Below are 144,179 nucleotides of genomic sequence, written 5' to 3'. Positions count from 1 at the left end.
CAGTGGGAGCCTTAGAAACAGTTATCACATCTAAGGAAGCAATGCAAGTGCACAAAGTACACACACTGTGCAGTAGAAAGGACACAAGAAAGGAAGCAAGTGTGCAAATTACCCACTGCCATTCATGGGTAGTAGTTACCAAGAAGGCTCAATAAAGGGCCTGCGCTTTGAATTTGAATTACAAGAAAAAGAAATGATAACCCCCGCCAAGAAAGGCAGCAAGTGTTCAAATTTCCCACTGACTTCGGCCGTGGTAGTTGTTATAACAAAAAGTCTCGATAAAGGGCCTTGACTTAGAATCAGAATATGAAATTGAACAATAATTGATAACCCCAGCCAAGAAAGGCAGCAAGTGTGCAAATTTCCCACTGCCTTCGGCAGGGGTAGTAGTTACAACAAAAATGCTCGATAAAGGGCCTTGACTTTGAATCAGAATATGAAATTCAAGAATAATTGATAACCCGAGCCAAGAAAGGACGCAAGTGGGCACATTACCCACTGCCATTCATGGGTAGTATTTACCAAGAAAGAACAATAAAGGGATAGTATTTCTGCTTCTCGTGGTTTTGTGTACCCCCTAAGTCTAAAGGGAGCTTATACAGGCCTATTCTAGGCTGGCAGTACGCGTTGACTAGGGTTCGGCTGGCGGTGTTGGGGAGCAGATAGTATTTCTGCTCCTCGTGGTTTTGTGTACCCCTAAGTCTAAAGGGAGCTTATACAGGCCGATTCTACGTTGGCAGTGTGTGTTGACAAGGGTGATGGTGTTTGTGTACGCCCTTTGCAGCTCCTTAAACATTCAAAAATATAATTTCAGCAAAATCTTTTCTGTGTTGGGCAACAGAGTATTACCCCAGTGTTTTTGTCATCATGTATATCTTTATTTCTTTTTTCTTTATTTGAAGTCCGCTTTTTTACAGTATCTTATTACTTCTCATCACAATCAGTTCCACAGCATAGCGTCCATTCCAGTGTTCTTAGCCTTCTTGTTCTTTTGCAAACTTACCAGTTTGTGTACAAGAACTGCCGTCCTATTTGTGTAGCTTCCTTTGTGTATCTTTTTTGCAGCCTTCTTTTGCGTATCTTCTTTAGTATCTGATTATGGTTATTCAGTATTGATCCAGTGTCCTGAACACACCAGTACATCTGTAGACATGTAGTTTACTTCTTTCTATTACCACTTTCCACCCTAATTGAAAAACGTAATGGGGGAGACAAAGTAAGGCACTCTGGTAGTCACTGTTGTAAGCTTGCAACACAGTAGGTAGGACACGGATTAAGAAACCCAGCCTCCAGCACTCTTGGATCCTCCTGCCCCTTGTTGCCAACTCCTTTGCTATGCCTTAAGTATTAAATCTCTGCACTTGACCATGGTCCTCCTCAAGTGTATTCTCCTCATAATCCAAGCACATTCAATCCATCATTTCATCTTCCCTTGCCCACTCTGCGTGGTGGTACCGCCACTACATATTGCACATTATACAACACCTTGTCTGTACTCGCCCTCAAAACGTCTCCACTGGCCATTGTACATGCAGACCTTGGACCACCCTTTTCATCCATGTTTGCATCCTGAGATGTAACCTCCTACCTCTGTCCTTCACCTCCTACTTTCCCCTTTTAAATTTTACAAATCTTCTATGAAAGACCTTACCAACCCTTTCCACAGAAAAAGTAACACGTTTCTGGAATCAAAATATATGTGAGCTCTGTATGCCATCCTAATACCAAATCTTTCAATAACATGCTTTGTACCATTATGTAATGCGCTTGAGTTGCAGTGTTGTATTTTGTCTAGCTTTGTGTTTCATGACAATCAAAGGTAACATATTCCTGAATATCCTAAATTAAGCACTTGACACAATGCATAGTGACACTATTTATTTTTCGAAATATTTCAAAATATACACTCAAGTACAAAATATTTTTACTGCTTTTCCAAGATAAATATTTAATACATTTCATAGGAAGTACCACATATGCCAACATAACAGTAACGAAGTTGTAAAAATATTTTCAATGTATCACAATTATTTTCTGTTACCACCTCAAACAATGATATTTCAGTAAACAAGTTTCAAAAATAGTTTCAAGGAAGCACAACATATTTTATGTGAGCACCACAAACCTCGATATTACAGTAAAGAAGTTGTGAAAATAGTTGCAGTGTAGCTCAAAATATTGAACGTGAGGAATACAAACACTGTAACAACAAACAACAGTAAACAAGTTGTGAAAATAGTTTAAATGTATCACAAAAACTCATTTCACTTCACTGAGAACATGTTTTTTTACTATTAACTGATCTTACATCTTACAGATGGAAAATGTCACTTACACAGTAAGCATTTCTTTTTGGCATGTAGTGCTGTAGATTTTGATGGTTTCCTTAGTCCTGCCATCTTGTGATGTGTTGGGATGTTTGACAGATGTTTTTCTTTGAAGAAGTTTATTTCTTTACCAGTGTAGAACAAGCTCACATCTATTTTGGATGTACATGTTTACATTTTATAGAAACCAACATCATCAACTATCCATTGTTGCGGTTTTAGTGAACGGGGGTAGTAGCTACAACAAAAGGGCTCGATAAAGGGCCTTGACTTTTAATCAGAATATGATATTTAAAAATAACTGATAACCCCAGGCAAGAAAGACAACAAGTGTGCAAATTTCCCACTGCCTTCGGCCAGGGTAGTTGTTACAACAAAAAGGCTCAATAAAGGGCCTTGACTTTGAATAGGAATGTGAAATAGAAGAATAGTTGATAACTATAGCCAAGAAAGGTAGCAAGTAGGTGTGTGTATGTGTGGATGATGTGTTGATTGAGTGGAAGATGAATAAGGTGAAAAATAGGAAAGGCTGCAGATGTGCAAACTACCCATTGCCTTGTCAGGGAAGTGGATCTTTTTTTATTTCTAGCTCATTACACAGACAGGGCGTTGGATTCCGCAGTGGCTGCCTGAGAAACGAATACCACATCTAAGGAGGCAAGCAAGTGCACTAAGTTCCTACTCTGGGCGGTAGGGCTGAAAAATTACAACACCGGGTCCTTTCCAGGGCCTCGACTTTGAATTAGAATGATACTTGCCAAAGACAGCCAAGAAAGGCAGCAGGTAAGTATGTTTTAGCTAGTGGATGCAGAATAAGATGAAAATCAAGAAAGGTAGCAGACGTGCATTTCGGAAGATAGTGAAAAGTAACTTGTTATTAGCATTGCTTTGTTTAAAGGTCAATAGCTTTTTTGAATGAAAACTTTATATGTATTTACATAGTTACCATAGTGACCTCTCATGACTCAGTGGGAAATGGTAATGAGTCCATAACTAGAAAGGGTGCATAGCCAGCTATCCAACATGGCGGACACATTTCTGAAAAGACCCTTGCAAATGCCTCAGTTATCTGAGTCATACTAACATACACGCTGCATCAGAGGAATGTGAACTGGAGACTTAATGCCACCAAAACACCCCAAGGACTTATATCACTTAATTTTGATCTTCAGCATCTAGAGTCATTGAGGGAACTTACCATTCATTTTTGCATATAAATTGATGAAGTATCTTGGTTGCAGACACCACAATACTTTTCAACAGACTCTAAATGTAAAAACAGATGTACATTAGCACATCATAGGAGCAAGGCTAATAATTCAAAACTTATTTTGGAATATATTATGCATGATTCTAAATGTTTTCAGATCCAGGAATAGAGACAGTCACAACTGTTGCAAACATTTTCAAATGGCTATACTACGAACATTATTGAAAATTCACAACCATAATGACAATATCTTACTATAATTATGATATGCCTTTATCTATAAAAGACCTTCCATGAAAATACAAAATACAGAATAGTCCAATGTTCAGGACAACATTAGAGTGTGACACCTTATTTATCATTGAAAATGTTAAACTCAAACCTGATGACTCCATTAGGTCCTTTGCAATTTTCAATTGATAGTTCCCCAGAAATATTACATTAGTAAAAATCTGGGCAACTGGCTGCTGAGTTAGGTAGCATTCTGCAAACTGAAAACATAATAACAAATGTATATGTTGAGCAAAAGTCCAACCTCAATGTTAATGTACATAAGAAATAATTAATCACTAAAAGTTTGAGGTTGAAAAGCAATCATAGGTTTCAAAGAAACTGCGTTAGGACCATACGAGTGGTCAGACAAAGTCAAATGTGAATAGCAATATGCTTCCGACAGGCACTATGGACATGGTCGGTAGGCTTTGCCAAATGTCATTACTAAAATCCCTTTTTCCTATTGAAACTAAAGGATATATGATGTTAGCACGCATACTTTTAGCACGCATACCATTACCACGCATTTTTTACAAGGCAGGTCATTTTACAACGAATACCTTTAAAACGCATTATACTACAGCGCAGATACTATTACAACGCATACCATTACAACGTAAGTATAGGTAAGTATATAATATTATTATATAATGTAAATAATAATTTTTACAATATTTTATTTAATTATTTATTATTTTATTATTAAATAATTTAATAAATAATATTATTTTAATTTTATTAATTGTAAATATATATGTTAAAATACCCATGTACCCCAAAACCCAAACCCAACCCTAAAACCGAAAAATACCCCTGTACCCCAAAACCCAAACCCAACCCTAAAACCTAAAAATACCCATGTACCCAAAAACCGAAACCCAACCCTACAACCTAAAAATACCCCTGTACCCCAAAACCCAAACCCAACCCTTAAACCTAAAAATACCCCTGTACCCCCAAACCCAGCCCTGAAACCTAAAAATACCCCTGTACCCCAAAACCCAAACCCAACCCTTAAACCTAAAAATACCCCTGTACCCCCAAACCCAGCCCTGAAACCTAAAAATACCCCTGTACCCCAAAACCCAAACCCAACCCTAAAACCGAAAAATACCCCTGTACCCCAAAACCCAAACCCAACCCTGAAACCTTAAAAGACCCCTGTACCCCAAAACCCAAACCCAACCCTGAAACCTAAAAAGACCCCTGGACCCCATAACCCAATACCCCTAATAAATGTTTTAAAAAAAAGAAAAATGTACCTATACTTATACTTACGTTGTAATGGTATGCGTTGTAATAGTATGTGCGTTGTAATGTAATGCGCTGTAAAGGAATTCGTTGTAAAATGACCTGTGTTGTAAAAGTATGCGTGGTAATGGTATGCGTGGTAAAAGATGCGTGGTAACAGTTACATACTGAAACTGAGCTATTAACATAAAGTAATGTATCTTCAACAAATTAAGGTTTAAAAAAACCATGATGGAAGTATCAATACCAGTATGCAAAATACACCACAATTATAGCTGTCCTGTTGCTTTTGGTTCCATTGTACGACTAACTGCCATTGATCATAGTCGGAACGGTTCAAATGTTGTAGGAAAACATTTTAGAGATATACGAATGGTTATGTTAAATATTTCACTATGTTTAATTTCATAAACAGGAATCGTATTGACAATTTTATAATTATGCACTATAAGAAATAAAAAGAGAGATAAATGAGGTTTTTTAGTGAAATGTTACCTCCAATTTAGTAAAAAGTCTCGATAGGTAAAAAAGTTGCTACCCAGTGAATCATGAACTTTTATTGTCTTGGTTAAAGAATTCAAAATCTGGAAAAAAAACAAAATTGAAATCAGATTTTTAGTATGTAGAGTTAACATTTTATGGTAAAGAGCTGTGGTCTAGATACATTACAAACTCATTTTGAAATGTTACATTTAAAATATTTGAAAAATATTTCTTGGGCAATTTAAACCAGTCATTTTCCAAGAAGAACTTTCAAAGTAGATTGATAAATATAAAAAAAGTTGCACTTACCAAAAGTATCCAATGACAGTCAGTATTTGTCGGGCAAAGAACAGTGTCTATTTTGTCAGAAGGTATTTGAAGAGTTAAAAATGGCAATCATGAAAAACTGTATTATATTACATATACATACGTTTAGACTTACAACAATTCGAAAACGTGAATCTCAACACAATATATATTCAAAATCAACAAACTTCCATTGAAAAACTGTTTACATTTCTCATTCTTCAAAACGTAACTCAATTCTATCAAACATTAATTCAAAGAATCACTAACTTTCAATATTGCTTTGCACCAGTAACACTGAAAAGTCACATAACAGATATGAATATGTTGCCGAAAAGTAGAAGAGCGATATTTGCCGAGGAAGATACAGGACAACACTTTTGCTGATATTGCTAAACAGTAAGGTTAAAATTAAAGAATTTCAGTACACACATTGATGGGAAATTATTACTTAAAGATAGGTAACTGTATTAGGAATGAAAATATACATATGTTTGGTCTTGACAAACATATTTTTGAGAGGAAGGCATCGATTACCTGTAAAAATATATGAAAGCACATGAGCTTCTAAAGAGGAACCAACATGTACATCATACGCCGTTAGCCATACCATACACAATTTACATGTAGCAGGAACTAACCTCATCAACTATCCATTGGTCTATTGTGAGTGACTAAAAAGAACATTTGTATATTTTAAAGCTCAACACTATTGCTACTGGATTCTTCTACACATCTAAAACTTGTTTCAGGGTTATAGATTGACTAGATGCTGGAGATGGCTAACGTGCTATAGCTGGCTCACTTAATGAAGATGGAACAGGTGATGAAATGATGAAAATGGAACAGGTGATGAAGATGGAACAGGTGATGAAGATGCTAGAGGTACTGAAGATGGTACAGGTACTGAAGATGGTACAGGTGCTGGAGAATTATCACTTGTCATGCTTCCTGCAAATTAATTTTGAAAAGTTTTGAAAAAGTAACATTTCTTAAAGAAGAAATTACTTAAATAACCTACCACAAACCTATCTCAAACAAAAAACGCTAATCAGAAATACCTTGGTACTTAGTGGCATCCATTTCTATGGAAAATGAAGATAAACGGAAAACAAAGTTAAAAGAAAAACAACTATAAGTCACGTGAGGGTGCAAGAAACATTAAAAGTCAGTGGAGGATTAAAAGGGAGCAATTATGATGATTAAGAGTGAGTACATACGTTGAAACACAAGGCACGTGGCATAGCACAAAAATGCAACACAGATATTCATGAAGCACAATTTATAAGAAAAGAGGCCTGGAAAGGCAGAAAGTTACAATTTTTTACGCACAATCAATAAGAATAGAAGTCTGGGAAGGACACGTGAGGCAACATTAAATATTAAAAGTCACGGGAGGATTTGAAGGGAGTATGTACGAGGAAGTACAAAGAACGTATCGCCGAAAACAAATCAAAACAAAGGTGGAGTGGCCACGTGCCGCAGTAAAAAATAATAACTTGCACTCGCAATTTATAAGAATAAAATGCCAAAGCATGTGACACACTTCAAAAATGCGACACAGAAATTCATGCATGCTCAATTTATAAGAAAAGAGGCCTGGGAGTGCCCCATGACACAGAAGGAAATATTACAATTATGAACGCACAATCCATAAGAATAGAGGCCTTGGAAGGCCATGTGAGGCAGTAATAAATATTAAAAGTTACGTGACAATTAAAAGGAAGCAAATCCGATGAAGCATTAAGCATGTGGCGCACAAAAATAAAGCAAAACAGAGCTGGGAGGGCCACGTGCCACAGAAAAAAATGCCATCAAGCACGTAAAATGTATAAGAACAGGGACAAAAGCACATGACACACTTCAAAAATACGACACAGAAATTCATGCACGTACAATTTATTGTAAAGAGGCCTAGGAGGGCCCTGTGACGCAGAAGGAAATAAATATTATGATCATCTAAGTACGATCAATAAGAATAGAGGCCTGGGAAGGCCACGTGAAGCAGTAATAAATATTAAAAGTCATGGGAGAATTAGGAGGTAGCAAAGACGATGAAGCACAAAGCATGTGGTGCACAAAAATAAAGCGAAACAGAGCTGGGAGGGCAATGTGACGCAGTAAAAAAAGAATACCATCATGCATGCACAATTAATAAACTATGTGGCGTACCACAGAAACACGACACAGAAATTCAAGCATAGCCAAAATATGTGTGGCTGGTAGGCCTTGGTTGAGGATGGGACTGCCTGAGGGTAGGGGATGGGCCACTGGGTCTGGCGTGGATTGGGCCTGGAGCGGAGGCTGCTGGTGTGATGGCTTTGCCTACCTTTGCTTCAGTTGTCTCTTGTCTTGTCTTCAAATGCTGGGGTTTTGGCTGGGCTGGGCGCAGACGCCGCGGCCACCGTGCCTATGGTAGCCCGGCTGGGGGGCTGCAGCAGTGACACCACGTCGAGTTTCACACGTCCTCCTCCGCTCCAGCAAACAGTTCATAGTACAATCAACAATGACGAGAGTCTGTCTGTCACCGCAGCACCGGCAGGCAAAAGAGAGCGTGCACACATCAGAGCCCGCACTATATGGGAACCGCGGGGCTGACCAAACAATGCCCAGGGCCGTCACGCGCTACAAGAATGACGGCCCTGGTGGACCTCCCATTGGCTAATTTATTGGCTTCCATGCTTAGTAATAGCAAGAAAGCTAGGTGTTGACATCTGGGGAGTGTGGACAGGCGTGCAAAATAAAAACAGAAAGAGACGGGCGGGGTTATCATGTGCGCAGAGGCAGGCCCGGAATCGGACCTCCAATGAGTGACCACTTGTAACCACACTCGTAGCAAGCGATCTGCTCTGATTTGACACTGAGAGGGTGTGATGGCATAACATCACAGTATCCACTTGAGGGCGCTCCCCAGGCCAGTAAATTGCACACAAACACTACAATGTAGCCCTAAAATAGCCCACCCCTTGGCATGGAATTTTCCCCCACAACTGGGAAAAAAGTTGCCCTGTTGTGTGGGAAATAGCGCAATCTGACAACCTTGTATAGAAAGATGCGAGGTTACTTAAAAGTTTACTTGTACAAGGATGGGAGGTTACTTATAACTTAGGATGACAGTCATTGGTTAACCAATATTTACGAGGGTTTCAGAGCTGTGATTGGTCAAACAGGATGTCAGATTTATTGACGGCGCACAGTGACTTTTCTAAAAAATACACGTATGCGCACAGTGAGTGTGAACCATTGGGGTACACACCAAGACAGAGGGGGAGATATGGCGCCTATGCACACAACATCCACCGAAACATGCAGGCGGAACGCATGTGCGAAGTGTAGGGGGTACACTGCTAGATAGGGTACACAGTTTGATAGAACATCGTCTCCCCCCACGGTCTTCAATGTTTCAATTGAGCCCTGAAACATTCTGCTACTGCTATTTTACTATTGTAATGAGTTATACTGCAGTATGCTCTTATGTATGCACTGTTCAAACTGTGAAGGTGCTATATATTCAGCCAGACAGTCTCCTTGTAGAACTGTAAGCATTCAGTTGGTTCCCAAGTAGTCATACACCAAAGTAGGCCTTAGGGCATGGACTGATTCAAATCCCTAGAGACTATGCATCCACTGTTCTATACACCAGCAGACTTACCTTTTATACCCTAAATTCCCCAGTCTGTATTGTTACACCTTCACCAAACACTCTTACACTACTATTTCAGTATTGTAATAAACCATACAGCATTATGTGCTTATCTATACATTGATGAAATATCTATACAATGATGTCATCAGTGATGTCATTTGAGATGTCATCAGTGATGTCATGAGTGAGGTCACTGACCATGTCATGAGTGATGTAATATGTGCAGTGCATTGCGTGCGCGTGAGTTATAGTTAGCTGAACTAACTATAACAGGGGAATTTCAATGGTTTTGTATGAGTGAAATGTCTAGCTAACTATAACCTATGTTTTTTTCAGTGAATTTGCAAGGTCGCCAGTAGGTAGTTATAGTTAGGGCCTAGTTTCCATAGCAAGAGAATTTTTTCTTTTGCTTATAACTTGGGTGTTATTTGATTAATCTTCATGAAATGTTCTAAACTAATTCCATGATCATATCAGCTCCTATGTTAAAAGTATGGTGGCGATTCATCAAGGAGTGGCTAAGAAAAAAGTGGGGTCCCAAAACGTGTTTTCTCCATGTTAATTTCCATAGGAAAATTAAGACAAGGCTACAGGTCGAACAGGGGGAACGGAATTACCCCAAATTTGGCAGGGAGAAGGGTCTTTTGTCTAGAAAGCACGCTTTTGTTTATTTGGTGTAAATCCGTTTAGTAGTTTTTGAGAAAAATCTAAATTTGCAGATATCGAATGGCTGAGGCGTAACGAGCACCAGCTTGCTGCTTATTGGTTGAGAGCGCTGCGAGCGATTGCAACTAGGATGTGTTGGTTGCCATTTTGTGATTCGTTGAAGCAAGTCAAGGGAAAAAAGGGCAACAAAAGTAGGAAAGGAGGGTAGGAGCACTGTAAGCTCTGTGGAGGAGTGTGAAGCAAAGTTGTCACTTCTACCAGTCTTAACACCTTCGCTGCTATTGATATTTTCCTCCTGTGCTGAAAATGATATTTTCCCATTGTTCATGACGAGCTCAGCTCGTCATCAGCACAGTTCCACCATGCCTCATGACGAGCTCAGCTCATCATGAGCATCGAAGGGGTTAAAGTGCGGTGTTGCTCAGAGTGACATGGTGCTGAGATGATATGCTGCTACACTCGGGTATGAAACCGAGAGCATAAACCGTGAGCTCATTGTTGTAAAGTGATATTCTCTGTTCTTTGTAGCATAGGTGTGCAAGTAGTGTTAGTACATGTTCATACCATACAGGGAGTGGGAAGTGAACTACTTTCCTCTAATGTGGGTTTTACAGTACCGGAAGCGGGAAGCAAAGTACTCATGCCTACTGGTGTGAAGACTTGGGGACCAAACCGAGGTGATTACTGCAAAGGGATGGGCTCTGGGCGCTGTAGTGTATGTCTGCAAGTAGTGTTCATAGACGTTTATACTATACAAGGAGTGGGAAGCGAACTACTGACTGCTACCGTGCATTTATACTATATCGGAAGCAAAGTACTCCCGCCTACTGGTGTGAAGACTTGGGAATCAAACCGAGCTGATTGCTGTAAAGGGATGGGCTCTGGGAGCTGCAGTATACATTTACAAGTAGCGTTAGTAGGTGTTTATACTATACAGCGAGTGGGAAGCGAACTACTGACAGCTACTGTGCGTTTATACTCCCGCTAAACAGCATTACTCCGCTAGAAGGAGCCCTTCTGCGCCCTGGTTCTCTGACAAGCTCAGTCAGTTGAGGCAGGGTTGGAGAAGACAAGAGAGGCTTTGCTGCAGTAATCTCGATCCCAAAGAGAAGATAAAACATAAACATCTCTTAAAAGAATATAAATTAGCAATCATAGAGGAAAAAAAGGCATTCTATGGTAATCTTACCACCTCTCTGAAATCTTCCAAAGATCTTTTTAAAATCATTCACTCCCTCTCTGCCCCCAAGACCATCGCTTCTATTGTTGAAACACAGGAGCTCTATAACAAAATCTCCACTTTTCTTCCACACTAAAATTGTTGACATTTATAACGCACTGGAATGCCTTAATCTTCCGCTGGATCCCTCTCCCCTTTCCCTTTTCGCAGCGGTGCCTCTAGCTCCTGTACTTGATCCTCGGAACCTGGGCCGAGTCTGTCCGTCGTTCCGCTTCTCACACTCAATGAGACTAACTGCCTCCTTGATAACATCAAATCAGGCTCCCCCTTGGACCCTTGTCCACTTAAAATTTTGAAAGCCTGCAGGGAGGTGGTTATTCCCCCTCTTCTTGAGGTGATGTACATGGCAAATACTGAGGGAACCTTTCCCCTCTCCTGGAAACAGGCGGTTGTCAAGCCTCTCTTGAAGAAGGCCTCTCTTGATCCTGCGGTACTGAAAAACTTTCGACCGATTTCTCTGCTTCTGGCCCCACCAAGATTCTCGAGGCCCATCTTAACTGCCACATTACCACCTTCTTGCATGATTCAGGCCTGTAGGACATTTTGCAGCATGGCTCCCGAAAGTCCCATAGTACTGTGTCTGCCCTTACAGTGGTCATTAACAATCTCCGCCCGAGGGTCGATAGGGGCCAGATTACTCTTCTGGTCCTACTCAACCTCACTGCAGCTTTCGACACCCTGCCTCCCCTAGTCCTGGTTGCCAGGCTCAGGAAGATAGGAGTTGGAGGCTCAGCACTTAGTCTTCTCACTTCCTTCCTACATCAGAGGGAACAACGAGTGAAGCTGGGTGACTTCTTGTCTTCCCCCAAACCAGTGCAGTGTGGGGTGCAACAGGGATCTTCCATAAGTCCTACCCTCTTTAATATATACGTCGCCCCTCTTGCCAAGGTAGTGAGGTCGTATGGTTTTGAGGTGTTGTTGTATGCCGACGACACTCAAATCATGGTATCCCTCACACAGTCTGTGAGTGAATCTGCCCTCAACTTACAACCTGCATGGAGGCAGTTTCCCAGTGGATGATACAACATTTTCTAAAACTCAACGGGGAGAAGAAGGAGGTCTTGATTTTTGGGGGCCGACAAGACATCTGGTCTAATGACTGGTGGCCGGATTCCTTGGGTGTTTGTCCTATTCCCTCACATTCCGCCAAGAATCTGGGGGTCCTGATTGATACCTCTCTCTCCTTTGACCGTCAGGTCAGCAGGACGGTCTCCACCTGTTGTGGTATCATCAGGATCCTCAGAAAGATCGCAGCCTACCTCTCCCCGGATGCCCGAAAACAGGCTGCAGTGGCTCTGGTCTCTTCGAGACTGGAATACTGTAATGCTCTGTACGTGGGCATGAATAAGAGCCTTATCCATCGCGGCCAGGATGGTGCTCAATCTTCCTAGACTCTCTTCTGCAACTCTGGCCAGAAAATGTCTCCATTGGCTCCCTGTTGAGTCCAGGATAACATTTAAGCTTCTTTTCCTTGCTCATGGGGCTGTTTATGGCTCTGGTTCAGAGAGTTAAGGTCTCTCCTTCATTACTATCCTCCCTGCAGGACCCTTCGGTTGTCTTCAAAAAATCTCCTATTAGTCCCTAGATTTGCCAAAGCAAGATGGGGAGGGAAAGCCTTTGTCACCATAGTTCCTAAGCTTTCGAACTCTCTTCTACCTGAATTGGTGGAATTACCATCTCTGGCGTGCTTTCGCAAAGAATTGAAAACTTGGTTTTTCTGTCAGGCGTACTCTTAGATGTGTACTCGGTGAGCCTGAGACGCTTTCTAGTTTGGGTGCCTTGATGCCCTTGGGCTAAGTTGCGCGGTACAAATTCTCAATCATCATCATCATCATCATCATTATACTATAATGGAAGCAAAGAACTCCTGCCTACCGGTGTGAAGACTCGGGGATCAAACCGAGCTGATGGCTGTAAAGTGATGGTCTCTGGGCACTGTAGGGGACTAGCCGCTGTATTGTTAGTATGCTTTTATAGTTTAAAGGGAGTGGGTAGCAAACTAATTTCTCCTACTGGTCTGAAGACTTGGGGATTAAAGCATGAGCCTAAATCAGGAGCTCGTTGCTGTAAAGTGATGTGCTCTGGGCGTTGTAGTATACCTGTGGAAGTAGTGTTAGTTTGTGTTTATATCATATAGGGAGTGAGAAACAAAATGCCTACCCCTACCAGTCTCAAGACTTGTGGATGAAACCATGAGCTCATTGCTGTAAAGTCATGTGGTCTGTGTAGCATTCCAATGTAAGACAAAGTAGAATGTTAGTATGTAATTCTACTAGAATGTAAGTATGTAATGTTAGAATGTAGGGCTGTCATGAGGGGAACTTTGGGAAATTTGTACATGGTGCTGGAGAAGACGGTTGCCTTGCTGTCTGCTCCTGTTGGTGGCTGTTTAAGGTGTCTTGTTTTCGTGCAATAAATCTACTTATCGGATCCACTGCTGTCTGCCTCTGCACTACATAAATTTGGCGACGAGTGGGTAAAGGTAAAAAGAAGGCAGCACTCACCATACTTCAAAGTTGCTTGCGTTGTGCTGAAGACCCATTTTCTTTGTGTAGCTGTTTCTACTCATCCCAGGGGCATTGGCTCATTGAAGTATGTCATCCAAACTTTGGTAAGATTTATATTTTTAGATTTTGCACTTCCTATGCCTCTTCACTACACTCTGGTTGCTGTACTACACCTGTGTAAGCAGTGTTAGTATGCGTTTATACTAACCAATGCATCATGGTCCGAGGGAGCGGGACCTCCCAGGCACAACTCACACAATGTCCCGGGGTGTGCATTTGTGGGAAATGTATGTTTGCTATTAGAAGGCGGATACATGGCTTCCACCCTGTGATAGTATATCCTTGTTTGACTAGTTGAAGCAAGAGGAGGAAAACCCTGTATCGCTTTAACCCCTTGGACGCTTGTGACGGAACGGTTCCGTCACAAGCGTTGGTGAACTGTGCTGGTGACGGAACCGTTCCGTCACAACCATACCCGTTTTAGAATCTTCAGCGCTGCGCGAAAATTCGCGCCACGCTGAAGCGGTTGATAGGGAGGATCCATATGGTAAAAATGGAGAAAAAAAGTGTGGTCTCACTTGTTGATTTAAATTAGGCTCCTGGTGGGTAATGTCCTGGGTTAATCCTAACATTATATTGCGGGTTCTCTGTAGGACTGGGGACCTTAATGTAACATGTAAATTAGGCACGGATGGGCACAGAGATGTTTTGTAGCCTAGGGGATCGGCACCTTCTCGGGTATTGTTTACTAATTGTTCAGAGGGCTTCGAGGCCAACTGAAGTCTGGGAACCGCCACCCTCCGGGGCTTTACTTAAATATGCAGGGTGGGCCTCAGCAGTCCCTGAATCGCGTTGATGCTGGGCAGTGCCTTATTGGTTCTGTAATCACACTGGCAGTACTCATGGTATTATAAAGTGATACACGCATAGAACACTTGCAGTTGTAGAACTACGCAGGCTTTATTTATGTAATAGTCTATAGGTTTATATTTGTTAGGTGCACCGCAAAATTAAAAATGTTTTCTCTCTAAGCCTCCTATAAACAGACGATTTTCACAATAAACCTCAGACACGTGTTGTCAGAAAAAAAAGACCTATACACTCACTTATTTATTGGGAAAAAATAATATTTATTAAAACAACACAAACAAATGGAAACCAAGTTTATTAGAACAAACATCAGTATAACATGAAATACGTTGGTGGGACTCCTTCGGAAGCAGCGTACAAAACGCACAAGTTTCTACTTGTGTAACGATAAATCTGTAAGAGACATTGGTTAGTGATAGATTCCTTACCTTAGAATATTCCCCAGGCGTCAGTCTGAAGCCGGAAATTTTTCTGCTTAGCTGTACCCCAGGGAGCCATTAGGTGGCGTTTTGCGGCTCCGCGTCCATCACTGGCATCGTAAGTGCCGGGATGATGTCACAGAGGCTACATATAGCTATATCGTTACACAAGTATTAACTTGTGCATCTGAAAGAGACACGTTAGTGATAGATTCCTTACATTAGAATAGATACCCCAGCAATACCAACCTTAATGGTAGGTCTGCGAAGACGAATACACCAAAAAGTCTCGGAGCACAGAACGGCCAAAGAAGCTGTCTGTCCGGAACTGACTGCCAAGGCAGTGATGCTTGGTAAACGTGTGCAGCGAGACCCACGTAGCTGCCTGACATTTGTCCTGCAAGGGAACGCCACATCCCAAGGTAGTAGTGGCTGCAGTTCCCCTGGTCAAATGGGCACGCAGCCCCACAAGAGGAACCTTCTTGGCCAAGGAGTAAAATGCTTTGATGCACAGAATGACCCACCCGGAGATGGTCCGTTTGTGCACAGCCCGACTTTTTTTAGTGCCCACGTAGAGAACAAAAAGCTGATCATCCACCCGGAACTGCTGTGTACGCTGCAGATAGAATATTTTTGGTCCAGACGGAGGAGCCTTTCCTCTTTCCTTGAAGGATGCTGAGCTGGAAAGAAGGTGGGCAAAGTGATTCTCTGCCCGATGTGGAAGGGTATGACATCCTTTGGAAGAAAAGAAGGACGGGTTCTCAAAAACCACCTTGTACAGATGAACAGAAAGGAAAGGAGGTTTGGAAGAAAGGGCCTGGAGCTCATTAACTCTTCTGGCAGAGGTGATAGCAACCAGGAAAGCCATCTTTAGAGTAAGAAGACCTAAAGGACAGTTATGAAGAGGTTCAAAGGGAGTGCACATCAGAAAAGTCAAGACAAGATTTAAGTCCCATTGAGGTATTATGAAAGGCAGGGGAGACAACATGCATTTAATGCCTTTGAGAAAGAGGTTAACAACTGGGGACTTAAAAAGAGAAGGCTGATGAGGGAGCCTCAGGAAGGCAAACATGGCAGAAAGATAGCCTTTGATAGTGCCCAGAGCAGAGCCCTGCTGGGCCAAATATAGGAGAAGAAGAAGAACCTCAGAAAGTGAGGTCAAAAGGGCATCTACAGACTTTGCTGTGCACCACGCCACAAATTTCTTCCATCGCAGGCGTATACCGTTTCAGTGGAGGGATGCCTGGCTGCCATAATGACATCACAGACTTCGGGAGGAAGGTTGAAAGTCTTCAACTGTCGCCGCTCAATCTCCACACATGGAGGTGGAGGCTGCACAGGTTCAGGTTGAGGATCGTTCCTGCTGCTGTGACAGAAGATCCTCCCGAAGAGGCAGATGAATCGGGGGATCGATGCTCATACTGAGTAGCTCAAGATACCATACTCTTCAAGCCCAGTCCAGAGCCACAAGAATAACTTGAGGCCGGTCGCATCTGATATTCTTCAGGACTCTGGGCAGAAGTGGTATAGGTGGAAAGGCGTGCAACAGATCTCAGCTCCACTCAGGTCAAAAAGCATCTCCGAGCGAGTGCAACCTTGGAAATTCCAACGTGCAGAACTGATGACATTGCACATTTTTTTCTGTGGTGAATAGATCTAACCAATGCTCTCCCCATCCCAGAAAGAGACCTTGTGCCACGTCCGAGTTCAGACACCACTCGTGATCCACCATGCATCAGTGGCTGAGTTTATCCGCCCTGGCATTCAGAGAACCTGCCAGTTGTTGAACCACCAAGGTAATGCCTCAGTGTTCCAGCCTGGTCCAGAGAGGCAGAGCCTCTCGACATAGGGTCCATGACGCTACTCCGCCCTATTTGTTGCAATACCTCATGGCAGGGGTGTTGTCCCTGAACACCTGCACTACACTTCCCCAGACAGAGGGAAGGAATGCCTTCAGTGCAAGCTGGATTGCCCGCAGCTCCAGAAGGTTGATATGGAGCTGGGACTCCACCGGAGAGCAGAGGCCTCCGATCACCGCCTCTCCAATTTGGCCTCCCCATCCCAAGAGGGACGCATCCGTCACCACTGTGTGCTCCGGTTGGGAAAGGGAGAGGGATCTGCCGCTGACCCAATCATGATTCGTGAGGCCAACACTGCAACCTGACCTGACCTGACCTGGTCAGACCCGGTGGCTCCCTCCTCCCGCCGCGTGGCCTGCCCAGAGTGCACCCGGCCTCCTCCTGCTGCCTCTGAGCTCTGCCCCTGCCTCTGGACCTTGCCTGCCCTCTGTACCTGCATCGTCACCCTTTGCCGCTTTTCGTGACTCGTTCCGCCGTCCTGTGAAGCTGTGGTATTGTACTGTTGTAAAGTTTTCCTTGTGAATTGTATTTGATTTTGTGCTCTCCAATTTGTGCCCTGTGCCAACCCTGCAAGTTCTCCTGCACCCGGACCTGCACCGCACCCACCAAGCCGAGCACCAGCAACAACCACCTGAAGTGCATCCTGCTCAACACCCACTCCGTCCACAGACACACCGTGGAACTCTGGAACCACCTCCACTCCACATCCCCAGACGTTGCCTTCCTCACGGAAACATGGATGAACGTCTCCTCAGCGCCCTACATCACCATCGCCATCCCGGACGGATGCAAGATCACCCGGAAGGACCGCGTCAACCAGACAGGAGGAGGCATCGCCATCGTCCACAAGACCACCATCCGCATCACGACCAACTCCGATGATGCCCTCACAACAGCCGAACACCTGAACTTCCAGATATACACCTTCGCTGACTACATCCTCCTAGGTGACCTGAACTTCCACCTGGAGAACAATGACCACAACACCACCACCCTGCTGGACAACCTCGCCAACCTCGGACTCAAGCAACTGGTGACCACCCCCACCCACTACGCTGGACACACGCTTGACCCAGTCTTCTCCTCCAGCAAAGACATCTGCTTCAGCCACACCACCGGACTCCACTGGACAGACCACAGCTGTGTACACTTCAGCTTCAGAAGGACCACACTCCACCACCACCCGCAACAGGTCCCCCGCAGAAGCTGGAACAAGATCACAGCAGACCAGCTCGCCACATCCCTGAGCCAGAACCCTCCCGCCAGCTCAGCGAACCCTAACCAAGTTGCCAACAACCTCACACGGTGGATCAAAAACTGCACAGAAGACTCGCCCCACTGAGTCTTCTGTGCAGTCTGACAGGAAAGCATCCTGGTTCATCGACGAACTCAAGAACTCTAAGAAGAACTGCAGAGCCCTCGAGAAAGCCTGGCGCAGAGATCTGACACCAGAAACATGACCACCCTCAAGCTCGCCACTCGCAAACACCACCAGATGATCCACACCACCAAGTGAACAGTATTCAAGGAACGACTAGACAACAACACCCACAACAGCAAAGAACTCTTCAACATCGTCAAAGAGCTCTCGAACTCTAGCACCGGAAACAACAAAATCATCCCATCACAAGAACTCTGCAACTTGCTCACCTCGTTCTTCCACAGCAAGATCTCAGACATACACAACAGTTTCAGCACACAGCCGACGTACCCCACGAATGCACTAACGCCCCCCCACCACCAACCTCCACGCCTGGACACCAGTCAACACCGAAGATATTATCCGCACGATGAACTCCATCCACTCCAGATAACCAACCGACCCCTGCCCTCACCACGTCTTCAACAAGGCCAACTCCATCATCGCACCCCATCTCCGGGACATCATCAATGCCTCCTTCAACACCGTCACCTTCCCAGAGAGTTGAAAGCACGCAGAACTCAGCGCCCTACTGAAGAAACCATCAGCAGGCCCCACCGACCTCAAGAACTACCGCCCCATCTCGCTCCTTCCTTTTCCTGCCAAAGTCATTGAGAAGACAGTCAACAGACAGCTGGCCGCCTTCCTTGAGACGAATGGATCCCTCGACCACTCACAGTCCGGCTTCCGGGCCATCCACAGCACCGAGACAGCCCTCATCGCAGCCACCGACGACATCCGAGGCCTGCTCGACAAATGGGAAACGGCAGCCCTCGTCCTCCTGGACCTCTCTGCAGCGTTCGACACAGTCTGCCACCGCACCCTAGTTCAGCGCCTGCACACCATCGAAGTCCAGGAGAAGGCACTGGAGTGGATCATCTCTTCCTCGCCGGAAGAGCCTAGAGAGTCCGCTTCCCCCTTTCAGATCAGAGGCCACCGAAGTCATCTGCGGCGTACCACAAGGATCATCACTCAGCCCCACCCTCTTCAACGTCTACATGAGCCCCCTCGCAGCCATCGCACGCCAACACAACCTCAACATCATCTCCTACGGCGATGACACCCAGCTAATCCTCTCCCTCACCAACGACCCCGCCACCTCCAGAACCAACATACACGAAGGGATGAAAGACGTAGCCAAGTGGATGACGAACAGCTGCCTGAAACTGAACTCAGATAAGACAGAAGTCCTCATCCTGGGATCATCACCCTCTGCCTGAGACGACTCCTGGTGGCTCCCTGCCCTCGGCAGCACACCCAAACCAACGGACAATGTACGAAACCTGGGCTTCATCATTGACTCCTCCCTCTCGATGACCTGACAAGTCAACACCATCTCCTCGTCATGCTTCAACATCCTACGCATGCTCCTGAAGATCTTCCGGTGGATCCCCACCAAAACCAGGAAGACGGTCACCCAGGCCCTCGTCACCAGCCGACTGGACTATGGGAACACCCTTTACGCTGGAACCACAGCCAAACTCCAGAAAAGACTCCAGCGAATTCGGAACGCCTCAGCACAACTCATAATGGACATCCCCCGACACAGCCACATCTCCGGACACCTGAGAGACCTGCACTGGCTCCCCGTCAGCAAGAGAATCACGAAGCACACAAAGCCCTCCACAACCAAGGCCCCAGATACCTCAATGACCGCCTGACCTTCTACACTCCCACCCACCAACTCCGATCTACCACCCACGCCCTCGCCTCCGTTCCTCACATCTGAAGAGCCACCAAGGGAGGAAGATCCTTCTCCTTCCTGGCTGCCAAGACGTGGAACTCCCTCCCCATCCACCTCCGACTGACCCAAGACCACCTCTCCTTCAGGAAGCAACTCAAGACCTGGCTATTCGAGCAGTAGAGGACCACCCAAACGCCTTGAGACCCTCTGGGTGAGTAGCGCACTATATAAATGCTTTGATTGACAGTCGTGCTGTGCCCTCCGTGATCTGGATGTGATCGGACATGTTGCCCTGATGCTGTGCCCACTGGAACTTCAGGTACCACTGCAGGGCCCGCATAGGCCGCTTTGGAAGGGAGCAGAGGTCCCGACGATGTAGACACCGTCTGGAGCACCTACGTTAGAAGGTTGGTCTTAAGGGCCACCGTAGGGAGGTCGAGATGGAGAGCCTCCACAGCCCGACGCAGCACCATGGTGTAGGAAATGCCTTCCTCCTTACCAGGCAGAGAGGAGGCAAACCCCGGGTCAGAAGACCCATTGAGTTCACATGCATCTTGAAGGTCATCCACCCAAACCTGCTTGGAGTTGCACTGCTGTGCAAGGGCGTCCTCGGAGCTGTCCCTATCGTCATCCTGCTCAGAAGTTGGAGCGGGCCACGGCGGCAGGGACGGAGCCGGATAGAAGGGGCAGGTGAGTCCGCGAGTGCCTCCGGGAAAAACGCCGGCCGGGGCTGAACCGAACTGACATCCCAATTCGAATCCCAGGCCAATAAGAAATGGTCAGAGAACCGGGGCAGGGGTGGGAGAAACGGCACCCAGTGCGGCGCCTGTGGCAAAGCCAGGGGTGGCACTTGGGATAGAGCCAAGGACAGCTCTGGGGCCAGAGCCAGCAGTGCTGCACCTTTGTGGTACCATGGCCGAAGCCGAGGGTACTGGATCCAGTGACTCCGGGGCTGGCGCCAGAGGCTGTGCCGCCGGGCCAACAGGATCTAAACACGGGACTGCAGGGCCTGCAGGAAAACTGGTGGGAGCCCGAGGCCCAAACATGCGGTCCATGGCTTGTATTTTTTCGGGAGTCACAGTCGGACCCCGGTGTAGCATGTCAGCCACAGGACTCCCAGGCTCTAGAGGAGCTGCAGGGGCGATGCCCGTGTTCCCCTTGTCTGCCTCCGAGGAGTGATGGGGGAACATCAGAGATCGAACACGCTTCTTTGACTTTTTCTTATGGCCTCGCTTACCGGAATCTGAAGGTGAAGACTTGGAGCCCGAGGAGCGGCTGCCCTTCTCCTGAGAGCGATCCCGCGAATGTCCCCTACACCCGGAGTGGCAGTGAGAGGAGTGCCGGGCCTCCAGCAACTTCCGGCACCGCTCCCGCAAAGCCTAGGGGCCATGGCACGGCAGACCCTTCAGTCTCGGGAGTCACGGTTGGTCTCCAGGCAGTAGAGGCAGACATAATGGGGGTCCACCACCATCATATTACAGTGGCATGACCAACAAGACTTAAAGCCTGGAATCCCTATGTGCATCAGGAGACCGGAGAAGGAGACAAAAAGTCTCTAAAAAGTGGTCAAAAAATGACAGAGGTATGTTCTCACTGCAGATCTGCGCTTTTGGCACGGAAAAAGAAAGAACTGACGTCAGCTCGCATGGGTGGCATCTAAGTAACCCCGTGATGTCATCCCGGCGCTTACGCTAGTGACGGATGCGGAGCCGCACAACGCCACCTTCTGGCGTGCAGGCGTACTGCTAAACAGAAAAGTTCTGGATTCAGACTGAGGCCTGGGGAATATTCTATGGTAAAGAATCTATCATAAACGTGTCTCTTTCAGATTTGTAATTTGTAATTTGTGGGGGTATTTATAAAGCGCAACGTTCGCTCCGGAAGGAGCATCTTGGTGCTGATTTCCTGTTAGAGGGATTGGAGACATATCACAGAAGCAGAGGGAGTTAGATGGCAGCCTTGGTGTAGTCATCAGGAAGGTTAAAAATCCAAATTTTTAGCCTTTTTCTGAAGGGCTTTTCTTGAGTTTGCAGTCTCAGATTTTTCGGCATGAGGTTCCAGGCTTTTGCGGCCAGGAAGCTTAGGGTTTTTCCACCTCTAGTCTTCAAACTCAACCTGCCAGTGAGGATGAGATTGTCGTGGGACGAGCGGAGGGATCTACTCGGGTTGTAGTGGGGGAAGCGTCTGGTAAGGTATTTAGGGCCGGTTTTATTGAAAGCCCTGAAGGCGACAATCAGCATCTTAAAAAATATTCCTTTGTGGAGTGGCAGCCAGTGCAGGAATCTTAGAGCTGCGGATATGGATGATTTTCTGGGCAGCTTTAGGACCAGACGGGCAGCGGTGTGAAGTTCGCTTTGGAGCTTGGTCAGTGTGGACTTTTTTGCACCAGCGAGGAGGCCGTTACAGTAGTCCAAGCGTGAAATAATTAGGGCTACTGTTACTGTTTTCCTGGAGTCTAGCGGTAGGAAGTCGAAGAATTTTTTTAAAGATTTGATAATTCCGAAGCATCGGCCCGCTACGGTCCTGAGGTGTTGGTCAGAGGATAGGTCTGAATCGAATAGGACGCCAAGATTCCTAGCAGATGTTACGGTCTGAGGGGGGGCAGCTGAGTTTTCCGGCCACCAGAGGGCTGGGCAGAAGGTGGTATTTCTTCCAATGGGGAGGATCTCCGTTTGCTGGAGTTGCATTTAAGATGGTTAGTCTCCATCCATTTGAAGACCGCCGTCAGACAGTTTTTGAGGTTGAGCTCTGCCTTGGTCGAGTTTTCTTCCAGGGGTACGACGAGTTGTGTGTCATCGGCATATGATGTTACAGGTATGCCGAATGACTCAATCAAGGATAACAGCGGGATAAGGTAAATGTTAAAAAAGAGGGGGCTCAAAATGGACCCCTGTGGTACACCGGAGGATACCCTCTTCTCTTTGGAGTGGAAGGGGCCAAGAGAGACAGTTTGGGATCTGTTGGATAAAAATGATTTTATCGAGGATAGAGCCATATCTGAGATCCCTATGTCCGCCAGTCTACTAATTAGGATGGCGTGGGAGATGGTGTCGAACGCCGCGGTGAGGTCGAGAAGAATGAGGATGGCATTCTTCTTCTGGTCTTGTAGCATCTTTATTGAGTCGGAAAGTTCGATCAGTGCAGTTTCGGTCGAAGGATTGGGGCGAAAACCAGATTGTTGCGGGTGGAGTACGTTGTGAGCTTCGAGATAACATTTGAGTTCTCTGTAAACCACTTGTTCGGTGATTTTTCCCAAGGCTTGGAGGAGCGAGATCGGATGAAGATTGGTGATATCTGACGGGGATTTGTTGGCTTTTTTCATGAGGGGTTTAACTATTCCCTGTTTCCACAGGCGGGGGACAAAGCCCGAGCGGAGCGAAGAGTTTACGATATCGTTGATGATTGGGTTCACCACGTCAATGAGTTGGTGGAGTATTTTTGGTGGGCATGGGTCAGATGGAGAGCCAGATTTGCACGCCAGGATGACCTCTCTGGTTTGATCTAAGGTGACCGGTGTAAAGTTCGTAAGGCTACCAGCTGGTGATTCTATCTGAGGCGGGTCGTGTGCGCCTTGAGTTGTTTGCGGGGGGGGGGACATTTTTTTGAATGGCGTTGATTTTTTCCTCAATGTAGTCAGCTATTTTATTGCAAAGATCCTGGGATGGGGGGATTTCGGGTTGTAGCGCCTTGGGCTGGGTGAACGATTTGACTATCGAGAACAGAGTTTTTTGTTGCAGATTAGACTCCTTAATGGCGTTGACATAGAAGGTTTTTTTGGCAGATTTAATGTTGGAAAGGTAGTTTTTCCTAAGTTGGAGGTATGCGAGAAGGTCGGCAGTGTCGTATGTACTACGCCATTGACGATCGGCTTTTCTGCACAATAAATGAGAAGAGGCTAGGTCAGTGGTGAACCAGGGGGCATTGGTTTTAGGATTTTTATCTGTTTTGCGGGGGCGGTTGTTAGGGTTCCGCGTACTGATTTTCTTGGGAGATCCAGTTGTGGAAGAGGTTTGCATTGTGCTCGATGTTTCCAGAAAGAGTGGGGGCCTGAGATTGTAGGATGGGATTAAGTGCAAGAATTTCTTGAACCTTTTTCCAGTTGATGGGGTTGTCACAGTGTGGGTTGGTTTTGCTGGAGGTTTTTGGGCGTGCGTTTTTGATGTGGAACAGGATTAGGCTATGATCTGTCCAAATTTGAGGGACAGGGGGTAGGGTAGTTAGAGGGGGAAAGTTGGTACATACTCCGTCAAGTGTATGTCCTAGTGAATGGGCAGGCAGTATGATACTTTGCTGCAGGTTGAAAAATTCTAAAGTCTGTAGAAAGTTGTTGGTCTGTGGATCGGATTTGGACTCCAGATGTAGGTTAAAATCCCCGAGGAGGGTAAAGTGAGGGTATCTAAGTAGGAGATATCCCAGAGAGTCGCTCAATGTGTCTAAAAACTTGGAGGCATTTCCGGGTGGGCTATAGATAAGGCCACCTGAGAAGGACAGGGATTCATTGAGTTTAATTGAGAAACCGAGGCCTTCAGTGTCTTTTAATGGGTCTAAGTTAAATGTGTGACAGGAGAAGCAATGTTTCAGTATTATTGCAACTCCTCCACCTCTTCCTTTCTGTCGATCTTGTCTGAAGATGGAAAAACCCTGGGTAAGGGCAATGGCCAGGTCCGGATGCCTGTCTTCCGTTAACCAGGTTTCCGTTATCAGGGGGCAGTCGAGATCTGAATCGAGAATGAGGTCTTGTATGTCTTGGTTGTGTTTACACATAGAGCGGGCATTTATCAGCCCACCTTTGAAGGGCAGCTGGCTTGCCTTGGGGAAGGATAGGCAGTTGAGCGAGTGGGCTGGAGTTTTGATAGAGGAACAACGGCAGAGTATACAGCTGAACGAGCCGGTAAGGTTCGACATGTCAAGTGTGCAGGAGCAATTGTTCTTACCACGTAGTAGGAGAAGGTCACTGGGTAGATACCTGATGTGGGTAGATCTGGAAGACAAAAAATTAAACATAAGTATGTGTTTCATGTGGAGGATGAAAAGAAAGGTATTCAGAATGAAAGGAAGATAGTGAGATTGGAAGAGCGAGGGATTGGGTGTGAAGGGAGAAGGGGAGAGAGAGTCAAAAGAACAGAGGGAGGAGGAGACAGAGTGTCAGCTTATTGGACCCAGCCCTTAGTGTTTATGTCCCGTCACCCATTTGTCTAGGACTCTGGGGTCCATGAGAAACAGTGTGGATGAGCAAGTCATTGAAATGAAACATATGAATGAGGCCAGAGATTACATTATTAGCTATGAGAACATTGCTTGCCTGCACCTGTGCACCTAGGGCCCTGCACCCCAGCACCTTCCCCCCCACTGTGCTCAGTTGCAGATCCTGCGCATCGACGCATAACTGCTCACCTGTCTCCATTGGTGTGGCCAATGGCGTGTTGGTGCAAGCTCCGAGTCCGGGTTACCTTTGTAGTGTGGGAGAGCAGGTCTCCAGTCGGGGACGGTGTCTTGATACCACGATGGAAGGAGTCAGAATGCCGAGGGGCTCATGACGAGGTGAGCACCCACTCTGCCCATTTTTGGTCAATTCAGTGTCTGAAAAGGGAGAAATACTTTAATGGTGGAAACGTCTGGAGGTAAATGAAGGTTTATTTCAAGCTTAATAGAAAACACCAGTTGAGTGCATGCTTTGTTTTTGAAGTACGATCTACCAACTGTTAGTGGTAATCGTGGTTCAAAGAGGATTTGGAGTGTATGAGAATACACAAGGATAAATAATAATATGTTAATCTAACGTTTATATACAAAGGAACAGAGCGCATGCTAGAAACATAAAGTGCACGTGTAATGCAGTGGCAGAAGCCTGTGTGCATGTACACTTAGTAATGAGCTCACTACTGTGCCCTAAAAGCCAACGCCACATGTCTGTAGGGCAGCGTTGCACGCTGGCTTAGGCCTACAGTACGGTCCAGCAGGTCCTTAAAATGAGACTGACACGTGACTGAATGAGGTCTGAGATTACATCATTAGCCACGGCAACATCACTTGTTCTGACCTACGCACCCAGGCAGATTCACCCCACCCCACCAGCAGCTCCGCGCTCAATTGCAACCTCTGTGCACTCAGTCCCCACTGCTCACCTGCTGTCATTGTTGTGTGTGCAAACACTGCGGGCAGCAGTGTTCACAATTCAGTTGTAGTGTTTATTGCAGGATGGTGTACAACTCATGAATCCCTTTGGAAACACGACGGGCAGTAGGGTTCACAATTTAGAACCAGTGTTGATTGTCAGGATGGTGTACACCTCATGGACCCTTTTTTAATTACTCTTTGCGATATGCGAGGTGGATGCGGCCTTATCACCTGAGGCAGTGTGGATGAACTGGGACATGTGGAGTCATTGTTATCCTATTTATACGTACACAAAGTGGACTGGGCTTTTGCATGCCAGGCCAGCGTAGGTGTGTGTGAATAATTGCTCCGGGGTTCTGGGCATTGTTCAGTTCCTGCCTGGCCAGTAAGTGTAGTTATGTGTGTTTCTTTTGAAGTTTTCACATCGCAGAATGCGCAATTTATATTAATGTAGCATGTAACGAGAGGGCGGTAATTATCTCTAATAATATGCTGTTCAAAAAGATTGAATGGTGAGCATCACATGTCGTTGTCAAGGTTGTGGTTACTGCAGTCAGGCATGTCAATAGTGTGCGGTATTATTGAAAGTGTTGCTATCTCAAAGCGTGTGCTCGGATGGAGGGAGGATCAACAGTGAGGCTACATCATACACAGTGATAACGTTCATTACAGTTAAGCCATGTATGTCAAACATGAATCTGAAAGTCTCACATATGACACACTACTATATTGGTAAAGCCTGACAACACAGACTACAGCAATACAAATCTACACAGTACTGTTGACTGTTTGTCAATTGTGATCTAGGATGTGCACTCTACCCATGGCTGATGATTCTTCTTAGAGCCACCAATACCCAGACGAAAGGCTGCACAATAATATGCACACAAACACACACCAGGGGCATCGTGTAACACACATTGGTTTTTTGATGTAACATTTGAGATGCATGGCCATCACACATGGAATGGTTAATGTACAGACCATGAATATTTATCAAGATGATGGTTGCATGTTGTGTGTTGGATAAGATATGTGTACACAGAAAAAAAAACTTTTCAAAAAAGCTATTGATGGTGAAGTGGTGTCTCTCATCAAACGCTGTAGAGAGAATGCCTAAAATGGGTGGAGCCGTCCAACTGTTACAATGGGAAATGTTAAGAATCAATCAAAAGCTTATTTTAAGGTCACATGGCAATCGCGCCCCGAGCGTGCAAGGAGACCGCACCCAATGCAATACAATTAGAAATATATAAATGTTTAAAATGTTTTAGATTATCGCTTGCAGTCATATACTGTTTAAAGTTATTTACATATACTTTTGAGACAAAAAAAAGAGGGAATGGCGTATCCGGCGGCAGTAACCACCAGTATCATTCCAAAAATGGAGGTGATCATCGCAAAAGAGATGACTTTCTCACAGCTGACATCATTTCAATTGGCCCTAAAGATTAGAAGGGTCCACTCCAAATACTGGGGTTTACTCCTGTTTGAGGTAATTCAGTAGTTGGGGGAAATAAACTCCTGATCCTCGAAGGGACGGAGGCAGAATCTTACTCTCATATGAGAAAATCCCATTGCAGACATCCTTAAACACCTCCCCACCTTTGAGGGGTCAAAGAACGTTCCTGCCTTTGCAGGGTCAAAAGACTTTCCTGCGACGTGCACTCATCGCGTACGTAACGCGCAGCAGGCACGTCCCTACATGTACATGATGTACTGCGCACCTGTCAGATACCAAAGTAGCAGCTGGGGTGACCTCATGCGCAGATGATGTTCAGCGGGACGCGGTGTCACAAACCTTTTGGATACGAAATGTGCATCATTTACAAGTTTAGCAATATGGTGGATCAGATTCGTGTGGTGATGAAGCTTGGTACTCTCCTGGTATTGGAGTGCAGTTTTCTCAACAAAAAAAAAGAGATGCATATTTTTGGGAAAGATAGGAAACATTACATAATTTTTAAAAGTAAAAAAAAAGAAGTACAATAGAGTTCCAAAATATGTAAAAATATAATTGGAAGAATATATTTTTTATAAACATTAAATTATGACATTAACATTTGAAAAACATTTGAAATTCACTGAAAAAAAACATAGTTTTTACAGACGTTACAGTTAGGAATTAGCATTTAAAAAACCTTAGAAATTCACTGAAAAAACCATAGGTTTCAGGGACGTTCTAGTTAGTTGAACATTTGGCTCTGTTATAGTTGGTTGAGCTAACTATAACTTGAATGCCCGCAATGCACTGGTGATGATGTCACATATTACATCACTCATGACACAGCTTCGGAAACAGATATATTTTGGTGGTATAAGACCATGCCATAAGGTATCATGAGTCCATACCCCTCAGGACAGTCATTGCTCCTTCAGTGGATTAGGGCCAACTATACTTACCAGAGTGAGTTTCCCAAAGGGTGTGGCTTTGTATAGAGGCACTAATTTCATGTCTGCATGTCTGAAAGCGATGAATGTGGTATTATGTACAAGTTCATCGCCCCAGACTAATGATCTTTTGGAAAGGTTCAATAAGACCCCGAAGGGCATGATCATGAGTTTGTCTGACAAACTCAGGAGGAGATGGGATATTTTCAACCCATGCCTACTGTTGACCTCAGGCTAGTGGCAGATTTTCCTCAGTTAAAGAGCAAAGGAAAGGTCAGCATCCTCCGCACCAGAGGGACATTATCAGCTCAAAGTAATGCCTTTTGGTTTAAAGAATGTCCTGTCTGGTCTGGAACAGTGCAGTGCAGTTTAGCTGAAAGATATATCTGTGTATAATTCCACCTGGGAAGGTTGCCTGAAGGGAGTGATTCAGACCCCTTCAACAGACAGGCCAAACTATCAAGGCCAGTAAGTGCCAGATAGGGCAGAGTGCAGAGGTGTACCTGGGTCACCTTGAAAGTTGAGGCCATGTACAGATCGTCATCCCAAAATAGAAACTATTATGGATTGGGTAGCTTCAGCAACCCAGACACAGGTCAGGGCATCCCTTTGTCTAACTGGGTACTATAGAAAATGTGATCACAACTATGGTAATGCAGTGACTCAATCAGCCAGAACTCACTATAAAAAGCAGCCCAAGAAAGTAAATTGGACCCCAGAGTGTTAGAAGGGCTTTGACACTTTGAAAGGTTATGTGTTCAGCACCAGTGTTACTGCCCCTGACCACACATAGGAATTTGTGGTTCCGACAGATGATTCAGAACAAGGGATTGGGGAAGGTTTGGCACAAGTAAATGAAAGGTGCCTAGATCAGCCAGGTGCCTACATTAGCAAATAACTTCTCCCCAGAGAATAAATATGGAGTGGCATTGAGAGGAAAGCCTTTGCTGTACTTTGTTCCCTGAAGTTGAATCCATACCTGCTTGGTACTCACTTTAAAGTTTAAACTGACCATAGACCTCTCAGATGGCTCTTGCAGATGAGGGGGAATGCACAATTGGTGAGGTGGCCAATTTTCCTACAGAGGATGGATTTTACAGTGGAATGGAGAAACAACAGTGAGCAAGCCACCACCAGCGTCTAGGCTAGCTGCTTCAGAACACAGTGAACCACGATTCTGCTGTACTACGCCTATTGAACACTAACTTGCCTTATGGTCTTGTGGCTAGTGCTTCATTCAGCAAACGCCTCCAATTCGGTAGAGAAGCAAGGGCAGAGGGCAGAAACACATGACACTTTAGATCCTTGATTATTCAGACTGCTTCACAGCACCTTTCAGCCCCCTGTGTAATAATGGCAATGTTAATTAGCAAAAGGACATAACAGCCTTCCTGTTGTGCTGTACATTAAATGTTTGCTAAATGGGTCCTTAAACCAAGAGGAAATGAAGAAAAAAGGAAATCCGTTCTGCCGCTGTGGAGCTGTGTTGGTGGCGTGAGTCAGCAATTTACAAATCTAGTGTTGGAGCTGCTGAGCTATGAAATGGTACGATATGATAATGTATGATAATCCCTGTCGACCACTGGCAAACTGTAGCAGCTCTGCTGAGAAGAAGGAGAGGATATTTTCAGATATCAATGAATAGCTGACAGCAGAGGTGGTAGAGAAGCAGAATGTAAGGGGCTAAATGTTGCAGCCCGCAATCCGCTTTCCACTCTCGCCTTGCTCCACTCTTCACTGGATCACTTGGTCGCCAACATTGAATGGTGGCTGAGCAGGTAATTGTAATCTTCCATTGGGAGACGATAGAGAGTTTGAGTGTGGTGTCTCTGGACTCAGATTTAAAACACAACTCACAGTGAAGTTTATTTTTAAGTTGCAAGTCTGAAAATGCCACTTGTGGAAATTTGGCATTTTCTTACTTTAAGCATTCCATGTCTCTGCCTATCTCTAAATTCACATCTGGGTTAGGATGACAGCAGGAATATGTGCATTCCCTCTAGACAGTCACATTGAGGGAGCTGGGGTATGATATTTGCATCCTGATGGCCCATCATCAGGCTGATGGGCCTTTCTGAGATAGATTGAGAGAAAGGATCTGACACTTGCGCCTGAATATGGCTGTGTTGGTCCCCATACAAAGAGCGGCATAGCCCATGTAGAATGTGTGGAACTGGGGTAGGAAAGACATTGAGCTTGTGATCTTCAAAGCCTCTTTGATATCTCCCCCATTTCAAAGGAACATTTGGAGATAAGTACAGGACCCCTGACACCACAAAATCATAACTTTAGTGGAACCAAGGGTAGTCTGCCTGTAGGAAGAGCTATTGTGCTATTGGAGAGACTACCACGTTGTTACTTGCTCTGCTGTGTTGGCCTGCTGATTACTGTGCTACAGGATGAACTATACTTTTCAACTTGCTGTGCTGTGTTCGCCTTCTGCGATCTGGGAGTCCTACCAATGCCTGAGTTGTCCCCTCCATTCCGTGTCTCAGAAGCGGGTTTTGCAATTGTTTTAACCCTCAATGTTAATGCAGCACCGATGAAGCGGCTGCTCAGCAACAGCTTTTCCAGTGCAGACTCAGATCGACGATACCCAACCACTGAAGCCACTTGATACCGATGGAGGGCAGCTCGACATTGAAGCAGCGACTGTATCAACAAGAGGCTGGGCCCTGAAGATTGCATTGCTAGCATAGGTTGGCCCAGACGTTCACCTCCATCCTTGGATCAATGACAAAGCGATGCCTCCTGACTCCTTGCCTCGACTCTTCGACATTGATGCTTTGCTCCATCCAAGGTACTTTGTCATTCCTATTGATCGCAGTCAGCCTGGACTTTGGATTTGCACCGGCCCCTTGTGACCTCAAGTTACCTATTGACCGCTAGTTACTTCTATGCACTGTTTTTACATTTAATCTATTAAATTTATACCTTGACTCCTATTTATTGGATTTTTGTTGTTTTGGTATTGTTTTAATAAGATAAATATTTTAACCTGGTGTGGAGTCTTTTTGTGTTTTCTCCGTGTTACTGTAATTTAATTGTTGCAAAAATGCTTTAATCATTGCCTCCCAAGTTAAGCCTGACTGATCTGTGCCAATCTACCACAGGGTGAGCTCAGGTTAATTTAGGTTGGGTATCTGACTTACCCTGACTAGAGTGGTGGTCCCTACTTGAACAGGGTGCAACCCTCTGCCAACTCGAGACCCCATTTCTAACAAGTATAAACCCATCTATTAGTAAGGATTTTGCCCTTAGATCGTGGGCATTTACTAAGGTCTAATTTGAGATTTTTATTAGCAGCTGTGCACCCATGATTAAACTAACCACGCAACTCCTTCCTCCTAGGCGGTTTGTGTACAACTGACTAGGAAATAGAGGAGCACAATGATTTAAATGCATCCACAACAGTGCAAAGATCTTCATCTTGACTTGTGCTTGGTGTGACTGTGTGCTGATTGTCTCTTTTGAGTTCACACATGAATTGCTCATTGTTAACTAACAGTTAATTGTGGCCCACTTATTCCATGTGTATTTTATTTCGTGACCCTCAGCTTTGGTACTTCCACTGGTTAAATTGAGCCTGAAAAAATGTGGTAAGCAAATCGTGGTCGCTAGTACAGCTAGAAATTACGTTGAACTTTGAAAGCGAAGGTACAATGTTCAATGCCAATAACATAAAATCAATGGTACTGGAATAATTGTTTCCTTTATATGCCACCTTGGTTTTGTATTTGAGGGATTGTATACAAAAGCAAGTTCTTAGGCATTGAAATTTAACACCTCCCAGTATGAGAAATGCCTAAAATGCATCATCTCTGCCCTCTCTGTTAAATTCTCCTACTCAGAAAATAAGACCTCTTTTTGTGCTCATCCTGGAATTTACCAGGTGAACATCAAGATCCTGAATTACTTAGATAGATCTGACATTAAAAATATTATAATAAAAATGAATCAGCATGAAATCAAACATTCCGGGAATCAATTATAGCAGCAGTTAATGAAAAGGGGTGCATTGGACATGATTAACAAGCTTGTTCAGCTTAACTGAAATCAACATGCCCAAACCGTCCTTGTGTTCTGCCTGCATTTCAGAGAGTTTCTGGACTGCACAATGAGTAGGATCCATTTAGGTAGAAATGATCTATGTCCCATGTCTCTTGACAGCAAATGATGTCATAGTCATTCTCAAAGCAAAGCCAATTTAGGATTAACAGTTTTGAGCAGATACCAGCAACAGCTCATGAAAGCACCCCCATACTGTGGTGTGTAGGAACACGAATTAAGGGTGGAGAGTCAATCAGGACATGGATTGGACTCTGCGAGCAAAACACCTTGGATTCCCATATGGTGCATAGAACTAGGGATACAAGTATAAATCAGTCAATCTTTTTACAGGGTTGAAGCAAGAACTTTGTATTTGTCCCCCACATCCTATTCCTCGAAGAAACTGGAACAAAATCACCACCGACCAACTCTTCACATCGCTTAACCAAAACCCTTCTGCCATATCTTCGGACCCAAACCAAGCTGCCACTAAACTCACACATTGGATCTCCCAAAGCGCTGATGAATTAGCACCCCTGAAAAACCACCAGACAAAACTAGGTAAGAAGGCTCCCTGGTTCAATGATGACCTTAAGAAATCCAAGAAGGAATGCTGTTCCCTCGAGAACATCTGGAGAAAAAATCAAACCACTGACAACCTGACCACCTTCAAAAACGCCATCCGCAAACACCACTAACTGTCCCGATCAACCAAGAAATCAGCATTCAAGGAGCGACTCGACAACAACGTCCACAACAGCAAGGAACTATTCAACATCTTCAAAGAATTTACCAACCCCACCACCGGCACCAACGACATCACTCCCTCCTAAGACCTCTGCGACTCTTTATCCTCTTTCTTCCACAACAAAATTGCCGACATACATAACAGCTTTGAAAACAAGGCCGAAGATAAGTCAACTCTACCCTCCCCCGAACCAAAACAGCACTCTCACAACCTTCACGCCTGGAACCCAATCACTACTGAAGACACCATCCGCCTCATGAACTCCATCCACTCAGGTTCACCAACCGACCCATGCCCCCACCACATATTCAACAAAGCAGACTCCATCATCGCACCCTACCTCCCCGATGTCATCAACTGTTCCTTCAACTCCGCCACCTTCCCGGAAAGCTGGAAACATGCCGAACTCAGCGCCCTTCTGAAGAAACCCACAGCAGACCCCTCTGAACTTAAAAACTACTGCCTAATCTCACTCCTCCCATTCCCTGCCAAAGTCATTGAGAAAGCCGTCAATAATCAGCTTGCCGCCTTCCTTGAATCCAACAATTCCCTCGACCCCTCACAGTCTGGATTCCGAGCAAAACACAGAACAGAAACCACCCTCATCGCTGCCACAGACGACATCCAAATGCTACTGGACAACGGAGAAACACCTGCCCTCATCCTACTCGACCTCTCCGCCGCCTTCGACACAGTCTGTCATAGCACCCTCATTCAACGCCTCAGCAACGTCGGAATAAAAGGGAAACCTCTGGACTGGATCACCTCATTTCTCACGGGAAGAACCCAGAGAGTTTGCCTTCCCCCATTCAAATCAGAGGCCACCGAAGTCATCTGTGGCGTACCACAAGGATCATCTCTCAGTCCCACCCTTTTCAACGTTTACATGAGCCCCCTCGCATCCATCGCACAACAACACAACCTCAACATCATCTCCTACGTTGACGACACCCAGCTGATCCTCTCCCTCACCAATGACCCAAGTATCGCCAAAACCAATCTCCATGAAGGAATGAAAGAAGTAGCCGAGTGGATGAAAAACAGCCATCTAAAACTAAACTCGGACAAAACGGAAGTCCTCATCCTAGGATCCTCCCCCTCTGCCTGGGACTACTCATGGTGGCCTCCGGCCCTGGGTACAGCACCCATTCCCACAGATCACGCACGTAACCTGGGCTTCATCCTAGACTCCTCCCTCTCGATGACCAAACAAGTCAATGCAGTCTCATCGTCATGCTTCAACCTACTACGCATGCTCAAAAAAATCTTCCGTTGGATTCCCACCGAAACAAGAAAGACAGTCACCCACACACTGGTCAGTAGCCGACTGGATTATGGAAATACCCTCTACGCCAGAACCGCAGCCAAACTTCAGACAAAACTCCAACGCATCCAAAACGCCTCCGCCAGACTCATACTGGACATCCCCCGCCAAGCTCACATCTCCGGCCACCTGAAAGACCTCTATTGGCTCCTTGTCAACAAAAGAATAACTTTCCGGCTCCTTACCCACGCACACAAGGCCCTCTATGACCTAGGACCTGAATGCCTCAACACGCGACTGTCCTTCTACACACCCAACTATCAACTACGATCTTCCAATCAAGCCCTCGCCGCAATCCCGCGCATCCATAGGTCCACCATGGGAGGAAGATCCTTCTCCTACCTAGTGGCCAAGACCTGGAATTCTCTCCCCACTCACTTCCGCCTCACACAGAACCACCTATCCTTCAGAAAGCAGCTAAAAACCTGGCTATTCGATAAGTAATGCACCTACCCCCCTCAAGCGCCTTGAGACCCTTTGGGTGAGCAGTGCGCTATACAAATTCATGAACTTGAACTTGAACCTTGTTTGTATTTTATATACAATTGGGGAATTTGGTTCATTGTTACCACAAGCAAAAAGAAGTGATTCAGTGGGCATACTCATTTTCTTTTAAAAATATCCTAAGGGTAGAGCTTTGTTGAAACGAGTTTGTAGGCCAATATAGACAGGAGTTGAAGTAAAATTCTCACAGAAATAGTATTTTTAAAGTTTATTATCACACATTCCCCTGCGGATTTCTATGCATGATTCTCAATCCAAGGGGTCCTTCTAATGGAGAGGATTTCTGCACGCGGATCATATGTCCATTGCGAGGTTTTTTTGAGACAGTAAGCAGAGTTAATTTTTAAAGTAAAATGGTCTTTCCTCTGTAATTGTGCCAGCACGGGAACATCCTCCAAGACAGTAACATAAGGGATACATTCTTGGGGGTAGCTGGAGATACACACAGGTAACTGGATTTTCAGCACTGATCAAGTGCAGTACATGCCCTCAATACAAACTGTTAATTTCTTCCTAGATATGACAAATTTATGGCATTTACACTTTGTGCTTCGGGTGCAATTTGCACAGTTGGGGGCAGATTTATGTTAACTGGCGCATCCACAGGGATGCGCCAGTTAACATGCGCCACAGTGCGCCACTGCTCCGCCAGCCATGGTGCGCCGCATTTATAATGCGGCGCACCATGGTGCAAAAACGGCACAGATGCATGACGCATCTGTGCCGGAAAAGTGGCGCATTGCTGGAGTTGCGTCGCAAGCGCGACGCAGCTCCAGCAAGGCTCGGGGGTGCCCCATTTTAACAATGCTGCGTCAAGACCTACGCCTGCTTCAAGCAGGCGCAGGCTTTTGACGCAGCATTGGCTTAAAAGTGACTGAGTGAAATCTCATAGATTTCACTCAGTCACTTTTGCGAGGAGCACCTGCCCTGGAACGCCCACCCTGCGCCGGAACGCCCACAAGTGGCGCAGGGCTTTACAATGTGACGCATCTGCCTAGATGCGTCACGTTGCAAATCGTTTGTAGGGATGCGCCACGTTTACGCTGCCTTGCGTGACGCAACAGTGGCGTAAACGTGGCGCAAGGGCCTCATAAATCTGCCCCTTGGTGTCTGGTTCTCTGGGTACAAAGGCTGAATAGTACTGCTCTTGTGGGGCTTACTAGTATCACAGCCAAGTACTTTAGAATCATTTTTTAATTTATTGTCCATCACTTTTAATTTATCTAGGAGTACTGTGCAAAATCCTTTGAGGGATTCCTCTCACTTTTCAAAACATTTGGAACAGTATTCTTTTAATCTAGAATCCAAGGCCCCCATTAGGATGGCGGGCGGACTTTGTCCACCCGCCATCCCCGTGCAAAACGGGACCACCTGCCATAGAAGAAGCGCTCCCGCCTTGGCAATTAGGATGCGCCCGCCACACTGGCGGGCGCATCCTATATTTTTACCATTGCGACGGGCGATGCTGAAAATACAGGCACCGCGCAGTGCCTGCCATGTTGCACTTTGAGTTGTGGGGGGTACCATAGGTACCCCCCATGTGCACCCTCACCCCCCCCCCGAGTCCCAGGGGGCCCACAATAGGCCCCCGCAGGGAGTCTTCGCAATCCTTTCCAAGCCAAAGGCATGTCTGAAAGCCCATCCTAATATGGCTAGCAGTTTCTAATAGACACCGCCACCATATTAAGCAAGGCGACTGGGAAGAAAAGCGTCAGATGGTCTTTCCATCCACCGCAGTCCCCCCACCATCCTAATATGGCAGGGGAAATTTAGGTGCAAATGGCGGGCAGATTGCCCCCGCCTGGCTGGCGGTGGCTACCGCTAGCATGGCAGGGGCAATCTGCCCGCCATCCTAATGGGCCCCCAAGGCTTCCAAATCCATTGAAGTAATGTTTCCTCAGTTTCTGACTTGCAGCTTGCGTCAATTTATGGTATTGTCCTACAACATTTCTGGGTTTTGGCACCATGGAAGTAGAAGAGAGTCTTTTCTTTTTAGGTGGAAATGAGTTGGGTTGTGTGGTTGTTTCTCCTGAATTTGCTGTTGGAGGGTCACGTTTTACAAAAAGGTTCCATCTATTGAATTTTTGAGAACTTTCCTGACTCCCCCTTTTCCATTCCAGGAGTTTCCTATATCAATACCTGGATCTTCCGGTATCCCTTTGCACTCTGTGTGGTGACTTGTGGTTATAAGCTGTGGCTCGATAGACAGTTGAGGCAATTGTTTTTTACCAGTGTGCACCCTAACCTCCTCCAGCTGAATTCAGTGTTGATAGCCCACATCACATAAGTCAGATAATTAGTAACTGACTCAGTTTGTTGTGTTTTGTTGATGGTTTCTTCTCAGAAAGTGAATTGATGTTCCTCTTACCCATGATTAATGAACCTGTTGATCAGGAACAATAGGACTAAAGAAAGGGAAAGGATTACCTTTGAATTTGATGTGTGTTGCTCTTATCAGAGCTTTTCTGAGAGGCTCCCTTGATTCATTCCCATGGGTAAAAAAATAAATTGTTTTGCCCCCTCATTGACACCTGAAAATAAATACAAACTCTCAAGGTATGGAATTTCTTTTTTTTTTAACAAACTCCTGCTTTGGGAGTTTATTTCTAAAAGACACATTTAAAAAAAATGTTGGTGGATGGAATCAAAACCGATGGCGGACATTCACCAACTTAGTTGTAGATTAATTTTGACGATGGTCGCTTTCACCGTACTGAGGTGACTGATTGGTGGTTGGCCATCTCTAAATTTGGGATACAATAGACTGTCAGGATGGCATAGGTAATAAACTCTACTAACCAATACTGACAGAGTGGTGTCCTTCAAGCTTTAACCCCTTCCATGCTCATGACGAGCTCAGCTCGTCATGAGGCACAGTGGAGCTGTGCTGATGACGAGCTGAGCTCGTCATGAACAATGGAATTCATCATAAAACAGCACAGGAGGGGAAAATGCACAGCAGCGATGTGGTTAAACCAGGCCAATAGGATTCCCTCCCAGGCATGTGAGTCCAACAATGAAAACAAGTTCACCAAAACTCAGAGAAGTGTAAAGGTGCTCCACACATTTCTACATTATTCTGCATAAATATTTCTAAAAGGTTATTGGTGGGTAAGTGTGTATGCAACGGTTCCACTTCCCACTTTTTCGTATTTTCTCTAAACCTGATGAGTTCATAACACATTTCCTATCCTAATGAGATATAACTTCAATATCACTGTCTGTGGACCTTGACAACAGGCCTCTCCTACAGGCTGTAGGAAGACCTGACCAGATGAAGAAAGCCATTAAATCGGTACATTACAGCTCAATGATGAACCTTTCATTGGAAATGGCCATTTTTGAGTGGCTGCCACCTTTTTTAAACAGTAATATTATTATTGGCAAATAATAAAATTAAAATTAATTTGAGGCTGACTCTATTCTGTGAGGCATGGGTCTCCGATTACAAGCCCATGCAAAGTTGTGAACTTTTTTCTAAGTAAAATACCCGTAGCAAGCTTTATTAGTTTTATGCACGTTGTGCAAGTCCCAAAAAAGTATGCGATGTATGTAATACTGATGTGCAATTCACAGCACCCCTCTTGAATACTTGGGTCTTCCGCGTGATCAATCTTTGAGGAAAATATTAGGCCACTTGATGGAGGGTGGGATGGAGAAAGAGACATTGGTCTCTTTTCTTCCTTCTTGAACACTTGCTGGCTAGGGTGCAATCAGTCATTTAAGATGAGTGTCTCTGCAAAACAGTAGGTCTTGGGCAGAGTCCCAAACACATTTGTGAGGGGCATGTCAGCAAAGAGAAAACGCAGCTATACAAATATGGAGTCATGCAGATGTTGAGACAACAGTTGAAGGACAGAATGCAGAACAATGTCATACATTCACCCCAGTACAGAGATCTGGGCCTAAATCCATTGTTATTTTGCAACCCACACCACCCCAGTTCAGACATGGCCATATGCAAATCAGCCTTGACCCTGTGCCTCATAGGAACAGTCCAGCCCAAACTGCCAAGCCACGTCTTCCCTAAACCGGAATCCAGCATCCTAGAACCAGTTTCTGGCTATCATCAGCCAGGATAGCTTGAACTGGGGTAGTGTGGAGTGCAAAAAAACGATGGATTTAGGCCCATATCTCTGTACTGGGGTGAATGTACGACATTGTTCGGCATTCTGTCCATCAACTGTTATTTTTGTGTCATGCAGATGTTGAGTACATGTCCCAAGCTGTCCTGTTGGGCCGGGGCAGATTTATCATGAGGGAGGTGGAATTAGCCAGGTATGAAGACAATATATGTTGCACCAGAGGGTGAGTTGGTGCAGGATTACCCATGTCAGGCCAATTCCTTCTGGATTGCTGCTAGCTGCCCCATCTGGTCTTTCTGCCAGAGACACACAACATCCCTCACCACCCAAGACTATATCTCTGGTGTGGGAGCAGTTTTGACACTGGGCTTCAGCTGGTTTGCTAATGTAAATTAGCCCCCAGGGGCATCAGGACAGGGTAACCTTCTAAAAGTTACTTTTCCTTAATATTAGTCACCCTGAGCAGGGGTTTAGTCGGGTATGAAGACAATATAAGGCTCTGTGCAGGATTACTCATGTCAGGCCAATCCCACTGGACTGCTACTAGAGATTAGAAAATAGAAGTTGCATTGTATGTTGTTGTCTCTGGCAGGATATTTGTTTGAAATCAGTATTTGTTATTCAGAGACCCACATAAATGCATACATATAAGTGAAAGAAAATGTAAAAAGTAAGATGGTAGTCCACCACAAGTAACAATATATCTATCTTGTTAGGTCACGTTAAAGGATTCAGTATTTTAAACTTGAACTCAATCCATTGTAGCAATAACACAGATCAGGCATGCTCTACTTCGATAACATATGTAAAGCATTTAGGAATACCAAAAGAGTTAAAAAGTAAAAAGCACAACAAAAGAAAAATAGTGTATTATTTCAGGTGAAACAGAGATATGAATTGTAGAAGATTTAAGTAAAAATAGTGCCAAGAGGCACAAAGCAACAATGATCTGTGGTCACTGTAGTTTGGGACCTTGGTTTCTCCTGTGGATTTAATATCTGAAATATCAGAATGGGGGAATAAGATATTTACATAACATTTATTAAAAGTCAGACAACACCATTAAGTGGCCTTTCAATACATATTAAACATAGTTGGTCAATTATTTATTTAGCTGGTCCCTAACTGGAGAAAGGAGAATGAATATTTAATAATATTTCCTAAGGGCCCAATTAGGATGGCGGGCAGTTCTCCCCCTCATTCACACATCAAAGACCCCCGCCATATAAGGCTGGCTTGGGTGTCCACGGCGGAAGGAAAGACCGTCCGCCACTTTTCCGCTGTTCGACAGGGTTTAATATGGTGGCGGTGTCTGTAAGACAGCGCCATCGGTATTACGATGGTTGCGGCAGTGTTGCCACCATGGAAAGGCATGTGGTCTTTGCCTTTGGGGGCCTATAGCGGGCCCCCAGACAGTTGATAGGGTGTGGGGTGCACATGGGGGGTACCTATGGTACCCCCTGCTATTGCATCCACAAGGTGGCAGGCACACATAGTGCCTGTTGCGTTGTGTATGCAAATGCACAACATGCATTTCCAGCATCGTGGCAGGCGGTGCTGTTAGCACTGCGTGCCACAATGCTGGGAATAGGGGTTGCCACCGCCTCAGTGAGATCCTAATTTCAGGTGTCCCCACCATTGTAATTGGGCCCTTAGTGTTTCCCTATGTCGCTACTAGCCTCCGAACAGTGAAAATAGCTTTTGGATGCTTGTCACAGTAAGGCCATGATAATGTTATATTTCTACATGTCCTTCATTTAACTACCACGTAACCTGCCTTGTGGGCTACAAGGCCTACATGAAGGTGACTTATTAATGCTAAAAAGAAGGGTTTCTCCTATCAGAAAGGGATATTTTGACAGGATGGACTGCAGTGTTTTAAACTTCAGTAGCCAGGCTACAGTGGTACGTCTGAAGTCATGCTTGCATGATCACACTACTGGATGGTAAAGTAGTTCTGCATTCGATTTTACTTTCCATGCCATGGGAAGATTGTGGGCTACACAAACTATTGCCTTTCAGGAGAGTTAATATCATGCGAATGATGGCTTAGCCAATTTGACACTTTTTGTGGGTCAGACCATAAGCTCTGGACAGCAGTATCCCAGTGTGCTGAGTCTAAAATCGAACAATAAAATAAAACAGGAGAAAGTGGAGTGGCACTCTAAAAGGGGCATTTTCTCATTTACAGGACAAGACAAATAGGTTGTGATTCTGTTAACATTTATTACCATCTAGTATAGCCACTGAAAAAGTGGTGTTTTAATTTCTCAGTTTTCGATCAATTTCCTTTTTTAGTTTGTGGTTACATTACGAATACATGCATTACAGAATACATCTAATACAATGGAAAACCCTGTACAGCTATATATTCTTTGAATTAAACAGAAAGAAACATTTTAACAAAATAAGAAAAATGAATAATATAGAAATTAATAACAAATATTTTTGTGCGGTAATTTGAATTAGCAGTTTGTGTATTCAATACATTGATTCAATAACTCACTAATATGCAATTTTCTGTATAGGTTTCATTGAATATAGCTATAGGCGATTTGATGAAATCTCTTTAGTTGCCTAGATTTTGTGAATCCGGTTCAGCAAAGACCTGTACTTCACAAAGTGTGAGGTACTCCACTCGGCCTCGAATAATGACGTTCACATAACGGCCCACCATTCCATAGCAATGAAAGGTCTCGGTAGCACCAGCTGCGATACTGGAAATGTAGGAGCACCTGGGGAACCAATAAAAAGGCAAATCTGAATTAACTTGTTGATGTTTGAAAAAATCTTCCTTCCTGTGCTTTATTAATTTATCCAAAGGCAGTTTGAGGACAAGCATTGACAAAGAGTTTAGGTTTCATTTTTGAATTGTTCATACAGCGCATGACATAAATGCACACATAGAGCAGGTAGACGTCCATAGACTAACATAAGTAAATAATTTTCTTCAAGTTTAAGTCACATCAGGGTAAACTGTGAAATATATAGGCACAGGCATCAAAATAAAATGGATCCCCATGAATGAATTAGATAGATAAAGAATGTGGCTCACATTTGTGTAAATTGGAGTCGTTTTGAACTTGTAAAGACACGCTGTGTAAGTGTTTCGCAAGGTTTGCAAGTTTGCATGGATGTGAGCTTACTACAGGCAATGTTTCTTTCATCATCATTGAAATCAACAGTAACAACCGGCCCAGCAGACCACAAGACAGGTCCACAATCAACGAAACAAGCATTGGAAATGTCAAAATGTCTGTCTTAAAAGAATGCTGTATTGTAATGTGAAGCATTACAAGTAAATAGCATTGCAATGAATATGTATTTGTGTAGAAGCAAAGGACGGTGAAATAATTAAAGGGTTTGGTTAAAAGGTCATGTGAAAGTTGCCTTGTCAAGCCAGACCTAAAAATCCATGTAGGTTAAAGACTGCTCTCCTCCCATCTGTGGTGCTGCCAGAGTACAACAACATCAATTATCTAGTTATCTAAGACACGTTAATAGCATTACAATGTTGTGTGCCACTGAAAGTCCAACTGAGGCTTCTGGATAAATCAACAAAATGATCACAGCTATCTTGAGGCAAGCACTTTTTTGTTGAAGCACACAACTTCTGTCCAACTAAAACATGCACTCCTGGCTCCCAGCACCTGAGAGGAGCCAAAGTCCCTCTCTAGTTGTTCTCACATAATTGTCTGTTGACAGCAGCATTGTCACACCAGACAATAAAAAACAGCCTGTACACTGACATGTCAGACCAGCTGATTGGGCTTTCCCTGGCTGCCCTATAGGCCAATACAACCCTGACTGACATAAATTTGAAATTACACACACACAAGAAAATATACAGGGGTCAATGCAAAGAGACCAATAGCCATAAGTAATCCTATAAACCTACATAACTATGCAGCTAAAAAAGTGCATCGGCAAAGCATTGCATGATGGGCAGTGGAGACAAAGTGGGATACATAAGGGGAGTTTAGGGATGTGCAGCAGTACAGAAGAGAGTCACAGCTGGTGAGCAGAAGGGGATGTAAAGCAAAGCTTTGCTGAAGAGGCATCTGAGAGGAGAACTCGGTGTTGTGATCTAGAGTAGCACATAGCGATGTGCTTCAGGGGAGCACTGTAACTATTTTGTGCCGCATGGGCATGTCAGGTGCTGTGCATCAAGGGTCACTAAACTTCATAAAGGGATCACTGGGTTTTGTGCATCAGAGGAGCACTGAATGATGTGATACAATTTGCTGTAGAAGCTCCAGGTGAAAATGTATTGGGCTTGAATTGTGAGGTAAAATGTAGATACAAACTATTGAACAAGTTACTTACCTTAGGTAAAGCCTTACCTAGTTACCTAGTAGAGACTCTAAATATCCGCAGATTCCTTACTTTAAAATATTTCCCAGGTGTCAAACTGAATCCCCCAAAACTTTAGCAGTCCCCATGTGCACCTCTAGGTGGTGTCGTTCGGCTCTGCATATAATCATCCATGAGGGAAGTGACATGCACAGTGACTTAATAATCCCCACTCCAGCATGCTGGACCCAGTTTTTGATTGTTTTTCCAAACCACAAGCACAGACCAAACTGAAAAGAAAAGACTAGTGTGCCGGTATGGGGTTCAAAAGGATCTCTTAAATGTTAGACACACAGTTCACAGAACAGGGAGGATGGGAGAGCCAGTAAGGAATCTGCAGGGAGATAGTCTTTACCAGAGAGGCATTACTGAAGGTAAGTGACTTGTTAATCTTATAAAGACTTCTAGCCACAAATTCCTTACCACAGAATAAATACCAAAGCAATCTCTCCCCAGAGGTGGGTCAGCTGTTTTATTAGAAAGTCCTGTAGGACCAAACGGGTAAAATGCTCATCTCACTGGACCTGACTGTCTAAGCTATAATATTTGACAAACGTGTGCAGTGATGCCTACATGGCTGCTTGACAGACATCCAGAACAGGGACTCCTCTTGCTAATGTAGTGGTTGCAGCCTTAGATCTTGTTGAATGAGCTTGCATGCCCTCATGGTGGTGCTTCCTGGCCATGGGGGAGAGAAGATGATCCATCTAGAGATGGTTCCTTTGAGAACTGCCTTGACTGTGTTCGTATGTTAATTTTACGGGCAAATTCTTGGCATGGCAGGTTAAAGAACAAGCGGCAGCTAATCTAATTCACTCTCTTAAATCTCCAATCAATGATTCTGATACCTCAGACGCAGCAGAGATAGGTCAGATTATGCTGTCTCACTACGAGAAAATTTACACTTCACATTATATCACGGATCAAAACAGATTAAACAATTTCTTAAATAAGTATAATCTTCCTACTCTATCTAGGACAGAGCAAGCAGCAATGTCATCTTCGTTTTCGGAAGATGAACTAGAAGCTGTAGTTAAATCTCTACCACAGGGTAAGGCTTGTGGACCAGACGGTTTCCCTGGAAAATTCTTTGTAATATTTTTCTCCTCCCTATCTAATCTTTTACTTTTATTATCCAATTCTATGCTGGAAGGTGGTTCAATTCCATCATAATTCTATGACGGGACTGTAGTTAGCTTTTTGACAAAAGGAAAGGAAGCAAATGATCCTAACTCATATAGACCAATAACTTTGCTTAATTCGGACTATAAAATCATCACTAAATTACTTTCAATACTCTTCAACAATATTTCTCCGCATCTGATTCATTCAGATCAAAATGATTTTATTGCAGGTCGTCAACTCATCACTAACATTCACTATTTGGTTGAGGCCTTAGATTACTTTAGTTTTTCTTTTAGATGCAGAAAAGGCTTTTGATTTGGTGGTTTGGGATACACTTTTTTTTAATGTACAATTTTTGGGAATCCCCCCACAAATTATTACCTTAGTTAAAAATTTGTATCAAGGTGCAAAAGCCCATGTGGTCATTAATAAATCCATGGTGGGCTCAATTTTAGTGCAAAGAGGGACAAGATAGGGATGCCCACTGTCCCCGGTTCTCTTTGCCTTCTTTATAGAACCATTGGCACTGGCAATCCAGAACTCTACAGATATTCTACCACCTATAGTATCTATGGATAAAGTCAAGTAATATGCAGATGATATTATGATTCTCCTTAAACCGGAGATGCATTCGCAAACACGGACTCTTTCCGTTTTTGCAGAATTTGAAGCATTAGGAGGGTATCGAATCAATAGGAGGAAAAACGAGATCTTGATTTGTAGTGGTATTACTCCCGAATTACACTCAGATTTTCAAAACTGCATTAACAATAGACCCAAAAGATATTTGGGGGGTCTATTTTACGCCATCCCTGAGTGCTTTGTATTTTCTGAATTTTGAACCCTTAATAAAAAAGTTCGGGATTTGTTCTCATGTTGGAATACCTTACCCCTGTCTATTTTAGGCCGGGTGGCATTAATTAAGATGTCGGTTCTCCCCCTATTTAACTTTTTGTTTTCCACCATCCCATGCTCATTACCGGGATCCTTCTTTTCAAGAATTGTAGTGTAGTTCCTAGTTTCCCAATAGGCCCTGCGCATTGGAATAACATAAACAGTAGTATCGACGTGGAACTGCGGATATTCCAGGCCTCCACTGACTATGCTAAACTTAATTGTGTGTGTTACCAACTAGCTCAGAGGTCACTGGAAACTTTCTTCTCTGTATAGGAAGTGATCAGCTTCCCTGGCACAGACAAGAAGGGATTCAGCTTTCCAACAACCGTGCAACATGACAACTTTGCTCCTCAGATCAAGAGTCGATCTCTAGGGTCGTGTGAAACAATAGACATGTATTTCACTCAGTCAGATTAGTGCAGTTTACTTTCACGATATGTAGAGAATAGAGAGACTGGCGTTTGTCAATAAAGGGTTAACATTTATTGAACAGTCTTTCTTCTCGTACAAGAGAAATGTATTGCCACAATTGCCAGACTTGTTATTATAAAAAGTACGTACAGTAAGATAAGTATTGCGAAATAGAACTGTAAAAGCATTGATATGGTTTCTTAGCCATACAATGGTTTAAAAGTAATAAAACATATATACATTCATATATACATTAGGCTAACATACTCAACTGGTGCTTCTAACTAAGCCTACCCCAGTGTGCCTGACCTAAGCCTAACACGTGGAAGGGGAGTAAGTAAGTAGCTTTAAGTTAAGTTGGTTTTGCCAAGGTTTGCTTCAAGAATTCTCTTCTAAGGGTTTAGTCAACACCATACCTCTGAATAGAATGATGGAAGTCTGGTATTTCCTTCAGGGGGCACTCAATATCCCAGTCACCCGCGAGGGCAGACCGGTAACGCTGGAGCTGGATTTCTCTGCAGGAGAAAGGCAGCAGCTCTCTTCTCAGCGCGTCGGGAGGAGGAGGCGGGGGACAGCGTCCGCGGCATCTGGAATCTGCTGGGCTCTTCGCAGAGGGACGGCTGTTCAGCTCCTAAGCGTACCACACCATCGTTCGCGCTTTAGCAGCGATAATGGTATCAGTAGCTTCACCACCAAGGGACAGCAGCAGCATCAGCGTACTGCAGCAATGGGACACCAGCAACAGGGTGCACGACAGCAATTGCTTAAGGCAACGTTGGTAGTATTTATACCTGACAGGTGCCGGGTTTGACGCAAGTTTGCTGGACATAAGACGTCAATTAAAGATGTCACTAGGAAGTGATAGCTATCAGTTGCTCATTAGAGTTCCATTACTAATCAAAACACAGCAAGCAGGGATTTCCAGGTTTGCTGAGTTTTTATCTTGTTGAAGAACTCGGAGTGTTAATCTAGGAATATCAGATAGTGACTTCTGCTCTGTCATTGCACTAATTGGTTGCAAAGGAAGTGGCAGAGAACTATGCTGGAATGTGGCTCTGTTCGTGTGAGGCCAGAGATGATTTTCTGAATATCGCACTTGAACGGTTATGCCAATATAGGGAATTAATGGATTTATAGCCGAATAGGGGCATAAGGTCGCAGTATCGATCAGGAACCTAGATAAACACGCAACACCCACTCCACGTTTTCATGTCCATCAAATTACTAAAACTAGAGCAATTAGATGCATGTGTAACTTTGCCCACCCCAAAATACATAAATGCATTCGAAATAGGCGTATTTGTAATACGTGAGATTTAGGTACTGTACTTTTTTTGAAGCATAGAAATCATTCAAAAATTATTGCATATGAAATCAATGAACGATTATTCAAAAAGAATTACACATGAAGTATCTCTGACAGAAGAAGGGCGAGATAAATCATCACATATAAATGCATTGCAATAACATGTGCTAGAGGCTGATGTAATTTTGTTATGTCTCTAGATGTGTTTAGAAATAGAAGTGTGAAGCTTCTGTTCTCTAAGAATAGTTTTTAAAGTTAAGCAAAGAATTGTTCGTGCCAAAAAAGGGTGAATAAAAAAAAAAAATATCCAATTCAAAAAGAATTAATGCTTGAACGGGGAAATAGAGTTCCAAAGCTTTTTGCAGTTTTTGTTGATCAAAACTGAAGGCCGAATTCAGAGTTCATGGGAACGCTGTGTGTCGGAAAGCTTCTCAATAGTTATTGTTTCTGTACGGGTGAGAACATCGTATCAGACAGGCTCTCAAAGAATTGGTCTACAAAATCAGGTGACAGTTCAACCAAATTAGATAGCGCTGTAACTTGGCAGGTGTGACAATGATTGCTGTCATCATAGTCAGGAGCAGCAATGCTCACAGATGGTCGTACCTGGGTGATGTTGCTTTTGTCACTTGCTCCACTGTTACCACCTAGTCGTAGTACAGGAGTCTCAACGAATGCCGTCATCAGGATTGGTAGCCGCTGGGGACAACACAATGCGTGAGCCGTTATTGGACTGAGCAAAGTATTGACGTCCATTGGTACTGCTGATGGAAGTGAAAGACAGATGTCCAACACGCACTCATCTCCGCATAGCATACATTGAAGTACCGGTAAGATACAGTTCTGCCATAAAGGTCTGAATGAAAGGAACCAGGTCATGTTTAGATCTCTCAGCCTGGCCAATCCAAGGACGTTAGTTATCCTGTCCCGGTAGCGCATTGCTAGGATTGTCTCTTCCATTCCCATGGGAGCTATGTCTGAGTTTCGGCTTGCCATAACGAAGCAGGATGGTCAAAAATAAAATCCCTGCTACAAGTCCCAAAAATAATGGTATGCCGCCAAAAATAGAGTGTACAAAATTAGGAACGATTCCCAAAATTGCCTGAAAAGGTGTTAGCAGTCCCGTAAAGACTGTCTTAAATATGCCTGGGATGCTTGTGGCACTAGACATGTTAAGGAGTTGGCTGAGCATCTCTACGAAATGCACGGGGCAATTTGTTGATAAAAGGTCATGAACTTCAGTAGCTGTCCTTGCAACTAGAAGATCATACGTTTCTTTTGATGACGTTATAGGCACTGTTGTCTCTAAAAGTACAGATTTCATTTTGCTTAAAGTATCAATTCGTATAGAATAGAGATTCAGACGAGGCCAGATGGGAGTCACTGTGTCTGCAGGCCCACTCGGGAACAATGCTTGCATACAGCATTTGACCATGGATGTTACGCTTACTAGATAACTTTTCCCTGGCACAAGGCCACAACATCTGTGATCCGTTCTAAGAATGTAACTCCAGTTTGCAAGTTGCATAAATAATGGCTCTATCTGAGTTGCAGGTGTGACTGGCTGGTGGCATGAAAGGTTGTTAGAATTTCCATCACATGCTCCGTGTAAATTAATACCCTGACACAAAAGTATACCGCTTTGTGAATGTTTATAGTTGTCACCACTAAGAAATACATTTTTGTCGCTGTCACTATAGAAAGAATGTGTGTATGGTAATTTCCATTCTGATTTTACATAGCCTTTACCCAATTGTTCATACTGGCCAGTAGGTATGTATACAAGGCACTTTTTAAATCGGAAAGTTGTTATCGGAATGGTGATAATTCTGTGTATTATCCATTCAATGGCTGGACTCTCTGACATTGTCAATGGTAATCTCTCGAGTTTTTCGATGCTCAGGATTGTAAAGTCTGCTCCTTTCTGTGACAAACTGATCTGTTTATCAGTAAGGTTAAAAATAGAAAATAATGACGTTGTGTTGATTAAACGCCAAGGCACATAGCCTGAACGAAGATTTTGCAGCGTCCAGCCTAATTCTATAATAGAACGCAATTGCGACTGGCCATGTTGTAACATTAGCAAGTCTCTGTCTATCACATCAAAGGCAGAGGATACAATATTGTCCAACGAATATATTCTGGAAGACAGAGTCATTAACCCATTGTCTACTACAGAAAGTGATTTCTCCAAATTAATATGATCAATTTCTCGTATTTTTTCAGCTGTTTCAATTTGTTTGACTTTCCAAGCCTCGTTGTAAGCAGCATAAATACTGGTCGCTATGAAACGCTTCTGACGCTGTTTGCGTGGTCCAAGAATTAAATCGCGCAAATCAGCACCATCTTTCAGTAAAGACAAGTATTGCTTAATTTCAGCCAGTGTGGATGATGTTAGCCATTCAAGGCAGAGTTTCCCTACACTGTATGTTGTTATTATCCCTGGATGTTGTCTCTGGGAGTATCTCGAGTCTAATCTGGTCATTTTTAACCCCTGTGTTTTATTCAGGAATCTATCTTGACAGCTGTTTGTGTCAGTAGGCCAGATTAACCACTTATTCCAATCAGGATGTGTTCTGTTAAAATGTAAAATTTTTGATATGTCTAACTCAATATCTGCAGTTATATTTTCAGGTAATGGCTTTGGAATAAACGGTGTTTTAAGGTTTTTGATCTTAGCTAGGCCAAGACAAGATGTTTGGTGTATTGTGTCATTTAAAAACAACATTTGTTCTGGTATCATGCAGGTTCTAAATAGTGCTTCAATGCTTTGTACCTGCCAATATTTTGTACCCCAAATTGTTTTCGTTTCAATATTATTTTTCCAATAATCAAAACCAAATGTGATCATTTTGTCATAAAATGCTTCTGAATATATCAATTTAGAATTTGTCAGCATTGTTTTCATTCCTGTTTTATCTAACAGTTTGTAATAAAACGTTTCTGCATCACTGGTGTTAAACCCTGAGAAGTATTTGAATTTCTCAAAAAATGCTTTAGAACTGCTTCTAGGTGGTGTAGCACAATGTTCCCATTGATTATACATAAAAACATTTCTAGGCTGTGCAGATTTATGCAAGTAATGATCACCATAGTGTGTGTAACAGAATAACTGCTCATAACTAGATGAACCTTGTAAATAATCATGATCTGTGAATCTAGCTGACATTACTAAATCAGTCATCATGTCATTAATACTGTTAAAGTCCCAATCATCAGAGAATGTACTAGGTTTTACAAAATCACTTAAGGAAACCTTCAGTTGATGAGGATACTTCAGGATTTCGACCGGACCATATATCTCATAGTCTGTTTTCTCCCATACTACCCCACCAGGTATTGGAATTGCTTTGACATTTACTGTTGACAGTTCTCTTTTCTTCACGTGAGATGATCTGTGTGGTTTCAGGACTAGGTTGATGTTCTGACTTGCTGTGTCCATTGAATTGTAATGAACTTTCCTAAAATTAAAACTAAAATTAGGCATAGTAGGAGTATGAATACCCCTGAAAAAATCCAATGCTCAATCAACAGTGAATCCAGATATAATTCTTTGATTTGTTGAAGGAGTCCTGTTGTATTTTCTTTAGAATACTTTTTTGTTTCTGGCATCATTTGGGGGTCGTTTTGATCTTCAGAGAAGTTGTCGAAGTTGATGAAATAACCAGAGGCAGTTCTGTCAATTGATGGGATTGTTCTTTCAATCTGTCTCTCGGTAGCACTTTCTGATGCCACATTATTGTAGACTGGTGTTGTTTCTTGACGAACTGTTTCAATCTGTGTCTCAAGAGGCACGAGTTCCATGGCATTATTGCATAGTCCTTCATTGTTCACTGCAGGCTGATCGAATGTGATTAGTCTTTCAGTTTGAACCTCTTGGATTGTTGCAAGTTTGGGTATTCTGTTGTTTCTTGGGAGTCCACTGGGCCTACTGTTGATTATAGGCCACATGCTTGTGGTTTTACCAGGTCGATGGACACAACTCTGTTCTCCTTTTTACCAGCAAGGGGCGGTAGCACAACTGATCTTGTTCCGGTGACTGCCAAGACAGGTACTGCTTTTCTGTAAGAAGGCCCAAATTCCTTCTTCACCGCGATCTTTTCTCTGACTAGATCCCCAATCTTTGGAATCCAGACAGGCCTTGCTGGGGCTGTTGCTGGTGGTGCCTCGTCAGTGGTATCTGGCTGTTGCTTTAACTTTATGTTGCTTAAGGATTTTCTTGTTTCATTCAGTTCCTGTAAAACAGCCAAACGATCCTTTACATCAAAGTGCGTTGTTTCTTCTTGTACCACTGACATCTGACTATCGAGGTCCTGAATACGCATTCTAATTACGAACAATAGTTCGTATGGGCTGAAACCTTTTAGGGAATTTCTTGGCATGTTATTAAGACTAGTCTGGACACTTATTGAATGTTTGACCCACCCAGCGCCTGAACCTAATACCTTCGCTGTTATAGATCGCTTTATGTCCCGGTTTTTTCTTTCTACCACACTATTCCCTTCGGGGTGCGACGGATAAGAATACCGCAACCCAATTCCCATGCTAGCCATGGCCTCCTTATAAGCTCGAGAGCTGAAAGCAGGACCCTGGTCAGAATGGAACGTGGTAATTGCGTATGTGCCGATAAAGACTCGCAAATCTCTTATAACCGTTCTAGCGTCAGCCGAGCGCTGGGGCCACATCCATATGAACCTCGTACAGGAATCCACTGCTACCATGATATATCTATAGTTGCCGTCCCTTTGTAGGGGACCACAGTGGTCCAGGTAAACACATGCAAATGGTTTATCCGAGATAAGAAGGGGTGTCTGCGCCGGTCGTTTTACTGTTGATACTTTTATCCTTTGGCATATGTCGCATTCTAATACATACTTTTTAGTTTGTATTCTCAAGCGAGGCCACCAATATCTCTGTTTTAATAGTGATATTGTTGCGAAAACGCCAGCGTGTGCAGAAGCAAGCCCTTCGTGTACCGCTTTGATTAGTCCTAACCTGTGTTCCCTGTTTGGAATTACTCTATCCCCCACTCCAGGGATTCGAGCAAAAGGAACATTATTCGTATCTGTTAAGAACAAGTACTTTTCAGGAAAGCCTTTTGGGAGTGTTTTCTTATCATTTTTTACTGACGCACTGACAGCTTGTAGAATATCGCTGTCTATTTTTGTTTGTGACCGAGTTATCGCAGCTACGGAAGCCGTTTGCACAGCTGCCTTCGCGGCTTCATCAGCCAATGAATTCCCTGCAACGTGAACGCCATCACGTTGATGACTCAGTGTATGTATCACGTGAGTCTTTTGTAGTTCTTTCTGTAAAAGAACTACCTGTTCCCAAAGCATTTTATGCTTTATTGTGCCACCTTTTGCATCTTTGAAACCATTTTCCACCCAATTCTGCAAGTATTCATTATAAGATTGTACGCAATAAAAAGAATCGCATACTATTAGTGTGGGGATTTCGCGATCGGTATTTTCTAGCGCCATCTTAAATGCTACTAATTCAGCTCGTTGAGCCGAGCAATCTCCTAAAGATTGTGTTTTAGTGACCAGTGGTCTGAATTTTCCTTTGTGCCAGCGACCTTTTACAATCGCGCACGCAGCACTGTAAGCTTGCTTACCCCCAACTGCGGGTTGTGCTGATCCGTCAGTATATATAATACTTCCGTATTCTTCGAGAGGCAGGATTTCAATTGGCAGAGGACATTCATATTCATATTGTAAAAATTCCTGTGTTTTTAAGTTAGGATCAAATTCGTAAACTACGTCTGTTGCAGCAAGAGAATTAACCCACTGAATCCATCTCGGATGCAAAGCTTTAGCATTAGGAATGCTTGCTTTAGTTACCGCTTCTAAAGCCGGTATAGGTGTCACTATTAGTATTCGTTTACCTTGTGCTAGGGGCCTTTCTTTCGCTACAGCAGTCTGAACCGCAGTTAGAATTTTCTCCGTTGAACTGAATTTTATTTCAGCCTTTGTGTACAAATGTGATTTGTAAGCTATTGGTACCTTTTCTCCCTCATTAGAGGTTAGGTACGTGAATCCGTATCTTCCTGGGATGACTCGGATTACAAGATCGCGTGTATTGTCACGTGTATCTAATTTTGTTTTTGCTAACATGTCTGTTTGCAGTGATCTCAAAATTTCTGTGTGTTTTTGAGTCCAATTGATTTGTTTAAAATCAGGTTTTATTAGTTCGTAGAGAGGTTTAACCCTCTCTGCGTAATTTAAGATATAAGTTCTTCCGAAATTCAGAAAACCTAGAATGGATTGTAAATTCTTCAGCGTTTTTGGAGCTTGGAGTACAGCGCACTTCTCTAAGAAGTTGTCCACTAGGCTTTTCCCTTCACTTGATAATTCGTACCCTAAAAATAGTACTGTCAGATGGGCAATTCGAGACTTTTTAAAGTTGAATTTGTAACCCTCTGATGCGAACCCGAGTATAATGGTGTTCACTCTTTTCAAGTGAGTATCCAAGTCGTCGTCTGTGAGATAGATATCATCTACGTAAGATAATGCCTCATCATCATATATTTGTAGTAACTCTGTTACCCTAGCTGAGAATAGTCCTGGGCTGTTCTTGAACCCCTGTGGGAGTCGACAGAATTTTTTCTGCGACCCAAATGCAGAGAAAGCGGTCAAATATCTGCTCGCTGGTGCAATGTTTTGACAAAAGAAACCATTAGATATGTCTAATGTCGTTTTATATTTTTTCCTAACTATGTTATTCATTAGGGCTGCACTATGGGAGTTTTGTACTGCAAAAGTTTTGCACCATGTATTAAGATGTCTGTAGTCCAAAACTAGACAATATGAATTGTCTGGCTTGGAGACAGGAAACAAAGGATTGTTCATTTGAGAGGTGCATGTTTCAATCACCCCCTGGTATTCAAGTTGATCTAAGATCTCCCTGACTTGTTTTTTAGCTTCTTGCTTAATGGGATACTGCCGTTGGGCAGTTGGTTCACTTTTTAATTGGATTTTGTGAGGAGTTGAATCCTCATCCCATCCTACATGATTTTTATATAATGCAGGTGCCTGGACTACTGCCCATTTCCTTGCATATGTATATTTTTTGTGAATCGGAATGTGATTCGAGAAGGCAGGCATAATTACTTCTTCGCCACGAGGGCACTCCCTGACAAACTCTGGGGGCCAATCTTTTTCAGCTAACAGAATATCATAGCCTTTTGAGAGCTTATCCCAAAATAGACCCTTTATTTTCCTAATCTTATCACCCTCTATACGCAATGTAATTTCGTATATTTTATGGGGCTCTCTAAGTCTGGTGTCGGCAGTTTCAACCTGAATTAATTCATTCGTGTCCACTGTCTCCAAATGACTCATCAAGATCTTGCGCGCTATACTGATTTCTGCTGCACTGTCCAACATTGTCAATGCCCACTCCCCGTTTTTCAACTGTGTCCTCAGTATTCTCGGCATGGTTGATTACTCTAATACTGGCTACCTTCTTTTTCTGAAATTGAGATTTTTTACTCTGAGCAGGTTCCTTGTCTTTGGACTTAGTGTGCTCTCCTGGGTCTGACCGTCCTCTTCTTTCCGAATTCTGTGGAAAAGATCGAGAGGGACGTGTATCAATACTTTGATATCTATCAGGTTTTTTCAGATTATCCCTATTTCTAAGGTTATATCTTTTCTCAGAGGGCTCCCGCTGGGGAGACTGGTGTTCTCGAGTCGGAGTTCTTTCCCTCCGTCGAGGAGACCTTCCTCTGGACTGGAAAACTTTTCCCTTGGGAGTGGATTGTTTATTTCCATCCCAGCTCTTTTTAGGAGTGTTTGAATTATTTTTAATAAATAATTTTTGAGGATTTTCGAGCAGTTGGGGCTTAACTTGTTTTCCACCCAAGTTGTCTCTTCCCAATTCTTCATAGCATTTTTCTATGATTTTTGCAAGCTCAACAGGATCTTTTATATCTGTTTCCTTCAACTTCTGGTGGATCACCACAGATGTTGCTTCTCCTTTTATGTTGGCTAATAATATAGCCGAGACCTGCTTGAAGTCTTTCAGTAATTTCATACCAAGAGTTAAAGCGGGCTCTGGACCGTATTCATTTTGAATCTGTTTTAGCACTTCTGGTATTACCGCCATAGACGGAACACCGTGTGTTTTTGTGTAAATGGAATCAAAGACTGTACCACAAGTGTCGCAGTCCTCCGCGTGTGGTGCGATTCCCATAGGAAGGCAGATTGTCAAGATTCTGTGTTTCTCTATAGGGGTAGTATCAGGAAATACTGCCTCTATTTGAGTGATTTTCTGTGCTAACCAGAAAGGAATTTGTTCCCGTTTTACGGGTGTTTTACCAAGACATGACTGTATGTTCGGTGGTGTAATTTTATTAGTGTTCCCCTGATGAGGGGTCAGCTGTGGTACATTAACAGCTGGCTGGACTGTTGCAGTCCGCATTACATATTGGACTAATTGCCTATGTATTTTTATAAGTGTTTTTAGCTGTACTAACAGCTCTTCTCTGGACATTTTTGCAATGTCAGGATGTGGTATGTAGCTGGCTAGAACCGGCCACGTTGCTCCTGGTCTACCTAGTGGACCGAGCCTGGTAATGTGATCATTATGTTTTAGGGCGCCATTAAACCAGAGCAGGTGCTCTTGAAATGTAACTGGAATTTCAATCTCCTCGAAAGGAGCGTACTCTTCCGGAGGTTCCTCTATTTTGTAATAGTGAAACTCTTTTGTTGTAGCGTTTGCCGCTGGAAAGTTTATCCATGAATAGAATACCTCTGTCTGCCGATACTCGTGAGCCTCTATCACGAAAATTACTGTACCACCTTGTGGTGTCAGTCCGTTTTCTATAAGTTTTAAAGTTATAGATTTTCTTAAGTGGACCGGGATGATAATAGCATCCGGGTCAGTCTGTAGGAGACTCGAGTCCTCCTCTATTAGTAGGGATGCCAGTCTAACTGCTTCCCTTTCTTCTTCACTGTCTGTCATTTTTTATAAATGCAGGCTTTGCAGAGTTGGTCTCCAAGGAGACAAAGATTAGGTGCACAATATTTTGGAACACTGTATCCTTCAACGTTGAATAAACCAGAGCTTTACATAGGAATCTCTTCCTACTGAGGTCAGGCGGATTTTAACCTTTCACCCACTCCAGACGTCTATTGGAGTATTTACGGGAGAAAGGGGTCTGTGTGAAATATGCACAACTGAGTTACTCTAACGTCTTGCGTTAGTTTATCGCCTTACCAAACGTTGGGCGCCATGTAGTGTAGTTCCTAGTTTCCCACTAGGCCCTGCGCATTGGAATAACATAAACAGTAGTATCGACGTGGAACTGTGGATATTCCAGGCCTCCACTGACTATGCTAAACTTAATTGGGTGTGTTACCAACTAGCTCAGAGGTCACTGGAAACTTTCTTCTCTGTATAGGAAGTGATCAGCTTCCCTGGCACAGACAAGAAGGTATTTAGCTTTCCAACAACCGTGCAACATGACAACTTTGCTCCTCAGATCAAGAGTCGATCTCTAGGGTCGTGTGAAACAATAGACATGTATTTCACTCAGTCAGATTAGTGCAGTTTACTTTCACGATATGTAGAGAATAGAGAGACAGGTGTTTGTCAATAAAGGGTTAACACTTATTGAACAGTCTTTCTTCTCGTACAAGAGAAATGTATTGCCACAATTGCAAGACTTGTTATTATAAAAAGTGCGTACAGTAAGATAAGTATTGCGAAATAGAACTGTAAAAGCATTGATATGGTTTCTTAGCCATACAATGGTTTAAAAGTAATAAAACATATATACATTCATATATACATTAGGCTAATATACTCAACTGGTGCTTCTAACTAAGCCCACCCCAGTGTGCCTGACCTAAGCCTAACACGTGGAAGGGGAGTAAGTACGTAGCTTTAAGTTAAGTTGGTTTTGCCAAGGTTTGCTTCAAGAATTCTCGTCTAAGGGTTTAGTCAACACCATACCTCTGAATAGAATGATGGAAGTCTGGTATTTCCTTCATGGGGCACTCAATATCCCAGTCACCCGCGAGGGCAGACCGGAAACGCTGGAGCTGGATTTCTCTGCAGGAGAAAGGCAGCGGCTCTCTTCTCAGCGCGTCGGGAGGAGGAGGCGGGGGGCAGCGGCCGCGGCAGCTGGAATTTGCTGGGCTCTTCGCAGAGGGACGGCTGTTCAGCTCCTAAGCATACCACACCATCGTTCGCGCTTTAGCAGCGATAATGGTATCAGTAGCTTCACCACCAAGGGACAGCAGCAGCATCAGCGTACTGCAGCAATGGGACACCAGCAACAGGGTGCACGACAGCAATTGCTTAAGGCAACATTGGTAGTATTTATACCTGACAGGTGCCGGGTTTGATGCAAGTTTGCTGGACATAAGACGTCAATTAAAGATATCACTAGGAAGTGATAGCTATCAGTTGCTCATTAGAGTTCCATTACTAATCAAAACACAGCAATCAGGGATTTCCAGGTTTGCTGAGTTTTTATCTTGTTGAAGAACTCAGAGTGTTAATCTAGGAATATCAGATAGTGACTTCTGCTCTCTCATTGCACTAATTGGTTGCAAAGGAAGTGGCAGAGAACTATGCTGGAATGTGGCTCTGTTCGTGTGAGGCCAGAGATGATTTTCTGAATATCGCACTTGAACGGTTATGCCAATATAGGGAATAAATGGATTTATAGCCGAATAGGGGCATAAGGTCGCAGTATCGATCAGGAACCTAGATAAACACGCAACAGAATGGAATCTATGTTTTCAGCTATTGTCTGGGCTAAAAATACACCTTGAATTGCCATAAATACTCTATACGCAGAAAAAGAACAAGGAGGTCTCGGTCTCCCAAACCTTAGAGACTATTACTTTACGTACTTTGTACAGTATCTCTCAAGATTCAAACATTTAATGTTAAGTCAAGGACTGTTTATACATTTTTTTTATAAAACAATATGTAAAGAAGTCAAAATCTCTTCTCCATTATCCATACCCAAATCCCCCAAACTAGCCAGATACAAGGTATTAAATTGTTTTTTTAAGAAACGAGACGCCATGTTGAAGAGATACTCAATCTCTCTCTTCAGTTTAACGACTCCATTTAGTGATGCTATCACTAGTTTTGGTATAAAAATGGGGCCAGAAAGTATACAAAATTGGGTCAGACTGGGGTTTAAAGCACTACAAAATTTTGTGAAAAATTATGCTTGGTTAACTCCTAATGAGATGCTTTCTCTAATAGGGGGAAACTTTCTTCTTAGGGGTTTCATATAATCTATTATATAAAGTTTTTGTTCAAAATGACCTAGATCAAATTAGTCGAGCCTCAGAGCTATCTAATGATATCTTTTGGTCTTCACTATTTATGAAACCAGGAAAATGGAAAAGAAGACTAACACAGAGTAGAGAAGAGGATCTGAGCACTAAAGCAACTAAAAAATGGCAGAAATATGAAAGTCTCAACTTAACAGCCAATATGTGGAAAATTTTAAATAAGTTTAATTTCTCGGTATTGCGAGGCGCTAACAGGAGGCGTATATTGTTTTTTAGTAAATGGCTGCTATATTATACCCCAGCTGCACTGGCTAGAATGTTTAGCAATACATCTTCTACTTGTTTTAGGTGTTTCTAGTACAGATTTGGCTAATTGGTCTCACATAGTAGCCTTATGCCCCAGAATTGTGGCCTTCTGGGAGGGCATCTTTTCTTTGCTTTCACTTCATTTGCACTGCACGATTGTTAATTATGAAAGACTGATTATATTTGGTATTGATCCAGAGATTAATCTGGCTGCACCGCTGGCAAAACTGATATATATTATAATAGCGGTTGCTAGATCACTGATTCTCAAGTATTGGAAATCAGATGTTTTACCATCTTTGGATGAATGGTATGAGAAAATGAAGAGAGTAAGGAAATGTGAATTTATATATGCACAAAGGATTGGGGGATTGCGTAAATTTGCAAAAATATGGAAGACGTTTTTTGATTAAATATCTGTGTTTATTTTTAGAGGGGTGGAAAAGAGAAAGGAGAAAAAGTCCTTGGTTTAATCAATGAAAAATTATAGCACCCTTGTTGGGTCCAAAAGGTGGAATCCCTTGTCTTCCTTGGTGGGATGAGGTGGAGCAAAAAAGGTAGGCAATGTGATGGTCTGCCAGACATGAAAAGGGGTAATCACCTTTGGTAAGGAAGTGGTACGGGTCCTAAGGACCAAATTGTCGGAGAAAAAGGTTTTTGTACCTGGATGAACTGAAAGAGCCTGCAACTCACTAACCCTGCAGTCAGATGTTATTCCCACAAAAAAGAGTGTTTTGATGATCACCAGTATGAAAAGGCAGCTGTGCGCAGGCTCAACTGGGGAACACATGAGAAAGGTGAGAACTAAATTAAGTTCACATTGGGCAGAATAAAGGACATAGGAGGAAGCGTGTTGTAAACCTTTAAGGCAAAGATTCGCAACAGGTGATTTGTATAGGAAAGGCTTTTCCAGGAACCACACAAAGTCTGATATGGAAAAATGTTGCCCTTTAACTGTGCTCAGAGTAAAGTCTTGCCAGGCAAAAGATGAAGCAAACAAAAGGACTTCAGACAATAGTGTAGACAGAGGATCAACAGGTTTGGTACCACACCACAAGCTACAAATTTGTCCCATAAGCAGGTGTAAATTATTTTCCATGGGGGAACTGGAGGCTGCCAAGATAATATCACACACTTCAGGAGAGAGAGCAAACACCCTCAGTTGTTGCTGCTCAGTCTTTACACATGTAGGTGGAGAGTATGCAGGTTCAGGTGCAAGGCCCTGCCCTGTTCCTGCGAAAGGTGGTGAGACAGAATATCAAGTCAAAAATATCGAATGAACCGTAATATTGAGTGAAATATTTTGTGGAATGGAAATATCGAGTGGCGTTTTAGGGTAAGTAATATTGATTATTAAAATATAGAAATATAGAAGTCATTAATATTGTTTGTGAAAACATAGCTGTTTAAAATACAGTTTTTTTATTATTGTTTTTATTATATTTTTTAAATGTATATGACATAATTATTTTGTTTAATTATTGTTTGTTTCTTACTATATTAGTTGAATTTTTAGTAGTTATAAAGTGTTATTTATTAAAAGGGTATGTTTTTTAGTTCTGTAGTGGGTTGTGGGGTGTGGGGTTTATAGGGTAGAAAGTAATTTAATTCTAATAAATTCATGATTGTTTTTTAGTTAATATTATTTAATTGATATTTAAGTTTGGTAATTGTGTTAATTGTTTCATGTAAATGTTTTATGAAGGGTTCTGGTGTTTATAAGGGTGAAGGGTGGAAAGTAATGTATTTTTAATTAATTATTATTTAGTTTTAAATTAATAGTAATTAATTACTTGGTAATTTATAAATTGTGTAATTTTGTTTGTTTTAAGGTAAGGACTGTGGGGTTATAGAGTTAAAGGGTGGAAAGTAATTTATGTTTAATTTATTAATAATTATTTATTAACATGAATTGATTAAATGACATTTAATTATGCTAATTATATAATTAATTTCTTTAGGTTAGGGGTTTATAGGAATAAAGGGTAGTAAGTAACTTATTTTTCATGAATTTTTAATTGTTCATTAGAATTGATTGATAATGTTGGTAATTGTTTGCATGTTTTTTTTATTTGTTTATTACTTGTTAAATACTAGTAATTATTTAATTGTAAATTAAGAAATGTAATTGGGTTATTTGCTTTTTTGGTTAAATTTTAGGTGGGGTATGTGGGGATAATATGGGTAAAGGGTGGGAAGTGATTTAATTTTAATGAATTTATATTTAGTTTGTCATAAAAGATATTTGTTTAATTGATAAATAATTATGTTAATTGTGTAAGTCTTTGATATTTTGATGTGGGTTGTAGGATTTGTTTGGGGATGGGTGGAAAATAAATGTATTTAAAATTGTTATATTTAATATAATTTTAATTTTTTTTCAACATACATTTTAATTGATTTTTTAATATTTTCATTTTGTTTAAGATATTTTATCTGTTTTTAATGTTGTACTGACTGGAGTTGGAATTGTAAATGTTACCCCTTCACAATCTAACAGTCCTCTACTGTTGCACTGACTGGAGTGGGACTATTATATTTCCCTCCCCGCAATCCAAAACTGTAATATTTATTGGTGTGCTGTTTTGGGTAGGAGTACTTATTTCTATAATTGATAAGTACAAAAATGTTTTTTTACTGTAGTGGGAAATTCGTTTTTTAAGTCATTTATTTTATGTTGTAATTTATATAACTGATTTAGTATAATGTTTAAAAATGTCAATATTTTTCATTTGTAAATTATTTGTAATTAAATTGTGAAAAAAGTGTGTTTACTTTTCATTTTAAATTAAATTGGTTTCCTTTTTTATGTATTCTGTTTTTGGTATAGTTCAATATGTATACATATAGTTTCGATTATATTAAGTTATTTATGATTTTTTTACACGAGATTAATATTTAAAATATTATTTTATTCATATTTTTCTATTTATGTTCATATTTTCATATATATATATATATTCACTGAAAAAACCATAGGTTTTACACACGTTATAGTTAGGAAGTAGCATTTAAAAAACCTATGAAATTCACTGAAAAAACCATAGGTTTGACACCAGTTATAGTTAGCTGGAAATTTTACTGACATAAAACCAATGAAATTCCACGTTATAGTTAGTTGGACTCACTATAACTTGCGCGTGTAATGCACTGCTGATGACATCACATATTACATCACTCATGACATGGTCAGTGACATCACTCATGACATCACTCATGAGACCATCCTTGTGACAGAGTGACTGACCTCCTTTCCCTGTAAAGTAACCCTTGAAACACATATTCAAAAATAGAAACTAACATTTTCAAAAAAGTGGATATATCCATACCAGTTACATCAACCAATTCAGTACTTCCACCATCTATATACATATCCACTCATTCACCAACAGTTCTATATAGTCCCTCATACATATACTCACTCATCATATGTAGTGATACATCTATACATCCTGTTACACACCGACACTCATCCAAAAGTTACTCATACACATACTCACACATCCAAATAAACTAATAAACATCCATTTATTTACATATATAGATATACACACACTACCACCTTACTTCTAAGGAAACTTACACATACTTACTCTCTTTAACAATCACTTATAGAAACACATACTTATTTTAACAGGAACTCTTTCAATCTGTCACTCTCACATATACTCACTTATATATATCAATACTCACATATACTAGATTAAAACATATGTCGTTACTGATAAAGACAGTCGTGAGGACAATAATTTAAACATTTATTCTTCCCTCAACCTTTACATATACATATATAAAACATGTTTATTTTTCAGAAAGACACACATTCACTGGATGGTGTCATAAGTGATGTAATATGTGATGTCATCAGCAGTGCATTACACGCGCAAGTTATAGTGAGTCCAACTAACTATAACGTGGAATTTCATTGGTTTTATGTCAGTAAAATTTCCAGCTAACTATAACATGTGTAAAACCTATGGTTTTTTCAGTGAATTTCATAGGTTTTTCAAATGCTACTTCCTAACTATAACATGTGTAAAACCTATGGTTTTTTCAGTGAGTTTCATAGGTTTTTTGAATGCAAGTTCCTAACTATAAAGGATATACCTGAAATAAATATTGCCATACCAATCTTACGTGCGCCTCCGAGTGCACCCACCCACCTATATATTTCGTGAAAGCTTTCCAATTTAAACCTAATGAATTTCTTCATAGACCAATGAAAGAACTTATAGTACGTTAAAGACACTGAACCTAGGCTTTTTTTTTTGTCATATAAACCTTTTAATTAAATGGAGCCGAATTTCTTTTTAATCTTCGTGGGTGACTGGTTGTACACACCTTAATATTTTTTTTTAAAAAATATAAAAGGTTTTATAATTTAATAATTGTATACTTAAATTGAGCTCTAAAAATATGTGAAATCTGTATGTGTTTTAATTAATTTTTTTTAAGGTTTTTAAACTTCGGTGAGGAACATCGCTACTTCCAAATCACGTTCGTAACTAGATAGTGTCACTGCCTCCACGTCCTGAGAAGCGCATGTAAAGTCATGTGACTTGAAAACAAGACTTCCAATTGGTTCTTAGTAGTTTCTATTCTGGAATTTACACGCAGCACTCCACCCACTTTCCTCACAATCTTTTCTACTCTCAAGAGACAACAACGTCGAACATCTTCCGGAAAACTTTGCTGAAATGGCTGCCCTTCCACATTCATCTTCCGAATCTGAAGGAAATGAGCGACCACCTTTAAGAAGAAAAAAGGAATCTTTCATTTGGCAATTTTTCACTTATCCTGAAGATCAAAAGAAAGTGAATGCGCCAAAAGTAACCTGCACGATATGCAATTCGGAGCTCTCAAGGGGAAATCCAAATAGAAAATATTCCTTTTCTATACATACCATGCAGCAGCATGTTAAACAAAGGCACCCTGAGCATTATGCAAAAGCATCGACAAGAGCCCTGGCCACGCTTTAACCATCAGAGGTGGCCAGCACATCTTCTGGTGGACGACCTGTATCTCCATCGAGTGCTGAGATGGACTTGAGACCATATCTTGCGAAGGTGCATATGAAATGCAACAAGTGTGGAGAAATTCTTTTGTATGGAGAGCAGAGCCTCGTTCTTATTAAACTCAAAATTGAAAGTCACAAATGCCCCAAGAAAAGATACATTTCTTCACTTCATTTTCATAGTATTTCATACTGAAAAATGTCGTAGCAACTTTAAGAAATCGAAAGCATCATAACACTTGTTTCCAAAAAAAAAAAAAAAAGTTCTTTTCAGAACTAACTCTTTCTACCAAAACGAGCTCCAAGAGCATATTATGAGATGTTTTTCGCCGCTTTCTTTTAGTGCGCGACCGGGTGCGCGCACCCACCTATCGCGTACAGGACCTGAGACTCGCATGTGAAGTCATGTGACTTCAAAACAACACTTCTAATTGGTTCTAGATAGTTTCTATTCTGGAATTTACACGCAGCACTCCACCCACTTCCATCACTTTCTTTTCTACTCTCAAGAGAGAACAACATCGAACATCTTCCTGAAGACTTTGCTGAAATGGCTGCCGTTCCGCATTCATCTTCGGAATCTGAAGGAAATGAGCGACCACTTTTAAGAAGAAAAAAGGAGGCCACGCTATTACCATCAGAAGTGATCAGCACATCTTCTGCAGGACGACCTGTATCTCCATCGAGTGCTGAGATGGACTTGAGACCATATCTTGCGAACGTGCTCATGAAATGCAAGAACTGTGGAAAACTTCTTCTATACGGAGAGCAAAGCCTTATTCTAATTAAACTCAAAATTGAGAGTCATAAATGCTCCGAGAAAAGTTAAATTTCTTCACTTTATTTTGATACTATGACATACTGAAAAATGTCGTAACAACTTTAAAAAATCAAAAGCATCTACACACTTGTTTCCAAAACATAAAAAAAAAAAAAAAAAGTTCTTTTCAGAACTAACTCTTTGTACCAAAACGAGCTCCAAGAGCATATTATGAGATGTTTTTTCGCTGCTTTCTTTTAGTGCGCGACCGGGTGCGCGCACCCACCTATCGCGTACAGGACCTGAGACTCGCATGTGAAGTCATGTGACTTCAAAACAACACTTCCAATTGGTTCTTGGTAGTTTCTATTCTGGAATTTACACGCAGCACGCCACCCACTTCCATCACTTTCTTTTCTACTCTCAAGAGAGAACAACGTCGAACATCTTCCTGAAGACTTTGCTGCAATGGCTACCGTTCCGCATTCATCTTCCGAATCTGAAGGAAATGAGCGACCACCTTTGACAAGAAAAAAGGAGGCCACGCTATTACCATCAGAAGTGACCAGCACATCTTCTGCAGAATGACCTGTATCTCCATCGAGTGCTGAGATGGACTTGAAACCATATCTTGCGAACGTGCACATGAAATGCAAGAACTGTGGAAAACTTCTTCTATATGGAGAGCAAAGCCTTATTCTAATTAAACTCAAAATTGAGAGTCATAAATGCTCCAAGAAAAGTTAAATTTCTTCACTTTATTTTGATAGTATAGCAACTTCAAGAAATCAAAAGCATCATAACACTTGTTTCCAAAAAAAAACAAAAAAACGTTCTTTTCAGAACTAACTCTTTGTACCAAAACGAGCTCCAAGAGGATATTAGGTGATATTTTTTCGCCGCTTTCTTTCAGTGCGCGACCGGGTGCGCGCACCCACCTATCGCGTACAGGCATCGAGACACCCATGTGAAGTCATGTGACTTCAAACCAACACTTCCAATTGGTTTTTAGTAGTTTCTATTCTCCAATTTACACGGAACACTCCACCCACTTCCCTGGAAAATTGTTTATCGAAAAACTTTTAAAGCCTCCTCTTATGAAACATTCAACATCGTTCACATAGCAGTGTAGTAAATAACACTAGATACACTCCGTCCCTTAATTACAAGGGACATATTGCTATGTGAGAACAACTTTTGTTTTCACGCAATAATGTGAAATGCTGAGCCTGTTACAGAATTTTCTTTCACATATATGTTACTATTCTCCTTCAAGCACTAACACCGTAGAAAATACCACCAAAAGCGGTGATATTTTTTACACCAAGAACGGACGATTTGTATCGCTTAGAGCCCTTGCTATCATAAAGTTTTATTTCCTAAGTCTCTGATCTCCAACTGTGCAACGTGGCTCCCCTGTGTGTCGTAATGAGGTGCTAAGAGCACCACGCACACTCTACTGTGACTAAGCATCCATAAATTCCACGGACATCTGTACCCTGCTATCTGCAATTGTAAACATCAAAAGGAGCTACGCTGCGCCCCTTGGAGAGGCTTGACTCCCACTGCTACAACAAGCTGTAAGAGGAGTGCCTCATGCATCATTAAATGATGGTCTACTAGATTGAGAAACTTGTTCATGTCCCTCAGCAGGTTCCAAGATTCAATTCAAATGCAATATGGGCCATCAATCAAACACAACCTCCTACTCTCCTTCCTTGCATGTTCCACAGAAAACAGGCTCAAGGTGGGAAGGAAAGAGTTGGAGCTGCCATTGGAAAGGTAATTATGCCTAGTGGTTCTGAAAGCTCTTCACTGAGAATGGTTGATTGACAGAAAGGCCCATTACTAACCACTAGGTTGACTAATTTGAGTATTCCCACATGTCCATCTGTCTGTGACCATGCAATAGCAACCTATAGCGATGTACACATTCTATTTATCTGTGAACACACTGTAAGTAACATAGACAAATTAGCTGAGCACCAGCAGTCTATCATAATATAAGGGCTATATGCTTACCAAGCCGATGGTGATGAGCATTCCAAAGAATTTGTTTCCGCAAGTCAAGAACATTTTATTACTAATACACCTGAATACCCACTTTATCCTAGCTGTATTTCTCACCCCTTCACTTTCCTGCTTTCTTTTCCTCACTCCCCCTCGCTCTGCTTCTCTCACTCCCCTTCCCTCACTCTCCTTCCTTTACTCCTCTTTTGTCACCCCCTCACTCCATCTCACTTACTCCCCTTTGTTCACTCCCTCACTCTCTTTTTTTCATCCATGTTTCTCTCCCTGCCTCTCTCTGTCTCACTTACTCTAACTGCCTTACTCCTTCTCAGTTCCTTGCTCTCCCTCTCTCTCATTCTGTACCTCTCTCTCTCGCTTACCCTTAAACTCCTTTTCTCTCTCTTTATATCACTCCTCCTCTCTTCCTCACTTATTTCCCTCTCTCTTAATTTTGTTCCTTCTTTCTCATTCATCTTCCCTCACCCTCATACTCCTTCCCTAACTATCACTGCCCTTCACTCACCGTCACTTCCTTTCCCCCTCTCCACTTCCTCCTGTCTGTATTTCTCACCCTTTAACCTTCCTGTTCCCTTGTCCTCACTCCTCCTCGCTCTCCTTCTCTCACTCTATTCCTTACTCCCCTTCTCTCACTTCCCTTTACTAACTCCCTCCATCCCCTCACTCCACTTCTCTCTCCCTCACTCCCCATCTCTCACTTTTCCTCACTCCCCTCTTCTCACCCTCATACACCTTCCCTCAACGTAACTCCACTTCTCTTACCTTCACTCCCTTTACTCTGCTCTACTTCTCCACTCCATCTCTTACTCCCCTTCCCTGTCCCCGTTCCATGCTCCCCTTTTCTCACTCCTCCTCCCTCACTTTCCTTTCCTTACTGCCCTTCCCTTACCTCACTCCCCTACCCTTAGTCCCCTTGTTTCAGTCACTCTTTTCCTCACTCATTCCATCAGTCCCTCCCTCCCCTTCACTCATTTCAGTCATTCATTTATACACTACACATTCATTCAAAAAAAGTATGACACAGTAAATAAGATATATAGCTCTTCTTGGAGAAGTGAAGTTAGTTCTGAAAAGAACTGTTTTTTTGTCTTTTTTGTTTTTTATTTTTTTGGGTAGTTTTTTAACAATTATTTATATTTTTTGAATTTTTTCAGAACAAAAACAAAACAGGTAACAAAAAACTGCTCAACAGGAACAAAAATTATTCAATGAAAAAAAATTATTGGCGGGAGCATGTGTGCTGGGTATTCTTCAGCTCCATTAAGTTAAAGCTCTCCATAACAAAGAATCTCATTGCAGAAGTTGCATCGGAGGTGGACATTGGCGGAAAGTGGCTGGATATTCAGAGCAGTCAATGAAGGAGATGCTCCTGCAGATGAAGTGCTGGGCACAGCAGCTGGAGGGTTCGCTGCAAGGGCTTGGATAGATGCCCTTGCATAGTTGTTAGGATGAACATTTTTCACGTGCCTAATCATTGTGTGTATACTAAAAGAGTAGAAAGCACACTATCACAGATTTGGCAGGTGACCTTCGATGCATTTACTTTCTTCTGCCCCTGTGGAAAGGTGAAAAAGTTCCAGATAAAGGACTCCTTAGATCCTAGCGCTTCTACCAACATTCTGCTCAGACCTCTGATCATGCATGGAGCATTTTCGAGCTACTAGCGTGCAACTTGGTATATTTTTAAACAACGGATTTTAAATTGTAAATTTAAACTCTGCTTGCACTCAGCATACTTGGCACTCACTTGCCATCACTTTCGCCTTATTCAGACGGTCCCAGACGATCTTAGGGCTGTAGACCGAGTGTTAGGGATAACATCCCCTACGGCGGCCATCTTGAGTGGGGGGCGAGAGCGGTGAGAGTGCTCTAGTGTCCTATATTTAAGGAGCCCCAGGGAAAGCAGGCGCGAGATCCTAGCGCTTCTACCAACATTCTGCTCAGACCTCTGATCACGCAAGGAGCATTTTTCGAGCTACTAGCGTGCAACTTGGTATATTTTTAAACGCCGGATTTTAAATTGTAAATTTACACTCTGCTTGCACTCAGCATACTTGGCACTCACTTGCCAACACTTTTGCCTTATTCAGACGGTCCCAGACAATCTTAGGGCTGTAGACCGAGTGTTAGGGATAACATCCCCTACAGCGGCCATCTTGAGTGGGGGGCGAGAGCAGTGAGAGCGCTCTAGTGTCCTGTATTTAAGGAAACGGTTGCTCTCCACGCTAACGGTCGTGCTCATCAGCGCCGGAGTCACGCCTGAGTCAGCCCGTCCGCGCCTCGGACGTGCCTAAGGGCCATGGCATCACCATATGGTCCAGTCACCAACATTATACAGGTACCACCTACAGCTGATGCAATAATACATTCAATAGCCTCCTCACATATTAAATACATGTCTGCCTATTTGAAGGCTTTACAACAGGTGATACTACCCTCCTGCAGGTTGCTAAAGTTTGGGTGGGAGAAGGACACCTGTCAAACCTGCCAATTACACATTGACCCTGTAGGAATAAAATCCACTCGGATTGAATCTAATAAGAACCATCTGAAAATAAAGTCAAAATCTTTTTCGTTCCTCAGCCTCAATAGTCGCTCTTTACCAATGCATAAAACAGAAATATTCAACTTATTACTAGATGAGGCACCCGATGCATTGTGTCTAACTGAAACATGGCTTAAAGAGAGCTCGGGTCCAGACATAGCCATGGCACTTCCGGACACTTACGCTATCACTAGACTCGATCGTGATAAGAAACCCGGTGGCAGAATAGCAATTATTTTTGAAAAAAACCTTCAGCTGCGAATTTAAACCTCTCTCGTGTGGTGGCTGTGAAGCCGCGACCTTCAAACTTACGCTAACCCCTAATTTGACTCTATCCGGAGTCCATATTTATCGCCCCCGGGGGCACCATCCAAATGGATGACAAATATGTCAGAACTCATTGGACCGCTAGTAATGAGAACTGCCAACTTCACAATCTTAGGTGATATAAACTTACATCTAGAGGATGAGGACTGTTCCCTGGCCAAAGATTTTACTACTGACTTAGCATCTCTTAATCTGATCCTAAAGAACTCAGGGCCAAAACATCGTGCTGGTCACCTGTTAGATCCTATACTTTCTAATCTCAACAACATCGTCACGCATCCTGCCCTGCCCTGGTCTGACCACTACTTGGTTAAATTCACCCTTCAGGTTAATTTAACAAATAAAGGCAATACACCTATACCTACTCAGTACATAAGGAAAAGGAAACAACTTGACACGGAAAGTCTTAATGCTCTCTTGGAAGAGCATAGCCCTTGCACAAAGACAACAGTCCAGCAGCTTTCCTCTACAGTTCAAAATTGGCTCTTGGCAGCCATTGACTCCACCCTACTGTCGTAAATAATTAATTTACCGGTGCTTAATTTCTATAATCAATAAGAATAACTCATAATAAATAAGAGGCAAAATCCGTGATATTTGAGGTTTCTCAAAAGGGTTTTATTCCTATAAAAGGAATTGGGTGATTAGCATATTGGCTCGAGCCAAGGTGGCATACCATTCCGTCACCACATAGGTTCGGGAAGGGACAGACTGACAGAGTCAATGGTAATATGCGAATATGCAAGTATGCGACCATACATAATTGACAGACATTCATATATATAGTCAATGCATTACAGTAAAGGCATATGCAGGAGGCGTAACAGCTGAGAAGAGAGATAAGAATACGTGTACGTAATACAAAAGGCGTTACAATAGGCGTGCATGAAGGCGTGGACAAGAACGTCATTGAACATGATGTCACAAATAGGTGGATCCATAAATGAATCCGGCAGTGTCAGCAAAATTACATGGCAGAGATGCGCGCGCAGCGGGATGACGTGTCGATGTACGTGTAACTTGAGGGGTGAAGGGAGACTTGACATTTAGCCCTACAAGTGTAGACGGATGTCTGGATGTCAGATCAACCTAATCCCAAATCGTATCTAATATCTCATGTTTAAGGAACGGCATTATCTGGAGGGGAAAGGTCTCTCGGACAAGAGGCTATTTCTATACTGGTTATGAGTGCGTGTATGAGCGTCTGCGTGTCTACATGAGACGCGAGGGGAGCGAGGGGAGGGCATGGGCCTACCATGGAAACGGGGCCATGAATTACTTGCATAGAGACAGTGAGGCCTAACCCTCTGCCCTGCAGCTGGAAGGATGTTGACGTGAATCTACTAGACAGGAATGTATTTTCGAGGAGTGGAGCAGATAATTCGAAGGTTGAATGCAGTCTTGGCAAGCAACGGGCTGAGCCGAGCACCGTTAGCCGCGCCAGAAGTAAGGCAAGGGTCACTGGCACAGAGGCAGCCTGGGCTGAGGTTTTCGGAGTCAGAAGGCAGGGAAAAGGCTCGATGGCAGAATTCAGGCCTACTTCGCCAAAGCTGAAAAACGTGTAAGGTATACCACAAAAAGACGTTGGCATAGCATATTTAGGAACTGAATATCCAATCCGTTCATAGCGGATCGGAAAGAAAACATGTTAACGTTGGACGCAAATGTATTTGCGTCTTCATAGCTAGCACAGGAGGGAAGTTACATGCACTTCAAGCTAGTACATGGAGTCGGTGGGGTCTAAGATAGGGGACACAATCGATCATAAAATTTATATTACCTCATTCCCTCCTTGTCCCCTATGGACCCTTCATGATATATCGATCTGCATGAATCGATCAATCTGTTCATGTAACATCATTTGCTCTTCTTTCTTCTTTTGACGTTTTGAATGGGAATTTGAATGCGGAATACATGATGTGGCGCACAAGCCGCAAATCGCCGGCCCACATTGTAAACACAGGCAGCAACTGAATACTATGAGAAGGCCAATACCTAGGAAGGATAGGATCTTCCATCCCCAAGCGGTTAACGTTGTCCAGAACCAACCGGACCAAGTCCAGGTGCCTGGATTCTGATGTATCAGACTTGCAATTTTATGGAGACGTGTTATAGCTTTATATACCGTTGGCGCGTTTTCTGGAATGAAAACACAGCAACTTGACCCGATGACCTTACAAGCTCCACCCCTATCAGCTAGGATGACGTCAATAACGAGACGATTTTGAAGAACAACAACCCGCATAGCGGACTGCTCCTCTGTTAAGTTACCTAAAGCTGAGGTAGTTTCGTTCACTACTGCTTCAAGGGTTCTAGTTAATTTGCGTATCAGTTTACTGTTAAAAACAGCACCTAAGTAGGGGAAGAAACCTTTATTGAAGTCGGTGTATTGCTCCCATGCCGTTTCAGTGTAGTCGACAATCGGGAGGTCTCTTCGGAGTCTATTGTTTACTAGATTGGTGTTTCTGTGATAGTCAGGAGGGGCTAGGAAAACAGGTGGCAGAAGGAATGCAATGTAACAGGTACCATCCCAATCTGGAGGCAAACGTATGTATGCAATATGACCACAAACAAAGTAGGAATGACGTGTAGCTCTAAACGTGGACTTGCCTTGATCACTGAATTCGATTACAGTAGTACATTTACTATGACCTAAGTGTATGGAACCATTTTTCCTGATACATAATTCACCTTTGACTGGTAACACTGACATGGCAGGCAATACTGGTGCAGTTTCGGATTCAACAGTAAGAATCATGAGGTTGATTGTGTAATTTCCTAATCCATATACTTCATTTTCTAGATCAGTTCCTGTTCTAGTGGGAAGTCCTTTCTTGTCAGGGTAACAGACTTTAAGTAGAACTGAGTTCAGGTTTCCCCAAACCCAATTCCCATCGTAAACAGCAATGTCAGAATCTAAGGAATTAATCAATCTAAACCATGCCCCACAGGAGCCATTGTGAGTGAATGGGTACGGAAAAAGAGGCAGAACTCCCTTGTATTTCTGGTAGGGAGGGAGGCGGCCACATATCCAACAGTTTTGTAGCATTGTTAGTCTGATGAGAGTGATGTAACATACTAATGAATGTGTTGTTGCGCAGCGCAAGTCTGTAAGAAAGCTCGTGTGGAGGTAATTCGCTAAAAGAATGTTCGGCAGTGACGTTATAAGCAGATTGTACATGCTTGAAAATAGGGTAGTAAATGTGCAGCAAGATACTAGCAGCAATAATCAGAAGACTTAGAAAGAACATGATTAACAATGTCACTATACAGTGACTACGAAGTGATTTACAATATGCACGTTTCTTCAGTATTCTCTGTCTATCTCTCTCTCTGTCTCGATCTAGGGGATACATGTCAGAAACTAATTTAACCGATTCACCTAGGGGAGGACTTAAACAATTAAACTGTCTGACTTGCTAGATCGTAATTTTAGTCTATATCTTTCAGAGTCTGTTTTCTCAACCAAAGGGAGCTTTGAGTCAGTTTGTGTAGGAGGGCAGGGCTTAGAGTCCAAGTCCGAAGGGAATCCGTGGAACTTTTTCACGTGGCTGGAATGCAGCCACCCCTTCCTGCCCTCTACTTTGACGGCTGTCCTCGTTGTTAGAAGAACCAATTTCGGGGTTTGCCAGCGGGGCTCCAACGGACTTCTCCGATCAAAGTTGCGGACGAAGACATAATCCCCTGGGACCACCTCGTGGGGCTTCACATCGGCATTGTCGGGAAAGGCTGCAGCTACCTGTGAACGACAAGATTGTAGTGCAGACATCAAGGGGGCAAGGTAATCTGTCAGCATAATACAGTCAACATCTGTAATTTTTCACGGAATAGGCGTCCCCCACATATTCGGAGGCCTACCAAAGACCACCTCATACGGGGATAGCCCGGTTCGAGAATGGGCAACCATCCTCATATAGAAGAGGGCTACCGGCAAAGCAACTATCCAGTCAACGCCCTTCTCTCTACAGATTTTGGAAAGTCGGATTTTTAGGGTCTGATTATGACGCTCCACGAGACCTGCTGCCTCGGGATGCCGGACACAGTGGAACTTCCACTGATAGCCTAACAAGAGTGTAATGTGTTTCACAAGCTCGGATGAGAATGGCTGACCGTTATCTGAGTACACGATACGGGGCAAACCGTACCGCGGGAAGAACTCGCGAACCAGTTGCTTGGCTGTTGTTGAAGCAGTATAATCTGAGACTGGGTATGCTTCTGTCCATCGGGAAAGTGCACATACAACTACGAGGACATACTTGAAACCTCGGCAGCGGTCCATCTGGATGTAATCCATCTGGAGGACTTCAAAAGGGTGATCGGGAGGCTGAAATCCACCTTGCTCTACAGGGATGCTTTTACCTGGATTAAACTGACAACAAATCATGCAAGTACGCACTTTCTGTTTGGCTGCTGCTCGTAAGTTCTTGTTGTACCATATGTGTTGAATGCTATCTAGCATTGCCTTTTCTCCTAGGTGTGCTGGACTATGTATCGTGTTAATGATGACCTGAACCATAGAGTCGGGGAGAAACCATGTAGATTTTCCCTTCGTCATCCATCCCTGATCTGTTTGGATCCCTCCTAGTTCAGTCCACTTCTGGATTTCGTCTGGTGTGGCATGTGTCTGTATGTCAATTACATCATGGGCGGGATCCCTGACTGTCATGCAGTGTGATGGTGTCGGAACTATTGTCTTTGTCGAGTCAGTTGCATGCATTTGATTCTGAGCCGTTTGCTTAGCTGTTCGGTCTGCCAGGTCGTTACCCTGGGAGATCGTGTCGGTAACCTTTGTATGTGCTTTACACTTCATGATAGAGATTGCAGTAGGTAGATGTATTGCATCTAATAAACCTTGAATGAGAGGACCGTGTTGGATGTTGGCACCGTGAGAAGTTAAGTAACCTCTCTCTCGCCAGAGGACTCCAAAATCGTGAACGACTCGGAATGCATAACGTGAATCAGTGTATATGTTGACTCTCTTATTCTTGGCTTGAATACATGCTTGTGTCAGAGCGATGAGCTCTGCGGCTTGAGCTGACAGGGTGTCAATACAATTTGTTTCTATAACTTCGGTATCTGTAGTGACTGCGTAGGCTGCCACTAATTCTCCTGTACCTGTTCTCATACATGAACCATCCACATAAAGTGTCAGGTCCGGATCTGGTAATGGGACATCTGTCAAGTCCTGTCTGGGTTTTGTTGTAATAGTAATGACTTCAATGCAATCATGTGCCAATGGATCTACCCCGTTTAATGGCAACAATGTGGCGGGATTTAATGAGCTACAGCGTCTGATTTCTATGTGTGGTTGAAACAATGTCAATTCATAACCTGTCAGTCTTGCTATGGTCAAGTGTTGGGTCTGTGTGCGATTTAAAAGAACTTCCACGGAATGTGGAACTTGTACTGTCAATTGATGCCCTAATACTATGGCATCGCTCTGTCTGATTGCTAAAGCTGTCGCTGCAACTGATTTTAAACACGCAGGTAAAGCCTGAGCCACCGGATCTAATGTGCTAGAAAAGTAAGCACACGGTTTGTGTGAACCTGCTTGTTCCTGGGTGAGGACTGACAAGGCAGTACCTTCACGTTCTGTGACAAAAAGTGTAAAAGGTTTACTGTAACATGGTGTTGCTAAAACAGGTGCTTGGCATAAGGCTTTCTTTAAGTTGTCAAAAGCTTGTGTATGTTCCTGAGTCCAAGGGAGGACAGTCGATGTCGCTGCCTCCTAGGTTGTCAACTGGATGAGTGGCTTTGCTAGAAATGCATATTGGGGAATCCATTGTCTACAGTACGAGGTGAGGCCTATAAAAGCCCGCACCTCCTTTTGTGTCTTTGGTGGTGACATGTTTACAATTAACTGAATGCGATCAGGAGTGAGCTGTCTCCCCACTTTGGACAGCAAGTGACCCAGGTACACAACTTGCTGAACACAGAATTGCAGCTTCGAAGGGGACACCTTGTCCCCCTTGTCGGCCAGGAAATTCAAAACTGTCAGTGATGCATTTTCACATTCGGGTTCGCTCCGTGCGGTGATCAGCAGATCATCGACATACTGGAGTAGGGCCGTGTTAGCTGGCATGTGAATACTGTCGAGTTGTCTTTTCAGTGCTTGACTAGAGATGCTGGGGCTTTCTGTGAATCCTTGAGGTGCGCGTGCAAATTTGAAAGATCGTCCATTTAAACTGAATCCGAACAAGTATTGGCTTTCTGGATCAATTGGGACACTGAAGAAGGCGTTCTTGAGGTCAATTACAGTAAAGAACGTCGCTTCTGAATCAATAGCTGTCAGTAATGAAGAGATATCTGGGACCACAGGATACTGTGGTACAATGCATTTATTCAATTCGCGTAAATCAATAACTAATCGATAAACAGGTGGTGCATTTGGATCAGTACGTTTAAGAACTGGTATGATAGGAGAATTACATACATTGGAGTCGGTTTCCACAACCACTCCTTGTGCAATGAGCTCGTCAATAATTCTCAGTAAAGCCACTACAGCATCTGGAGGTAACCTATATTGTCGAATTCGTGGCAGTACCACTCCTGCTTTGAGTGTGACTCGATATGGTGTAATGTGCATACACCCTACATCAGTGGGGCCTTGTGCCCACAAGTGTGCAGGTACATTCTGTAACCGGGGATCCATATCTCTTAATACATAATGGCCTTTAAAATCTCGCAAAAATAAGCGTACTCCTTCCGGAGAACAGCATATTATAGCTCCTAGAGCTTTTAGTGTCTTAATTCCTAATAAGTTTTCTGGGCATGATTTTGTGAGTAATAAATTTGTAGTCCGTGTCAGAGAACCAACTGCAAGGGGGAGTGGCTGTGATACTTCATTAATAATAGGTTTTCCTGAAAATCCAAGGGAAACATTCTGTGAGCCTGAGAGGGGTGCCCCTGGAACCTCATTGTGACTGATTGTGGTCCTGCTTGCCCCTGTATCAATCAAAAACTTTCTGTCTTTTCCTAGCACCTGACTGTGTACATAAGGACCCTCTTGATCTACGGGAACTTCAATAAGGGGCAAGCCAAATTCCCTCTCTAGGCTGTTTCATGTGTATCGTTGATAATCAGGGTAGTCGTTCTGTGCGTATTGGTACATCTGTTGTGTTGTGTTCTGTGTTGCAGTTATTGGCTGTTGCTGTGGGACTGCCACAGTTTGTGATGAAGCTGGCATAGGCGGAATATGTTGTATATTCTGTGGTACTTGTTGCTGGACCTGATCTTGTCTAGGTACGCGCGGTCTCTCCTTGGTCTTACCCGTGGAGATATTGTGTTTCAGAACGGCACAATCGTTTACATAATGCCCTGGCTGTTTGCAGTAGTTACATGTCCCTTTAACAGGAGCTGTCGTATTACTAGGCTGGGTCCCACCCTTTTTATGTCCTTCGGCGGGAACTGACTGGGCAACTAACATTTTCATTTTCGTGTCTTTCATGCGTCTTTGTTCATGTTCTTGTTCTTCTCTGATTCTATTCTGGTGGTACTGTAACATTTGTAACATTTGTGAAGGGGTGTTAGCTTGCCAAGTACTTTCGACTTTCAATACTCTATTCTTAACCTGGGGCAGTGAATTCTCGACTAATTTCGTTACAAAAAGATGTGGATATGACTCGCTACTTGCTTTCAGACCGCTATTAATGCCAAAACATTTTTCAAATCTGGTATAGAAATCACTGGTATCTTCATCAGGTTTCTGTTTACAAGCTGAAATGGCACCCCAATCTTCCTTTTTAGTACTTAGTAAACGTGGCAACACTTGTACTAATAATCCTGGTAATGCTTTAACTTTATCCCCGAGCCCTTGGCCCGGAATCCTAGTACTTTCTTCGTTTTCTAATGCAGCCCAATCAATCTTTGTGTCCCCCACCTCCCACTCTTTTTCTTTGAGTTTCTCGTATATACCGGGAGGCAGTAACACTTTCAATATTTTCATAATATCGGGATAAGTATAGTCACCCATTAGTATCATGTCTTTTATTTCACGGTGGAAACCTGCGGGATCTTTGTCATGACTAGGTACCAATTTTTTCATTTCCAATAGTTCTATTTTAGTTATGGGGGTGTACACAAACACCCGTCTAAACGTATTGTCTGCGTTCTGTACCGGGTGCACTTCTCGCAACGGATTCTGTCCGTCCATGTAATACATTTTTCTTTCCATCACATGAACTGAGTTGGTCTGTGGACATAGGAAGGCACTATATCTGTGTCGGTGTTCTAGAATTATTTTAATTAGATCGGTACCTAGACCTCTCCATTTGTTCATGAGTAGTTCTATTAATATATCAGGCAAGGGGCCTGGGTCAGAATGTTGGCTTCTATATAATAAGAGCAGGTGTTGTATCATGTATGTACCAGCTAAATGCTGTTCACTTGGTATCAGGTTCAAAAACGTATGCGCTAACGCATCATCACCATATTTCTCAGAATTGTCAGCCCATTGCACGGCTGACCTGGCTAATTCTTGTTCATCCATAGAATCGAGTACATGGTACCCCATTTGTTCTCGAAGTCTGTTATCAGTAGCTTGGAATAAGTGTTCAGGAGTTCTTGGATTGCACATGGCTTCTTGGAATATTCTTTTACTTTCTGGACGTACTGGCCGTATTGAATTATTGAAAGGTCTTCCCTTACCTACATATGCTATCGTTTCTCTGACTGGTAATTGTGTCTGCTCTGGGGTCTGCTCATGCTCATCCTCCTCCTCTGAGGATTCAACTTTGTCTGAATCTATTTCCGGTGGTGGCTGTCTTTTCTCATGCATCTTTTTTATTGCGTTTCTTATTCTTCGGTACATATTTTCTACACAGGCCTCTTTATCGTGATTCCCATCTGCGATATTCTGGCCCCACCGGTGGAGTGCTTTCACGTCTTCCGGGTTCATACCCGGCCTATCCACTTCCCTTATGAAACAGTTTATAAGAAACCGTAATATCTTGGCTTTCGTATCCACTTTCTGATAGGCCATGGCCTCCTTAATACTTTCAGGCCCTGCTCCTGTCTGTACGAACTGATATATTCGATCTAGATGATCTACCATTCCAGGTAGGGTTAATAAGAAGTTCGTAACTCGTCGTAAGCGTACTGATGCAAGCAACATTCTTTCGTCATTCTTTTTACCAGGCACTGGATCATATCTACAGTCTGCAAGACGATCTCCATGTAGTGTAATATCGCCCGTTCTAGGTGTACGTTGCTGTGCTAGGTCTCTATAGGTCAGCCGATGGGCCGATGGCGGGGTCTGGTAACCTGTCGCTCCTCCGGACGCGCCTCCTGAGGCGCCAGCTCCGAAGGGGTTCGTTGAGTGAAAAGCGGAGGGAGCAGGCCCAGGAATAGGTGGAAGGACAGCTGGAAGACCAGGAGGAACAGGAGGAGGAGTGGCTTGTCGGGGAGGAAGGAGCTGACCATCTTGGTCGGCAGGAGGAGGTGTGTGTGGCGGTACGGTATTTACATATGCGGGAGCCACATCATCTAGATAGGACGAAAGGAAAATGTCCTTTGCTGTTTTCTGGTGTGTTTTAGTCGGGAGCAGTGGGGGTGGTAGTTCTTTTGGTACCTCCGGGGTGGCTTTAGGCAAACCCTCAGTCAAGAGGGGGTACATGCCGTTCATGAGTGTGTTTCGCTGCCTGTCTACCTGTTCTAATTTTACTCGGGTACCTTCCTCGATTAATACGTTTTCCTGGGCTTTCTCTGGATCCTCCCTCCTTTTCTCTTCTTTTCTAAGTGCTTTTTCTGTACGCCTATGTGATTCTTTACGCCATAATTCAATGGCATCCTTCTGTGACTGTCTGGCTTTCTTTTTCCACAATGCTTCCTCTACCCTCATGATGCAATCTGCATCCCATGTCCCAGCAGCAGGCCATCTCTGATTCTCGGATAATTCTTTAGTATAGTCCACCCATAAGTCAAGGAATAAAACGGCATCTAGGCCATGTTTGTGGTACATAAAGTACCCTGGAGTGTCCCTAGGTGGAATGGGAACAGCTTCTTCTAATACCCCTTTTCTAGTTTTTATCTGTCTCAATTTGGAGAACAACGGCATCTTGAAATCTGGCTACTTGGTTCTTACTCAGATATGAACACACTGAACACAATAATCACAATAATTACGATCGAACAATCACTCATACCACGACATTTTGAGACACATTAAAACATTTTAACATGAATGATGACAATTAGAAGGTAACTTGCTAACTGCATAATACTAGATACACTGCTCAACAGTGCAGACTGGATATACTGCTAAACAGTACAGATACACTGTCTAAAACAGTGCAGACCAGGTCTGTGTACCCACACCTGTCTTGACCGGCACAAACTAATGCGCACGTCTATATGCGTCCCCAGCAACGGTACTCACCGGGAAGCACGGAAACGGAAGGCCTCGGAAACCCTGGACTGGATTCGGACTGGATTCGGACTCGACTCGTGACGCTGATACTTCGGAACGTCGGAACCTGGTGGGCCTCCGTATACCTCGGATCTTGCTCTCTTAGCTAGGCTCTGGTCGGGATCCTCCGCACTTCTCACCGCCTCGTCTGGGTGTCGATCGCAGCCTCAGTCACCTCCGCTGGCCTGAGGGAGATACAGGAAATCCTGCGGGTACGCGTAGTTGTCCGTCCGGCTGTGGCAGGGGGCCAGGCCTGCAACGCACCACCAGCGCGTGAGATGGGGGAGGGGTCCCTATTCGGGCGCCAAATTGTCGTAAATAATTAATTTACCGGTGCTTAATTTCTATAATCAATAAGAATAACTCATAATAAATAAGAGGCAAAATCCGTGATATTTGAGGTTTCTCAAAAGGGTTTTATTCCTATAAAAGGAATTGGGTGATTAGCATATTGGCTCGAGCCAAGGTGGCATACCATTCCGTCACCACATAGGTTCGGGAAGGGACAGACTGACAGAGTCAATGGTAATATGCGAATATGCAAGTATGCGACCATACATAATTGACAGACATTCATATATATAGTCAATGCATTACAGTAAAGGCATATGCAGGAGGCGTAACAGCTGAGAAGAGAGATAAGAATACGTGTACGTAATACAAAAGGCGTTACAATAGGCGTGCATGAAGGCGTGGACAAGAACGTCATTGAACATGATGTCACAAATAGGTGGATCCATAAATGAATCCGGCAGTGTCAGCAAAATTACATGGCAGAGATGCGCGCGCAGCGGGATGACGTGTAATGTACGTGTAACTTGAGGGGTGAAGGGAGACTTGACATTTAGCCCTACAAGTGTAGACGGATGTCTGGATGTCAGATCAACCTAATCCCAAATCGTATCTAATATCTCATGTTTAAGGAACGGCATTATCTGGAGGGGAAAGGTCTCTCGGACAAGAGGCTATTTCTATACTGGTTATGAGTGCGTGTATGAGCGTCTGCGTGTCTACATGAGACGCGAGGGGAGCGAGGGGAGGGCATGGGCCTACCATGGAAACGGGGCCATGAATTACTTGCATAGAGACAGTGAGGCCTATCCCTCTGCCCTGCAGCTGGAAGGATGTTGACGTGAATCTACTAGACAGGAATGTATTTTCGAGAAGTGGAGCAGATAATTCGAAGGTTGAATGCAGTCTTGGCAAGCAACGGGCTGAGCCGAGCACCGTTAGCCGCGCCAGAAGTAAGGCAAGGGTCACTGGCACAGAGGCAGCCTGGGCTGAGGTTTTCGGAGTCAGAAGGCAGGGAAAAGGCTCGATGGCAGAATTCAGGCCTACTTCGCCAAAGCTGAAAAACGTGTAAGGTATACCACAAAAAGACGTTGGCATAGCATATTTAGGAACTGAATATCCAATCCGTTCATAGCGGATCGGAAAGAAAACATGTTAACGTTGGACGCAAATGTATTTGCGTCTTCATAGCTAGCACAGGAGGGAAGTTACATGCACTTCAAGCTAGTACATGGAGTCGGTGGGGTCTAAGATAGGGGACACAATCGATCATAAAATTTATATTACCTCACTACCTAAAACAAAGCTAAAACAAAATACCCACCGCTGCCCTGCCCCCTGGTTCAATGAAACTTAAAAAAACGAAAAGACCAGATGTAAAAATTTTGAACGACAATGGAGAAGGAATTACTCACCAGCAGACAAGAAAAAATATAAAACTCAGTTAATAAACTACCAAAAGCTGTGTGGCAAAGATAAAGCAGAATTTATCTGCACTAAAATCACGAATGCCTTAGACCACTCCAAAACACTTTTTAAATTAGTAAAAGAGATGGCTGGTTCTAATACGTTACAACCTCCGCCTGAACTTAATAAAATACAATGCGACCTCTTAGCCGCTTTCTTTATTAATAAAGCTGACAAAATTCACCAAGACATTAATCAAGCTTCTAACAAACACCATTCAGCCTCTGAAGCTACAGCCAACTGTGCATCATTTACTTCAGACAATGATACAAGTATTCCTGACTGCTCCATCCTGTCCGATGCATCTCTTGCCACACTTGATGAATGGCCCTTACTGAACCCTGACATGGTTCAAAGGTTGCTCAACACAATTAAATCAGGCTCACCAAAAGACCCACTGCCATGCTCAGTCTTAAAGCAACTTAACAGCAATGTCCTTGCAACCATCACTGATCTTATAAATGCTTCGCTGTTGGAAGAATCTGTACCCAGTGAATGGAAGCATGCAATGATCCATCCGCTTTTAAAGAAAGCCGGCTCAGACCCCAAGCTGGCAGCTAACCTTCGCCCTATCTCCTTGCTGCCCACCTTTGCAAAGATATTAGAGAAGCACGTACACCGTTGCCTTACTGATTTTATTACCATTCACGACCTGTTACCTTCCCACCAGTCGGGATTCAGCGCAGGCTTCTCCACAGAGACTACCTTGCTTGGCGTAACCGAAAATATCCGCCGTATGGTGGATCAGGGCGAAACCGTGGCACTTGTGCTGCTCGACCTCAGCGTGGCATTCTACACCGTGTCGCATGCGGTCCTCGCCCAGACACTCCACTCCATAGGCATCCGTGGAGCGGCTGGATCAAGTCACTACTGAAAAATCGCACGTTCCAAGTCTTCTCACAAACCGCACGTTCTGACACTATGACATTCAAACACGGAGTACCACAAGGCTCTATTCTCAGCCCGTTGCTCTTCAACGTTTAAATGAGTCCCCTTGCCAAAATTGTGGAGGAAACAGGACTCCTAATGTTCTCTTACGCTGATGATTCTCAGCTGCTCTTTTCTTTATCAGCTGCAAACTCCGACAACTCCTCTTCTCTACAACTCGGATCCGGATCTCCGACCAACCCCTGCCCTCACCACGTCTTCAACAAGGCTGACGCTGTCATCGCACCCCACCTGCGGGACATCATCAACACCTCCTTCGACACCGCCACCTTCCCGGAGAGCTGGAAGCTAGCCAAACTCAGCGCCCTACTCAAGAAGCCATCGGCCGACCAGACCATCGGCCGACCCGACCGACCTCAAGAACTACCGCCCCATCTCGCTGCTCCCGTTTCCAGCAAAAGTCATCGAGAAGACCGTCAACAAGCAACTGGCGGCCTTCCTTGAAACTAACGGATCCCTCGACCCCTCGCAGTCTGGCTTCCGAGCCAACCACAGCACCGAGACCGCCCTGATCGCAGCCACCGATGACATCCGAGCGCTACTCGACAACGGAGAAACAGCGGCCCTCATCCTCCTCGACCTCTCCGCGGCCTTCGACACTGTCTGCCACCATACCCTAGTACAACGCCTCATCAACGTTGGAGTCCAGGAGAAGGCACTGGAGTGGATCATCTCCTTCCTCACCGGAAGGACACAGAGAGTCCGTCTCCCTCCGTTCAGATCTGAAGCCACCGAAGTCATCTGCGGTGTCCCTCAAGGCTCCTCGCTCAGTCCAACCCTCTTCAACGTCTACATGAGCCCCCTCGCAGACATCGCACGCCAGCACAACCTCAACATCATCTCCTACGCCGACGACACCCAGCTGATCCTCTCCCTCACCAACGACCCCGCCACCGCCAGAGCCAACCTTCACGAAGGGATGAAAGAGGTAGCCGAATGGATGAAGAACAGCCGCCTGAAACTGAACTCAGACAAGATGGAAGTCCTCATCCTGGGATCCTCACCCGCCGCGTGGGACGACTCCTGGTGGCCCCCCGCCCTAGGCAGCGCACCCAAACCAACAGACCACGCACGCAACCTGGGCTTCATCATGGACTCCTCCCTCTCCATGACCAGACAAGTCAAAGCCGTCTCCTCGTTGTGCTTCAACATATTGCGCATGATACGTAAGATCTTCCGGTGGATCCCCACCGAGACCAGGAAGACGGTCACCCAGGCCCTCGTCACCAGCCGTCTGGACTACGGCAACTCCCTCTACGCCGGAACCACCGCCAAGCTCCAAAAGAGACTCCAGCAGATCCAGAACGCCTCAGCGTGACTCATCCTGGACATCCCCCTTCGCAGCCACATCTCTGGACACCTGAGAGACCTGCACTGGCTCCCGGTCAGCAAGAGAATCACCTTTCCGTCTCCTGACCCACGCACACAAATCCCTACACAACCAAGGCCCAGGATACCTCAACAGCCACCTCAACTTCTACGCTCCCAAACCCCAGCTTCGATCGACCAGTCACGCCCTCGCCGCCGTCCCCCGAATCCGAAGAGCCACCACAGGGGGACGGTCCTTCTCCTACCTCGCCGCCAAGACATGGAACTCCCTCCCCACCCACCTCCGCCTGACCCAGGACAACCTCACCTTCAGGAAGCAACTCAAGACCTGGCTGTTCGAGCAGTAGCGGACCCCCCCAGCGCCTTGAGACCCTCTGGGTGAGTAGCGCGCTATATAAATGCGATGATTGATTGATTGAGTAAAATCGCTGAATGGATGCATAAAAACTTCTTAAAACTCAACTGCGAAAAAACCGAGCTCATCGTGCTGGGAAAAAATAAAGAACCTCGGGGACCCCAACATTGGCCATCTGAAACGGGCATCCCCCCTACCCCTGTCATGCACGCTCGCAATTTGGGCATCATCATTGATGACTCGCTCAATTTGCATCAGCAAGCGGTAAAAACCTCGGCTACCTGTTTCGCCATATTAAAATGGCTAACAAAAATCTGTTGGATGCTGCCGGAAAACACCAAGAAAACTGTTATCAATGCTCTAATAACATCGAGGCTAGACTATGGCAACGTTCTGTACCTGGGGGAAAATAAAGCCACTGTCCGCAGGCTACAGACAGTACAAAATGCAGCAGCGAGATTACTATGGAAAATTCCCATCTCCACTTTTTTTTAAAACCCTGCGAGGTGCGCGCACGTTGCTAGCACCCCCGAGGCAGAAGTGAGTGAAAAACAATAGTGGAAAACATGAAAAGATGTCAAAGTAGAGACTCCCTGACCCCCTAGGCCTTCTCAGGGGGTTCCTGAAGGACCCCGAAGGGCAAAAAAAACATTTTTATTTAAAAGAAAAAATATCCAGGTGCGCGCACATTGCGCGCACTTTAGAAAAAAAAAGTTAAATAACAAATTTGAGTGCTTATATGTTGATAGAAGATGTAGACTATACTGTTCAACTTTATCCAAATCATAAAAAGTAGCCGTGCTGTTGCATATTACAGGATACAGTTAATGTATTACAACATATAAAGACAGTTTGTGGAAAAATAAACATAGAAAAAATATAAAAATTGATACAGAAATTAGCATTTTAAAAACCTTTGAAATTCACTTAAAAAACCATAGGTTTCACACATATCATAGTTAGTAATTAGCATTTAAAAAACCTTACAAATTCGAAGAAAAAAACATAGGTTTCACACATGTCATAGTTATGAATTAGCATTTAAAAAACCTTGCAAATTCACTGAAAAAACATAGATTTCACACAAGTTATAGTTAGGAATTAGCATTTAAAAAACCTTGCAAATTCACTGAAAAAACCATAGGTTTCACACATGTTATAGTTAGCTGGACATTTCACTCATACAAAACCTTTGAAATTCCCCCGTTATAGGTAATTCAGTGATGTCATTTGTCATGTCATCAGTGATGTCATGAGTGGTGTCACTGACCATGTCATGAGTGATGTAATATGTGACGCCATCAGCAGTGCATTGCAGGCGCCCGAGTTATAGTTAGCTGAACTAACTATAACAGGGGAATTTCAAAGGTTTTGTATGAGTAAAATGACCAGCTAACTATAACACGTGTGAAACCTATGGTTTTTTAAGTGAATTTCAAAGGTTTTTAAAATGCTAATTCCTAACTATAACGTGTGTGAAACCTATGGTTTCTTCAGTGAATATATATGCAGAAAAAGTAGGTCGCCCCCATAAAAAAGCCTCACACAGCGGGGTTACTGCACACCACTCTGCAGGTGGCAGTGAGATTAGCAGAACGCATGCAGTCCAAGCGCTAAGCGCATTTCAAGCTCATGTGAGCCCTTCATCACTGGCAATATGGAGATAGGCAACAGGAGTAAGAACAGCTGATTTTATTCAATATGGAGTTCGCCCCTGTGGACGTGTGCAATATGGCAAGCTGGTTCAAGTAGTCCAATACTATTCTTTGGCCAAGTGCCCGCCTCACACATAATAAGACATCCAAATACGGTGAAGACATGCAAACACTGACAACCGCTGCCAATATCACTGCGAGAGAGGCCTCCGCTGTCCCAGCGTGTGCTTGTGTTACCCAGCACACAGGATCCGTCACAAGTGTTGGGGTTTCTTGCAACCGGGCCAGCCGCTAACATGAAGAAAAGTAATTTGCCCCTAGAGAGAAAGGTAAATTACAATGGGGTAACCCTGTATCCCACAGAACCTGGGCGGTAATGAAAAAATATACAATTGTTTCTGTTGGGTGCACGATATTTCTTAATTTCAAAACATATTTAATCATTTCTAAGTCAAACAAATCAAGGAATAATAAATTGAAACAATATAGGGTATCACAAAATATTTTATAAATTTTATTAATTTATAAATACCGTTGTTAAATATTCAAAAGGCTGTTTTCAGTACATGGTGGCGCATGAAGTGAAAAAAGGTGAAATGTAGTGCGCAGCGAGGTTTTGTGCAAGTAAAATTTTTTGTGACACCCAGGATGATTTGTTTCACTTATAAATGATTGAATATGTTTTGAAAAATGTTCAGAAATAATTAAGAAACATCGCGCACCCAACAGCCCCTAGAGCGAAGCCACACACAGCGGGATAACTGCACACCACTCAGCAGGAGGCAGTAAGGTTAACAGAGCGCATGCAGTCCAAGTGCCAACCGCGTTTCAAGCTCATGCGAGCCCTTGATCACTGGCAATAAAAAGGCAGGCAACAGTAGTAAGAACAGCTGATTTTATTTAATATGGAGTGAATATTTAAGCAAAGCCCCTCTAGTGCTTAGCTTATATATTTCAGATCTTGCAGAGGTGCTGCAACAAGTTCGGTGGGATGGCCCCAAACTAGCAAACACCAAAATTAATTCCTGGCATACGCCACAGACTTAGGGCCATATGTATCAAAAAGTCATTTTGCGATTCTCAAATAGCGTTTTTTTGTGAATCGCTATTTGAGAATCGCAAAATGCTATGTATGTAGGATTTGCAATACATTTTGCGAATCCTACATATTCCTTAATTGCGAATCTCAAATTGTGAATCGCAATTAAGGAAAACCTCCCTATTCATTCTTATGGGCCTAGAGGCCCATAGGAATGAAAGGGAAGACATTCTCAATTTGCGATTAGCAATTAGCGAATAGCAATATTAGAATGCAATTTCAAGGGTGCAAGGGTAACAAAAGGACACCCTGTTGCACCCCTGAAATAATCATGGGTGCACATGTGACGCACATACATGCCCTAAGGGCAATATGTGATTCACAATGCACTTTGAATAAAGCAAAAAAGTAAATTATTCACAGAAATAGCAAATTACCACCAACTTGAAGTTTGTGGTAATTTGCGATTTCTTAAGGCCAAGTTGCACTTTTTTGGTGCTTCTTACATTGCATTTAAGCAATCGCAAAATTTGGGATTCTTTAAATGCAATTGCAAAATAAGGAATCGCAAATTTTGCGATTCCTTATTTTGCACGAAGATGTGCCTCATACATTTCGGCATTTGCAATCACAATTTTGTTTGATACATATGGCCCTGTGATCAACTACTGCATTGCCGCATCCAAACTCAAATCACCAGACTACATGCCTATAACTGTGAACAACTTGACCTAAAGATTACCATCAACAAAACAAAAGTCATGCTTTGAAGTTGTTTTTTGGCCCAGATGAAACTGACCAGGTGTCCATTTATTCATACCTTGGGACAATAAATTAAACTGGCATGCTCATATGGATTACCTGCGGCAAAATTTGAGAGTAATCCCCGGAGCCATAAAAAAACTTTGGGCCTCATGTATGATTTTTTGCCATAGGGCAGTGCTGCAAGCCTTGCTGTTGCCCTGCCCTATGGCAAAAGAAAAGGGCAGGAATGCGTTGCCTCTATCAGATACAGTGCATTCCTATCCTTTTCCCCAGCACTAGTGCACAATGGGCTGCCGTTTGCCAACAGGCACCTTTGCACCATGGTGCAAGCCAGGGTGCCTGTTTTGCGGGGATGATAGTTGTTGCGCAGGAAGGGATGTTTGTGGTGCTGCCTCAGAGTTGCGATTTCTCATAAATCTGGGGCAGTGTCAAAATTCCATGGATGTTGCTGGGAGTCCTCCCCGCAACACTCATTGCACGCCCCTTTAACGCAGAAAACTGTGTCAAAGGGTGCAATATTTACAAGGCAGCATTAAGCCAAAATAAGTGGCTTAATGCTGCCTAGTGAATATGGAGCAGTCTCCTACCCCACCAGAGCGTCGCAAAAAGTGATGCACCTGAGGCACAAGGGGCTTATTTACGAGGCCCTTCTGCCACTGGTGCATCACTTAATGTGGGAAAAAAAAATAACTTATGGGCGGCGCAAATGATGGAGCAACGTTTCGTATGATTGAGAGCTGCTCAGATGCAATCCTCTCGAATAACGTGTAACACTGTAACCAACATGTTTCGGAAATATTAATATTGCATTACATTGTATATACAGAATCTAGGGGAAGCTTGTCTATGTGTATTAATAATAAGTAACCCGAGTGACTTAAAATGGCTGCCAAAAATGTGGGCATTTTCTGCACATGTGTCTACTGCGTCTACGTAGTATGACTTCCTTCGCTTTGGTGGGAAAACTTTGCAGCTGCGTAATAGCTAGGAAAACCGCTGCTTGAAACTCACATGCTAATGAACATGCTATGCTTAAACTAAACCTGGCATGTTTTATTAAATTGCAAAAGCAAAGGTTAAAATAAGTTAATGGGATTAGAGTAGAAACCTGTGGTATTCAGTGCATTCATTTATTTTTGTATAATAACTAGTCTTTCTCTGACCTTATTATTAGTTCTTATTTGGGTCTGGAAGTGTGACTGTAATCCCTATCCCAACTGACTTGTGCGCAAGCGCACCCAAACCAGTCTGGAACCATGATGAATAAGTTAAAACGTTGGTATGCTATACTCAACAAGTGTAGCTTGGACTTGATCTTATTAATCATAGAGGAACTTTCTAACATTCTAACAGATTTAGAAAAAGAGAATCCAGAAACTACAGAGGAATTGACCAAAAGCATGACAAAAGAGGAATGGGACGCATTTATCACTGATATCAATCAGCAATTGGATAAACACAGCAATGAAATTATTGACCACAAGATAAGAAAATTCTGTTGTGACACCTTGGATTACAAACTGGGCGAAGTTTACACCAGGGCAGAAGTTTATGCCCAGAGGAGGAGGAACCGTCCTTATTCCCCGAACACAGACACTTCTTCCACAGATAGTGACGCATCAAATCGTCCACGTAGACCAGCACCCCAACAGCCTGGTAGAACACAAGATCCAACGCCCAGTAAATCAGCTAGAACTGATACCACTCAAATAAATATTGCAAGCACAGATTTTTTAGAACAGGCCACAGAACAAGAAGACCCAGGAGGAGCAAGGCAAAAAGAACCACCACAAACTAGAAGCGTGGCGCTTCCCAAGAAAAACAACAAAAATAAACCCAACCAGAGAGACAACTAATCATTAACATTTTGGATCACAATTTCACTCAACAGGAGATTATCTTATTACAAAAAGGCACTTCTTTCGTACCAGCAAACAGATCTAACCAACTGGAATTAGAAGTAAGCATATTTAAACTCAAAAGAAAGTTGAGGTTGAGGAATTTTTTTGAAAATATACTACCTCCCCAAGGAGACAAGGACCCGGACCCACTAATTGGATTAAAAACCACCAGTTCATACCAGGCTCCTCCGAGCCATAAAACTATTGATTTGTTCGAACAAATGATCAAACAAGAACTACCTAAAATCAACTATAAAAAAGTAACACACAAAAAGGATACACAAAAAGATCGAGATAAATTAAAAGCCATAGCCAACAATAAAAACATCAAATGCATCAAAGCAGACAAGGGCGGTGCCCTGGTCGTTATGAACTCGGACATGTATAACCAAAAACTCAAAGATCTCATATCAGATGAAACTACTTACTTCAAACTGATGGGTAATCCCACACAACAATTTTCAAGTACATTAAAGGACATTGTGGACCAATCTTTGTCACAAGGTTTCATAAATCACAAAATGAAAAAACGTTTTGATTAAACAAAACCGTAGGAGTCCAGCAATTTATGCAGTACCCAAGATTCATAAACATCCCACTGACCCTTCAGTACGTCCAATAGTATCTACACGAGGAAGCATCCACAAACCCATCGGACAATATCTTGATAGACATCTACAACCCACAGTTCAATCCTTAACCAGTTATATTAAGGACACCATGGATTTTTTGCGCAAATTGGAAAATGTCAAAATAGACACAGACGAGGTTTTATGGCTCTGTACAGCCGATGTGTGTTCTTTATATGTTTCAATCCTCCACTTAGAGGGGATAGAGGCAATGGAACAAGCCATCATGAAATTGTGTCTAGAAGAATCCATGCAACTGTTCTTAATGGAACTTGTAATCTTCACTCTATACCACAGTTACTTCAAGCACGAAAATGACTGGTTCTTGCAACTAGTGGGCACGAGCATGGAAAATTGCGCAGCCCCAGTATATGCTGATATATACATGGGAGAATACAAAAAAAGAAACATCTTGTCAAACACAGAATGGAATAAGCATATAAAAATGTATGCTCGTTATATTGACGACCTATTCATCCTGTGGAAAGACTCCAGAGAGAGCTTAGAACATGCTTTAACAACCTTAAATTCGGTCAATGAACGCATCCAGCTCACATGGACAATAGATTGCAAACAAATCACCTTCTTGGATGTTTCCCTAGAGCTACATGACGACCGAATTTCAACTGACATACATCGTAAACCCACTGACCGCAACAACGTTTTGCATTATTCAAGTTTCCATCAGGTATCACTGAAATAGCATTAACCAAAATCTCAAATGTTGAGGGTTAAAAGCATCACCTCAGACCCCATCAAAGCAATGGCGTGTCTAGATGAAATGGCGAATAGATTCCACGAGAGAGGATACCCTGACCATTTGATGAATTCAGCTAAGACACAGGTACAAGCGATGAACCGGACTGACCTCTTCCAACCCAGAACCAAACGTAAAAGTGGCAGGACAGTCATAGTGTCTAAGTTTTCAAATGTAAGTTTCAGATTTAAAGACATCGTAATAAAGCATTGGTCAATGTTGCAACATTAAACATATTTTAAAGGCATGTTTGCTCATCCACCACTATTCGCCTACACGTGAGGTAGAAACTTGGGATAAATCCTACAACAAACACAAGTCACAGAAACCACTTCGTGGGGAACTAGACCATGCGCTAATTGCAACAATTGCAATAATATTATCCCAGACAACAAGGTAATGTACCCAATGAAGGGTCAAGAGCTACTTGTGATACAAACAATGTTATGTACTTACTGAAATTTCCTTGCGGAAAAGTATACATAGGCAAGACTGAGCATAAAATAAAAATATGACTTAATGAACACAAGTCAAGCATAAGAACAAAAAATTCAAAATCATCAGTAGCAACACATTTCAACTAAATGAACCACAAAATTTCTCAGCTTATTAGCATGGTTCTTGAAGTGATCAATAAAGTTAAAGGAAGAGACAACCACAAACACCTACTCCGCAGAGAGAACTATTGTATTTATAGACTTAACAGCACTACGCCCAATGGACTCAGTGATCGTGTTGAGTTTTCATGTTATCTATGATACTGATGAATTTATTAATGATGAGCCGTAAAAAGCCGGTCGGCTTACACAGTTCTGTACATTTTTTCCTGATCATTAACATATACTTACTTTTATCTGGTCAACTGACTGGCATTGTTAGAATTTACTTTGAACCACCACTGTACTGTTTTTTACACTGTATTGTTATTATTGTTTTTCACATTTCAGTAACTTTATTGGCAACATTGCACACATTCTCTACATGGTCCTCCTGCAGTCCGTTTTCACTTTTTGAGCTTGATTATCATCACTCCATACTTTAGCTTGTTCACTTTTTGGTTTTAGTCTGTTGTTGATATCGTTAAATAGAGTTCCAATCACCATGCAGATAGCTGTACCCACAGCCGTTCCCCGGCCGTGAGTCGCCGCCCATGCCCATTCAGTCTAGGGGACCGCCATGCAGATAGCAGTACCCATTGCCGTTCCCCGTCGGCGGTGGGTACCACAATCTGCATGGCGCGCCCCTGGACTGAATGGGCATGGGCGTTGTGCACCGCAGGGCCAGTCATTGGAGAGTTTTCAATAAGGCAGACCTGGGACACAAATTGCAGCTGCCCTGTACCAATGAAATTACCTCTTGGCCCTATATATGTGTGGCAGTGTGCACCACATCTCCACTGCTTCCAGCCACTGCTGCCTGCACCCATCACCTCTACCTGCTGCTGCCTGCTCCCTAAAACACCCACTGCTGTTTCTGCAGATCCAGTCTCCAGCCATTGCTGCCTGCACCCATCACCTCTACCTGCTGCTGCCTGCTCCCTACAACACCCACTGCTGTTGCTGCAGATCCAGACTCCAGCCTGTGCTGCCTGCGCCCATCACCTCTTCCTGCTGCTGCCTGCTCCCTACTGAATCAGGTGCTGCTGTGCTAGTATCCTGGACACCGTGATGTCGAGGGTTGTACAGATGCGGACCCATCCCTTCACCACTGAGGAGTTTAATGTCCTCCTGGACAGGGTGCTCAACCAGTATGGAAGGCTATATGGTGCCCCTGGAGTGCTGGTAAGTGCAGTGTGATGTAAATGAGGGGGCATGGTGTGCACCATTTACTCTGTGCATCTGCTGTCTGGGCATGCTGGGGGGGTGTGTGGGACACAGTTGGGAATGCTGTGTGCATGGTGATGTGATGTGTACCCAGTTCCTCATGATTTGCGGTCCGCACTTTGAGTTTGGGTGTGGTACGCAGTGTCACAGAGCACATGCCATATGAAGGCTAGTAATTAGTGGGCTGACTCAGGTCTGTTGTGTGCATGTGACAATCCATGGGGGTGGTGTGGGAAATGCATGTCCATGCCCCTCCATGTTGGGGCCATGGCACAGATCCCTTTTCACCAGGGCCATGTCGGTCGGTGGTGTGCATTTTAGGGCAATGTGGGTGTGCTCCAGCCCTGCCTGGACATTGTGGGGTTTGTCTGATTTACTCACATGCTGATTTGCTACTATGATATTACATCTGAATCACCCATGGGCACCAAGAAGATATGTGTATGCTGGTACATGTGCTGTTCCAAACCCCATACCAGCTATCTAGTTTGTGTGTGGCTCCCATGCCTTTTCTGTAAGTCTCATGGCCTATGTACCTACAAGCCATATCTGCTGTTCCCCTGCTATGTTTATGTGATTCACATGTACAGTGTGCCTATGTTGACTGACTATTGCACTCTGACATGTGAGGTTCCGTGACGATTTGAACCCGTGTTTTCAACATTGTCGTAAATACATAATTTTGGTATCAGTGAACCGCAAATGATCCATTTAGCATATCCTGGTGTTTTCGCTATGCTACGAGCAAGAGCACTCCTGTTACAAACACATTTCTGATCTACCCATGGCATCCATCTTAGATTATGGCAGCCATTTTGTATTTCTTGCCCTCACATAGTCAATGGACACGAAATGACCTTTGATTACTTCATTTCAATTAAGGACACGTAGGCTTTGGCCGGCGATTCACCTCCCTAGTGACATGTGCACCTTAATACAGAAAACGCCATGGTTGCATGACTCGACAGAAACTGCCTCCCCTGCCTGAGGCCAGTCCTGCTATACTGGTTCTCGTGTTCGTTGGCCTGATCATGATTAGGCGGCCGAAGCTAGTAGCCTTGCCCATTTACGACCCACAAACATCTCTTATCCTGCTCTTCTATCTTCTGCACCTGGCTCTGCTCCTTTCCTTCTGGGCCTTTATTAGGGGGAGGTAACGAAATTTACGATGAGGCGGTCCGGCTCTTGAATGAAAAGTTGACATGGGATTATGATGGAACAGTGGGAACCCCTCGTTCGTAATGTTTTGACATCAGATATTGTTGACGATTCCTGTGCAACGTCAAATATTTATTGATTAGGACGCAAAGGTTTGGGAATGTACTAACATGTAAAGAATTTGCCCGAAGCCTAATATTTAGTATATAAGGAGCAACCCTCTTTGTACAAATCGAACAGGCTCCTAGATACTGCCCGTGTGTAGTTTCTGTGACTTCTGTGTCCCTGCAGTAATAAACCTTTGGTCTTTGACGCCACCATCGAGAAGCCCGTGTTTCTGTTTATTTGTGCACCGAGACAGGTAGAACTCCGGGGTCTTCGGGTGTTATCCCTGACACCTCTGGACGGAACCAAAAAGTCCAGAACTCCAATTGGCGCCCAACGTGGGGCGACGTCATTCGGTACCGGTCCAAAAGCCTGAAGAGTTCGAGAAGCTTCATGTGAAGATTCCTGAGGGAGGCGCCCCACTTCATCGATCCCGGCATATCGCACAAAGTGGCCCGACGTTCTCTTCCACGAGGGTTCCCGTTCAGGACGGCTGCAGTGGTCCGTTGCCTTGACCGTCGCCCTGTCTTGGACCCGAGGTGCAGTCCTTAGTACGGCGAGACGTGACGGGTTTCTCCTTGGTGACGTCCTCAGTGCCTCAGTTAAGTATTAAGTGGTGGTTGCTAGTTGGTTACTTCGTAAGGGTTGTTCCGGTTTGGATAATCCATTTAGTTCTTGGTTTGGTCTTGTTTCGTAAGATTATCACTGGTTGTTCTGGTTACGATAATCTTTTGGTTTAGTTTGGGTATCGATACATTTGTTCGCTTTGGTAGGCCTAAGTTCTTGGTTCGAGTGCATATTTTTGTTTGTGTTTTGTCTGTTCTGTGTTCCGGATTATAAAATGGTAAGTCGGAAAAATTGTATGTTGTCGTGTTTTGGTTGCAACAGTGATTCCCGGTTGGAGGACTCATGTCTGGTTCCTCCAATTGGAACTCCTCTTTATGATCTGTATTGTAAGTTTGGTGTGGGTCCAATATCTTATAATGAGGTGTGGATCCGATATACCGAGAAAGACGGTGTCCTTAGTTGGCCACTGCATGGTAGTTTTGAACCCGAAGTCCTTGATAATTTGGAAGTGAAATTGTTTAAGAAGAAAGCCCGGCCGGCAATGTTTGATTCTTTCCGTTATTGGCGAAAAGAATCTAAACAGAGAGAAATTAAGAAGTTGAAGAAAGAACAGAAAGAGCAAGAGTTGACTTTAGAACAGTCTGCTAAGCAGCTGCAACTCAACGAGTCTGAGAAAGCAATGGAGGTGGCTGTTAGAGAGTGTAATCTAGCGATAGACAAGTGCTACCCTGCCTTGCCATCGAGTACAGCTAAGACAGTAGAAGACCCCGAAAATGATCCTCTGTTGTCTTATTTGTTAAAATCACCCCCACCGTATGCACAGGGTGCTACGGCTCCACCTTTACCGAATGTTCAATTGCCGGTTGCTGGACAACCTGGTATTCCTGCTCCAGCCCCTCTGAATCAAGCTCCTGTACCTCCTGTGGTCAATGTTAATGTTCCTTCGACACCCCCTCTTCCAGGGTTGCCGGCTTCTTTGCCTATACCTGCACCGCTCATACCTGCTGTTTCACAAGCTACTTTGCCTAATACTCCTACTCTTCCTGTTCTATCTGTTCCAACTGCTACTGTATTTTCTGCTTCTGCAAGTATTATGACTCCACTTTCTGTTCGACGGAGAATCACTGATTCTGTCTCTAATATTCTGTCTCCCTTCTATAAAACTTTAATTAAGACTCCTGTCTCTGACTCTGTTCAGAGACGTAGTCAGCTTCCCAGTACTGAAGAACGGGGAATATTGGATTCCACCGCTCTTAGATGGATTTCAAAAAGTAGAAGATATAGTACAAGAGATGTATTAGATACATTCATGCAATGGAATGAACCGACCCAACGATATGTATTCGATGAGATGTGCTCCCTTCTACGTGAGGAGTTGGAAGAGGATGACTCTGAATCAAATTTAGAAGAATTAATTAATATTCAGAAAGAGTTTGCTGCTGGTATGATAGTTGGTCAAAATATAAAAAAGGCGATGGAACTGATTTTAAGCTATAGGAATGATCCATCCCTTCGTTCACCGAGAGAGTTAGAGAAACGTAGTACGAAGCCGAATCGCCAATATCCAATGAGAGAGGTTCCTCCAATTTGGCGCGAAGCTGTGCAAGCTGATGCAGTGAATGGTATTGTTGCCGCTCCGGAGCAATTCCAGAGAGTGTGGATACACATTCCGTGGAAGCGAGCCGAAGTGTTAGCAGTGAAACAGGCCTTGCCTGATCCGCGTAAGAATCCCGCCGGATACTACACAGAGTTAGCGCAGACAGTTGAAGCTTGTGTGATGAATTTAGCGGACATTGACATGTTATTTGGGAATGTAGTTCCGCAACCAATTTGGGCTAAAATTCGTAAGGAGAATCATCCAGTTGCCCTAGGTGGTGATTGGGCAGCTATAATTGCAGCAGATGGTCAACAAATAGGAGGTTCTAAACCCGAACCTCTAATTGCTAATTTACCAGGTAGAATAATTGACTTAATGAAGACTTTGATGCCAGCATTGCGCGTTAACTGGGACAAATTGTCCGCATGCAGGCAGAAGAAAGATGAAAGTGTCTCCGACTTTTTCACAAGGTTCGAAGAGACTTTTGTAGATCACAGTGGTCAGGATATGAGCACAGAAGGAGGACAGAGACTGTTTGTTGACAAATTTGTACACAATCTATTACCAGAGCTTAGTAATAAATTGAAAGATTCCGAGAGTGCGTGGGCTGTCTCTACAACTGCGCAAATACTTGCAACTGCACAGTATTATGAAAATAGGGCTAAAGAGGAGAAAGAAAAGTCAGATAAGAAAACGAAAGATTTAAAAACTAAAGTTCTTTTACAGCAAGCGTATCCGCCTCGCACGAATCAGACTAATACACAGCAAGTATCATATCAAAGGACAGATTATAGTTCGCCGAGGCCACAATATCAGTGGAATCAGTGTGCGTACTGTAAAAAGGAAGGTCATTATAAGAATGACTGTCCAGTCTTAGCGCAAAATAATGCTGCAGCAGCTCAGAGAGGTCGTGGTGGTTCCATGCAAAATTCTAGAGGTCGAGGACGAGGTGCTATGCCTCCACAAACGAATGATCGCCCTTCTAATCATTTTGATCAGCGGAATGGACAGTCTGCCCAACAAAATAGATCTCAACAGTATCATGTTGAAGACTATTGTGAAGTTGATGAGGGATTCCAACAAACTGAGTACTAGGACAGCCATGGACAAAGAGAGGGAGTAGTATCAGTTCCAGTGGATCAGAGTGGGCCTTATGTCGCAGTCGCAACATCAGGTGTAGTCGAACCATTTCTGTTGGATACTGGTGCAGCAAAAAGTTCTATCATTCATGTGAAACTCCCTGGCGTACCTTTGTCTGGCTTAACAAATGTTTCAGTAGGTTTTTCAGGCGCCCCTGTTTACAACCCCGTATCTGGTCCTTTGTCTATTTCTGTTGGACCACGTCAATTGAAAGCACCCTTGATTTTGACGACAGGTTGTAATGAAAATCTGCTTGGTTTAGACTTGTTAAAACGCCTATACGTGACATTGTACTGTTCTCCTTCAGGAGTACAGCTTACATTGGGTAAAAGAATCACCTCTCCGATGTACTTGTCAATGGATGCACTCCCGCCAGAGCTGCGTTCACTCCCTGATACTCTTTGGGCGACTGGTCCTAACGATGTAGGCCTTTTGGAAATACCACCATATGTAGTCACTTTGAAAACGAATGTCAAATTTCCACGAATTCCACAATACAAGATTTCTAGTGAAGGTGAACGTGCACTTTTGTTGATTGTGCAAGATTTGATTAAGAAAGGCGTGGTTGTAGAAACTAGAGGAAATGTCTGTAACAGTCCCGAATTGCCAATTTTGAAACGTACTGATCCTTCAAAGCCTCCAGTGTATAGGTTTGTAATAGATCTTAGAGAGGTTAATAAAATTGTGGTTCCGCAGTTTCCTGTGGTTCCAGACATTACTGCATTGTTAACGTTGATTCCTGCTACAGCCACATGGTTTTCAGTTATCGACTTGAAGAATGCCTTTTTCAGCATTCCGATAGCCGAAGAAAGCAGAGATATTTTCGGCTTCTCTCTAGGAGGTCGAAGCTTCAGGTTTAAACGTGCTCCACAAGGCTATTGTGAAAGTCCGTCCATTTACAGTCAGGCATTAAAAAGTCAGTTAGACTCCTTTGTACTTCCTCCTGGTTCTGCCCTAGTGCAACATGTCGACGATCTTCTAGTGGCTGCCGATGACAAAGAAACTTGCAAAGCAGCTACAATTTCCCTATTGCATCATTTGTCCAATTTGAACCACAAGGTGTCACCTTCGAAAATGCAATACTGTTGCCAAGAAGTGACCTACATTGTGATTCAGTTAGACTTCATTCACATGGATCGTTGCAACAATCTAAAGTACGTCCTAGTGGTAGTTTGTGCTTTTTCCAGATGGGTCGAAGCATATCCACTGAAGGACAATACTGCCTTGTCTACTGCCAAAATTCTTCTCAAAGAATATTTCCCCAGGTATGGCATGCCACGGATTGTATGGTCAGATAATGTGGGTGTGCCGGCTTAGGGATCAAACAGAAGTTCCACAGTGCAAATCATCCCCAGTCTGCTGGTTTAGTTGAGGGTTACAATGGCACCCTCAAACTGAAACTTGCTAAGATACAAGCATCCACAGGTTTGTCCTGGCCAGATGCACTACCTTTGGCTCTGTTATCCACAAGAGCGACCGTGCAATCTAGAGTAGGGCTTAGTCCATACGAAATAGTATTTGGTCGTCCGGCCAATGTTTGGGGAGTACCTAGACCGAAGGAATTTAAACAGCTGGAATACCCAATGTTAATTGATTATCTTTTCGACTTGACTGCTAAATTGAGTCTTATTCACCAACAGGTTTTCGATGCATTGCCAAAGCCACCGGAGAGTCCAGGTCATCAGCTGAAACCAGGCGACCAAGTGGTCATCCGTAATTTTGCCCGGACGAAAAACCTCCAACCCAGATTCGTTGGCCCCTTCCAGGTGTTATTGGCGACGAGAACTGCTATTCGTGTGGCTGGACGGAAGAATTGGATTCATACAACACACGTCAAGCGTGTGCCTCTGCCGCTTCCTTATGATGATTGGGTAAAAAAAGGAATTGGTGCCTCTGAATCTGAACAAATTCCCAGGTTTATCCCTTTCAGCGATGCAGAACTAATCACTGGTACTTCGAACTTTGACTCCCCTTCTGAAACTGCTCCTTTGAATTCTGAACATTTGCCCTCTGCATCAGAAGAAACTTTGCCAACTACGAACTTGAACATTGCAACCCCTGCTGAAAATACACTGTTTCCAGATCAAACAGCTCCTGCAAAATTGAGATACAATTTACGATCCCGAAATATGGACAAATAAAGCAGGAAACTGCCTATTTTACACATTTGGATTTTGATACATTGCCTCCAGCCAGGAAGTTTGCTAATATTTTGTATTGCTTTGTTGTTGTAAAATTGCCTTGCCGTCTGGGTAGCCGTAGGGTCGTGGCTGTGTGCCTAGTTGAATCTGCGGGGGTCAGACACTAGGTCGATCTTTCTGTTAGTTCTGGGAACTCCCAGGGCTGATAGAGGCATTTTCATCTACGTACACATCATCAGTGGTCGCGAGCGGTTTGTAGAAGATGGAGCTTCCTGAGCTGCAACGAGAGAATGTAATTTATGTTCGCAGAAATAGACTTTACAAAATTCTTCACAGCAAGTGCTTTCTAATGCAATGTGCAGTTACGTTTTTGATTGTTTTAATAATGTTGGTGGGTGGAATCATCTTTGGTGTGCATTTAATTTTTACACCGGTAGCAACTACAGTACCTCCCCTTGATCCTGTTTCTTCTACTGTTTCTTCTGTGCATTCTTTTCACTCGTTTCCCGAACACGAACAAGCTCGACGCTCAGAATTCATTAATAACACTTTTGTACAGCTCTTGCATCAACACCAAGTGGTAGTTAACACTACAGACTGCTGGGTGTGTGGCTTGATACCCCACACTATGGATAAAGGCATTCCCTATCTAGTCTTGCCTTTCAGCTATAATGGATCATTTCAGGCCTTTCAAACCATGTTTGCTTATGCCCTTGAGACCTATCCTCCGCGCCCACCACGTTCCACTAAATACAACTCTGTCAACAAAGCTTTAGTCCAGGGAATTATTGACATGATTAAAGACGTCAATAATACTCCATCTTACCCTAGAGATGAATTACGGGTATATTTGAGTTGGAATTCTACAGAGTATCACCTTAGTTTGGGAGAAAGCAAGCGTAAAAGCTCCACTCCAGTCTGGGTCATACCTCACCGAGGTCAAGTCTGTTTGCAGGGAAATGGGAGGAATCCGAGAGCTCAGTTAGGGAAGAGTGAGTGCGTTGAGACTTACGTGTTTCCGTCTAACTCTTCCCCTGCCTTTCTTACTGCTAGGGGTACCTACTTCATCTGTCAAGACAGAGCGTATACATGGTTGCCTGCTGACTTTTCAGGTTCATGTTATATTGCTCGACTGTTGCCTCCAACATACACTGCTTCTTCAGATTATCACAAGACCAGAGTAGCAAGAGGTGTCTTAAGCAAGGAAGATACCGCTGGTCAGGAAGCAGGAGACTTCTTCAAAGGTTTCCTTCCGTTCTGGGGGCCTATGGCCAATAGTAGAAATCTACGTCAGCTAACACGGGTAGTTGAATCTACTATTACGGAAACTGCTGGTGCCCTTAGTAACTTAACAGCTGAGCTTCAGGCGGATCGTCTCATGACGTTGCAGAACCGTATGGTTCTAGACATAATACTTGCAGATCGAGGTGGGGTATGTAGAATGATCCAATCGAGCTGCTGTGTTTTTATTCCCAATAATGCTCCAACTGTCTATGAGGCGATCTCTAAGCTACACAAGATTTCCGACTCTATACACGTAGACAAGGGAAACTGGTCCTTAATGGAGTGGTTTTGGACTCTGCTATCAGCGTGGGGATGGAATGTTCTGATGGTCATTGGTGTCATCCTAGTATTTCTGTTCTCGTGCTGCCTTATTATCCAATGTGGTCCCGCTTTGTGTAGCCTTTGTGCTGCAACCTGTTTCAGAAAACCACCTGCGTTTGGAGAAAAGGCACGAGAAAGAATGATGATGCAACAACATGTCACTGACCTGATGAGCATAGAGTTAGAATCTGACATAGATTAAGAAATTGCCTATGTAAGGGCAAAAGGAGGGTCTGAGGTTCCGTGACGATTTGAACCCGTGTTTTCAACATTGTCGTAAATACATAATTTTGGTATCAGAGAACCGCAAATGATCCATTTAGCATATCCTGGTGTTTTCGCTATGCTACGAGCAAGAGCACTCCTGTTACAAACACATTTCTGATCTACCCATGGCATCCATCTTAGATTATGGCAGCCATTTTGTATTTCTTGCCCTCACATAGTCAATGGACACGAAATGACCTTTGATTACTTCATTTCAATTAAGGACACGTAGGCTTTGGCCGGCGATTCACCTCCCTAGTGACAAGTGCACCTTAATACAGAAAACGCCATGGTTGCATGACTCGACAGAAACTGCCTCCCCTGCCTGAGGCCAGTCCTGCTATACTGGTTCTCGTGTTCGTTGGCCTGATCATGATTAGGCGGCCGAAGCTGGTAGCCTTGCCCATTTACGACCCACAAACATCTCTTATCCTGCTCTTCTATCTTCTGCACCTGGCTCTGCTCCTTTCCTTCTGGGCCTTTATTAGGGGGAGGTAACGAAATTTACGATGAGGCGGTCCGGCTCTTGAATGAAAAGTTGACATGGGATTATGATGGAACAGTGGGAACCCCTCGTTCGTAATGTTTTGACATCAGATATTGTTGACGATTCCTGTGCAACGCCAAATATTTATTGATTAGGACGCAAAGGTTTGGGAATGTACTAACATGTAAAGAATTTGCCTGAAGCCTCGTATTTAGTATATAAGGAGCAACCCTCTTTGTACAAATCGAACAGGCTCCTAGATACTGCCCGTGTGTAGTTTCTGTGACTTCTGTGTCCCTGCAGTAATAAACCTTTGGTCTTTGACGCCACCATCGAGAAGCCCGTGTTTCTGTTTATTTGTGCACCGAGACAGGTAGAACTCCGGGGTCTTCGGGTGTTATCCCTGACACCTCTGGAAGGAACCAAAAAGTCCAGAACTCCACATGTCTTCCTCTTACCTCCCAAATCCGTAGCTCTAACATCACCAGCGTAAGGCCATATGGAGGGCCATAGTATGCAATGTGTGTGCCTTGGAGGTGTGCAACAGGCGACATACACACTGCCACAAGCGGTGGGAAGACATCTCCAGGCTCAGCAGGAACGTGGCAGAGATGACACTGGGGGTGATTCCACGTGCTAGCAGGTTGGCACACTGTACCATGACCCCACTGATGGCAAGCATCCTAGCAGTGACACATCCTGATCTGGCTGCACGTTTGAGTGAGGAACAGCAGGAATCTCGGGGTGAGTCTACAGTATGGGCTCATTTTCTTAATGTGTGCCCACAAAGGTTGCATGTCAGAGCCAGTACTTGCCTCTGTGATGTTGGCAGTGTGCTTCAATTGCTTGTGAGTGGAGGCTGTGTTGTGTGCAGTTGTCATGGTTTTCCCGCAGCATGAGATACATGGTGCATGCCTGTGTCTGGCCCTGTACTTGACAATCAGATCTGTGTCCTCATTGCACGTGCCATGGATGTTTGACGCACATGTTTCACATGTACAGGCAATTTGTGCTAATGGGGTTAGGTGAAGGAGGTTGTGGATGCACAGGCTGGGTACAACATGTTGTTTTGACTCCAGGTCTGTCCGCCACTTGCCTATGAAGTTTGTGACTCTAGCACTTACATATACCCACATCTCTCTCTCTTTCAGCATTGGACGAGGGCAGTGTCAGACAGACAACAGAGGCAGTTATTGACAATGCATCGTGCTCTGATGTAACACAGGACACGACCAAGACATATGTGAGCAGCATCGTTGAGGGTGGCAGTGGTGACCATGAGGACTGACGTGTTGAGACACCAACATCCTCGTCATCCGACAGCGGGGTGAGTATTCATTGTTAGATGACACGGGGAGTGGGAAATCAACCCCCTCAACCAGCACACAGCGTACAGGGCCCACACTCCCACAAACTGCAACAAGTACTGCCAGTGCTCGCCAGAGTCGGAGACACAGAGTGTCCTTTGGTCCAGGCACCGCTGCATCTGACCCTGTGTGCCAAACTGCCCTCAAAGCTGAGGCAGTTGACCTGCTGCGCCAGCTGTGTGTGGGTCAGACTAACATGCTAAATGCATTCCTGGACCACAACAGGAAGTTGGACCGGGTAGTAGCTTTCATGGAGGGATGCACGGGGATGTGGCTGGTATACACAGGACTTTCCAGTCCTTGTTCTCGAAAGTGAAGGCAGCCATTCAGCTGTCACATGCCCAAAGTTCAGCTTCTGTCCCTGCGTACACATCACAGGCTGTAACATAGGAGAGTGACCTCTCCGATCCTGCCTCACACTCTGGATATGGCACACGGAGCCAACACAAGCAGCAGGCAAAGCAACACAGTCCACAGACACCATCCCCTGGGAAAGCTAGAGGCAGCGCAGGGCATGACATAAGCTGCCCTTCAGATGAGACACAGGGCACTCAGGTGACCCCATCCATGTCCACTCTCTGGGACAAGGCATCTCCAAAGGACAAGGCAAATACCAAGGACAAGGCATCTCCCAGGGAAAATGCATCTTCCAGGGAAAAGGCATCTCCAAAGGAAAGGGCATCTCCTAGGGAAAAGGCATCTCCCATGGACAAGGCACATACCAGGGACACGGCATCTCCCAGGGACAAGGCACCTCCCAGGGACAAGGCACCTCCCAAGGAAAAGGCAACTCCCAGGGACAAGGCACCTCCCAAGTACAAGGCACCTCCAAAGGAAAAGGCAACTCCCAGTGACAAGGCAGCTCCCAAGTACAAGGCACATACCAAGGACCAGCCATCTCCCAAGGAAGGGGCAAATATCAAGGACAAGGCAACTCCCAGGGACAAGGTACCTCCCAAGGAAGAGGCACATAGCAAGGACAATGCACCTCCCAGGGACAAGGCACCTCCCATGGACAAGACATCCCCCAAAGGACATACAGCCATCAGCCATGCCTCCCCTGAAGCTGGTGTTGGTGAGGGATCATAAGGTACATGTCTCAGAGGTCGATTATCCCCATACCTCGACTCCCAACACCAGCCCGGTGAAGCAGAGGAAGGAGTACAGTGTTGTGGGGTCCCCTGTTACACAGGTGTTTGAGGGCAGAAGGCAGGGTCAGAGCAAGCATTCAGCAGGGTCCAGCACATCCCCAGAGAGCAGACCACCACCAGCACATGATCCACCTTTGATGAGAAGTGTGTCTGTGGAGCTAGCACCACTTCTCAATCCTAGCAAGTCTACACCGACCTCACAGATCCCCAAAAAGCATAGACATACACTACAAACAACTGAGCCTAATACTGTTCTCCTGGACAGCTCTCTCCAGCTCCCAGAGTCACCCAGCCTCCTCGACCATACAGCCCAGTGGGTCATCAGTACAGTGATGTCACAACCTCAGCTGTAGTTCACTCTCATGTGTCATATCCTGGCGGTGTCTGTTGTCCACTCTCAGGTGTCAGATACTAGCACTGTGTCTGTTGTTGGGTCTCCTGTATCAGGTACTGTCACTGTGTCTGTTGTTCCCTCACATATATTAGATACTAGCACAGTGTCTGTAGTTCGCTCTCCTGTATCAGGCACTGACACTGTATCTGTGTTTCACTCTCATGTAGAAGATACTAGCATGGTGCCTGTTGTTCACTCTCCTGTATCAGGTACTGCCACTGTGTATGGAGCTATCTCTCATGTATCAGATGCTAGCGCTGTGTTTGTTGTTCAGTCTTCTACTTCAGGTGCTGCCAGCGTGTCTGCACCTCCGATGGTACACAGTCCACCTGATTATCTGGTGTGAGTTTCAGTCCCCCTCACACACATCTCTTTTACATTGCTGGCTGGACAGTCCATTGTAGGCACACTGGCAGTGTTGTTGTCCATGGCAGTGTCTATGCACCACATATCCCTGTGCTGCTCAGATGTACCTGCTCTGTTCTGGCCACTGACCCTGTTTGAGTTATGATGGAGCCATGCACCTTAGCAACTTGCCGTGCTGCCGTTCTGCCGTGCTGTGGCCGGCTGCGGCTCCCCTGCTCTTTGCCTCGGCTGCCGCTGCTGTTTTCCCGATGGCTGCCGTTTGTCAAAGCCCTGCTAACGGACAGGTTGCTCCCACTACTGCAGCATTTCTGTCACACTGCCTCTGCTGTTCAGGTGTTTGGCAGCCCCTGGGGAACTCCTGCTGTGTGCGGCTTGCGAGGTTTGGAGCGGACAGACTGAGAGGAGGAAACGGCGCTGCTGCGGGTGTGCCAGTGTGCACCGGAGTGTGCGGGCCGCGGACTGTCTCCCCTGCTTCGGCAGAGGCGGAGGTGGGGAGCAGAGCGCCCCTTGGAGGAGCAGGCAACGCGAGGGGGGGCTCTGTGAGCCCTGTGAGCGAGCGAGCAGCAAGTGGTGACTGGAGTAGAGCCTGGAGTAGAAACTGGCGGAGCAGAGCAAAGGCAGTGTCTCCCGCATCCCCCTGTTGGCGTCTTCAGCGCATTACAGGTCCTTGGAGCTGGTAGAAGACCTCGAGACTAGGGAGGTTCGGTGACAGATTTGTGGTGCCTCCCGGGCGACCAGGACACCCCCAGGAACCACGGACCACAGAGGCGCTGTGAGGTGAGGGGCGGTGAGGGGGCGAAGATAAGGCAAGGACGCCAGCGCTGCCTGTTAGAGGCGGCAGCGAAGTAAGAGCCTGGGGTGTGACCAAGCCCGCAGTCTGACTAGGTCTCTATGCCGCGGTCCCCCTAGTGAGCTCCGCTCACAACCTTCCTCGGGTCAGCAGTGGGACAGATGCGAGCACCCTCCACATCCACACAAAACCCACACTAAATCCACTCCAAGCCCTCGCCCTGTCATCTTGCAGTCAAATCGCTAAACTAACAACTGAGACAGGGTGCAAAGGGGCCAAACAACGGAGGTTAAGCCTGACCAAGCAGCTAAGCCATAAAAAATAACAAAAAATCCATTTTTACTGACAGCCTCCTTTAAAGTGAGAACCATTACTAGGCCCAGCAGCTGGAGCAGTTGGAACAAACTCTAAACTGTGAATTGCCAACAACCTTGCAGTCAGAATAAACCTGAACCTGAACTGGAACCAGGAGATAGGAAACTTGGCAGGAAAGGCAGCATGTGTCTGATCATTAAAACCTTTCAGATAAAGGACCATCTACAGAGAAACGGAGTCCACAGGGTCTGCTACTAAATATAAAAAAAAAAAAAAGATGAGATCAGGAACAAACCGACAAACCGCTTCAAGCAAGAAACTAAAAAAAAACACAGCTGGAAAGTCCCCTAAAGAAGACTCCTCTCTAACACAAAAGGGAGAGCTTGTGGATCAGGGAGTGAGAGAGAGGTCAGGCTTGGCCTCAACAACAGACAATCTCGGCTTAACCTCAGGTAAACAGCAGCAAAAGATCAATATATTTTTTTAAAGGATCAAGTGTCTGCAATTTTTGCATCAACAAAGGAGGCTCTAAATCTTCCGAGCCCAATCCAGCCCAACAAGATAAAATCACCAGCCATCCCTGAAACTCTAAATCAGGTCAACCAGACAACGGACTTATGTCCCCACGATATCACAATAACACATACCGTCTCAAGCGCCAACCCATAGAAAATACACCACCTAGGGAAAAATACGGAGATTGTACTCGCCCAAGTCCACAAAGCAATTGGGCAACTCAACAACACGGAACCCACCAGGGGTATGGACAACAAATCCCCTACCCCAACAAGAAAGCAAGACACAAAGGGCGAACAACAAACTTCACTGTTCTTATTGACATCATTGGACAGAGTTGTTGAAAAACATTTTTATCAACTCGGGACGCACAAACAATATAACTCACAAAGACAAGAATGAGACACGTAAAGAGAGTAAATTTGGAGAACCAGGTGACCCAACAAACCAGAGAATGGAAGGGGAGGAAGCTTGGTCGAACTCCCTTTTAGCACCAAACGTTCCAACCTTGACAGAAACAAGTAAAACAACAACAAAAAGGACTCCCCTACTAGGGCATACTACAACACAACACTCGACTCCAAAGGAGCATGGGTTGGGCCCAGTGGCATAAATTCCGCGGAATTCCATGATCAGGAGTGGCGCTCAAAGAATATTGATTGACGACAGTAACAGTGACGGTAGCAAGTAAAAACCACCAGTCTGTACCAATTTCAATTTCATCGGCAAGTATGGTTGAACACCCGGACGAACCACTAAGGAATGGAGGCAGTCAACAGCTCAACTCACACCTGGGGAGCACTCTAATTAGTTCAATGGACCAGGCCATAAGAGCACTCAACTATCAATCCGACAAAATGGAGGTCCAAATAGACCTAATAAAGATCTTTGCAGAGTATATAGAAAACATAAGCTCCAAGGCAGACTCAATAATTACCTTACTGTCCAACAAGGGAAATACGGACCAAGTTCAAAACACAGATATATACAGCATAGGAAATATGAACCACCACCCAAACAAAGACAAATAAAACAACTGTGAGTGCGGGAGTATAATTGAGAAACTTGCGTCCCTCCAAGATATTTTAAAAGATCACCTTGGAGCAGGAAAATTTGCGAGCAAGCGAAAGGGAAATCGGAAATGCTCAGAAAAAAAACTTAATACAGAAACGTCAAGCATCCTCCCTCACCACTCAATACAGAACAACAACAATGAGGGGGGCGGCAACCCTAAGCCATTTGAATCTAAAGAGGATGAAGAGGTTGAAATAGAAAGCCACGACGTACAAATAAAATAACAACCCGCTATCCCTCACCTGCAGCATCAAGACAAACTAACAAAAAGACAAAGGAAGTGAGCTAGGAAGGCAAGGCCCAAACAAAAAAACAAACAAACTTCGGGCACTGAACATCTCTTCTCTATATTCGCGAAGAACGCAAGTCGAGATCTTGTAAGGAAAAATGATTCTCCGGATGTCCCTACCAGTAGACTGGGACTATCATACTCGGAACGGGTAAGCTACTCATTTGAGAAGTCGATAACAGTAGAATCTCCCCACGAACTTGAATTGAAAATACCGGAGGGACCGATTCTGAGCATACAACAAACCACAGGCACTCTTAGTCCCAAGAGGGCAGTAAAACAAACATCGCTCCCGAGAACACTGGCGGAAGGTCCGTGAAATAAAAAACACAAAAAAGTGCCAGCTTTATGTGACACAAGTGTAAACACAGTAGTTGGTCCGTCCCCAAATGCTGCGCGAAACAAGAGAGCACGAAAATCTGCCCACGGGCCTTTGGACAACAACACAAGCAAGCGAAACCAGGAAACAAAACCTGTGTAGTTAGGAACAGATCAGACCCCACTCATGATTATCACAAGCGGAGGGGATTGAAATGTCATCATACAAAGTAACACTTATGAATACGAGCAAAATATGCAACGCATACAACCTGGAAATGTAAAGTTAACGGAAAAGAGGAACGCGGAAACTAAGGGGCAGGATAAAGTTAAAAACACAAACACTCTGACAAACAGAACAGAATATCTCCAACTGTATCAGCAAGGAAACCAAAAAAACGACTTGGAGGAGATCAAACCAATATTGACATTCATCCCGGAGGGCAGACAGGCCATCGTAAACAGAGGAAACTTGATAAAATTAATCAAGGTAATCCCAGAACTAAGTGGAATGCTCTCCCAAGATATTGTAGCAGTGGAGTTTCAACAAAATAAAGCCAATCAAGACATATAAAATTTGGTTATTACCTGCACATATAAGGAGTGAGCAGCCAAGATCTTTGCCAACAAATCAACATTTGATAGCTGGGGAATAACCCTAAAGCAACATAAGCGCCAAAGATACCCCTACCCCCTTTCTCAGATCTCAGTCCACTCAAAGGGGGAGGAACAGCAGAGTCCCAAATTATAAAAACGTGCCTCCGTGGAGCCCCGGGCTTCGGCACAGGAAAAAAATATTGGAACAATGAATAATCGAAAAAAACTGATACATTAAGGAGGGCCCCTTTGGAGCAAATAGGACTGGTCATGGATCCCAACGGCACTAAGCCAAAAGAGTTCCTTGAAACTATGCAAAGTTCCCAGCAAGTAAACAAATACAAGATCACTGTAAGGAAGAAAGAAAGCCATCAAAGATTGAAATATGTTCATGGAATGTACACAGGTTCAGCAGTATGGAACACGACCACAATACCCAATCTTTCTTCCGCAAACAAGATATCATTCTCTTGCAAGAGACCTGGAACTCGACTCATCCCGGAATTCCGGGTTTTATTGAACATCATATATTAGCAGAGAGACTATACAAATATGGGCACCCAAGTGGGGTCCTATCAACCTACGTGTCACAAAAACTTAACTGGCAAACAGAGGAACAGAATATAGGGTTATACTGGGTCCAAGTCACAAAAATCATAATAAATCCCCAGCTACAGCTGCTACTTTTAAACATTCACATACATACCAAACAAAAAGTAAAAAATGGAAAATGGTAACGCTAACCATTAATCAAAGTCCTACAAAAATCGAATAAACAAAGCTCGTTGATAATATCAGGTGACTTCAACTGCAACCTTACGGGCATAGACAAGGGCAAACTAAATCAGGAGAAAAGTGCAGCAACGGGACATAAACTAGCTTCATCGTGCAACTTAAAAGCAATGGGCCTAACAATCCTAAACAGCAAAAAAATACAGTTACTCTTCGCCTGTACCTACCTACATTAGCGGCAAGGTTAAGCCTACGATAGGCTTCACAATAGAAAGCGTCAGTCTAAAAAATGCCATTGAGGAATACACCATAGCTCATCACATAGAAAGCGACCATCTTCCTCAAATGAGACGGAAGATCGTCGCAGTTCCTAGTGCCGAAAAACTGTCCTCGCTATTGCAACAACCTGAAAAATTTAACCTCGGGAAAATAAAGTGGAGGGGAGGAGAAACGAAGAACATCCAGTCCACAGACAGTAATTTTATGACAAAACTCGGGAACTTAGAACACGGTGACCCCGTAAAACACTGGGAAAACCTAGTAAAGGTCCTGAAGGAAGAGCACTCTGCTCCACCAGGGATAAATAGAACTGCAAAAGAACAGCCTGCACCCTGGTACAACACCGACTTAAGACTTGAAAAGAGAAAAATAGCCCGTGCGTTAAAGATCCAACGGAGTACGGAAACACAGGGACTCAAACCAAACTGTAACATCAATGGAAGTCTGAGGAAAATTTTGGGGAAAAAGCTGTAGACAGCGAAGGCAGCACATAAGGAATCGATCTGGGAAAAACTCTTATTAACGAGTAAAAAACATAAACTTATGACTTTTGAAGCGTTATTAACAATCTAAACAAAGGTGAAGCACTGCAATATGACCCCGGAATTGGGGACAGAGTTTGGGGAGATTATGTGAGGAACCTCTATTTCAACAAGCATTTACAATGCAATAGGGCTCGCATTAGTAAAGTTTGAGGGATTATTATTGTAAATGACAACGTTTTAAAAAAAAATGTAACTTGTGGAAAATTCTAACTTTGGCATTTCCAATGGTAATAGTGTTAATTAGTGGAAATGTGACACCTTCTGTTTGGACTTGAGCACACATTGCTTCCTATTAAAGATGGCAGTAAATGCACTGTTTTTTATTTAGCTATCTTTGAACAGTACACCGAAGGCTGCAAAAACTTGCACTTATGGTTGAGCGCTACGTTCGCACGTTTCCTACCTTTTCATATTTTTGAAGTGGTTTCTGTTCACTGAAAGCATATCCGGTTTGCGAGTATACAGGGCAGCTTCCTTTCCCTAGTTTTTCGAATACCTTAATTTATGTTGAAGTACAGTACTTGAACGTATTGTGATATTGTTTTGTACTTTTTTCTTTAGGCTGACCACTCTGCATGTCGTTAACCTTTGATAGATAACAGGTCATTGTAATACAGCATGTACATTGTATGACTTTGATGTACACTTGTGTGCATTGTCGTCCGGTGGTGTGGGTGATTTGCGTTAACTGGCTGGGCGTTGCGTGGGTGAGTGGTGTTGCATGGGTGTGAGTTGCACTGCGTGGGTGTGAGTTGCGAGGCATATGTTAGAGTGGCGCTACATGGGTGACTGTGGGGACTTTCTGGTGTGATAAGGGCATGTTTGTGTGTATGTGAGTTGTGCACGAGACTCACGTTAGAGGGAGCAGAGTGTGATGGGAGCTGGGGTCTGTATTGAGAGATGAAAAAAATGAGAGACCGAGTTAAGGGGGGACAGAAATAATTTTAAAAATATCATTGAATCGAAGGAAAATAACATTTAGGTTGAATAATGGTCAAGGAAAGACCACCTTTTGAAAAATTATGTAAAAATCTTATAAGAAATGGTATTAAGGAAGGAAATTTTCACGGCGTGTGAATGTGAAGGCGGGGATGTGTTTTATGGTGTGGTAAGTGTCTTTGCACGCAGTACATCAAATATACCAAAATGATGAAACTTTCCTCTTAGATTTTGATGCAGGTATGTAAACAGCAAAGACCAAGTCGGGAAATAACATTTACAACGTCTGATGTGACTGTGAAAGTTCCGTCGTTTCTTGTCCTTGAGTTCCTATTTGCAATTCACAGGGGATGTCCGGCAAGAGATAAGAATCTTTATAGCTCAACTTGAAGCACTCCAGTTTCCTGGTGTGGTTTCGTGACCGACGGCCACATCCCTCCCTTAAAAACATGATGTCCCACCCACACATTTGCAGCTGATGTTTGCATCTCACAGGGGATGCCCGCCAACAGATAAGAATCTTAATGGCTGAACTGTAAACACTGCAGTCTCCTGCTGTGGTTTTGTCAACACACTCCCCCAGGCCTCCCTTTGAAAAAAAAAAATGATGGACCACACAATTTTAGATTTATTTTGTGTTTGTTTGTTACAAATGTTCAGTGGTTAAGAGGACATAGTGAGTTGGTCTAATTTAAAAAAAAAAAGAATATCAAGAACACACTGTGTGACGGGCGTCCAGTAGCATGTGGTTACAGCAGAGCCGGGAAGCGAGGCAGGGCCTGCGGCCCTGAATAAGTGACGGCGGGGGGCAGGCAGCGGAAGACTTTGATTGTAGCTTCAATTGTGGATGTGGCAGCGAAGCCTTTGATGTGCCAAATGCTGCTGGCAGGGGGAAGGATTGTGCAAGCTTGTCCACGAGGAGCTTGTCACGTGATTCTATTTCTCATGAACTGTTGGGAATCGGGCTTTAAGAGAGCCAATCAGCTGCCTGAATAGAGCATTTGGGGAAAGAAGCAGATCAGGGACATAAGTGCTCACCCCTGTTTTCTATTTCTGCGAAATAGAAAAGGGGCGAGCCTTAAAAAGGAACCACACACTAACGACAAGAACCAAGGTACACTAAACAACATGAATCAAGGCAACCTAAAAGCAACCCACGCGAGCGAAAGAACGCCTAAAGACACGGAATGCGAAAAATATGTTTACCTACAACACACTCTGACTACCTGCTCCCATTTAAAAGAGATAATTCAAAAACTCAAAGCTGAGGGGGCTCCTGGACCAAACAGCCTCCCAACCGCTGTATTTAAGTTCAACGACAAGTTCTGGGCCGAACATCTAACAGTGCTATTTAATCATATCTATATAAATGGAAAAATGCCTGGTTCTTGGAAAGGTAACGTCATCCACCCGATTTTCAAGAAAGGAGACCGAAGAAACCTGGGGAACTACAGTTTGATTTCCTTAATAGACATTGAAGCCAAACTCTATGCCTCATGTCTCCTGTAGCAGCTGCAATATTGGGCAAAACACAACAACATTATTCCTAGTTTCCAAATCGGATTCAGACAAGGCATGGGGACGCTGACAAATCTGACCATCCTGGCACTTCCTATGGAGCATGCCCAAAAAAAAATCATCATCTAAACGGGTGCTTCGTTGACATAAAAGCAGCCTTCGACTGAGTAAGCAGGTCTAGACTATGGGGAAAGTTAAAAGAACGGGGGCTGCCCCAAAGCCTATTAAATGCAATAACTGGTTTGTACAGAGACACATGGGCAATGGTAAAAGAAGGACAAGGGTCCAGCTTAACAGCTAAAATTGAAACCCAGGACGGCCTAAAACAAAGCTGTGTCTTAGCCCCCAGCCTATTTAACCTATACTTAGCAGATATTGGTAGCAATTTAGCAAAAACCGAGAGCCACGCCTCGAAACTTGGCATCGTTTCAGTCCCAATTCTGCAGTACGCAGACAATATAGTATTACTAAGTAAAACACCCAAAGGCCTGCAACGCCTAATAAACATGTTATTATCTTACTTAGCTCAAGAAAACTTGGGACTGAACAAAGAAAAAACAAAAGTGCTCCGGTTAGTGGAGGGAAAGAGACTGAAGTTCGAATGGTCAACCTACGACTCAGTCCTAGAAGAACAGGACTCTTACAAGTATTTGGGGGTAACTCTTGGGCAGGGCCACTCAAAAAAGGAGCATACTCTGGCATTAAAAGCGAAAGCGCAAACACCAATCTACGCTTACAGGCAACAACAACTAAAAATGGCTGGCCCAAACTACACCCTCCTCCTAACAGTAATGGCTGCCCAAATGTTACCAACTCTGTCATATAGGTTAACCACATGGCTTGGAAGAGAGGCAAAATCTTTAAATGACCTACAAAACAAAATCTACAAAGCAGTGTTTATTCTGCCACAGTTAGCGTCTCCGGCACAAGTCTGTCTTGAATTTGGCTTGCAAAACCAAAAATTCCGGTCAATGTCCAACTTCGCCAAACTATGTCATAAAATTTGCTCTGCCCCAAGTGAGTCAATGGATAACATCTGCTGGAAGGAAATAAAACATCAGGAAAACCAGCCGAGCACCAACTCATTGGGAAGCTACCTTAGCACCTGTCTGTCCAAACTGGAACTTTTAGAAGAATGGAAAAAAAACAGACCAGGCACACTTTTGTAACGTAGCCAACGGTGCAGCAAATAGTAAATCAATGCTAGAGGACAAAAACGAAACAGCGCCACTCGTGGACAGTAATCTCCCCTTACACTCACCAAAACCACAGGGATACTTAGCTACTCACTTCAGTCAACACTTAAAAAAACTTTTTGTTGCCTTCCGAATGGGTCAGCATTATTCAAAGGACTTAAGACCATCTTGGAAACACTAAAAAGAAAGCCCCCATTGCAGACTGTGTGGATTTCAGAAGGAAATCCTAATGCACTTGATATGTGCATGCCCGGTACTTACGGCCCTAAGAAGACGGTACCTACGGGACATCTTCATCACTCTAAACATCCGTACATGCCGGCAAGCTGTAATAAGCTGGCTGGGAGATACCTCCTCTATTTTGGCCTGTCGTGGACTTAAATTTATGTCTGAGGCAACAAAATGGCTACAAGAAAACTAACTGACAAAAGGTACCCAACGTCGAGCATAAAGACGTGAATGAGGCCTGAAGTCCACCGTGGCACAAACAAATCTATCATAACCTCGCCAATGAACTTGATCTTAACAATTTACTGTATAGGATGAATTAACGGCTTTTCTTTTTTTATCAGAGGTAGTATGTTTTTATAGCACAAAATCTGTAATTTTAACCTGTTTGAAGATCGTAACGATTTTTATTAATCACGCAATAAAAAATGAACTGTGAACTGTGAGTTATGATGTAATGTGCCACTGACTTGTGCTGCCTCAGATGTACCTGCTCTGTTTTGGCCACTGGCCCTATTCGAGTTGTGATGCAATGTGCCCCTCACTTGTGCTGCCTCAGATGTACCTGCTCTGTTTTGGCCACTGGCCCTGTTTGAGTTATGATGCAATGAGCCCCTCACTTGTGCTGCCTCAGATGTAACTGCTCTTTTCTGGCCACTGGCTCCGTGGTAACTTTGCTGCTTCTTGCCCCTTGGTTGTGCAGCTTCTCATGGACATACTCTGCACTCTCTCATTGCCCTGCCTGGAACTGTGCTGCTTCTTGCCCCTTGGTTGTGCAGCTTCTTATGGACATGCTCTGCACTCTCGTATTGCCCTGCCTGGAACTGTGCTGCTTCTTGCCCCTTGGTTGTGCAGCTTCTCATGGACATGCTCTGCACTCTCTCATTGCTCTGCCTGGAACTGTGCTGCTTATTGCCCCTTGGTTGTGCAGCTTATCATGGACATGCTCTGCACTCTCTCATTGCCTGCCTGGAACTGTGCTGCTTCTTGTCCCTTGGTTGTGCAGCTTCTCATGGACATGCTCTGCACTCTCTCATTTCCCTGCCTGGAACTGTGCTGCTTCTTGCCCCTTGGTTGTGCAGCTTATCATGGACATGCTCTGCACTCTCTCATTTCCCTGCCTGGAACTGTGCTGCTTCTTGCCCTTTGGTTGTGCAGCTTCTCATGGACATGCTCTGCACTCTCTCATTGCTCTGCCTGGAACTGTGCTGCTTCTTGTCCCTTGGTTGTGCAGCTTATCATGGACATGCTCTGCACTCTCTCATTTCCCTGCCTGGAACTGTGCTGCTTCTTGTCCCTTGGTTGTGCAGCTTCTCATGGACATGCTCTGCACTCTCTCATTTCCCTGCCTGGAACTGTGCTGCTTCTTGCCCCTTGGTTGTGCAGCTTCTCGTGGACATGCTCTGCACTCTCTCATTGCCCTGCCTGGAACTGTGCTGCTTCTTGCCCCTTGGTTGTGCAGCTTCATATGGACATGCTCTGCAATGTGTACTGGCCACTGGGCTGGCTCCTGGGTACATCAGAGTGCTATCTTTGTGATGTTTAATAAAGTGAGTTACTCATGTTGTGTACTTTGTCTGTGTCCGTGCTTGTTGTGTACTTGCATTCTGGATTTATTGTTATTTACAACATGCCCTGTCTACCACAGATTAGGTTACATAGGTGACGCACCTGACAACAAGTGAGGTGAGTTTTGATCATGTCCCCTGCACCGATCAATATACATATATTTCTGGGCTAGCCCAGCAGGAGTAAGGGAGTGACACCTCTGCCATTGATGGGAGGATGGCAATAAACGCCCATTTACTTACAGAGAGGCCTCTCAGGCACCCACTGGCCGCTGGCAGTCATTTACAAATGCAGCGAGAGCCCAAATCGGTCCACCACGGCTGCCCAAAAAAGCAGCCCTTAGCTGGGACTGGACACAGGCCCCTCGGGCATTGCCCTAGTGCCCTCGTTGCCAATCTGACGCTGCTGGTGTGAGCAGGTAACAGTGTTCATGAATGCTGTGGCGTGGTATGTGTGTATATTGCATGCTTGCGTACCTGCGGCGGCATCCACGGCGGTGCATGACTTGCTGGTAGTGAAGTACAAACAGGGCCGGGAAGGCGTGTAGGGCTGGGTCCATGGCAGTCGGGTCTGTGCGGTGGGTCTCGTGGCACTGCTTTCCCTCTCCGTTGTGATGCATCTGCCGTCTATGAGATGGAGGAGTTTCCGCTGCGGTGTTCTGGTTTGTTTACGACTACGCAATATTGAGGACTGACGGTCGGGACGTCATTCCGCACGGCGGTGAGCCTGGATTGGCTCCGTCCGCCGTGGTGTCTGGTGTGTTCCCGCGTCGGTTCAAGTTTTTCCGCGGCAGACAGTAAATGTGCCCAGTTCCCCTTCCTAATATGGCAGACGGAAGGCCCGCTGCTGGCGGACGCTGAGGTGCATTTTCCGCCACATCCAGCACAGCGGTCATGCATCCGTCCGCCATTGTAATGGACCCCACAGTGTTTTTTTATTACTGTGAACGGATCACTTGGGAAGAAACAACTAAAAATCTGGTACATTCATGCTAGTCTGTCGCAACGGCACGCATGCCATTACAAAGGTCATGCCTTTACCACACATGTTAATTGAGCACCTACAGGCCCTTACCAAGCATGCCTTTATGACGATATTAACGTGGTAAAGGCGTGCGTAGTAAAGGCATGTATGTTGTAAAAATTATCGTCCAAAATGCAAGCGTGATGATGACGCACGTGTTGTACGGCAGCAATGTAAAGGTGCGCGTGCTAATAGTATGTGTGGTTACGTCCTACAACCTACTGACATAGACTTTTACTAGGAAAGGGTTAGGAAAAATATGTGAGTCAATTTATTCTGTTTTAGGGGCACTTCACCAAATCAAGAGGGACAGGCAGGGACGTTTTGTAACTTTAGCAATTAGGAGGTGGGAATGTAAATATTTGATGACTTAAATATGGGTACAATTAAAACAAAAGGAATTCAATTTTTATGCTTTTTTGTATATATTTTTTAATTTGGGCGGTTTGTCTGTATTTAATTGTTTATTTTTCTTTTTTTATAAATGTGTCATATATTGTAAATGGTTTTAAGTAACTGGAACGATAAAATATGATCTGATTTGATCAATAGATTTAAAGGGGCCAGATTCAGTTAGGTTTACTCTTAGAGCAAGTAAACGTGTCACAGCATCAATTAGTAGGTGAATAATACTTATAAGTATGTTTGGACAGAAATCAAACTGTCAAAATATGGCCCAGTTCCATGAATTGCATCGGATGTAGACGTACACCAGTCATAAGTGCAAAAGATATACTCCGTGAGTGGAGCGTCATGAAGTAGTCTACTTCATATCTAGTGAGACAGTCTAGATCTCAATTAATTAATACAATAAAATAAATAATAAATTGAACTCTTGAAAAGTAGGGTACAGCTCATAAACCAGACCAGATGGCCTGAAATGTGCCTAATATATGAGATCTGCTTTTTCACATAATATTCATTTAAATTATGTATCTGGGACAATAAATTCTTTATTTCAAGTTAGAGACTGCATGAATTACTCTCATCGAAAGTAGATTTGAAGCTGCAAACTTTGGAATACAAATATCACGACACAGATCTAGCTAACAAGCATTTGTTATGTGTGAATGGCAACTAAAAGTGAACAAACTTTTAACTTTACATTTCGTTGTTATTTCCATTGTTTGTCAATGAATCCCCGATGAGAATTTCTGCTCCATTCAGCCTTTCCGATCCCGAGTTTCTGGCGGTGATAGAAATGGTTTCCACTTCATATTTCCTGAATAAATCCAACCTCCACCAGGGACCAGAGTCATTATTTGTATGGGAGCAGGATCCATGGAAAAAATCGGAATCCTGATTTCCATCTATTGCATTGATTGGAAGCCCCAGATAACTTTGGGAAGACCATGTTCCACCAAGAAGACTTGACTGGGTGGCTCGACCACCCAGGGCCACATTTTCACCTGAAAGTAGACAAGCACATTTAGTTAGAAGAGGCCTGAAGGGGCTACGTCACTTGTATAATACCCAGCACTAAAATATGTGTATCTAATAGCATAGTTATTCATTAATTCCTTTACCAGGTACACAAGGGTGTTTAGAAATCAGTGCCCCTACGCTAGAGGTGTTTACATCATAAATACTGCAAACAATGAAAGGCATGCAAGACATGCATAATTGACCAACGTGTCCATTCACAAGGAAATATTTACTTGAAAGACTCGAAACACTTTAAAAGCTTTTCACACAACACTTGCCACCGATACCTGCACCAGCTCCAGTGGTCTCAAGTAACAGTGCATTGAACCCCATACAACCTGGCCATGCTGTGGGACTGCTTCATTTTGCCGACACATTCGAACTCCCAGGATAATCAAAATTACCCTGAACTCCCACAACCTCCATACAATGGATTCAAGTGTACATATTTTAGTTCAGGAGTAATTATCTCCTAGCTATTGTTAGAAATATTATGCATTCATATTTTACCATGAACAGCATACAGAATGTGGTTTTACACTCAATTACATATGTACGCAAAAATAATGTAATATTGTCTTTAAAACGAATTTCCCATGACATATAGAAGATTGTTTTCCCGACCTTTGTTAAATGTGCCTCAATTTGGGCCTAGTGGTCATACTGTACAAATTGGATGCCTTTTCCCTGCACATTTCACTATCTGTTATTTCTGCAGTACATAGTCAAGCAGAATCATGTTTGTTTATTTCCATGGGTATTTTTCTCCCTGGTCTCGATGAGCCCTCCCGGGCCTAGTCTCCAAACTGTAACTTTACGTCAAAGTTGTTCCATTAGCTCACTGTATACTATTCATTCATAATAACCTGCTGTTCACGGATCCAGTTTGTCCCACCATCTCCGATGTCATTAATATAAGGTTTTCAGAATAAATATTCATGTTGCGCAATAGTGGTTAGGTTCTATGACAATATGACACTTAGTAAAGATGTGCTCTGATTTGCAGAGAAAGCAACACATTTGATCATACCATGATGATTCAGCAGTTTTAATAATTTCCAATTTGAAGATAATATATAAAAACCCTTGGTTTTGGGGGTTGGGAGAGTTTTTATTAATGCTACCAGGGATGCTGTCTGTTTCTCTTTTGATTTTGCTGCCCACTTGGAACTTAGAATATTGTTGATTGCACACTTCTCTGTAATGCCATATTTTCTGAGAGCCTTCATGGCGATTATTCTGTATTTTAGAATTTGTGTAATAAATCATTTCAACTATTCAGCTGATCTAGAACTAAAAGATTTTGAACAGGCTGTTATCATATATTGACTGTAAATCAGATATTTGTGCTGTGTTGGGATGAGCCTTACCTCTTGTGTTAGAGAAGTTTTAGTTAATTATGTGTTGGTTTGATTATCGAATTCACAGATATCCAAAATCTCACAATACTATTGTTGAACTTATCAACAAAAAGATATTGTGACTTTCAAGGCACCACATACATACGGATATGGCCTTTTTATGAATAAACTAGTTTTCCTTTTCAGGTGTTTGTGTGCCTAATTTAGGTTGGGGACACTTGCCCTTTGGTGCACAAGAGTGAATACACTAGCCATGGACAGGAGTCTGCTTTAGTGAGAATTGAATGTGACAAGTGCCACAGATGTACTGGTTTTATTTGTATTGTTTGCAAGACTTGTTGTATTTTAACTTATTGATTTTTTCTTATTTACATTTTTATTTCCTTTATTTGTGTTCAATGATTTCTCAATCTTCCTTGAGCGACCACAACGTGACCAGTATAATTGTATCATTACAACCTCCGGTCACGGATTCTTGGTCTTTAAGTAATAGAGGAGTTTCTTTTCATTGTAAGTCCTGAAGATGTTTCTGGATCCCTACCATTATAAAGGATGTGCAAAACATTCTTGCACAAACCTTACTTGAATTAAAAGAATGGCATGGTATGGAATTCTTACATTTTGAAAACTTTATGAAGAAGCTTATTGCGACTGCAAAGAAGCCAAGATATCCTAGGAAAGTGCATTTTGTTCCTAGTTTATTATTACCCTTAAATAAAGAAATAAATAAACTTGTGAGGCAACAGTTTCTTTTTAGGTCCAGGGAAAAAGGTAATAAGTTAGCCTTACTAAAAAGAAGGAGGACTAGACTGAGAGCAAAATGAAAAAATGAAAAAGAAGACTCACTCTGGATTAGTTTAAGGGAGGCTTCTGTCTATGGTAAATCTAGAGAATTCTGGTCCATAATCGGTAAGGGGTGTGGTGCAAGAACTTCCCCTATTCCCATCTCTATTCCTGAAGATGTCTGGATTTCATTTATATTGAATCTGTATGTGTCTAATGGCGTAGAGGGTGAAGATTGTGACCCTGTTTTGGACAGTGGGTATACTATGGAGCTTCCATCTGAGAAATCCATTGCTTCGGTGATCAAGAGTATGCGCTCCTCCGGAGCAATGGGTCCGGACGAGTTGCCCATTTCAGTACTGAAGCAAGATGTCACCTCATGGAGTAGGATTCTCCTTCCTTTGTTTAAAGCCTGCTTCTTAATGAGATCAGTTCCTACATCTTGGAGGGGAGGTATACTAATACCCATATTTAAGAAGGGAGAGCGGGATAAACCCATGAACTACCGTTTAATAGCTTTACTGGATTCTATTGGGAAAGGTTTTGCTAAGTGTCTTTTAATATTAATCACTGATTGGGTGGAGGCAAATGGAATTCTACCTTTGGAACAAACTGGGTTCTGTAAAGAGCATGGTACACTTGATAATTTAACAGCTCTTCAAGTGATTGCGGACAAATACGTGCGAGTGCGAGGAGGTGGAGTATATGCGGCATTCATAGACTTCTCCACAGTGTTTGACAAGGTGGACCGTCCGACGCTGTGGAGAAAGCTTGCTGTATTGGGTATGCCACCCCAGCTACTCGAACTTGTAAAATCCCTTCACTCAAAAACATGGTGTAAGGTGCTACAAGGCGGAGAAAGGGGCCTTTCACAGACTATCCCATCCCCGAATGGATTAAAACAGGCGTGTATATTGGCCCCCATGTTGTTTTCATTATATACTGCGGACCTACCTGCTTCCATTGCTGCATGTGGTGGGTTAGCCCCGATAGTTGGAGGTTCATCCATTTCGGTTTTAATGTATGCGGATGATATCCTCATTTTAGACTTAACCCCGAAGGGCTTGTCTAACCGCCTGCAAGCATTACATTTATTTGCGGAAGCACATTTTATGAAGATCAATGTTTCTAAAAGCAAAATCATGTGCATTTCTGGAAGAAAAAAATGTAGGTCTGAAAACTTCGGATGGGCTATAGGAGGACAGACACTAGAGGTGGCTAAAACTTACACCTTCTTAGGTAAAATAATCTCAGCAAACCTAAGTGAGAAACCCCATATTGAACATAATTCGCGTAAAGCATCGGCTCATGGTATGGGGTTATGTTCCTTGTATTCTGCTACAGGAAAAAGACACTTTGCACGATTTTTGGAAGTATATAGAGCAAAAATCCCTGCAACTCTACTGTATGGAATAGAATTGGTGGAGTTAAGGCATTGGGGTTTCTTGCAGTTAATGGAAGGAAAGGTACTAAGGAGAATTTCTTCCCTTAATACAGCTTGCTCTGTGTCTTCATGCAGGCTTGAATTTGGCCTTCGGAGCCGTTGGGTACAGGGGTTGATTGCCCTGGTATGGTGGGTGGCCTGTTTGGCTAGAGGTAAATCGGGCTCCTTACTGGGATATATTAAAAACGAACTACTGGGCAATTTAAACGAGTTTTCACAATTAGTAAAAAACTTTAGAAAAGCGGTAACAATGTTAGAGTTGGATGCAAGTACTTTGTTCTTGCTTTCTCCTTCTCAACTAAAGTCTTAGCTGAAATACGCATCTTGGGAACTCTGTTTTAAATTGGATATGACTACTTTACACGAAAAGAAGGGTAGTGATTTACTTTTAAGCACTTACTCACTAAAGCAGGCCCAGCAGTACGTTTCTTGGAATATCCCTCATAGAGTCCGTAGGCTATGGTACCTTTTAAGACATGATTTGCTTCCTCTAAATTCACTCTTAGCAAAGTGGTACAGATCATCTCCAGTATGTAACCTCTGTAATAAGGCAGTGCAGGACTGAAATCATGTTTTGTTTATTTGTCCTGCATTACGTCCATTGCACTCTAAATGGTTAAAATCTATTTGTCTACAATTAGGAATCCTCAATGTAAATACTTTTCTCCATGCACTTTATTGTCCACCTAATGAAATGTTCTGCTTCAAAATGTTTAACTTTTTTAAGGGATTTTTAGATATTTATTAATGATACCTAGAGATGTTGTTGGATAATTGTTCGGCCAGTGTTTAAGATGTGACTTTTTATTCGGCTTTTTGTGACTTTTATTGTAAATAGTGGTGTATAACTATGTCATTGTTTTATGTGGCCCTCTTTTGAGAGCCAAAAACATAATAAACTTAAACTTGAAAACTTGAAACTTGCGTTCATTGACATGGCATGTGAAATTGTTTTCTAATTCATGGTTAGTTAGCTGAGTATTGGTGAGATGTCACCACAGAAATATGCTGTTGTTGTTTTGTTGCTGTCAGAGTCGTGCTGCGATTGGCTGAACTTTGGCAAAGCCACGTTGCGATTGGCTGTTGTATCCTACCTTGTCTCATTTTATTTCTGAATTATTATGACTGAGAATAAGGGATGCTATGTTGAAAAAGCCTTATCGCCTAGCGAGGGAGAGATATTCCTGCTGAGGGTCCGCCTGCTTAGGAAATGATGATGAGTATTTTTATATGTTGACCAGGATTTGTGACTGGCATGAAAATGACTTAGAGTTTCCTTTAGAAGGTACCTTTTACATTATAAATTTTCTTGAGGAACCCAGGAATGATAGAAAGTCGTTACCTAGACCTACACAGTTTGAAGCATTAAATAAATGAAAGACAATGGCTAAAGAGAAGGAAAGAAAAAAAAATGAAGAAGCAGGCTAAGAGTTTATTTAGATATTAGCTGGAAGGTTAGTGGTATTATCATGAGAGATGCTGAATAGAGGATATGATATAGGGAGTGAGAGGTTTTCCAACAATAGTCAAAGAGACAGCAGACAAAAAGAAAACCAATGATGGAGAAATTTAAAAGCATAACCAAAAAACGAGATGCAGATGAGAAGGATAACTTTTTAAATGATCTTTTGAATTTTTGACCTCCTTCATACACAGATGGGATCGCAAGACAGGAGAATAGTTCTGTTGTACTTGATATGGGTGCAACTGAAGAGGGTATGAGTGTACAAGCACATTGCCAATACTTGCAGTTTCATGTGATTGACAGCACTTGCAGTTTCATGTGAATCAGTGAGTGCCTCACCAGAAAATACATTGGCATTTTTATTGAGTACTATCAGAGAATCTTCTGTTTTCTTTTCAGTTTCAAGTGAGATATTAATATTGGATTTTTTTTTAGAGAACGATTTTGGAAAATTACTGCAGGGATCAACTGACACAAATATTTTGATGACAATGAAATAAATTATGGATGAAAAGTGGTACTTAAACAAAGACCAGCAAGGTGCATGAAACAAGCATATGATAGGCTTGAGTAACAAGCAAATGAGGGGAAGTTTGGTATCAGTAAAATTAGAAATGTACAGAGACATTGCAAAATGGATTTGACCGATGATGACATAGAGCAACTGGGCTTAATAATTTAACAAGCCCACATTAAGGATCTGGTTGATATTGGACTGGAGGGAAGGTGGAAGAAGAAGATCATTACTAAAAAGAAAACTTCAGAGGCAGGAAAGACATTTTAGGGGTCAGTTAGTGAATCCAAGGTAGTGTTAGTTTAGAAATTTCCACTGAGGGAAGTACATGGAGAGAATTATGTACATGTGCCTTGGACAAGAAGTATTATTTATACTTTTACAACACATTTTCCAGAATTGCAAGAAGAACCAGAGAAACAGTGCGAGGAAGTTCCTAGATTAACAAAACACTGGAAAATGTTTCAGACTGATTTGGATGCAGTGTTTAAGATTGTTGTTCCTAGTGATGTATGGACTGAATGTAAGGTTGCTATTGTTTAACCAACTGAAAAAACAGTTAGGTATATGGCTGATAATGCTCCATCTGAGTTGATTTCTGACAAGTACAGTGCAGTGATAGAGCATTTGAAAAAGAAAGTGCCAAAGAACAAAATGAATCAGGGAATGATTTTGAGAACAGTGTGTGCTTAATATGAGAGGCTAGTTGTTTCGTGTCTGCCTTTGTTATGGGGTTAGGTTCTGAGCTTAGTTTGCATATTCAGCAGAGTGTAATGTGCAAGAAGACTAAGGGTATTGGACTAAGGGTAATGGTGAGATCCTGAAGTATGCTAAGGATAGCAGTGATTGGTTTGATTAGAAGTAGAAAAAGATCATGAAGAAGCTGATGGCTGCCCAGACAAATCAGTTTAACAGAATTTTCAGTAATCAGATGATAAGTTCTGATATGGGTTTTACATTGTTTACCAATTTGGTAATGACAGGAGTGTATCTGATGCAAGGAGTGAGAATCGAAAATGAAATATTGCCTGTGCAAAGTCGCGGAAGGGGAGTAATGAATAATTTAGGAGTGAATTTTAATATTGCTTTGCTGAACAACAGCACTGCTTTTTATTTCTGCAGTAGAATTGACCACTGGAAGTGGGAAGGTAGACAGAATCCAGTTTAAATCTGGTGGAGTCTCAGCCGGTAGCAGCAGGCCAACCAGCTTCTGTGCAGAATATGCAAAATGACGGGATGTTCCATACGAATATGCCCATAGCTCCAGTGGTGCAGCAAAACATGAGAAACAAAATTCCATATAGTCCAGGGTTCTAGCAATATCAATTGATTCTGAATAAGGATGTTCCACTGTTTTCCTCAGAAAATGAATCCCAATGACCCTGCCATGGGGAAGGAGGATTGTTTATTCGGAGCAGTACTGCTGGTAGACCAATGTGGCTCTTATGTACGTGGTGAGGTGAATGGTACATTGTGTCTTTCTTGATTGGTAGGTACTTGTGGTAAAGTTCATTCTTTGGACGTTCTAAAACCTACTCCTTTCGGGAATAGAAGTACAAGTTGTAGACATTAGCAATACACAGATTGCTAGCCAGGTGATGGCATTCATCCCTGTTAAAATAGGATCAACAGAGAATAATCATCAGTTCATGATGTCTAATTTAAGTTCTGCAAATTATTTTGTAGAGACTTACTTTGCAAGATGAACTGTGTTATTTATTGTAGACTGGCTGTTTTCCCAATTGTAATCCAAAAGGAAGATTCAGTGTTTAAAAATAAATTAAATTAATCAAGAGTTCAGTTGTTTCCAGTTCTTACTAAAGATGATTTACCTCTAAAGGAGGAGAATAGCATCAGCATCGATGGTGTTAAAGATCGGCCCCCACTCCTTGCTCTCTTGATCCTTGGGACAAGGAACAACTCAAGATTATTTGCCATCAAGTCCCTTTTGGCCTGGTAAATAGAGGCCAATTACCAAAGGACCTGAGGATGTGTATTATGCTTTGCAAAATAAATAATGCATAAAGCCTTAAATTATATCCTGCATCTTATAGGCACCCAGTGAAGAGTCTTGACGCAGCATCTGCTGGACATATTTTTGGGATACTCAGGTAGCAGCTTTCTGAGTGATCTGAAGTTTTTTAATCACTGATTTGTACTACCTGAAGAAAACAAGTTACCGTATTCATGGCACAACCGAATCAGGCTTTGAATCACAGTTTGGTGCGTCTCTATTGGAAGCCATTTCACACCTTTCTCAGGAATTTTAAAAGACCAAAAACAGCTCCCAGCCATGTCTCTTTTGCTTGGGAGGCCATGGTTAGCTGATTGCCAAGACCCATCCGTAAACATTTTACTTCTGACTTGGGGACTGGGGGTTCACCTAGGGAAGATGACCAAATATTATGATCACAGAGCGTAGGTTTGTTCCCTAGTATTAAAAACGTATTCATCTTTAGGCAACTGGATGCCATCCATTTATACACCTTTTCCAGACAGCTATTATGCTTAGCGGCAATGGTGTCCATGTCTGGTGCCAATTCGACAATTAACTGGGGATAGTCTGCGTAGGATACCATCTTCAGGCTGTGGGAACAAATTTCATCTACCAATGGTCAGTTATACATGTTAAAAAGTGTTGAGCCTTGCAGAACTCCACAAAGCAACTGATGGCTAGATGACATGAATGGGCCCTCACTTTCCTGAAAATTGCACGTGTCCAAGAATGAGGCAAGCCACCTTAGGGCTGTTCCTGTGATACCAGCTTCTTTGAGTCGAAGGAGAAGAATAGGGTAGGAGACCATATCAAAAGCAGCACTCAAATCCAGAAGGATCAGTGCTGCTGATACACCATGATCCATGATCATTTTTAGATCTTCTATGGCCCTCAAAAGAGCTAATTTCCGAATAATCTGTAATAATTTTATAGAATAATTATCCCCAAATTTTGCTAACCCCGGGTAGTAAAGAGATGGGCATGTAATTACTTATTATCTCTGGTTCTTAGGGGCTGAACATGATGGAGACTGGACTCACGTCTGACCGCCATTGTCTCGGGTATGGGACCGCTCGACAAGCTGTCGGTGGTCCCGCACCCTGTATTATGACTCCACAGCATTCAAGGTGGTAGAAAAGCCGTATTTTTTGTATTGCGGCGTGTGCTGCAGGCTGCAGCAAATGCTGCAGTCCAAAAATCGCACATTTTGCATCTACCTGGAACTATGTGGTACACACATTGCAGTGCCTCCCACATGGTGCAGGGATATGTAGGGGGCAACATAGGTGCCCCCCATGTCCCATGTATGGAGACCTGGGGATAAGGGGAACCACTAGATGCCCCCAATTTCCCTTTACACCAGCCTTTTCATGGCAAGTTCACCACCTTGAAAGGGCCAGCAGCAACTGGCATTGTAATCCCTACGGTGGTGCCTGAGCAGGCACTACCACCATTGTAGGCATTACAGACCTTCCCACAATCTGAAGGGCTCCATGAGCCCATCAGATTAGTGTTGGATGGTCTTCCAGCCCCCGACCATCCAACTGCCACATTAAGATGGTGGGCGGATGGTCAGGGGGCTGAAAGACCGTAGTTTCTTGTTGAAATCCAACACAGTGCATTGAGGACCTCTGTCAGGACCCACATTTATCGCCTTAAAACTCTTACCAGTTCTTGCACGGGAACAGAGATGCTAGGTCCCGAATCCCTCTTGGCAACAACAGCAGGTCTATGCTCAGAACCTCCTGATATTACCTTAAGGGAAGGGGGAAATTGGATAAAATAATAAACAAGAAGAGACTGGTCCAGATAGGTTCCTTCCGTCTGTGGTCGGCAAACTCCTTCTAGTCTGTCAGTGGAACCTGTGGATTAAGGCATCATTACCATCTAAAACCTTATATCTAATCACTTGATAACTACTCTATTGCATTGCTCACCCACCCTGGCTCTCCTGGACCTTAGCTGCTCTTCTGATCTTTTAAATGAATGCTGTTATCTTCCTCACAGTTAGTTGTTACTATAGAAAGAAAAATGATACCATTAGTTTTTAGTTAAGATTTTTCCTAGCTAATTAAATCTTTTATTTTAGGAAATAGACTTACTTCACTAACTGAGGAGTCTTTTCTTTAATGGGGGTTCTGTATTAACTTTCTTCAGTTAACCTTCTTTTCTCTTTTATTTAGGTTTCCATATGAACGCTACTGCTGCTCTGGTACTTACTTCTTTTAGAGTTCTACAGTACGTCTTGTGATTCTTTGAATGACTAATCCTTCTTCACTCTCCTTTTCTCTGCAGGTCACTGTCTCTCCTATAAACGACTTAACTAGGCAAACTCGAGAAGACTCGACTGTTATTCTGGTTTACTCGTGTCTATTTGCACACAAGGCTTGTTCCACAAATGCGTCGCCTTCTCTTTTGAATTTACTTCGTACTATCATCCACAGTTCTTTAAGCTTTTGACTCCCATATAATACTTCAGAATCGATTTTCCAAACATGCAATCATTTAACACTTAGCTCTGAATGTTCATTTCTCTCTGATGGACGAAATAGGAAGCCTTTTCAGTCAGTTCCGGTCCAAACTCCTTTCAGGAAACACTCGCGCTGGAATTTATGCCAGGTTGGGAAATTACTCTAAGGACACTCTCTTCGATTATTTTTCTTTCAAGAACTACGATGCAAAACTACAGTTTACTCAAAAAAATATTAATAGCGCTTCTTCACACAGGACTTGCTCGGCTGAATTCTTTAGTGAAGTGCGTCGTTAGTAAGACGCTCGCGCTGCACCTAATCTTCACGCAGCTGTGCCCCCAGAAACTAGAGCACACACCTCCTGTACAATACCAGTGGCCATCTGGCGTCTCCAGCAATGGACCAGATCGGTCCAAGAATAGTAACTAGGGAGCTTATGATTCTCGTGTGCAACATTTACACTACAGACGCTTGCATCTAATGGGGCGGTTCTGACAACCTCCAAGAGGTAGTCCAAGAGAATGAGATTGCAAAAAGAATTATCAAGATGTTTGAATTACTCTTGAGTATAAATATATTTTACCTGATTCAATGTTAAAATGCATTGCTAGGTATTTATGTAATCCTTCACATCCAGGGAGAAATGCCAGGACTGTAAAACATTCAATAAGTATTGATCACATTTAAAATTCAGAAGTATTTCAGAAGATTTATCTGCCTATTCTCTAAATGGGTTGAAGCCTAACTCACCCAGAGATCAGATAGCATGACTGTTGCCAAGCTTTACTTGAGTGCTGTGCAAATGATTGATAGGCGGAATGCTGAACAAATTAAGCATTCACCCCCAGTCAAGAGCTCTGGGTTAACTACATAATTCCTTTGCTCTCCCTACCACCCCAGTTTGGACCCATCCATCTGCAACTCAGTCTTGGCCCTGCTCCTCATGGGAACAGTCCAGCCCAAACTGCCGAGCCAGGTACTCCCTTGAGCTGAAACAAGCTTCCTGGGACGGGAATCACCCCTCATCAGCTAGGCTATCTTGAATCCAGTGGTATAACAGACAGGGAACCCACACCAGGGCATACCCATCCCACTTAGGGTGAAACATTTTGTGCAAGCAAATGATGGACGGAATGCTGAACAATGGATTTAGCCCAGATCCCTTGACTGGGAGTGAGTGTTTGAAAAGTATCAGCTCTCTATCCATAATCTTGTTATGTTTACTAAGCTTTGGTTGCGGGAATGAATTTTGGACTTCCGACTTCAATGGAGACAAATTGTGGCTCCCATTTTAAAAATGAAACTTTCAAATTGATTTGTATAGCTCCCCAGACTGATCAATGGTTCCATTGTAGTTATCATCGTCAGTCAAGCAGATCAATTGGTCCATCAAAAACAGGCTGTCCAAAGTGTAAGCATAAACTAGTTTGAAAAGGCCAGATGCTATTCCTCTCACCTCATGAAGTGTTAATTGGCCTGCAATGAGACTGGCCTGTACTCCTGCAGCTACACTTGTTTCAATGGCTGATGACATTGTTCTAGATTACTGCAAAGGTCTTGACAATATGATGAAATCTGTGGCCCATTCCAAGTCATAATTGTGATTAACATTGCTGTGAAGAATGCTGGTGTCCCGCAATGGATGCACGCCACTCACACACAAAGTAGAGACAACAACCACTGATACACAGAGTTAAGATCAAGTTCACAGTGAGAATCCAGAGGGGTGTGAAGAAAATGTTGTTGCTGATGAAAGTAAGGATCCTGGTGAAGGTACCAGTAGTGGAGGCCAGTTTCAAACGGAGAGTCAGAATGAACAGCTTGTTGCAAAATCACTAGTGGCAGAAAGAAGGAATAGTCTATTATCTGACCAGTGAATGGCTCCAGTTGAAAATTTGAGTCTTGAGATCACATCACAAGTCCATCAGTGAGTGGAGAAGATTCAGCAGTAGTCACAAATAAAGGTACAGCATTTGAGGCACCAAAGGCCTTAACCCCTTAAGTGCTGCGTAGGTGCGTTGGCCGACGGCAGCACTACCTCCCCAGTGCTGCGCACGACCATTGGACGTCCATTCAGCACTAGTTCCAAGGGACAGCGCAGCACTGGGGAGGGATGTTTACTAGCATCTATGAGGTTAAAGAAAACCTGGAAAGAAAAATATTGACTGAATGAAAGTCTAAAATCCATTAAAGAAGATTTTGAAGTGATTAAAACTGATTTAGATCAATGAAAGTGAGTCTCCAGCTGAGAAAATATCAGTGAGAAAATATTTCAGAGAGCATGGGTGTGCCTAGCATCTGTGTATGAAGAAGTGACAGTTACAGAGAACTGAAGTCCAATACACTGTTGCCAATTTATTTTTGAAAATGAGCTTAAATAAGAAGACCCACCGTGAACTTTCGAAAAAGTTTGACAGTGGTGACATTAGTCTGGACTTTGCAAAATAATCTACATAAATAAATTAGTTTGAGGTTATAAACTTCATGAAGTAATCCAAAAGAGCTGAATAATTTTTTTATTGTAATCATTACTGGGGAAAAAGAAGAAAAGATAAATAGTTTCATTATTGTTTTACAAAAGATGTTTGTTGATTTTTAGAGTTTCATTTTCTTTTTTGTTTTTGATCTTGATAGAAATTGGCTTATAGAAAGTTGAATTAACTACAGTTCACCATGGTGGTGTTGATCCCAAAAATTCAGGGAACATTTCTGCATTTGACTGACTGCAAGCATGCAATCTCTGCCATATATATGGTGCAGGTTGCAGACTGCATGAATACCCCGATCCCTGTGAAACCAAAATGGGAAGAGGAGTAGGAACATGATTGCAGTCAAAACAGAATGATTTTGTGTGACACTGTCTTTAAAATGATCCAATTTGAATATCTATTTTGGATGTATTTAACTCATAAAATACTACACAAAATTAACCTGGACAGACTGAATCAATGTCCTAAATGTGAAACAGAGGATGGTGATTTTGTAAGTCCATTGAGTGTTCAGCCCGTGTTACAAAAGAACATAGGGGCCTTTTTACGAAAAAACTAACGGAGCGCTGCATTAGCCTTCTTGGCCTAAAACTGCAATCTGCCACTTCTGAAATGCAGGGCTGCACCGTATTTACAACAATACGGTGCAGTCCTGCGTTGGCACTACATTTAGCTACTTAGCACCAAAACAAGCACCTTTGCACCATAGTGCAAGGGTGCCTTCGTTGTGGGGAATAATTGTGTTTGTGTAGGAAGGTGTCCCTTCCTGCACATAAACAATCTTAATGACGATTTGTAACTTCTATGTATGCTGCTTTGTGCAACACACATAGAAGTTGGAACTCGTCATTTTTGAAACAATATTTTAAGTGTAGGAAAGGACACCTTCCTGCACAAAAACACTCATGCAGGGTGTTTTGCTATTTCTATGTGTGCTGCACAACGCAGGACTCATGCAAACAGCAAAAACGAGGAGAAAAATTGCATTTCTCCTCATGGCGCCCTGTTGACACCAGGTTTTCCCTGGTCTCAATTTTGGCACTGTGCCATATTTACGCTATCCTTGTTAATATGGGGTAATGTCAAAATCAATGGGTGTTGCTGTGGAAAGCCTACAGCAACACCCAGTGCCCACCACTTTCACACTAAGGGGCCGATTAAGATGTCGGGTGGAAGTGCCTCCCAGGCCCTGTCGGGGTTGTCAGATCGACCAAAGTTGCTTCGGATGCGGTTGCTCTGGCCACAGTATTATGATGCCCAAATACCCATTGCTTACTGACCAATGCAGTTTCTCCAACTCAGACTGGAAGTTCCGACCACAAAACTCTTGTATAGACTGAATGAAGCCGATCGGAGCCAGTTTCGACCCTCGAACCCCCGCCCTATTACGATGAGTATTTCTGACACGCCTTCTCTTTTGGTCCAACCAACTCATCAGAGCAGGTGGAAGGGGAACATTTCTAGTCCAATAATTGGCACAATACGCTTCCTACGACAACTGCTGTGCAGCTATGGAGCTCACCACGCATGTCATCCTTGTACTATACATCATCGGTGATTATGAAAGTCTGAACCGATGCAGACGTCACTGCCGGTAAGAAAGACACCTTACCCTATGCATTATTGTAACTATCAAGCTAAAGCCTGTTGCTAACAGACATCCCGCATAAGACCTGGTTAAACATTATGAGACGGCAGGTCCGCTCCATATCGTATGAATTGGATCTAATCGCACTTAGCCATAACACCCTCACTAAGTCATTGACTAAATCTTACATTATGGGGAAAGCTTAACCATATCTAAGTGAAGCACTAGGGGCCCAGGCTCGCAGGAAAATCCTTTTTATGAGGCTAATGGCCCTCAGAACCGCGGACCTCAATCCAGCATGGGCACATGCAGATGGTGCCACCTCTTGCTGCCTATGCAACTACCAAAAAGGAATCCTGGCTTCACTTACTATGCTGCTGTCCCGAATTAACCAGTGAGCGACAAAGGATGCTCGGCCCCATCTTAATAGACCTTCGTATCAGAACATGCAGGGAGGTATCAGACTTGTGCTTCTCGGAAAAAAAACACTTCCTGGGAAGAGCGGCAACATTTACTCACCATATTAGACTGGCCTTAGACGTAAGTGCTTACATTTTTTACCATAAACACGTGAAACACAGAGACATGATTAACAGGCAAATAAGGTGCTTCAGTAACATTAATGGGCAAAGAAGATACCACCCGTCATCCCACGCACTTTAATTGAACCATTGCCCAAATACAACTAAGCTCCCAGAGTTGACAGCAAAATGGACTTTGCAATACAAGATAGATTCAAATTGAAACTGAAAACCCATTATTTCCACGTGAATAAAGCTTTCATGTTCCTTTGACCTAGGCCATTCGCTTCCGGACCTCTGTCTCCCGGGGAGCAGCAGTAATTTTAGCGCGGGGACACACTGTCTTGAGTGTAACCAGGCACTCTAAAAATGGTTTTATTATTATTATTGACTGTCGGAAATAGGGTTCTTAAAACTCGCTGATCGGCGGGGGAGGGGGGCAGTAGGAGTGAGTGGGCAAGAGGGGATGGGCTTGAATTTTAGCTTTTTTAGTGTAATAATTTTAAATAATTGAATGGTTAACAATAAATCAATCAATACCAAGCGAAAGTGAATAGAGTTTAAAGTGTGTTGTATCATATTGAGCATGGCAAATCAATGAATGTCATCATCAGATATCTACGGTCTTACTGGGAAATACTGGGAGAAACATAAATGTAAGGTTTGAACAGGAATGGTTATAGCTACATATAAGTATGTATAGCTAAATGTATGGATGAGTACACCACAGCAAAAAAAACATTACATGGCAACAGATCATTTATGCACTCACAAAGGTATGTCCACAGCAACATATGCACTGGCCCCAGGACCGCAGCTAGATACAATATTTCCCCAAGCCAAGCCTGAATATATAGATAAAACGCGTATAAATACTATATGATGTCATGTCATAGGAAGTCACATTGCAGGAAGGTACATCAAGTTACCATAATTACCCTGCCATTGTTCAACCAGCTTTGCAAGAAGCACTTTATCTAGTGTGGATATCTGGAAATTGTCCAACAATATGTATGAACTCCGCATTAAAATGATGTCAAAACATATGGCAGATCTGTCAAGTGTCAATACGATACATCCACCCAATTGGATGGAAAAGGTAGGCCAAGCTTGTTTCCAATCTTACATCTTTCTTAACCTAATGCACTAATTGTTGACAGATCTATACAAGATTCTAAACACTAAACTGACTAATATAGTACAACCTGGCCTGCCATTCCCCCATCAGCCTAATCATGAAGTCCCACATCCTGTGTCCTGATGAGTACAGTAGTGTTGGAGCAGGCATCCACCAGAGCCTCTGTGTCAGGACTGGGCAATGTTGCATTAAATTTAGCCAAATTTATTCCAGTATCAGGCCTGGTGTTATACTTTGCAGAAGAAATCGCTGCTTACATGGAGTCAACTCGTGGCCAAGAGGTTTCAGAAATAATTAGGTAATTTTACTGCAGCTGCTCTCAGAGGAAATCCAATATGACGGTCGCCTATTGAGTTAAAGGTTAACGTTCTGGTTGTTTTTGTTGAAGAGAAGCATTACTATTATCATGCTCGCGCTCGCAGCGCGATGCGCACATCAACAATCTATCTGAAAGAGTAAAAAGTAATTCGAATCAACGCATTCATTTTTTCTGTCAAGAGTTCCAGTATGGAGCAGCGCTTGTTCGACTTGTTCACAGCCTGACTTATTATCATTACAAGAGATCGGCAGTCAAGTCGTTTTTCCTGAAGAATTCAGGTATCTCGTGGGGAATATTCTGTTGCCTATTTTCTCTGCCGCATTCAGTGAACTTTTATAAACTTATGAAATCCACGGGTCTATATTACTACGACAAGAAGCAATTTGAAAGCAAAAATTATACTGACATGATTATAGTGGTCTTCATTGGGAACAATCTATACAACTTGTCTTGTCACCTGGGAAAAAATAAACACAGTGACATTCAATTCCATGTTAATACCTCAATCATGTCAGTATGTACTCAAAACAATGTTGTAACACTAAAGGAACTATTTCATCATATATGTTCCTATCATTTCCTAATTATTTGTGCATACAAGATATTTTTAAAGTTCATTTTCTTACCCGTTCATGTACGGACAACGTCCTCACCACTCCTGGCAGCAGCTCAGGGCGTGAGGCACCGCTCTGTGGGGAGGAACAAAACTGGATTCATGGAACTGTTTGAATATACCATCAATCAGAATATCCTTGACATCTACTGCCTGTACAAGGACACCATCCTTGCAGTACATGCTCTGTATTTTCACAATCAAAACACATAACAGAAGTAGATATAGGTACTGCCAAATCATGGCATCAAATAAAACATACTAACTGCAGCAGTGAAAAGGTAATTTCACTTATCAGTTGCCCATGCCAATTGAAATATGTCGGGATGACGACCCCCAAGGTTAAACAGCGTATTCTAAAACACAAAAGCACGATTCAGTGCAAGAAACAATCAACCAGACTGACAAACCCCTTTCTAAAAAAGCAACTCAAAGCAGCCGACTTAGGGCCTGATTACGATTGTGGTTTTCCCGCATCCTTCGGGCCGGCGGAAGCCACCGCCGGCCCGAGGATGCGGGAAAACCGCTGCGGACTGAAAAAGACCCCCCGCCAGATTAGGATGGCTGGGGGATCGTTTTTCAGTCCGCAGCTTTTCCGCCGCGGTCGCCTTCTGACCGCGGCGGAAAAGCTTTAACATCGCCAGCCAAATTAGGATGTCTGCGGAAAGATGCCTTTACACGGCGGCATTTCCGCCGTGTAAAGGCATACGGATTTGTGTTTGGGGGCCCGTTGCGGGCCCCCAGGGGTGAAGGGTGGGTGGGGGGTTCACATGGGGGGTACCTATGGTACCCCCCTGCATTTGCCTGCACAAAGCGGCAGGCACCGCGAGGTGCCTTCCGCTTTGTGCATGCAAATGCACAACTTACATTTTTATGATTGCGACGGGTGCTGCTTCAAGCAGCACCTTCCGCAATGATAAAAATACAGGATGTGACCGCCAGGGTGGCGGTCACATCCTAATTTACACGGAGGGACCGCCGCAACCCCTGCGGACGGTCCCTCCCACTCTATGGTGGCGGACGGACTCAGGTCCGTCCGCCATCATAATCGGCCCCTAAATGTGGACAGTTCTAGAACAACTCTTTGTTCCTCCTCACATTGCGGGCATATCAAAATTTCTATTTAAGAAGGAGCAACACTGGGTCTTCAAACTGTAAAGTAATAATATGGGTTTGAACGATGACATTCCATGGACACTGTTATAATGGATCATTCAATAAACATCTATATTATAAAAAGGTATTTGGTATACATCAACCAAGATCTACTGTGAGTCAGATTTGAGAACTGAACAATTATGCATCTAACAATCTTGCTCTCCATCTGATTTGAATCACGAATAAAGGCACTTTGTCTAGATGTATACTGAATAAACAAAACCATTTTGCAGAAAGAAGGCAAAAGGTATGGAAAACCACATTATCCATGATCCTCCAGGATAATTGTAGTATTGCAAAGAGGTGTGACAATGATTTGGGACACCAAATTTCGCACTACTGTTGTAGTTTTTAAGCAGGTAACAGTGCGATGATACACAAAGAGAGGTCACAAAATCAATGCAGTCACTGTTTTTCATTCTTTCAGAAAGGGAAAACTACATTTCCCATGAGTCTTTGCCTTATTTCACTTCAATGATGCAGCGTCTATGTCGGTTTGGTAAATTTTAGCTTTGCAATGAAAGGTGTTGATAATGTATTAGGACCCAACATTGTCGCACTGCTCTCTGTGCAATGATGCACTCAGAATGCCACGAGTTGAGTACAGTCAAAGTGGTACTTCATCAGACTTTACCCAATGAAAACTACATTTCCCATGAGCCTTCAAGATATTGTAGTCAAATAATGCGGTGTCTACGGAGGTATGTGAGACTACATTTCCCTTCATTCCTCAGTGTGTGGTGACGCATTGAAGACGCGACAAATTTAGTTAAGCCATCTGCATCCACTTCTATTGTTAAACAGAGTTTAAATAGCGCACGCATTCTCCTGCTGTTTACCGCCTGGGAGCGCCAGAAGACGGTCCGGGGTACCGACAGAGAGGTAAGTCAGAGAAAAATCTCTAAAAAATCTTTGGGAACCGTAGATAAGAACTAGGACTGTTTTCCTGGGCTCGCCTAGACCAACACCCTGTATCCAGAGCGATGTATGGGTGGGAAGATACCAGTATATTATTAGATTGCTTGGTACATGTTTGTGGCGAGATGGGCACATTACTATTACTACAATTCTTGTGCTCTATTACCTGAGATTGCTACAGCAGTCGTTGGTCCCCGCAATATGTAAATTAACTAGGGCAATCGATAAGGCATAATACCCTAAAAAATGGGAATTTTCTATAGAATCAGATGCGCTATCTTCACCCTTCATCTATCTGTCAGATTCAAACTTCTTGTGAGTTGATTTTAAATGGGGGGTAAACTATATTCAAACAGTTCCAGGAATCCAGATTTTTTCCTCCCCACAGAGTGGTGACTCACTCCCTGAGCTGCTGCCGGAAGTGTTGAGGACTTGGCCCATCTATGAACGGGTAAGAAAATTAACTTTAACAATATCTTGATTGCACAAATGATTAGGAAATGATAGAAACATATATGGTGAAATAGTTCCTTTAGTGATACAACATTGTTTTAAGTACATACTGATATCATTGAGGTATTAACATGAAATAGAATGTCACTGTGTTTCTTTTTTCCCAAGTCACAAGACAAATACTGTAGATTCTTCGCAATGAAGACCACAGGTGATTGTAGCTTGTAATGTTCCACCTATGTGTTATTACTGTATTTTTAGTGTTGTTTTACACACACTTTTTGGCAGTAGCATTATCATCTAGGTCCTGAGGAAAGCCAGATCGGAGTATGATCAGCATGGCTGAAACATGTAGACCCTCTTTCTAGATCAATGTGTTCGCAAATTTATTCGGATCGCATTTGCACTGTTTTTTGTTGCTTGACACCAAGCATTAACCATTAAATATATTTTTTCGGTTAGTAGTCAATTTTAATGTCACTTTAATACCTTTGTTGGCGCTGCAAGCACTTCACCCCACATAACTTTTTACATGCTTCAGAGATCTTAGTAGATCAGACCAACTGTCCCTCATGAAAACATCAGTGAGCTCCTTCCTCATAGTGAAGGGGTTCCAGCCCTTGGTTGTACTATGAATTGCAATTAAATCAAGAACCCAGATAATGAAGCATGCCACCTCGTGGGTGATGGGATTCCGTTCTCTTCGATAAAACTCCTTCCATGTTCTCACACTATATTCATGTCAGTATCATTTTTGCTTTCAAATTGCTCCTTATAGGAGTTTTATAGATCAGCGGATTTCATATGTTTATAATAGTATTGGAGTGGGGAGTGTGTCCGCACAGCTCTTTAAACTTTTCCCTGATACCCTCTATTACCTGGTGTGTTGTTGCATTCAGTGAACTGCCAATTGTAGGAAGAGTCCAATTCAGTTCTACAAAGTAAGTATGGGCGAAATTTGCGAATTTGCGTTTTGCGAATTTGCGCAAAATCGAATTTTCAATCCGCGCATTCGTGCAAATTTGCGGATTTTTGTTTTTTTGCATGTTCGCAGGGTTTTTTGCGTGTTTGCAAGGTTTTTTGCATGTTCACGGGGATTTTTGCGTGTTCGCGGGCCGCTTGCATGACAAAGTTACCCATGCGGTCGTGTATGGGCACAGCACCCTCTGGTTCACCACTGCCACCCTCTGGTTCATCACTGCCACCCTCTGGATCACCACTGCCACCCTCTGGTTCACCCCTGCCACACTTTGGTTCACCCCTGCCACCCTCTGGTTCACCACTGCCACCCTCTGGTTCGGCACTGCCACTCTCTGGTTCACCACTGCCACCCTCTGGTTCACGACTGCCACCCTCTGGTTCAGCACAGCAACTCTGGTTCACCACTGCCACCCTCTGGTTAACCACTGTCCCCTCTGGTTCAGCACTGCCACCCTCTGGTTCACCACTGCCACCCTCTGGTTCACCCCTGCCACCCTCTGGTTCACCACTGGCACCCTCTGGTTCATCACAGCACCCTCTGGTTCACCCCTGCCACCCTCTGGTTCAGCACGGTCACCCTCTGGTTCACCACTGCCGCCCTCTGGTTCACAACGGCCACTCTCTGGTTCATCACTGCACCTCTGGTTCACCACTGCCACCCTCTGGTTAACCACTGCCACCCTCTGGTTCACCCCTGCCACTATCTGGTTCATCACTGACACCCTCTGGTTCACCCCTGCCACCCTCTGGTTCATCCCTGCCACCCTCTGGTTCATCACTGTCACCCTCTGGTTCATCAATGCCACCCTCTGGTTCACCACTGCCACCCTCTACCGAGACCTTTTGTGATGCAGCGGCAGCACAAAAGATGCGCATGGTGCTGGGTATTAACAACGTGACGATTCTGAGAGATACGTCACGTTGTAAAGTCCTGCGCCATCAGGAGGCGTTCCGGCGCAGGGGAGGGCTTTCCTGCACAGGAACGCCTCCTAAAAGTGGCTGAGTGAAATCTACAAGATTTCACTAAGTCACTTTTAGGCCAATGCTGTGCCAAAACCCTGCGCCTGCTTGAAGCAGGTGCAAGGCTTGAGGCAGCATTGGGGAGATAGGGCCCCCCAGAGCATTGCTGGAGCTGTGTCGCAAGCATGACGCAGCTCCAGCAATGCGCTGCTTTTACGGCATAGATGCGTAACCCATCTGTGCCATTTTTGCCACATGGTGCGCCACATTGTAAATGCGGCGCAGCCTGGGTGGCGGAGCTGCGGCGCACAATAACTGGCGCATCCCTGGGGATGCACCAGTTATTGGAAATCTGCCCCTATACATTTAGCCAACGAGGGAGCACTTACTCATTAGACAGTAGAAAGTACTCCAGTTGAGTAGAGGTATTGCACAAAAAGGTGGCATCTTCATGGACAAACACGCTGGGCGGGATTCATTCTGCCCCCTGTTAGACTCGTTTTTGTGCCCTTCTGCCCTCTGTTAGACTTGTTTTTCCCTTGTTTTTCTGCCCTTCTGCCCCTGTTAGACTCGTTTTTTGTGCCCTTCTGCCCTCTGTTAGACTCGTTTTTGTGCCTTTCTACCCCGTTAGACTTGTTTTTTTTGCCCTTCTGCCCTCTGTTAGACTAGTTTTTCCCTTGTTTTTCTGCCCTTCTGTCCTCTGTTACACTGTTTTTTTGTGCCCTTCTGCACTCTGTTAGACTCGTTTTTCCATTGTTTTTCTGCCCTTCTGCCCTTTGTTAGAAAGCTTTTTTTGCCTTTCTGCCCTCTGCATCACCACATCATCACTCAGTGCTACCCCAGGATCACTCAGCACCACCACATTATCATTCAGCACCACCACATTATCTCTCAGCACCACCACAGCACCACTCAGCACCACCACAGCATCACTCAGAACCACCACAGCACCACTCAGCACCACCACAGCACCACTCAGTGCCACCACAGCATCACTCAGCACCACCAAAGTATGACTCAGCACTGCCACATTATCACTCAGCACCACAAAAGCACCACTCAGCACCAGCACAGCATCACTCAGCACCACCACAGCATCACTCAGCACCACCACAGCACCACTCAGCACAACCACAGCACCACTCAGCGCCACCACAATAGCTGACCGACGTCTCTCTCTAGGGTTCAGCCATCTGCTAATAAAAGCTACTGGCTGTTCTTGACCTTCATCATTCAATTGTGATAGTACAGCCCCTACCCCCAACTCAGAAGCATCTGTTTGGACAACAAATAATTTGGAGTAGTTTGGACTTTGCAGAATGGGATCAGTGCATATGGCCTGCTTCAATTCATCATCAAATGCCTTTTGACAGTTGACTGTCCACTGAACTTTCTTGGGCATTCTTTTAGAAGTTAAGTCATTCAGGGGTGTCACAATGGAACCATACCCCTTGACAAATCTCCTGTAGCACCCAGTCAGGCACAAGAATGCTCTGACCTGAGTCTGGGTGCTGGAGCAACCCAGTCCCTTATGGTCTGGATTTTTCTCCGTAATGGTTGAACCTGGCCTCCACCTAAAAGGTGGCCTAGGTACACAACCTGACTCTGCCCTATCTGGCTCTTGGTAGCCTTGATAGTTAGGCCTGCCTTTTGCAGGGCCTCCAAAACATTTTTCAGGTGGATCAGGTGATCTTCCCAGGTGGTACTAAAGACAGCAATATCATCAAGATAAGCTCCACAGTAGTCATCAAGGCCTGAGAGGACTTTGTTCACCAACCTTTGAAATGTGGCAGGTGCATTTTTCAGACCAAAGGGCATCAACATAAATTGATAATGCCCACGAGGTGTTGAAAATGCTGTTTTTGGCTTGGCCTCATCAGCTAACCTGATTTGCCAGTAGCTAGCTGTCAGATCAAATGTGCTCGGATATTTGGCTGAGGCCAACTTATCCATGAGCTCATCTGCTCTAGGTATTGGAAGGGCATCTGTCTTAGTGACAGAAATGAGACCTCTGTAGGGTGAACAACCTTTACACCGAAACCTTTACCATGCAGTGCCTTTACAACGCGGTATTTACAGCGCAAACCATTACAACTCATTGTGCTGGGGGGCGCTCTAGGATAGGGAATACGTTTAATTTACTATCCAACACCTTCCCTAGTGTCCACGGGGACTCGTGTTGGAATAATAAATTAAACTTTTCACTATGCAGCACCTCGAAGCGCTATGCGTTGTAAAGGTTTGCGATGTAAAAACTGCGTTGTAAAGGCATGCGTGGTAAAAGCATGCGTTGTACGTCATACATCTCTTCTGTAGTCTACACAAAACCTCATCTCTCTCTTACCACCCTGGGTGTGAGATTTTGGCACAAGGACTACTGGACTGGTCCAAGGGCTCTCTGAGGGCTCAATCACTCCCAATTCCAACATCTTCTGGACCGCTGTCCTGATACAGTTTCTGACATGATCAGGTTACCTGTAAATCTTATTTTTAACATGCAGACTGTCCCCAGTGTCCACTTCAGGAGTGCACCAGGTAGCTTGACTTGGAGTCAGTGAAAACATATGTCTGTATGCCTGCAGAACTTGTCTGCAGTCACTCTGCTGTTGGTCAGTGAGGCTGCCTGCCAAGGCTACACCATCAACTGAACCATCATCAGGGTTCTGAGATAGCAGGTCTGTGAGAGGGTCAATCTCTTCCTCCTGTCCTTCATCAGTAGCCATGAGCAAACCCATGTCTGCCCTGTCAACATATGGTTTCAATCTGTTGACATGAATCACCCTGTGGGGGCTCCTGGGAGTTTCAAGATCAATCAAATAGGTTACTTCTCCCTGCTGTTCAACAATAGTTTGGGTCCACTCTACTTGTCTTGGAGAGCTGCTAGGGTCACCGGCTCTAGCACCCACACTTTCTGTACTGGCTGGTTAACAGTCAGTACAGCCATTTGCAATTCCTGACTTGCCTCAAGGTTTTTGGATGCCTTTTTCATATACATAGTCATCTGGGAGCGGAGACCAAGTACATAGTCCACAACGTCTTGTTTGGGAAGTTTGAAAGGTAACTCCCATCCTTCCTTCACCATACAAAGGGGTCTTCTATCAGGATGCCCAAACAAAAGTTCAGAAGGGCTGTAGCCAACTCCCTTCTGTGGGACCTCTCTATAAGCAAACAAAAGGCAGGGTAGCAGGATATCCCATCTCTGCCTGAGCTTTTCTGGGAGACCCTTGATCATACCCTTTAAGGTCTTGTTGAATCTTTCAACTAGACCGTTGCACTGTGGGTGATAGGGTGTGGTGAACGTATAGTTCACTCCACACTCCTTCCACATTGCAGTCAAGTAACTAGACATCAGGTTTGCACCTCTATCTGCTACAACCTCCTTAGTGAAACCCACTCTTGTGAAAACTCCCAGCTGGGCTCTTGCCACAACAGGTGCTGTAGTGGTCCTAAGGGGATTAGCTTCTGGGTATCTGGTGGCATGATCCACGACCACCAGAATAAACCTGTGCCCATTGGTCCAACAATGTCTTTCCCATCTCTTTCAAAGGGAACCCCCACCACAGGTAGTGGTATAAGGGGGGCCTTTGTAGTGCCACCTGCTTTGCACTGGCTTGGCAGGTTACACAGAAGCAACAAAACTCCTTGGTGTCTTCTGACATGTGTGGCCCGTGTAAATGTGGAACAAGCCTGTCCCAAGTTTAGTTCTGGCCAAGATCTCATGCAAGGGGATATCATGGGCTAGTTTCAAAAGGAAGCCTCTGAATGCCAAAGGTTTGACCAACCTCCTGGAAGCACCAGACTTGGGGTCTCTACCCTCTGAATACAAGATCCCTTCATCCCAGTAAACCTTATGGGTTCCACTAGCACTCCCTGCAGCCTCAGCAGCAGCTTGCTGTCTGAGGGGATCAAGAAAAAGGCAGTCGAACTGCGCCTGCCTCCGTTCTGCCCTAGAAGGTTCCCCTGTCCCAAGAATCTCAACCTGATCAGGCTTAAGCTCTTATAGGACAGTCTCATCTTGGGGCTCACAATCAGCTTCCTCAGAAGGTTGATCCTCATCCTGAGGCAGGGGGGAATGCACAACCTTAACCCTACTTCTCCTTTTCCTAGAAGGCAGCTGGTCCATTATTCCAGAATCCAGTGCCTTTTCAGTGTTGCAATTGTTGATATGTGACCTGGTCACAGCAGGAAAATGTGCTGATATACCCAACATGTCTGCATGTGTCCTAAACTTC

At 43.6% G+C, this 144,179-nt stretch overlaps 1 pseudogene; it reads right to left on the bottom strand.

The window, feature by feature from the left end:
* Positions 1-41,949: 41,949 nt before the first annotated feature.
* On the bottom strand, positions 41,950-124,485 carry LOC147709553 (fucolectin pseudogene; annotated as a pseudogene).
* Between the last annotated feature and the right edge of the window lie 19,694 nt (positions 124,486-144,179).

This window comes from Lissotriton vulgaris, chromosome 6 (assembly GCF_964263255.1).
Source record: "Lissotriton vulgaris chromosome 6, aLisVul1.2, whole genome shotgun sequence".
Taxonomy (NCBI): domain Eukaryota; kingdom Metazoa; phylum Chordata; class Amphibia; order Caudata; family Salamandridae; genus Lissotriton; species Lissotriton vulgaris.
Note: the sequence above shows the minus strand (reverse complement) of the source record. Positions and strands in the feature narration are given on the sequence as shown.